This window comes from Theobroma cacao, chromosome 4 (assembly GCF_053813885.1).
Source record: "Theobroma cacao isolate CCN51 chromosome 4, ASM5381388v1, whole genome shotgun sequence".
Lineage (NCBI taxonomy): Eukaryota > Viridiplantae > Streptophyta > Magnoliopsida > Malvales > Malvaceae > Theobroma > Theobroma cacao.
In genome coordinates this window covers 34,728,700-34,835,523 of record NC_142642.1, presented here as the reverse complement: position 1 = coordinate 34,835,523, position 106,824 = coordinate 34,728,700, and the positions used below count along the sequence as shown (strand labels likewise).

Below are 106,824 nucleotides of genomic sequence, written 5' to 3'. Positions count from 1 at the left end.
ATTTCACTTTCCTGGAAACCATCCTAAGATTTTACTTGTCGATTAATGCTGTTGTTTTGTTTTAAAACGGATAAATATGCTTATCACTACTAGTAGTAATTGGTAGTTATAGTTTACACTTTCCCCGGTTATATTCCTCTATAGTTTTGAGAAATTTCATGCAGATGGATATTTTAGTAAATTATAATTCTGTAAAACAAAAGAGAATGCCCTATTGTTTCTCAATGTATCATAATTTAATATTGAGTATATGCGTAGTTATATGTTTTGAATAACATAACTTAAAATAATGTGTTATTATTTATAAAATAATTTTTTAAAGATGTATTTTATGTGCTCTATTTGATATTTTTTTTTAAATACGAAATTGCATTCTGCCTGTTTACCAACCAACTTTGCCCTAACAACATCTATATAAAGTATGTTATGGTATTGGAAATTTCTTAGTGGAAAGATAATGTTTGATCTTAGATTAGGATATTTGAACAAAAAGTTGGTGGTGGTAGGTTTTTCTTATTTTATATGATGAGCTATTTCCATGGTTGCGGTTGGTGGCTGGCTGGCTGCCTTACATCTATTTTTATCCAATCCTGTTACATAACTAAGAACTTTGCCATAATAATTTTACATGATTTGCAACAGTAGTGATATTTTCTTTCTCATTTTATTGAAGTTGAAAAGGAAGATGCAAAAAAGGAGTGAAAAAGGAGGAGTTGGTTTGATAAATATTTTGTTGTAAGGAAATGGAGTCCCCAGTCTAGCCCCTACCAACCCAAAATCCGCCCCACTATGCCCCTTGCTTGACTAGGCAGCCTATCCTCCATCAAGGACCCAATGAGCTGATGATATGCGTGCTCGGGCTTTGAACTCGTGTACAATGTATGTATTTGGTTGCCTCAGCAACACCCTTTCTTTCCAGTGAAAAACAACAAAACGGACATGGGAAGGAGGATAAACTTTCGAGGGAATATATGCAGTATACCCTTTAAACTTTCAAGGTCGAGAGAGAGACACTGGTCAAAGCTAACGACGCAGTCTATATGCCCTCTTTTTTTTTAAGAGGTTAATATGGTCCCATTATAACTTGATTGGTGGTTGCCTTTCCTTCATCACCAAGGCATAAATTGAAGTTCCATGTCTTAGCTACTAAATTATGACGGATGACCAAAGAGATGTTTCAGCCCACCTTTTCTTTTTAGAAGAAAAATGATATGGTTTGCTTCTGAAGGCAGATTACATATCCAACTTTGCCTTTCTTGTCACGGAAGATCGAGGATTTAGCAAGTCTTGATGTAGGAATTGTGAATCCAACCCATGCTCTGAAGCAGCATAGGCCACCCAAGGACCCAGCTGAAGTTGCCTGATACACCAGTAACAATCTTCCTTCATTAAATACGAGCAAGCTGAGGTACTCTAAGACTTCAATATTTGCATAAGTTAACTTAGTAGACTGTACAAAATAAGACTAAAATTTCAGAGTAATTTAATACATTTTGTGTTAGCTTTAATACCATCAATCATATATTTTAATATGACAGTTCTTCGAAGAACGAAAGAAAAAAAAAAGAATAATCAAGATTACTTTTTGCACATTGCAAGCAGCAGAAAAGTAAAAAAATGCAGAGCAAGGGAGGACAGCAGTGACGGTAGTTGAAAGGGGCTTCTCCAATTAAATGGGCTCTTGTCCCACCTCGCCTGCCGTACTATGTCTCAACACTCCTTACCTTTAATGCTGACATGAGGCCCCCTACCCGCTTTCTAGGAGTTGATGTCTTCCTCTCTTTTAACTTTTGTTCTACGTCTTGCTCCTCTCTGGTATTGATTTCTCAACTTGTTTGTTTTCTGCTGTTGTTTAGTCCCTTCTTAGGTTGTGGTTTTTGGGTTCTTCCTAGTTTTATCTCTTGGCCGAACCAATAAAAAAATAAATAAATAAAGGCTAGCAAGAGAGAATACGTTTCCAAGTTCCAGCTACATCTATAATTTATGTACTTCCATTTCTTATTTCTTTGCCACTTGCTTAAAGAAGTTTAGTCTCATTAGGGAACAGCAGCTTCACCTGCAAATGGACACTTTCTTTCAGATTTTGATACCAATTTCTGTTAAACGTTATCATACCATAAAGCATCACTACAGATTGTGTAATCGTCAACTTGAGTACTTACACCCTTTTCATCTCCTTAAAATACTTGGCTCTTCTTTCTATAACAGTAACCTCATCACTAGTATCACGCAATCTCTGGATCAAAACTTTATCAAAATCGTGGCTTGAAGAAAGAACCTGCATGTCCCCAAAAGGTTTAAGTCCAGATTTTACTGTAATGCAGTTCAATTTAAGATTTAGTATTTGCTATTTTATGGTCTCCACAAGAAGATTCGAGGGTGCAGTGGGGGGAAAGAAGAAGGATTTCAGCCATGGACAGTGGGAATAGCCAATGGCACTAAATAAAGTGCTGCAACGAAGGGCAAATGATGGAAAAAGCGATGTGTTTCAGCATTTAAGGATAGTGCATTCCATCGGCAGTGGGTCAATAAATTAAAGCCTGGTGTAATGATGCTGCTGAACCGATTGGTGCATAAGAGAGGAGTCATAAATGTCAAAGGAAATGAACAATAGACAAAGCAATGAAAAGCTGCAGAAGAAGAGTAATGTTCAGGTCTTAGCGTCTCTGGAGCTAAGTTTGGTTTACGTTATTTGCAGTCCTTCCTGCAGGTGAAAAATGCAATGTAGGACACATCCACCAGGGCTGAGGAGGGGAAGGAAACAATGATTGAGATCAATATTATGAGATGCACTAAAATTCAATTTGATCACAAGTAAGGAGAGGGAGCAAGATTAAACTTGTAGCTTAACTAACACCTTAAAAAGTTCTTTGTTATCTCCACCAACCAGTGGTCTCATAATCCTAAACTCACTTCAATTGGCTGAGACACCTATGATGCTTTATTATAATTACCCACTCTGTACAGAGATTTAAATTTTAAGACCATAGGATTACCACAATGTTGAAACCTAGGAATCATGAATCACCCTTTGCATGAGCAATAGTCAAACCTGCCAACCTGTTGCTTACTGAATAGCATTAATTTTCACAATAGTTCATGAAAACAATTTCTAGTCTAGATCACAAATAGTAGTTTATAGGTTAGCTTTAAAAGTAGAATAAGATGCAAACACAAAAAGTCTAAACAACAAGTCATCAATCAAAAGAAAGATAAACTGGAATGCTGGTTTAAGATACTGCTCAATAAGAAAGCTTTGCTAAAAACAAGAAAGGAATGTTGACAAATAACTAGGGACAGTAACATTATTCAAGTAAGAATGATTGGGTACATATATAGAAGATTTAACTGATAAGAACATCTCATGTGAGTATAGAGTCTACAAACAATTATGATCATGTGTATATGTAGCAAAACTCCCCAAAGGGATACAATGTCAAAATTCATTAAATGAATGAAAGAGAGAAAGAACACAAATCACTAAGGAGAAACGAGTGTGATAAACAAACTAGGCAACAGAGGGTCTTGTATGAGCTTTTAAAATCACTACCTCCATGTGATGACCAAAGCTAATAGGAGTTTTTCAAACATAGATAATTAAAATGAGATGGAATTCCCCTCACTGAATCACTGGTTTTAACTCATGGCAGAAAGAGAACTCTTGCATTTAGGTTGGGGCATAGGGGAAAGCAGAATGGACCGCTGGGCTAAATAGAACTAGAGGTAGGTAACTCAAATATTTAATCACCTATTAGTATTTTGATGAGATTATGCAATAATGAGGAGATTATAATGATCCCTTTACAGCAAAGCATGATTTTGATTTCTACTTGAACGAATAAAGAACTTTAATGATCTAAGCACTATAGCAGAAACCTGCTACATGCCTACAACAGCAAGCCATGCTATTGAATTAATGAATTTTATCTTATGTGGGGTCTCAAGGTCTGTTTTTTCTAAGGAGGGAGATTGTCTTATGGATGAAGGCTCTTCAGTCTATGGAATAGAGTAGGCAGGAGAGGTGCCTGGATTTACTTGAAGTTGATTGACCATTGGAGAAGGACAGGCCAGACTTAATTGTAAATTCGCCATTCCTTCTGTTCTCCACTCTAGGTAGACTTCCTTCTTCAGCAGAAAAAGTTTAACAAATAATCCAGAAAAATCACAATTTTATTTAGGTTCTCATTGGGGGTTTTAATTAGGACAATCAGTGTAGCTGATTCAAAAGTAGAACATCTTGACAACCAAGATTTTGCAATCTAGAAGAATTACTTTGCTTATGTTAAGGGCAGGTAACTACTCCAGGTTATCCCTTCTTCTCTTACTGCATAGATTTTCAGAAACCAAGAAACCAGACAAGAAAGAAGATTACATACATTATTCATCATTTCCCCAACAAGCATCAAGTAATTTTTTTTCAATTACTCTAACAAGGAAGCCCCAGATCTTCTCAAAATTCAAGCTAAACATGCATTTATATAGAAAATTAAAAGTGAGAATCTTTAATATACAATCATAACACAGAAACATTTAAAAAAAAAAAAAAGAGACCCAGAAAGACACCAAAAATCTCAGAAACCCACTACAAGACATTACCAATTGCAAAAAGCAGCTGCCGCAGTCTTAACTTCAACAATTGGGTTTTCAGGTTTTGATATCTTTGATACCTCTAGCACATCTTGTAATAACCTCACAACCCCTGTTATAAGGATTTGCCTGACCAGCATTACAATCATAGTAAGAAGCACCAGGCTTTGCACATGGGACCATGTCCCTCCTCAGTGTCTCATAGCTAATGTACCTTCTCTGCATAACCAGCACTCTCCTGTTGCTCTCTGACTCCATTTCTTGCTCTTCTAAGCAATCTTCAAGCTTGTTGTTGCAAACCCTTGGCACCATGACATCAACTTCACTGTTTTTCAGTGCATTGTTGAGGTCTAAAATTGAGACAGCGTCACAAGTTTGGAGGAAAAGAAAGGATAGAGAGAGGATGGTGATGAGTGGTCTGAGTATGGGCATTTTTTGGTTTTGGTTTGGGTTTTCTCAGTTAGTTTGGAGTTTTGTTGGTCTGTTTGAGCTCTTTCATGTGGACTGAAAGCAAGACTTTTTGAGTCGCTGGAGAGGTGATGGATGTGGGGCGAGACATGGAAACAGTATCAAGCCTCCATATATTTATGTCACCAACTAAATTATCCCACTTTGCTTGGAGATACACTCAAGACTCAAAAGTGGGACTTTTTGCCCTTTTTCTGTAGAAGGAAAAAAGCAGTAGAATATCAGATGATAATGAGAAAAAAAAAAACTGTTCTTAAATAAAAATGTGTGCTAGTAATTTATTTGAATATGGATTACGAATTGTGATGATTGAGTGGTCAATTCAATTAAGCCAGCACCTTTAATTTTGGGGTGCTTGGCCTATTGCACCTAGGATTGGAAATGATACAGTAGTTACAACAATGGGATTGTAACGTTTCGATGAAGCAAAAATCAGTCTCCCCTAGTTAGCTACTTCACTTGGTATTTGTACTTCTACGATGAGGACGACCCGCCGCCATGGAAACTTCACTGCAAAGCTAGTTTTACATAACCTGGCTATTTATGTCTGCTTTTCATGAAAAGGGAATCTGTTTTGAGCTTTACATGTTCCTGTGGAAGTGATCATCATCATTTTCTGATAAAGAATATATGAGAACAGAAACAAACAAAACACAAAGTTGCTGGGAACCAAAAGGATGGGATCTATTTACGACCATCAAATTATCTATTAATCATGTTTTTACATAAGGGTATGATTATCTACATTGAGAAATAAAAATCACAAAGAAAACGTGTAAGTAAAGGATCTAAAAATCTAGTGTTAACTTAAGAATTTTGGATTATCAATCAAATGGTATTTAACATGTATAAATCGAGTATTTTGATGCTTTATTTCCTATATGAGTTCAACCCCTTCAAGGACTAGTCGTTTGTCTGCTTAACTAAATTAGTAGAGAGAGTCAAAAGTTGCGATCCAGACAACTTGCACGATTTAAATTTGTAGGAAAGCATGGTAATGATAGAGAAATGAAAGAGGAATAGTTTGGCATCCTTGTCGTGAAATGAGAGTTAATTTGACATGTTTTGATTGTGTAATCTTAAGGGTGAGGCTGAGAATGGCGTTAGTGGGAGTAGGTCATTTCATCTGCTTGCCCTGCCCACTTTGGGTATTAATTTTCCATACTTGCTTTTGCCTTGTAAAGAGGAATTAATCGTTGCATTCTGTTCAAATCAAATTGATTTTCTTCCACAAATATATTGTATGTATGTATATATGTATACCTTGTTCATCTTCCATAGCACAATTTTGCCTTTTAGTGGATGTAATCATGTGCCACACTCTTATTTTGAAATATTCAACATGGAATTGAAGTGGTGTTGGTAAAATTTAATGCATGTGTATTTAAAAAGTTGAATGCAAATCAGAAGGTAGCACCCCATTCTTTATTTCTTTCTTTTGGATGTTTTCTTTAACCCTTTTGTCAATGAAACATAAGCTAAAATGAAATCTTATACAAACTTTTGAATGAATTAAGTCATTACATTTTTGGGTCAAACATATATATTAAGAATAAGAAGTGTGTTATCCATGTACCATACCTGTGACTTTATCAACATTTCCCATTTTAGTACTCTTTTCAGACTCTCCGGTAGGTGTTCTCTCAAATCATCGAGGATCAATATTTTTTATTTTTTAAGATGTAAAGATTTAAGACAACAATTCACGAATTTAACTATTTTTTTATATATATTTGATAAATTTCAAACGAGTAAAAGAGATTTGAACTTTAAATCTTAATTTTTAAAAAGAATAGAAATTACTAAATCTAAGATGAATAATTGTTATTCAATAATTTCATCAATTTCTCATGTTTGTAAAAAAAAAAAAGGAATGGCCATAGTTAATGATCACAAATATGGAGCATGACAACATTTAAGTTAGCATTGTACTACTATGTTAATAGTACTACTATTAACGTTATGTGAATAGTACAACTATGATAACATTTCTCTGCCATGAGGTATTACTTTGAGACCCAGATGTGTGGATATAACCACACATTTGGCATGAAATTTTGTCAAATTTTGAAGGGTAAGTTTTCATTTTCTCTGTAATAAGACACACTTGGGACTCTAAGCATTTGGACTGTTTAACATTGTTAATAAAGGCGACATACCTCTAATAAGATGTAAAACTCTTCTCTCTCTCTGTGTCCAAATTTGTGAAAGAGTTTTCTAAAGAGAAAATACTTGTAAGATTCAAGGTGAGAAATTGCAGTGACCTGATTCAAGGAGAATAGGAGCAGTTAACTAGAAGACACAAGCTTTCTTTGATGATATGTTAAGGCTATCTTTTTGGCACTAGGGCTCGTGAAGACAATTTTGGCTTCATTGCTCTCGTGAAGATATCATTATTGATGACATTGGAGTCTTTACTTTTGGCGTTTTCCCTTGTTTTAACTGCAGCATCAAAAATACTTTGCCATGCCTATGCCTATGCCTATGCCTATGCAAACCCTCTCATAAATGAACCAAATGAATGAAGGAATCCATTCAATTTAACCATAAGCACATGTATTTTTATGTTTACAAAGTTGTTGCTAGCAACTGTTAAGCCTCCAATCACAGAACATTTCAATATTGATTTGCATTTGGCAACAAACTACAAGGCATCCAATAAAAAATCAGAAAGACCTCAAATTACATGTATTTATCTTATATATATATTACAATCTGAAATATCCTTCCGGTTCCTATGGGCAACCCCTCTGTTAATATCAGCAATGGAAGGTGGGGCTCATAAAAGGAAAGATACCTCCCATTGAGGCAGCAACTGCCACCTTAATTCCATGGGAACCTCACCGACCCACTGCTATAAAGACAACCAGAAACAGGATGCACTGATCACCACTTCAATTAACTAAGAAAATGACAACTAATACAAGAAACTCATCATTCCTTGTGTGCTAAATCTCTACATATACTTGAGAACAATCACCAGAGAAAGGTGATGTGATCCATCTGTTCTGCACAAAAAGAGAGGAAGGAAATAGGATTCAACTAGGTAAAGGTTACATGTTTTTGGACTCTAGAATAAAACCGGAGGTGCTCTTTAACAAAGGGGAAACCCCATCAATGAAGAAAGGGAAAAACATCCACCATGTTTAGCACCATTAGTAGGCGGTGGGATAGTTATCATAGCAACCCATTTAGCGTTTCCAGCTGTGGATTTCACCGAACAGATCCGGGTGGGAAGCAGAAACCAAGATGTGTTCTATGCAATAATTGTGTCTCTTGTTGCACCTCCTAGTTGACATTCTTTCACTAAGGTCTGTCAATCCTGATTTGCAAGTCAAGGCACACTCGATTCATTGCGGCGCTTGAATTCATACTAAGCTAAACATTTTGAGCTGTATTGAATAGATCTCTTCTGTAGCAAAGCCTAAATTTGAGAGTGCTATGCATTAATTAGGCAAAATCTTTTGTTCCAATAGCGCCAGCTCCTAGCTGACAGGCAATCCACATTAGAATAGTAAGTATCTGTAACTGGTCTTCTTGTCTGTTATTCGTTTTACTCTCAGCAATGAGCGTACTGGTTCTTGTTTGCCCAGCATTGTAATTTTACTAGGCCTTATTATGTCATAATTGTTTTTCCTCACAATTTTTCATGGAAACTGTACTAAATCATTCTTTTTCCCACTTTACACTTTATTGTTTCACTCGACAAATAACAGAACAGAACAAAACACTTAATAATTGGGAGACTCATCACCAGCTGGCCTGACTGGATTCGAGCTTAGGTGTGAATGGAAGACGTGATAAAGTGGAAATTAATCAGGATTGAGAGCTGCTGGAAGTCTCTTTAGAAGCCCCAAAATGATCAAGAAAAGAAATCCCAGGATTTTGGGGTTATCTGGCTATCTCCTTTCACAAATGGAAGTTTATTGAAACCAATCCTCTATTAGCGATCATGTTTTTATAGCATAAAAACCCTTTGAACGTTAAATCATAACCACTGGTAGTTTCTCTTAGGTATGTGAGAGGTACTGACTGTTGATTGTTTCAAGAACAGGAAAGAAAATGGGGATCTCAGATTTGATGTTTTACTAAGTTGAGATCTTTTGCTTCTTGAGATGGGCACTAAGGCCTTCATTTCTTGAAGAAACCATTCACAGTCATGCTAAGAATTATTTCCTAGCATTGCTGACATGAGAGGATCAAAATCAAAGGGAATGAGATTTTCCTTTTAGTGCTTATTGACCGAAGCAGGACTCTTCACCTAATTTGAACATTTTCCCAATGCCATAGAAGATCAAAAGCATATTTGTGCACTTAAGCTGTTAAATCATTCTTCTCACAAGATCCAATTCTATGTATCTACTAGTAAGCCCCATCCACCGTATGGTATGTATATTCATTCTTATCATCCATAATCGTGCGGGAGACCTTGGTAGATGAAGTAATGTTAGACCGACTCAGTAGACCTTTTTTCACTCTAAATCCAACGGATATCAAAAGCGTCTTTGATTTTACCAATCACAATACCACTGTACTATGCTAATGTATGTTTCTGATGAATCCAAGTTTCCCAAAAGGTGTAGGTCATGCATAAGATTCCCTGCATGAACTAAGGAATAATCTGTAAATCAACTGGTCAAAAAGAAGCAAAATGAAATGATACCCTAAAGATTGATGCAGCGAAAAACAACACCAACAAAATGGATGAGATGAATCATCAGATAAACATCTTTAAGGCAGACACATCGATTCAGCATCAGTTTGTCAAAACTAAAAGTTCTAGGTGCTGAGATCTTAAGAAAATTATGAAAAATACCACTAGGCAGAGACTTGAGTTTAGATACAGGAAAAAGAAAAAGTAGATTACTTCAGTTTCTCAAGGTAATTGTCTGTTGTTTAGTTACTGAAGCCTTGAAAACTAGGCCACACAACTATAAAATTCAATTTTAATAATGCTACATGGTTGTTATCTCTCCAATTCTAGCACTTATGTTGAGCAATATGCAGCAACCAAACAGTTGGAATTCAGCATTATTAAATTCAACCCAATTATAGACGTTTACAGATAAAATTATGCCATATATATATGTATATCAACTACAAGTATCAAAAGCAAGAAACAGAGTGAGAAACCTTTACATATAGACCATTCACTGGATTTATGGCAACTTTGCTGCTCAAAGACTAAGTTGCTCCATGTTCTTAGCATTCCTCAGTAGTCCATAGCCTGACCGTTTGTCTTCTTGCTCTTCGTATGGGTTTGCCCGGTAACTAGAACTTGCCTCTTCATTTTCTGAGGAACCAGGTCTTTCAGTGAGGAACTGTTCCCAGAATATATCATTTACCCTAACTGGAGGAGCTGCAGGCTCTTGATTTATATTAGGGGCTTCTATTGGTGAAGATAATGCTGCTTCGTCATCAACCATGTTTCTGTTGTTCTCAAAAGCTCTAGTATCAGAGTCTTTAGTGTTGGCATTAGACCTTGACTCGGGGCCTTTTCCAGTTTCCTGACCTTGTTGGGACATCCTAGTTAAGCTAGGACTTCTATTAACTTGCAAAGAAGAGGATGCCAGAGTTAGATTTAATTGGCAGGAAATATGACTATCGGGTTCTTCATTGGAATTTAATCTCTGTTGCAAGCTATGCACTGGTGGGCTTTCATTCATTGGTACTCTTTGAGTGAAAGATGAATCCATTTTGAATGTAAAAGATGTCCCTGTATCCGAAAGGTCTAATGTTTCCGGTGTAAATAAAAGGCCCTCAGGTCTGGTTTGTGCATCTTTTGGTTCTCCTTCAGATATCCTTCTCTGTGGACTAACACCATCTTCATTGGAACTTTGTGTGCTATGAGAAACCAAGTTGATATCTGACACAGCTGGTGATAATTCTAGTCTTAGCTTGTTTGAGAAATCTTGGTGGAAAATATTTCCAAACTCAGATCTAGAACTACTGTTATTGTCCAAAAGACTATTTTCTCCAACTGGCTTGATCTGATCAACTTGAGGCAGTCGCCTTTTCTTGTTATATGCTGTGACATCCATAGATTCAATCTTACGAACAAGATGTTCAACAAAAATAGGGTCTTGAGCAGCCTTTTCTAAGAAGTTAAACAAAGTGTCCTGCCTCCGCTCCATTTGATCAGCTCGCTGTGCCAGTTCTTCCAACTGATGCTTCGCAGCTGATCGCTCTTGTCTAAACCTCAAGACATTAGCCTCAAGTGCAGCTTTCTCACGTGAAAGCTTTTCTATTTCTTCTTCAAATCCAGCTCTTTCCGGATCTATCAAAGAACCCTGAGGATGACTATGGCTGTGAATAGGTTTTCTACGGTGGATATTCTTAAGAAGATGCTTTTGATCTTTCACAAAATCTTCATTAGCAAATTCCCACCTTTCAGGATCAATCTTACGGAATCCCTGTCACCAAATTACATTCATATGCACTCAGATCATGCTTTGTCACTCCAACCCTCATATATCTAACAGCAAGCAAACTATAGCTAATAAAAATCTTTTTTATTCCTCTTATACCTTAGAGAAGGATCAATTTTACTCATTAAAAAAGATGCAAAAGATAGGAATATGTTAGCTGAGAGTCACAAAAAAGTTTGTATTCTTTTCAAGAGAAATGCATAAGACAAATAAAAATCTGAAACAATTATCAGAAGATACTTGAATTCCATTTTAGAAAAGACTTATTACAATCCCCAACGTTTTCTTTACAAGATTGATTTACTTCTATAGTTCATTGACTAAGAAACCACCCCAACTCTTATAGAATTTACCTTATCAAACAGAAGACTTTAGTTGACCTTAAATTTCGTGCCGGCTTTAAGCCTAGGTTGATAAAACAAAAAAAATGGACAAAATTCCGTTTTCTATGGAACAAAAATATACTAACTAATTCACTCCCATATGTTTGCTATCATCAAATCGTCACAGTTAAAAATGAAAACCCATAACGAAATGCAAGTTAAACGCTAAATAAAGCCCATAATTTTCCCTAATTATGAAAGAATTCAATGAAAACCCACAATAAATTAATAAGCAAAACCCAGAAAGAAAAGCTTTGGAAAAGGAAAGAAAAAAGAAAAAAAAGAAAAGAAACCCACATAGGTATTAAGCTGCCTGATGAAGCTGGAGAAGTTATTGTGCTTGAAATAGGTGGGAAGCAAAAGGCGGGCAAATTCAGGAGGGTTCCAAACGACAAAGCTCTTTTTGTTGGAACTCCAAGACACAATATCATCGGTCGATGAGTCGTCCACCATGTCGTATGTCTTTAGAAGGAAAGGTGCAGGGCCTCCGCCGCCGCCGCCACCACCGGATGCGGAGGGTGCGGTTGGGTCCATTTTGGTCTGTGGTTCTTTTGTTTGGTAGGGGAAGAGTTTACGGAGAGCTGGAAAGGGGGTCAACAGCGGAAGCGTCAATTTGCCAAAACGAGAATTTGCAAGCGTTTTGTTGTGGTTTAAGTTGTAATGCCACGTCCGATTTGGACAAAAGACGCTTCGCTTCCTTGATAATATTTACACTCAATTTGATTTTTATTAGTTTTTTAAAATTCACGTTAATTGTTTTTTAATTTTTTTACTTAACTTAAAATCTACATTAATTTAGAAAAATACTCATTTCAATTTAAAAAAAAAATAAAGCATACATAATTCAAGGTTCTTACAAGATCTTGAATACATAAGTCTTATATTAGTTTCCACATAAACACAGGTATAATATTAGTTTTTGAATATACACAAGTATTATATTAGTTTCCACATATTCACTGGTATGATATTAGTTTCTGAATATACACACGTTTGATATCAATTTCAAATGTACACATGTATGACATTAGTTTCCGAATATACACCTGTGTATATCAGTGTCAGAACATACACATATAATATATTAGTTTCCAAATATACACATGTATCATATTAGTTTCCAAATATTCACATATCATATTCGTTTCTGAATATACACACACAATTATACTTGATAATTTTGAATACGATACGTTAACACGACACGAGAAGACATGAGTTAAACAGGTTTTGAATTTAGTCTTAACGTGTTTCGTGTCTAATAGTGTCTGACACGTTAAAACACGAAAATTTTCATGTCTTAACGTGTCAGACGTTTAAAACACATTTACTTAATCGTATTATCGTGTTTAAACGTGTATACATGACACATTTATTAACCTATTAAAAATTAATAGTTAAAAACTATTTTAACTTTATATAAATAATTTTAAATAATTATTTTAATAAATTTTTTTAATTTTATAAAAGGTATAATGTAATTATACATGGTCAATCATAATTTTTAACTTTTAGTGATTATTTAATGTTATTATTATTTTTATTTTATTATAATTATTTTTATAATTATAGATTTTAAATTTAAATAATAAAATTATATTTAATTGTAAATATTTTTATTTAATCGTGTTATTAATGGTGTCGTGTCGTATATTAACATGTTTAATAAACGTGTTAATCGTGTCGTGTCGTGTCGTGTTACACGTGTATTAAACGTGTACGTGTATGTGTTTTAAATTTAAGAAAAATGTTAAACGTATCGTGTTTGTATTTAATTTAACGTGTTTCGTGTCAAATCGTGTCTGACACGTTTACGACATGTTAACACGAATTGCCAGGTCTACACACAATATATTAGTTTCCAAATATACACACATATCGTATTAGTTTTTACATAAACACAAATATGATATTAGTTTCCTAATATATACAAGTGTGACATTAGTTGCCATATATACACAAGTATAATATTAGTTTCCACATATGCCAAAAACGAGGCAGTTTCCACTACCTTTTGATCTTCAACAGTTGCCTAATTCTTCAAAATATATTAATTACAAAACCAAGGAGATGTCTGTCCCACTGGGAGGTTCATTGTCGTCTTTGAAGGTATGCACTCGGGATCTTATCACAGCTGTGTAGAGATATATGGTGTATGAAGTTGTTAGGAGTATGTTCACCTCTGAAACAAAGAAAGACGTCATGGTTCCATCTAGAGCTAGAATGAGATGCTTCCATTTATGAAGCACTTGGCAGCCATGGCAAGGCAATCAAATACCCTATAGAAAGACAAGCGCCTTTTTCTGTTTTGGAAACTGTTTTGGTTTTTTTAACCTGAAATGAAATATATGGTGTTTAAATTAATTAAACTAGTGCGATGATTTAATATTAATTAATTGAGTATATGGTGTTTAAACTCATAGGTTTAAATTAAAATTGAAATGAAATATATATATATATATGGTGATGTTAATTAATAATTTAATATTAATTAATTACATTGTATTTATTAATGTCACATGTAAAAAGACTCCGGTATATTATTGAAAACAAGAAGAAAGTGTAAAAATATATTATTGTTTTGAAAAAGAAAAGTGTGAGAGTGAATTGATAAAAAAATGATTAGAATCAGGGGCGGAGGTTAGTTAAGTAATGGTGGGGGGGGGGCAAAATTTTAAAATATTTTATTCATTATATATATTTTAATTAAGAGTGAAAGATAGTATATTTATTAGGACTATGGCCCCCAAATAAATATTATATATATTTTAATTATTTTCAAAGTATTTTGTTATTTAATAATTAATATAAATAATAAAATAATAAAATATTAAAATAATAAAATATATGACACCATAAATCTTACTCAATTTTATCCTAATTCTTAGATTTCCCTACACTTCTTTCTCTCTCTTTTTTTTTCTCTTTCTCTTCTTTTTTATCTTTTTATTTTTTAAAAAGCATTCGATGAAATTTCATTACTTAATAGATGTGTATAAAAGCTACCTCATTTTGGTAGTATTGCAACAAAAACATATAGAACATGTCCTTAATATGAAATAAGTTGCGTGTAATGAAACAAAACACATCTAAAACCTAATAGTCTACCAACAGGAACAACCAAAGTTTAGAGCCATTTCTTTTTAAAACACATGACTCTTGCACAATCTTCAGATTAAGTTCTCTGATTTATAAAAAATCTCAGCAAGCATTGGTTGTCGTTCTTACTAGATAGACTTCACTCTAACTATACATCAATATCGAAAGGAAAATCAATTCATTTATCTGGTCTTGATTTATTGACTAGTATAGAGAATTTTTATCAATTTTCAACCAGCAACATAATGCATAAATACGAGTTTTGATGGGTTGCACGTGTTATGAAATAAGAGCTAGTAAGCATTGTCCTTTTATTTTTATTTTACTCTCTTCTTTATAACTCACTACTGAAACACATTTCATTTTTCAAATGTCGAGCACTACTTCCTTAAACATTTATTATAATTTTTTTCTAGTTTTATTTTTATTTTTATGTTATATAAAATTATTATATATTATGAATCTTTTGCTTATTAGTTAAGTTTAACATATTAATGTTAAAAATATTTAAACTTTATTCTTCTTCGTCTTTGGCCTTCCGAACAAAAGTTAGCTACTTTCGCTCCTGATTAGAATAACATCCTCTAATAGAAAGAAAGAAAACGAAAATGTTAATTAATTATATAAATCATTGAGTTAGTATAATTAATTAACTAATAATTAGGTATAAAGTGTTGATATGTAATTAGATAATCATTTAAGTTTTGAGTTAAATGGATTTATGTAAAACAATTTTAAAAAATAATCATATCATTAAATACGTGCTAAAGTAGAAAATTGTGTGAAATTTAAAATAGTGTTTTAAAGGACAAGGATAGAAATTGTCCTTAACATGGAAAGTAACAATTTTTATCTTTCGTTTATATTCCTAATCTAATCCTCCCTTCAGCTTCCATATTCTATTGTATTATTCTTTTCTGATTGCTTTGTCAATAATTTTATACGACTTGCTCAATTATTAAATCATTATGTTTAATTAAATATTTAAATAAATTAAAGTGCCACGAATTTTTTTTTGGAAAAGATATATTAATATATTAAATTCCCTAATTGAATTACTGTAACTTCATTGTTGATACCAAAGTTAATCAACAACTTTATATATAATAATATAGATGAAAGAAACGAATTTTTGATTTTTGAACACTAATATTCTATTAAACTAATCAAAAGACCCGACTCTCTCAATTGAAAGAAAATGGCATAAATGGGAAAGGTCTCCGAACCATTACAAGCTTCCTACTAATCTCTTCCTTTCTTTTCTTTTGTTTTTTTTATTGAATCAAAAAGAAAGCTCTACCTAACCTAGCGGAATAGAGCTTTTCAGCAGATGCCGTCAACTCGATCAATTGGAAGATGGATACCCCATTTCTTGACAAGACATCTACCTTGCGCCTCAAATGAAACTTCAATTTCATCTCCTTCATCCGCGTTTATATCCTCAAAAATGAAGTATCGCAGATAAGCTACCCATGCATGATCTTCATCAATCCCCCCGTCATATTCGGGCACTGGCTCATCAAAAGCCTCACAGCCCTTTGTTTTATTTCTAAATAATATAGTAAAGGCAGCAGAAGTGCTGCTTCCATTATAGTAATATTCTTCATTGATCCCGCAGACAACCCACAAAATCATACCTCGTCTTTCACCTGATGCAAGTGAAGGCATACAAAACAACACTGATGAGGATCCCGTTGCTTTGTAGTCGCACCAATCTGGCACCTCTCGAGCAGGGACGCAAGCTTCCAAATACTTTTTCTTGGACTTAAAAATCACCTGTTTCAATGAAATTAATTTCGTTATATATGATCATTAACATAAAGAGAGAGAGAGAGGGAGAGAGAGACCCTTGAATCTGTCCAGTGGAAGTACCACCGGGGAAGTGAGAATTGAGGAAGATCCCACTCCTCAATGTCAATTCTGTTGCTACAGTTAGTTATTATGAATTGGGAAAGTTTTCTAGGTGTGTTTGATAGCTTTGGGTATTCAACGATCGATGTGCACCGCTTTGCTTCAAACTGACGTAATTCTGGAGGAAGCTCTGGAATTGATTGAAGGTTTTTGCAGTCACTCAAATGCAGTCTCGTTAAGCTAGAATGATTGCTGATTCCAACTGGCAGGCTACAGAACTTGTTTCCGTTTAAATTCAAAACTTTAAGTAATGGGAAACTCCCAAAATCAATGGAAATGTCCTTGTTACACAAGTTTCGGTTACGAAGATTAAGCCTTGTTAATGAGCTTAAATGAGAAAACGTCGCTGGTAAGAAAGTGGAAGAACCCGCACTTTTTGGTGAAACCCATGATGAAAAGAATGAGAAGAAAGATTTAGATGGCAGTTCTTCTCTACGTCCAGCTAATGATAGATCTTCAAGGTTCCTCAAAAGTCCGAAGGAAATAGGTAACTAAGTAATAGCAGATCCATTCGCAGAAAGATTTTTCAAAGCTTCCAACTTTCCCAAATGCTCTGGAAAACTGCAAAGTTTGGAGCAACCACTGAGATTTAGGGTCTCAAGAGATCTTAAGTTGCAAACGCTGTCTGGAAGTTCCCTAATGTTTTTGCACGCTGCCAAATTCAAGCACACAAGTCTTTCCAGACTCCCAATGGATTGATGAACCTTAATTAAACTTCTGCAACCTTCAAGTTGAAGTGTTTCCAGACTTGGGAGTCTAGCAAAGTCGGGTGTCTCCGCAAGGTAGAGTGAATAGCTGAGATCTAGTATTTTCAGCTTGTGGAGAAACTGTTGCAACAAGAAAAAGAGAATAAGAACAAGTTAGCAATAATAGGCAATTAATATCGAAATGAAAAGAAAGACAAAAGTCATTGGTGTTGCAAAGTGCTTTTAATTACTTTTGTCTCCTTCCAAACTTTGTTGAAATTACTAAACCTCAAGTCGAGAACAACTAGATTGTCCAGATGAAGATTGGGCGGTAAAACTTGTAGAGGACATGCATGCCAACAAAGCCATCTTAATTCTTTGGAAAATTTTTCATAGCACCCACTGGTGAAACGTACGGAATTGATTTTCAGCAATCTTAAAAAGGTCATCTTTGCAAATGCTTCAGTGCTCACGATGACATCTTCTGATCTGGCTGATACATCTAGGCTAAGACCTTCCACTGCTTTAGTTCCCTAAAAACAACAAAAATACTATTAATTAATCCAACACAATATATATACTTATGTATTTATCGAGTATACACTCTCAGTTCCCAAAATTTGAAAAGCATAGCAAATTTTTCCATGTAATTTCAAATGTCACATATGTGTCTCTACACACTCAACGTTAAAGGTATAATCACTCATAAGAATTAAGGCATGTGTATTATGCATATAGTAGACATATGATAAACCATGGATGCATCTAAGGATGTTTTTAGTGAACTTTTACCATGTGTGTTTGTAGTACGTTTACTACGTCCTGATGAAGCCACAGCCTGCTGCGTTTTCCGATAAGATATGGTGATACTTCACGGACAATCTCTCTTCCCATGTCTCGAAGTAGGTCATGCATTTTTAGCTTATGATCATGTTGGTCGATTGTTATGAGGGACCTCTCCAAGAGAACACTAACACCGATTTCTGGAAAGAAGCCACAGCCATCTAGTATTTTCATGACATATTCTTTGTCCATCCCAATAAAGAAGCATGCAATATCAAGGAATATAGCCTTCATTTGATCATCTAGTCCATCAAAACTTATCCTAAGCTTCTTTTGAATTCGGTCATGAGGTATTTGTCGTAATTTTTCAACCACATTTTCCCATTCAAGCTGGCTTCTTTTAAACAAATAAGACCCCAAAACTTCAAGAGCTAGGGGAAGTCCTTGAACATGATCCACCACACTCTTGGAAAGTTGGAAGTAACCATCTTTGGGATTAGGCCTCCTAAACGCATGCCAACTGAAAAGCTGGGTAGATTCCTCAGGATTCAATTCTTCTACCTTATAGCTCTCATCCACCTCTAATTCAGTAAGCAAACGTTCATCTCTTGTTGTAACAATAATCCTACTTCCTAGACCGAACCACTTCCGGTCTCCAACCAATGAGTTCAGTTGTGTTGAATCATCCACATCATCAAGAACAATAAATACTCTTCGGTAGCGAAGCCTCTCCTGGATCAAATTGATTCCTCTGTCAACATTATCTATACTAACACTTTTCAAATTCAGGATATCAGAAAGGAGTTGCCGTTGTACACTAGCAAGACCATTAGGTTGCTTAGAGTTATCTTTAATATCTGAAAGGAAACTGCTTCCATCAAATTGAAATCCATCACAGACAGAGTTGTAGACAGCTTTGGCAACGGTGGTCTTACCTACGCCACCCATTCCATAGATTCCCATTATGCGAACTTCATCCGATCCGATGCTTAAAAATTCCATCACCCTTCTGACGCGGGATTCTATAGCAACTGGGTGAGTGGCAACATGCAAGTAACTGCGGTTTACTTTCCTGAGGACATCTTCCACAATCTTTTGGATAAACTTTGATTCATGTCTGTAAATTAAGTTAGAGGAGCAACATAAATAAATAAATAAATGATTAGCTAAAATATTTACAAACTTTGGATACTAAAATGAGTGTTTAGATCTCAAAAAACAAGCATCCAAATTTTAATTTTTTTTGGATAATTATCTTAAAAAGAATTAAATAAATACCCGTCTGCAACGTTTTGGAGGTCCCAACCAGATAAATCTGCAGCTTCTGTAAGAGCTGTTCTCCAGCTCTTAATCATCTCCGTATCTGCTTCAAAACGTTCTTCGTGCTTAGCAAACGCTTTTGCAAAACTTCCGGTCTGATTTCGAACATGAGATGGATCAACATCGTAGAAGATTGGAATAACAATCTGGCCTATTGTATTTTTGCAGTTGATAATATTAACAAGTTCATTAAGGCACCACCTGGAAGAAGCATAGCCTTTTGAAAACACCAACAAAGAAACTTTTGATTCTTGGATCGCCTTGAGCAGCTCTGAGGAGATGTCTTTGCCCCTTGCGAGTTCATCATCGTCTCTGAAGGTATTCACTCCAGCACTTAGCAAAGTTGCGTAGAGATGATCGGTAAAATTCTTTCGAGTGTCTTCACCTCTGAAGCTTAGGAACACTTCATATTTCGATTTTGATCTGGAAGAAGATGCTTCGGACAAGCCTTTGGTAGCCATGGGAAATTAAGCCAACCAAATAGGCACTAGAGAAAAAGGTTTTTGGAAAACTTGGACATCTGAAGTGCATATCTATTCTCTATGGTGTTTATATTATACATTAAGATCATTGCCCGATTGTGAAAGACTTCATTCGACTTTCAGTCTTTCACGATCCTCATTTATTTTATTTTATGAGATTGTTGCTATTGCTACGAAACCCCATAGAAAATGTTGTAATGTTGTCCCAAATCACCTAACGACTTTGACCAATCGAACCCCAAAACAATTGATTAGGGGAACGGAAATTGAAAATAAATTTGACTGCACAATGATGTAAGCTTTAAGATATTATAATTGAGATAGGATAATGATTTGGTTTTATTGTTCATGTTAAAAACCATAATGATAGGCATATCCTTGGTTATTCATTTTTTGAAACCAGATACAGCAGAGTCAATAGCTAATGAAATAAATCTTTTTGCCTGATGAGGCAGAGATTCAATTGAGAAATTTGAGATTCAAGTTCTACTAATATTAACAAAATTAAGAAAATTTTATTCCCAGCATGGGAAAGCAGGAACAGAGCTTCAAACAGAGGGAAGCTCTGCAACTAGACCAAGATTTTTAATCCAAACTTCTCTTATTTTTCCTTCTAATTATTTTCACCTAATTAAATTCAGAATGCATGATAATTTCACACGCTCCAAGCCCACCTCCTCAAGAAATGAATCTTATAAAAACCAAAAATCGAAATGATTTCCTTTTATAATCTTAAAACACACATAAATATTCAGAAATTGAAATATTAAGTTAAAATACAAAATCCGTATCAAACATAATATTTGATGAAAGGAAATTTTGATATTGGTCAAAATTAGCTTTGTAGTTATTCGGCAACTTCGTGCCCGCAAAGGTCGCTTAATAGTATTGTGTTCAAAAGGGGAAGCTGCGTAAGTGTTTCCTGGAGGAGCCCACCGACTAATTGAAGTTCCCCAGGTTGAGGAACCTTTGGTTAATATACTTCCATTACAGTTACTGGCATATCATCTCGCTGTTCTAAGGGGATACAACGTTGACCAGCCTCGGAATCTTGCAAAGAGCGTGACCATACGATGAAGAATGTTTACTGATGAACTTGCATTCACGTTCCTCTGCAAATTATTAGAGTAGACACATTACGCATTCTTTTGCCTCCTTTTGTTTTTCCTTCTTGAGATTATTTGCAAGATGAAGGAAGTATAATTGAACGAAAGCGAAGATGGTTTTATGCCGATACGATGAACAAAATGACAATCTTATGTACTTGATGGTCAAAAGTTTTAAAACTAGTGTGTCATCTTATGATTGAAAAGCGTTAGCATGAACCTTATTTTTTTACTACATTTTCTTGATGAGTATGTGGTATTGTCTCGATCAAAAAATAAATAAAATTTTATGGTTATTTTCTTTTGCAAATAAATTCTGAAGCCTGCATGCAGTTTATGCATTGTGATTTTTCTGGAGGTTGCAGACGTTCTACATTTTTTTCTGGAGGGGCTTTTGATCAATCTCATTTGGTCTGCTAAGCGCAGAATCAAAATCCTCGACGTCCTCAGAAAATGGATACCTTTCTGTTTGACAGGCCTCCACTCCAGAGAAAGAGACTGCTAATTAGTCCCTATATGAACGTTGGATGCCCGAGGGGGCCGTGATTGATACCTGACCAAGAGATTCCAGCTGAAGCCTTGGATCAATCTTGCCACGTGCTAACTCCGGATAAGAGATTTTGCATTCAGAATTGAAGTTTTGGCGTTTTGGTTCCGTCCTCGTTCTTTCCGCTAACATTTTTCTCGTCTCTCTGGGACTGTACAAACAAGTCAACTTTGGAGGGCTAATTGAGATTGTGCTATACAATGTCCATTACGTTGATGTGGGGCGTAATTTGGATCACCAAAATGCATTTGCTTTGAATCAGGACTTGGATAGGATGTTCGTCCTTTTCCTCCTCTGGCCTCTAGGCCTGAATTGACCATTGCAACTTAAAATTGCCTCCACATTGCTGGCTCAAGATTAGCACTAATGGTGGCAGTCGCATGTCAAAGTAAATTGCTACATATGCAAATTGTGTGACAATACCTGGGAAAAATATTATTGACCGTCTATTTCCAATTGGGTTTACAATGAAAATAATCCTCACCTACTAGTTCAAAACTTTGGGAATCTACAAATCAGCTTCTAAATTCTAACCCGAGACCACTTCCCCTTAACTAATGATCACTTTCCTAAATGTCTCTATTCTCTTCAGAATTCCCTTGATTGCTAAATCAAATGCATCTTCAATACTCTCCAATCTAGACCGGGGATTTGCATAAATAATCCTTGGAATCAATCTTATGACCTCTTCTCTCATTGCTAATTCTTCATCCTTCGAAACTCCAAGCAATGTCTGGTTGATGCTAACTTTTCCTAGTCTCAAATTCTTCGGTGATATAAACACAGAATACTTGGCGTAGTTCTTTGGTAAATGCCATACATATTGTGAATAAGCACTCCCTGGATGGAAGAAGACTGGAATACAACCAGCCAAAATGGAATCAAAAGTTGACCTTCTTGTCAATGAATCCCCTGAAGGTTGCAAGCAAAAGATTGAGCTTTGAAACAGCTTCATCAAATTTACTGGATCATCACATTTGTGCCCAACAGAATCACAGTCTAGTAAATTGCATAACTTCTTCGAAGCTTGGCATTGGCTGATAATCTCACTCCTTATCGAACCTTTCTGTCTCGATCTTGGGGCACCGGCAAAAGAGAACAAGTAAGGCCGGTTTTGTCTTCTCATTAGTTCCTGCCATTGAAAAACCTCGTTATCTGTTGAAGGATGGAAGTATGTAGGATATGGTACAGCAAAGTCATTTTTCCAAGACCCTGATTCAATTGTTAACATTGACATGTTCTCAGACTCCGGCAGGAACCTGAACTTGCTACCCCAATCAGACTTCCTGTTTGATTGTCTCCTGAAATCCCGAGCAATCCTCCCTGAAATTAAGAAATGATCCTTACCCCACATGCTTTTCCATTCAGGTTTTCCTGCAAGCCATTTAACCAAATCAAGACCTGAAGAATCTCTCATAGAAGTATTGAATCCCCATAGATAACGACGAAGATCCAGACCAGCATAGTATGGCACAAAAATAGCAGAGGCGATCGAGGAATCATTGGTTAAGCACTTGTATGTCTTCATTCTGTTATGGAAAATAACCTCTAGCAAGAATTGGTTCGTCGAAAACCAACTGTTCTTCCATAAATCCAAAGCATCAGAACTTTCAATCTGAGGACCTAAACCAGAGTTTTCAATATATGTACACATACTGGATTTATCAGTAGCCCTGGTCAGCAGCTGACAATTCTTGAGCACATCTTCATTGAATCGCTTAGGAAGATCATGAATATAAATGTATCGACCCGAGCAAGAATCTTTATTCTTCTCTAGCTTTCTGCTAGTGTTTTCATGACCATCTGAACTAGAAATCTTCTTCTTTGAGTCGTCTAATGAGGTTTTGGTATCAATTGAGTTTCTAGTAAAATAAATTGACTGATACTTTGAACTATCACTGCTTGAGACATAAACGAACCCCTCCATCCTCCCAATGAAAAACAGATGACGAAGACAGAGTAATAAAAAGAATAAAACAATGGAAAAAAGCAGGACAAACCAGAATTGATTGGTGCAATATTTTCTTCCTGACTGGTTTCTCCATTTGCTCCTGATGGGCTTCCCAACACAAAATTCTCTTATCAATACATGAAATTTCATTGCAGCTGAACGAATCAAAAAAAGAAAAATAGAAAGAACAATGAAGAAGGGAGAGAATGAATGAATAAGAGCCTGTTCATAACCTTCAAGCACCCACAAGAAATAGAAAAAGGCAACTCTATTTTCCTTTCTGAAGTTTCCTTTCACTAGTATAAAAAGCAAAGGCAACTTGATCTTTGGGGGGAAGAAAAATTAATGGGGCCCAGGATCAAGTAAGGCCAATCCGAGTAACAGCTCATATGTAGTGTGAGTCATGAATAAAAAAAAAGAGTAGTTTATTTGAGGATGCCTAATTGGACAATAAAAGAAATAGACTGACAAAGACCGTGGATGGCTTGAAGAAAACTTCTAAGAATGAAAAATATTGATTGAAGCTAAAGACTTTTTATATTGTTGAATGTTGAAAGTAGTGGGGGTGGTAACGAAAGAGTAAAGGATGCTAGATTGCGGGTCAGTGCTGACGGGCGACGGCATTGTTAAATTAATAAAATCATGTGGACTTAGCTTTTTATTTATTTTTACAAGAAAGAACAAAACAGAAGACGTTGATGGCAAGCTAGGCCGCTACTGAGGGAGGTTAGACTTAGAACAGGGAAGAAATTACGAAGAAGAATGATTAATAAAATGCAAACAAAAAGTACATTGTTTCTTGCCAAGTATCTAAACAAAATATTTTGGCCTATTCTTTACTTCTTTAATCATTCATACCCAACTATTTACCAAAAAAAAAAAAATTCATTCATACCCAACTCTTAATACCTAAATTTTTTAATATATTTTTATCGAGATCTATGTATCAATAGTATTATATTGGTTGTGGTCAAAAGTATTATAGTTTTGAATTTTTGTTATAAAAAAATATATTTTGCTCAGTGAAAATGTAGAACTACTTTAAGATGTTACGAAACCATGATGGTCAATACATGGGTTAATTATTATTATAATTAATCTAAGTTGATTATCTCCTTTAGGCCTCTTATTGTGGCGGATTATTCTAGGGTGAAAAATAACGTAGAAGAAGAAGAAAAAAAGAAAGAGGAGATGAAATATTAGAAGAGCAGAAAAGTAGGGAAAGTAATGTAATATACCCATCCTCTCATTTATTACTGCGTTAATACGTGTTTGACTTGCGATTTACAAAATGTATAATTTTCTTACCTAACAGTCACTCCTCGTGCCCTTCCCCATTTCATCATTTTTACCACCGTCCTATGAAAACAAAAATCATCTGTTTGCATAACTAGATATTACTAGATAGAAATTGGATTATTTTTCTACTGCTAGATCCAACCTTGTGAGTTGTGATATGGACCTGCAGTAAAATTAATAAATTTTATTTGTAAACTACAAATTAAGCAGAACCTAAATAATGTGATCTAAACCATGTGACGCAATTTAATTCAATGGCTCCAACTTACTTCTTGACACTATAAAACTCTCCTTGGATCAAGTCCAATAAGGCTTGGACCGCGCATTTTGACTCATATATGGACAAAATTATATAAGACCAAGACTCGCTTGGTCCAAACAACTTAGCCTCATATTTGGATCAAGCCCAAGACTGCCCAGTTAGGCCCATTTTCCAAGGAAAAATAAATAGGTTACATAATAAGAGCTTTATTTCCCAAGCAAGAAACAAGAGCTTCATTTCACTGTTTATCAGCCAAAGGAAAAGAAAAAAAGTTAAAGCCAATTCTTGAATGTCTTGTTTTGTACAGTCTTTCCTTAAATTTTTTTGTATTGTATAATACTATTATATGGTACAAAACTTTGTTTTCATGCCAATGGGAGAAATAACACACAAGTTATTATTACCTCTTTTTGTTGAAAAAAAAAAGTTTAGCTAATAAGTTTGCTAAGGACACTTATTAATGTTACTGTGAAAAGTAACATATTCACTTAATTCATTGAAATTTATCAAAAATTACTGGTCAAATTCGTTGATGAACCCTGTAAAAAATAGGAATTAATAAAAGTTTTTTTTGCTTTTTTTTGGGGCAAATCTAAGAATAACTTGGACTTGTTTGTATGCCCCAGGCCCCCAACATGCATGCTTCCATGGCGGGGGCTTGTTACTCTGAATTGGAAGATTAGAAGGAAAATTAAATTAGGGTACCCCACGAAATTCATGCCATTGTCATTGCTGCCATGCAATAATTGAGGCTTCATTCAGTTGCTTGGCATGTAAGAAGGTGCTGCATTTCACTTATGTCGGTGGGATATAAACACACCAACCCAAAATCTCTTCCAATATTTGTGTTCCACTGTTTGATGCCAATAAACTACTTTTAGGGGTAAATTTGATTCGCCTTTACCTTCACAATTAGTGCTTGCTTCGTGACTTGTAAGTATATAAGTGTTAAGTTTAAAATCAAAGAAGTCACAAAGTTTAGAGTTATTGATTTGGTATGAAATAATAAATTAATTTTAATCAGCATGAAAGACCTTGAATAAACAATGTAAGAAATTTTATCTAAATTTTGTTCATTTATCCAAATTTTCATTGGACTTTGAAAAAAAAAAAAAACAGAAGAATCTTACTAAGAACCGTATTTTTTGTGCACCCACTTTTTCTTTTCTTCAGTTTGGACGAACTTAGTGACCATTTAAACTTTCACACGAACAAGAGAAGAACCGCATGTTCTTTAGAAGTTTTTTTTTTCTCCCTATTTTTAGATGTGGTGAGAGAAAACAAAGGGGATGGTGACCCACATTGCTTGTCCTTAATCTCCCTACAAAGTAACGGGCGTTTGCCTCCTCAGTCAATAAGTTTGGCACAAATCCAGACACTTTCAAGCTCCCTTTGTCCAATGCAAGAAGTAAATGACAATAGAACCCCTGCATTTTCACCTCAAATTAAGGTTCTCCTCAGCACTTTAAGCCTCGGATCAAGGAAACAAGGCTTCCACTAAAAACCAAACAACCACTGTTCTCACTTGCTTTTATGCTGTTCTCAAAACTCTCTCCATCTTCCCCCCTGTTTCTAGCTGTCGTCTTGGGAAGTTGCAGAGGAGAGAAGCCTGTTTAGAGTAGATGGAAAAGACCATCGCTGCGAAGTGCTGCAACAATCAACGCTGGTTTGTTCTGTTAGTCTTCTTGGTTTTCTGTTTTGAATTGCTTTGCTTTGATTACTCAGCTATAACTGGTGGAAATAATGGGGTCGCTATTTTGGATAACAATCATGCAAATGCAATCAGCACCCAAAATTCTTTATCCCATGATTTCACTGAAAGTTCTAATGATAGCATTTCTCCATTGCCCAATAGCCCACTTGTCGATGTTGTGGTTAACAAAACTGATGAAGCCAACAAAAAGGCTGACAGAGAGGAAGAATTGAAAGTGGAACCTGATTTAGATTCTTGTTTGGGAAGATATATATATGTTCACGATCTTTCTAGTAGATTTAATAAGGATTTGGTTAACAATTGTCGGTTGCTTACTCGGGGAACTGATAAAAATATGTGTCCGTACTTAGAGAACTTGGGTTTTGGTCCTCAAATTGAAAACCCTCAAAATGTTTTGCTGAACAATAGCTGGTTTTTAACAAATCAGTTCTTGTTAGAAGTCATCTTTCACAACAAGATGAAAAATTATGAATGTTTAACCAATGATTCGTCGAAAGCATCCGCTGTTTTTGTACCGTTCTATGCTGGTCTTGATATGAGCATGTATCTTTGGGAGTTCAACATTTCAGTGAGAGACTCTGCTTCTCTTAGTCTTGTTAAGTGGCTAGCAGAAAAGCCTGAATGGAAAAGAATGTGGGGTAGAGATCATTTCTTAGTTGCTGGAAGGATTGCATGGGATTTCAGGAGACAAACAGATAATGAATCCGATTGGGGTAGCAAGCTTAGGTTCTTGCCTGAATCGAAGAACATGTCAATGTTGTCAATTGAATCAAGTTCCTGGAACAATGATTATGCAATTCCATACCCAACATGCTTCCATCCTTCAAAGGACAGTGAGGTTTTCCAATGGCAGGACAGAATGAGAAGGCAGAAGCGGCGCTATCTCTTCTCCTTTGCTGGTGCTCCTAGGCCTGAATATCAGAACTCCATCCGGGGCAAGATTATAGATCAATGCTTAGCTTCAGAGAATCAGTGCAATTTGCTGGATTGTAATTATGGTGCAACAAATTGTGATAACCCAGTTAATGTAATGAGAGCCTTTCAGAGCTCAATCTTTTGCTTGCAGCCTCCTGGGGATTCATACACAAGGAGATCGATTTTCGACTCAATTTTGGCAGGGTGTATTCCAGTATTTTTCCATCCAGGTACTGCATATGCCCAATACACATGGCATTTACCAAAGAATTATACAAAATACTCAGTGTACATACCAGTAAAGGATTTAAGCGAATGGAAAATCAACCTCAATGAAACATTGCTTGGAATTTCAGAAGATAGAATATTGGCCTTGAGAGAGGAGGTTATAAGGCTAATCCCAAGAGTAGTTTATTCAGATCCAAGGTCTAGATTAGAGACTCTTGAGGATGCATTTGATTTAGCAGTTAAGGGAATTCTGGAGAGAATAGAAAGTGTTAGGAATATGATTAGGGAAGGGAAGGATCCTAGTATTGGATTTGCAGATGGGGATGATTACAAGTATACATTTTCTCCTTATGGGAATGGCATTTGAACTTATTGCAGTAGAAAGTCATCATCAATGTTCTTTGTCCTTCAGCTCAAGCAAACATAAGTATATATCTAATTCAGTCCTTACAATTTCATATATATATAATTTTTTCATATCTTTTGTAGCCCTCTGTCTCAATAGTTGTACTTGCATGATAAGAATATAATTCTGGAGTGATGTCAGAAATTTGGTTTTGCTTTTGGGATATTTTACTTTCTTTCTTTCTTATTCTTTTGACTAAAAAGGAGAAAACAAAGCTCAGAATCCTTCATTCATCATCAGATGCATTTCCTAGTTCCTTCACTGTCTTTTGCAATTAGTCCTGCCAAGAAGCCTTTGGTTTAACAGCATGTGCCAACCATCCAATTGTGATGTGTGCCCTCTTTGAGTTTTGGATGGTGGGCAGGGCTAGGGTAATTTAGGGATTTCAAATGCTCAAACAAATCTCCCTTTTCTCATTAATTTGTTCTCCGAATCATTCTTGTTGAATTAGGCTTTCAACATTAGGTTAATTATTATGTTGAAACCCTTCTTTATATAGTGCATTAAGCTTTCCACGCTCCCTTTTGACCCAAAAGAAAAAGGGGTTTTGTACTTCTCACCAAGCTGGATCACTACGTGGTAACTAAAATGGCATTGGTAACATGCTGTTAAGGTGGAGTGTGGAAGATGACTTGATGTCCTGCCGACACTAGAGAGGGAATTGTCATGTTTGCATGTGATGTGATAACTGTCTTGGGAGTTGGACAGATTTTGTAAACAAAACGGGGACATGACTAGTTGGATCAGTAAAGTTTGTCCCAAAACCCCATGCCTTTGCCTAAGATTGTGGTGCTTACGGAATGGGAACCTGCTTTTGGGGATAATGGACCCATCAATAATTTATTAGGAGTGACCAGTTTCTAAAAATGTGATTTTTCCAGTAATTATTAGTCTGAGACATTTACTTGGGTGAGTGTATTAAAGGAAAGGAAAAACAATGAGAAAAAGTTATTGGAAAGTTGAAGATTACATAAATGGAAGAAAATTGTAGGTGAAATCTAAGTTAAGGAAAGGTTACTTATATAAGCTACATCATTTGATTACGTTTGGAAAAAAAAAAAAACCAAAAATGGGAATAGTATTGAGGTTCATATAAAATTCCAATACAATGTAAATGATTACTATGCTCGCTATTTAATATTACTTTTGTCTTAAATTGAATATTTTACTTACATTTTTTATTAAATAAAATCAATTTTGATCATGATTAACTAAAATTTTATTAGTAATTAAATTTCAAAAATAAGTTTTGAAAATCTTAAATTCAAAAGTTTCAAGTCTTGTTTTCTAAAGTTTTAATTTCACATGATATCACCAAAAATTATGATAAAAATTGGTTAAATTTGATCTAAAAAACATAAAGTAGATATTTAATTTGGAAAGAAAGAAGTATGTTATTTTATTAATTGTTTCACAAAAGGGGTACTGTTTTCACAGTTTTATTGTAACAAGAAAGCAGTTTAAAATTACCTCAGTTTAAGCAAGCAAATAGGTGTCATATCAGTTTATCAATATCTGCTTTCCCTACAAATATGATCACATGGTAGATTAGAAGTTCCCCTAAAATCTTGGTGATATATCAGGTGGACTTTCTTACTTGGGCTCATGAATCCATCAATAAAATTGATGTTCTATGATTTTTAATAATAAAAAGTAAAAATAAAATAAAATGAATTTGAAATATATAAAAAAGTAAAAGTCCTAGGTATTCTTAATTAAAAAAATACTTTTTGGGATATCAAAAAAATTAAAAAGATAAATAAAAAAGACCAAGGGAGTACAAATTATTCTACCTATAATTTTGCCTGGCAAAATGGAGACATGTTAAAAATATTAGCTTGTTGTATTGTGCTTGGAAGTTGCAACGTTTGTGTTGATATATTCATAAATTATTTATTCTTGCCTATTGCATGTTGCTGTTGCATTGAGTGTCTTCGACAAAAGACTAACTTAAAAGGAATTGATAAAAGAAAAAAGAAATTGCTGGCAGGGTTTGGGTTGACTCGCTTGCCGTGGGGTGCAAGGGCCTCAGCAAGTAGGACACATTCCTCTGGATTACATCGGTTTCTTCTATAATAATAATAATAATCAGACAACTCAATATTCCTTAGTGGAACAACAAGAGACTACAACTCGCTCAAGGTACAATCTTGAATTGCTTTCAGACCCTGCATTATTTTGCATGCTAGCTAATTAACTTATCCAGTTTTTCATTTTTCACTTTGGTTTGACAGAATTTAATAATCTTTCTTTCTTTGTCTTTTATTCTTTGATTACAACATGATTGGGCAAAAGATCATGGCTACTGCAGCAGTCGAAGGAAACGCGATGCAAAATTATGTAAAACCTGAACATGGAGGGATGCAACCTGGCGGATTATCCGTTAAAAGTAACTCAATTCACGACTTAATTTTTGTCAAGTTGAAGGAAAACCCCAATCCAGAATCTGGAATTCAACAGGCTATGAAGCTGCTGGCAAGCATGAATGAAGATCTATTTCGAATCACTCAAAAACTACAGGAGAGACAGGTATAAGCTTAATTATATCAATTCTGCAATTCCTTGCATTATAACAGAAAATTAAATGCAAATGTGGCTCTCTGTATTGTCATCACATATTCATATATTGAATTCAGTTCTTAATGTAAATGTAGTCCATAATGAAGTTCGTATCAAAACAATTGACGTTATTTGAACATTATGAACAGCATGATGATATCCTGGCTTGTTTCGAATTAGACCGGTTAGAAAATAGAGAGAAGCGTTTCAGATGGACGTGGACCGATAACGGGAAGAAACTCGCTTCTCTAAAACGAGACCTAGACAAGCTGACTTTTGCAAACAATGCATATAAGGAGAGAGCTGTCAAGACAGAAGGGAAGATTAATATCCATGTAAGGATGACATAAATCCTAGACTTATACTTAATATATTGATTCTGCTATCCATCTTTCTGCTACTTTTTCCCTCCTTTTGGGGCCTTATTGGACTGCTATAATATGATTCAGAACTTAAATTTTGTAATGCATCATGGAAGCAATAACATGGCCAAGGAAAAGAAGCTCTTGAAAGGGATCAATGACAGACAGAAGAAAGGAGATCATTGTGATGATCCAGGTCTATCAGTAGTCCAAGAGATTAGCGATCGCGTAAGACAATAAATTAATTGCTAAATTAGTTACATGAATTATAGGTTTTTCTTCCTTTTTATTTATTGGATTTCATTCCTTGAGCTCTGCAAACAGATACGCAGGTTGCGCTGGGATATTAGTAGGAAATATTTCTTCCCAAAACCTGCCATCAGGGTTGATGAACAGCAAGTTCTCAAAGAGATTGCTGAGCTTAAATGGGCAAGGGATAAAGCCTTTGCTAATGCTCCTGTGGAGGGAAAGACTTGGAATTCTTTAGCTTCAAAAACTGTCATCAAACAACAAATAAAGGTAACAAATTAAAAAGCCTTTCAAAAATACTTGTACAAATTAACTTGCTAATAATCAATGCTTTCAATCTTTTTACAGCGTATGGAAAAGGCGTCATGCGATGAAGACAGGAAGAAACATTTGCAGATGAGAGCTAAAATTCAGGTGCTCAAGCAAGAAATAGATGTTGTAAAGAAGGATATTGCTTCTTTGAAGAGGCAACTGTTAAATGTACGCAGGAAAAAAGGGGAGGCTTACAAAGTTATTCTGAAGCTGATTAAGATCCAAAATCAGGCAATTTGCTGACTTTCGCCTTATATCTTGAAACTATTTCACTTGTCCTTTTAAGTACCTTCTCAATTAAGCTTAGCTTTGCTTGAAGAATCATTTGAAGAAGAGTACTTCAATTTTTGACTCATTTAGCTTAATATTAAAAGCTAAATGCATGTATCATTATTTGAAAAAGAGTTGAATTTAAATCTGTCTTTTTTATAACTTTATAAAGTAAAATAAAAATAAAACGTATTAATATAGTGAAGCAATTGTGCCGTCCTATATTGGCTGCTACAAGATAATAACGTCCTTGTATACATATATATATATATATATATATATATATATATATATATATATGCAAGGCCAAAGACTTGTAACAATCAAAATGGAACTTTCATTGATTGTTAATGCAGATAACTAGCTTCATCCATCAATGAATGTAATCAAAATATCAAATCTGCGAAGAAAAAAGAAACTTTGATGAGATCCCTTTGGTACCACTCAATGAATATAACTTAATAGATTATAATTTAACATATTAATTAAAGCCAAAAACCAGATTACAAAAGCCTTAATCTCATGGGCTGTAGGCCGACAGCCAGGCCCACCACAATAGTAAAGCGGGCAATGAGCCAAAATGTTTTTCATCTTCGCCTCCTCATTGCTGTGCTGGTCTGCAGCTTTGAAGCTAGTAACGGATAGATAGCAAATGGCAACCAACTCAAGTTTTCAACTGTTTTCGTCATCTAGTGATAAACCCAATTTAGGTTTAGGGTTTTTGGACTCGTCAGAGCCGCCTCTGCCACCTCCTCCTCCCTCCATCGAAGTCCTCTCCTCTGAGGTGCCAATTTGTAAGCTTTTTGTCTTTGATGTTTGAGTAAACGTTTTGTGATTGGTTGGTTTTGAATTTGAGGCAGGTTTCCTCTTCTGTGAGATGCACTGTCGAGCCTGTCAACTTGGATGGCTTTACTTTACTCAAGGTGAATTTTCTTTTTTTTTTAATCTATTTGTAATGGAGAAAACAAGAACGTGTTTGCTTGGTTTAGAAATGAATAAAACCCCATAAAAATGTGCAAGTTTTAATTTTAGTTTTAGATTTTTTTTTGGGAGGGGATGGGGTGGGGTAATAAATGGCTGCTTTAGTAAGATTGATAAGTACTTGAACGCTAAAACTACTTTGCCGTTCTTTTAGGGGCGGGTGAGTACTAAAGAGGTTTTCGGATTGCCTAATTCGGATTTAGTCCCTGGAAAGTATGAAGGTGTGTAACAATCTTCTTCTTTTACTTTGTTTTAGACTTCATGTTTAACTTCACATTGGATTTCCTGGTCATGATGGAAGCATAATGAGGATGCTTCCGATTTAAAACATGGTAATGATTTCTTTTTCTTGTGTTGTTATTTTTGGGAGTGTAGGGGGACTTAAGCTGTGGGAAGGTTCATTAGACCTTGTTAAAGCTCTGCGCTCTGAGGTTCAAAATGGGCACCTATCATTGGAGGGAAAGCGAGTGTTAGAGGTGGGGTCCTAATTTTCAGGTGATTGTATAGGGCTTAACCATTCAACACAACTATTATATCAGGTGCATAGCCAGATATTAGCTTCAATTTTGAAATCCTGTTTGTCAAAATGACTTGGTAGATTGGTTGTGTTATTATTAGGGTTCCTAGTGAAAAGCCTTGTTTCCATGTGGGAACTGAATATTTTCAAAAAAGGCACAATAATTGCAAGCCTGCACAATTTCATAGGTTTTTACTATCAAACTCCTTGTTGACACACAAACTTACTTGATTACTTTACTTATGTGTTACTAAGGTTACTAGTGATATGCACATTGATGTTCAGGGAAGTTTTTCTTTTGTACTCTTTTATTGTATTGTTACCTTTCAGCATAAATCAATTATAGGATCTGTTTTAGAACTGTTGTCATTCAAGTCTCTTAGTTGTTTGACTGTGGCAAGTAGACTTATGTGATACCAGAGTGGTATATGAATTTTGCATTACATTATTTACAGAATATGATTTATAGCAAACGCAATATTCAGATTTGATTGCTGGTTAGGCTCTTGTCAACCAGGGAGCTTTGACTGGTGAAGAAATTGCTGGTCTCTCTGATTGATTTAACTTCAATGGAGAATGCCTTAAAATAGTGAATTTATATTTAGACAGATGCTGATAATTTCTTGTCTTGTCTTTTCTTGCCACTACTTGCTGACTTTCCTCTAATTATTTTCAGCTTGGATGTGGTCACGGACTTCCTGGGATATTTGCATGTCTTGAGGTAAATTCATGCATGTTTGACTGCTCTGTGTAGGGACTGGGAGTATATGGTAAAATGTCATTGTTATTTATTTATTTATTTGTCTTCAGGGTGCAGCTGTTGTGCATTTCCAGGACTTTAATGCTGAGGTCCTGCGGTGTCTCACCATTCCAAACGTAAATGCAAATCTTTCAGAGAAGTCACAGCCTGACCCTTCTGGAGAAGTACGCTTTTTTGCTGGTGACTGGGGTGAGATTCATCAACTACTTCCTCATGCACATGAAAGTGAAATGAACCTGAATTCCAGCTCAGAACATGGCCAAGCTACTGGTTATGATGTTATTCTAATGGCTGAGACAATTTACTCAATCCCTGCTCAAAGGAATCTCTATAGACTTATAAAGAAGGTCTTTCTTATTTGAGTTATTCCTGATTCTTCTGTAAATCACAAATTCATGGATTCCTGAGCTCTAAGCATTCTCAATTTACAGTGCATGAGCCACCCACATGGAGTTGTTTTCATGGCTGGAAAGAAGCATTATTTTGGTGTAGGTGGGGGAACACGGCAATTTCTTTCTATGCTTGAGAAAGATGGTAAGCTGATCATTTATAGCTGGGGTTACGTCAGTGGAAGTGGAACATATTCTTTTAGGATATAATTACATTTAAAAAAATGTATAGGTAAGTTGGGAGCATTGAGTTTCATGAGGTTTTCCTTCTCTCTGTTTTGTGGGGGTGGGAGTAGGGAGGGGTTTTACTTATTTTTCTCATGCACTTTATAAGGTAGTGGGCATGGTTAGAGTGGTTTGCAAAGAACTTTCCTCATAGGAAATTTATGATTAAAGAGATAGATTCTAAGACATCAAAGAAGCCAGTTTTGGCTTAAGGGAACTTGTTCTCTAGTCTCTATTGTTATTGAGTCATTGGTCAAACAACTACAACTTTTTTGGGGTTATAATTTCCATGGATAGTTTAATAATTTTGTATTTGATTGGAATAGACCTATGTTCTGGTCTTTTTGTCTTGTATTAGGTGTAATTAACTTCTTAATTATTTTAAATTTTTTAAATGGTCTTTGGTCTTGTTTTTTGTTACTCAGTTAATGAGTGGTAATAGTTCAACTGGATTCAATTTTAGAAGAAGTTTAGAGTCAAAGCTGATTGAGAATTGTTAGAAAAAAAAAAAGGAACTAAAATGAAATTAATTGATTTTGTGCGGTTTTCTCAAGTCATGTGAATCAACCAATAATGCTCATTGTAACGGTATTTAATTTTTATGATTTATTATAAGTCAACTTCACTTTTGTTTGTTTTTGCCAATTTTTTAATTCAAAATTGAAATTAAAGCAAAACAAAGGCAGTATGAAAACTGAAGAAACAAAAGTGACCACTGCCCCATGCAAACATGTGTACTGATTATATCTCTGCACAATTTTTAGACTTACTGGAATCGGTGTCTTTTGAAATTTGCAATATTCATGAGTTGTTCAAGAATGGTTGAGTGATTCATTTGTTTCTCCTCCTTTTTGTTGTTTAATATTCCATTGTTGGAGCATCTGAAGTTACTCTTTGCAGTGAAGGAATAGCTCCAAACAAAATTGATTTTTTTTTTTTATCATTTTGTAGCCTTAAAACTTAATCCTATTATATCCTTTCTAGCTCTTCATGTACTCAGTGGAGAAATTCTAAATTCTCTGTAAATGTAGGAGACCTGTTCTGTCTGGCTAACTTCTCAAACAATCATGAAAACCTTATTATCGGTGCTGGCAGAAAATGCAAGCTAGCTAATTGTTCAACTTTTACAAACTTTTCACAAACAAAACTCAATTGGTTTCAAGTTCTAGTCCTTCTAATCCTTAAATACCATTTTCCACAACCTTAGACCATAAATCCCCAATATTTCTCCTCTGTAGACAGGTTTCTGGAAATCTGCTCTACCTCTAATCTGTTTGCATGTCTGTTTACACATATGTTTAGTTTTTGAGTAGCATACTTTCATGGACGCTACATATCAAGCATGCTGCATTTCATTTGTTTCCTGAAGCTGTTCATGTATGAGATACAGGGTGCAAGATGCTTATTAAGCGCCTCTTTTTGGCCCCGCAGGTGTTATGGCTGCAAGTCTTATTACTGAAGTTGCTGATGGTTCCTCTAATGTACGGGAGGTATGGAAGCTTTCATATAAGTAGGTCCACTATTTGGTTTATTGGGATGTTGACTATGCTAGATGCTACTCTAAATGTGGATACGTTGGTGATAGCTTGATCAAACGCAAGAACTGTTACTCTATATGTGCACAGGATGATTATATTCCGTGAACGTTTTCCTTTTGTTACTTTTACTCTAGTCTCTATTTTCCATGGACCTTTGTTTACTCTGTATCATACCCCAGAAATTTTTAACAGGAATTAAGAATAACAACGCACTGTATAAAACATTATAGTTTAAATTCCTCTGCATTGGGTTAGCAAAGAGTTTGGCGGGATGCCTGGATTATGTGTACATTTTCTTAAAATTGAAATGTTACAAATTTTTTGGTCTTTATGATTGAGTACTGGGAATGTGATCTGATTTTGTAGAACTTACAATATACTCAAGGCGGAGACATCCATCGCAAGCATTAATTAACTAGCTGTAACATTATTGACCAATCTAACGTGGATCTGATCTGCACAATAGGTCCTGTTTTCTGACTGTGCTGCTATTACTCTATGTATGCATTCAAAACTTGTATGGAGGGCTGGAAGAGACAGTTGCATGATTTACTTCAAGTTACTCCTCATTGACTATCATATTCGTGATTAAGTTAATAACTTCCCTCTATGATTGAAAATTAGTTGGCTAGTATAAAAAGGTAAATAAGAAAAACTTCTGAGAAGCTGGTAGGAAGTGGACTGTGAATGGGGACCCTTCCCTTTTAGGGGTAAAGGAGGCTCTTTCTTTTCTTTCCCTCTTGGCTTGCCAATTTTGAAGTCACAAGTTCTTGAACTCAAACTTGGATTTTGGTACCATTCCGCTTATAGCCAGGAGGATTCTGCTGTTTAAATCAGGGTTGGCCTTGCACTTGGCATTATTTTTATAAACATTTAACTGGCAATTAATATTAGCATAAAGGGACCAAGGAATTTGTCTTTAATTCATATAAAATGGATTCATATAGAAAGCTGCACTTGATGGTTTAGTTAACAAATCTCAGTTTAAATCATGAAGGGGAAGGTTATCATATGAATAGACTGAGCCAATCAAATAATTGAACCGAACTTCTTGCTGTTTGTATGCAATAACTTGATCAGCTGCTGGCTAAAAACGGTAATAGAAGGGGAGTACTTGGAAGCTAGTAGTTGAGACCTTTTTAATCAGGGTATGCTATAGATTCTACCCGGCAGGAAATTGAAAAATCATCCAACACTACAGTGGTGGAGTCTCTGGTGTGGTCGTGTTTCATTGAAGAATCGTGGCTTCTTGAACCAATAGGCTTAGGAGACAGGTCAAAATTTTGGACGGAAGACATGCGAAGAAAAGATTTTCTGCTTTAGCATTTGTTTCTGGCCGATGCACCTCGTGGAACAAATTGATATTGACCTTACAATTGCTTTGAGACAGCAGTATGGTACCCGTGGGACAAGGTCTATTTCAAAAGTTCTTATGGTGACAAGCCAATATTGAAAGATTGAGAAAAATCAAAACAGTTACTTTCATCTCTGCATATCGTCAAAGTTTACATGCGTGCTAGCTGGCTTTCACTTGATCTCCTCAAATAATCATTAACAAGTTAATTATTAGTGATGGCTGGTATGATATGTCCTACCCTAGTATCTGTTTTTGGCTTCTTTCATTTCATTTTCTGCCAACTGCAACTTTTTGTTTTCCTAGGCGCTTTCTTTTCTGATGCTGAGCCCCTGATTCAATTTATAAATGAAGTTTGATTTTGCTTTCCAGTGACTTGTCTTACCTTACTCTCAATATGCTTTTTGTATTTTCAACCATAAAAATATTGTTGGGGTTTGATGCCTATACATTAGATGCTTCACCCAATGAGCCTTGCATGTGTACCAACTTTACTTTTTTATTGCATTAATAGTTTATGTACTTGATTGAGCTTGGATAAGGTTTTTGATTTTTTTTTCCCCAGCAAAACAAAGCTCCTTTCTTGACACTCTAAATCTGACATTTTGAGAATATAGCAAGTTCCATACAATTGAAGAGGAAACTCAACAGGTAGGGCAGCTGATAACTATAGTTTCTTCCGTTTTCAGTTTTTAGGGTCAGAAATGTTACTTTGATATTATCAAACTCTAGGTTCCTCCAGTATCCGAAACATTGTTGCTTTGTGATTCATATGGCTTGATTAGCAATGAGTAGTTTCGGGTGGCTATGCTACCATTTACAACTAAATTGCAACATCAAAAATTGTCAAGTGATATGATATATGGTAACAGCAAAAAGTAAGATGAAACTGAATAGTTTAAAAATGATACGTACACTCTTCATGTTGGAAAAACATGTAAAAATTCTCGAGTTAACTGTAATGATACGAGAATTTTGTGGACTCTCAAGTATACTTGTAAATGTTAATTCTATAGAAATTCCTTGGGCTTATAACTTGTACTGGAAAATTCCCGGTATCAGCTTTTTACTTTCTTTCCTTGTTTACCATCTGGATTGTAAGAATCATGAGCAATGACAACACCCAGGCAGAGAACAAATATGAAGCTTTTAGAACATTGAGTCTTATGGACTTTTGGAATATATTTCACAAAACTGAAAGAGAAAATACAGCGTGAATTAGGAATTAGACCTGCAACGATAGTATTTGGAGCACCCTCGATTGTAAGGATTGGATGGTTGGGGTAGACAGCCTTCAGTGTTACTATAAGCTTCACCTCTAGAGCCTCCATTGCAAACCGGTTGGTCTCTTTTCAGTGCCCCAGGTGATATGTATTTCTTCTGTTCAAGAAACCTTCGGCTTATTTCTGATTCCATTAGCATCTCATTCGCTTCATTGCACTCTCCTATTGATCCATTGCATGGCATGTATGCATCGCTCACCGGCGACATAGCACTGTTGGTGAGGTAAAGTAAGCTAAAGAACACAAGGAAGAAGAAATGAAGAGACTTCATGGTGATGTTCATTTTGGCGTTGGGGTGCCATTGGATTTAAGTACTTGAGCACCTTATAGGGTATCAGCAGCATTTTCTTTTCTGTAAAGGCGGTAGTGGAAGCCCCATTAGGGAGAAGCTGAGGGACCGCACTTCACCTAACCTATATGATGGCACTGAATTTCTTTTATTCCTCATTTGCTGTTTCTTGCTTTAAAAGTATATATTTGTGATGTATCTTTCATATTCAGATGGGACAACAATGGTGATCTCACTCACTTGTTCGAAATGGAAATCAAGTGATAGGCACTCTTTTTATCTTTGCGAAAGAAAGAAAAAGAAGAGGGTTGGGACTAAATTAGACTTGAGGTTAAGACTACTACTGCCATAATAGATTACTCGAGTTTCCAAGAGCAGAAGAGAAAATTGTTTGTGTACGCAAGGAAAGATGTGAAGTACTGTGACATTGGCACCAGAAGTAATTGTGGTTGATTGTGGTAAGCCAATGGTACATAATGTATGGGACCAAAGTCATGATGAAGCATATTGGCAGCAGATTCATGATTTTGGGCTTGTTATTATTATAGACATTGATGAAAATGGGCATGTACCCATTCTCTGTCCTTTTCAAACAAACTTTGCTGTTGGGAAACAATACGAGATGGATTAAGAATAAAGCGTCAGACAGTAGTTTTTTTTTAAAAAAAAAAAAAAGGAAAAAATGAGGTTAAATTATTCAAAAAAAATACTAAATCAAATATCCATTGTCTTTTAAATGGTGGTAAAATGCTAATGCCAGAAGTAGGAAAATTAGATAGTAGAACTTGGATTAAATTGGCTTCAATGTTTGTGATTTGTAGTTTATGGAAAACAACTATGCCTATCCTACCCCTCATTTGACTACCACCTGAGTAATTATAACTGAGGAAAGGGTTAGTGACTGATCTACCTATTTCTTAAATTAATTCAATTCAGCATGGAGCTCTACTGTGAAAATGTCGGTGGAAAAAGAAAAAAAAACCAAGCCAATATAGTTTAATTTATTTAATCACTCCCTTATCCAACATTTTACATTTGATTAATGCTGAATGTAAGGAACTTAAGAAAATAATAATAATAATAATAATCTGTGTAAGCAACGGAGAGCAAAATTATATTGGAAGTAAAAAAAAACCACAAACTAAAATTACGTGTTTTATTCCTCATGCTCTCATTTGGATTAACTGGCGGGTCAATGCCTGCATCTGTAAATCTTGGAGCAACCTCTGGTATAGGGATTCGACGACGGAGGTAGACAGCTCGTGCTGTAAGGCTGACCTCCAGAACCACCGCATGCTGGTAAATCACGCCTGATAGCTCCATAACTAATTCTATTAGCCTGCAGAATTCTTCGACTTGACTCAGATTCCATAAGAAGTTCTTCATCAATGTCACCACATTCTGCCATTGAACCATCACATTGTTTTTTCTCATGATAGCTGTTATCTGCAGCAGCAGCAACTCTATAATGGGGGCTAAGCTCTTGAAACAGCAGCATCATTAGTAGTGGTGCAAGTAAAAGGGACATGGCATAAATCTCCTTCCATTTTGTTTTCATTTTTTTTTTTTTTGGGAGGTGGGGGTTGGAGTGAGAACAAGTTCCCTTTAGCTTGGTTTTCAGCTTTTGTAGACAATTCCAATCTTACGTCGAATGACTTTAATCATTATTGGAGTGATTTTCCCATCACTACACTGTAGGGTCAGGTCTTAGTTCCCTTGTTGGCTATTGTAGTGTGAACATATCTTTCTTTTTTCTAATGTGTGGTAACCAACGGGGTTATGGAATTCCGCTGGGGTTGCATTCAAGTTGCCACATCCGACAAGGACTTTTAACATATAATCCCTATAATCAATTTGGGTTTTGAGCTTTGCCTATGCTTTTGAGTTTAGAGGTTTTCCTTCCAGAGCAAGTAGGCATTCACAAGCGGACGTGTTTTCGTGGAAATTAATGGGGATGCTTATAATTGAGGGTCTTCACTGTTTCATTCACGTGAGTACTCAGAAAACATAATTCCCTCTCACCACCTGTTATAACAGCAGAGTCTCAATGATAGTCGATAGGGATGTCATTTTCTCTTTGTTTGGATTCAACGTAAAATACTATTCTGAGTTGAAATATGAAGGGAGACATGAACTCGTGAACTGTAGCAAAATCAGTAACCTCCAAATGACTTTTTCAAACAAAATGTAGGTGGAAGTGAACAAGTAATTTAAGACTACTTTTTATGATCAAGGGCAGAGGCATTTCTTTTTTTTTTTTTTTTTTAAAGTTGTTTATTTCAGAGCAGAGGAAACCAAAGGTTCACCTCTGGGAGAAGTACAAACTTGATTAAGGTCTGTTACTCACCTATTTGGGGATAACAGTCCTTAATCATCGCAGCACCGGCAACCAAGGACTTACAAACCAAAGAGATCACTGATCACACACAGCCTGCAAGTAACCCTCCTCAGAAAAAACAACGGAGCCCACCCTGTACCTTTCCAGAAAGCAAAAACAAAAGCATATCGCGCCACCATCGTAACATATCAGGTGAGCAGGGTCGTAAAAACTGTACACAACATTCCAACTCTACACTACCCAAGCAACCTAACAGAACCATGGAGTAGCCACATAGAACAAGCCTACCCTATAACGCCCAGATCCCCAGGTGGCTGCATCAAAAAAGAGCCCCTGAGCCATAAATATCCACAAATCTGTAGTTGCTCTTCAAAAGAAAACCCATCAGCATCTCCTGCACATCTCAAAGACCAGAGTCCATCACTCACACCACGAATCACAAAAAACAGTAGCAGTCAATGTCACCAGAACCTCATCATGGCCAAAAGCAGAGAACATCATCCAAGGGCCCCCTCAGGAGAACGCAAGAAATAGACACAGACCTTCCCAACAGCATCCAAGACACAGTCAGAGATAACCTTTCAACCGACACAGCAGTATCACAAGATGCACAAGGACACAAACAAGAAACAGATCATTGGAAGGACCCAAGCACAAAGGAATTAATCATAGACATTCAACAAGTCAACCTGCCCGCTGCACACCTCCCTTAGCTAGGCTATCAGCAAGATGATTAGTTTCCCTGTAGATGTGTTTGATGTCCCATTTCTTCACCTCCTTCTTGAACCTTTCAATGTGCAGAATCCACTTCCTAAGCTTCCAGGGCGCTTCGGATGAGTTTTTAGTCCATTTGATAGCATTTTTTGAGTCACTTTCAATGATCAACGAATGTGTGGCAACCCATTTTGATCCTGCAAAGGTTAAAAAGCCTCCCTAATTGCTCTGACTTCTGCCGCACTAGCATCTTCCACTCCAATAGCTTTTGAAAAGACAATTTTGATGTTTCCTTCATCGTTTATCATGATGCCCCCTATCCCTGCCTCCCCAGGGCAGCCATTGGTTGCCCCATCCACATTATATTTCATCTCCCCTTTGTGTGGTTTGCTCCACTCCTCCACAATTCTGGTTTTCTTCCTTTTCTTAACCTCCGCGCCCTCAACTGGATATCTATAAGTGTCTAATACCGCGCCATACTCAAAAGGCCACTTAGCTTGAGCCAACGTGGCAACTCTGAGTTTAACAAGTTCAAAAACCTGACCAGCATTCCAAGTGACTCCCCTGAAGACTGTATCATTTCTATACAACCACACAGACCACAAAGTAGCTTAAAAGGCCATGCACCAAATTTTAATCTCACCTTTCCCAGCAGAAACAGCATTCCAAGCATTAAAGGAGTTAATGAAATCCTTGGGGACAACCCAAGTGACCTCCTATTCTCTACATCTCATCCACACTTGCCAAACCTGAGGACAATGGAGGAACAAGTGTCTTACCGTCTTAGGTTCACTCTTGCAAAGCCTACACACAGCTTCCTCCTGGTCCATTAAGTTCCTTTTCGCTAGCTCTTGCTTGACGGCCACCCTCTCATGCAGCACCTGCCAACAGAAAATCTTTATACGGTGAGGCACCAGGCTCTTCCAAATATTTCTCCAAGTCCTATCCTCCACACAATCCTTCAAGAGGACCTGTTTACAAAAATATTTCTCAATAAGGTGAGGCATTTCTTATCTCACTCTAAAGATCAAATCCTACAAACAAATTATCATTTCATGTTGCCGCAAGGCTTAAATTAAAGTATTTGAGTGCTTTTTAAGTTTAGTTTAAGTATAGGATTTGATTCACTAGTGTACTAGAGACTATAAAATTACAGTTAAGAAGTTCAACTTTTACGGCAACAATTAAGGCATTAATCATTTTACAAAGCATTTCTTGTATATATAAGAAGTAAATATAAAATAAAAAGAAAATCCCCCTCTATTGCCATGGCAGCTGTCACATGTCAACTGGTCTTAATCTTTATCCAACTTGTTCCTACCGTTGACTGCAAATGTGTTGGCAAACGAAGTCATCGGAGATGTGCTACTCATCTCAATTTGAAACACCAAAAAAGTCCCGATCTTCATTTTCTTAGTTTCTTGCACCAGATTAGTTGTTCGTTTTCCATGCCAAAGATGACAAAACCATGGCCAACTCTCCATTCAACAGAGCTTTCCTTGCTTTTAGCCATGGTTTGCTATGTGAACTCAGCGGTTCTCATCTGTCATCCTTTCCTCTCATACCATTTAACAATGCTAGTAGCTTTTGTATCAGTACCTTGCTGCTTCTTTATCATCTGTAATTGCCTGGAAATGGAAAAATCATTTGGCAGCCTCTATTGGCACCATTTCTTGTTCCTGGCAGCTCATCTTACTAATCTTTGCGAGAGCAACAACCAGGACTTTGCAAGAGGCTACTTAATATTTCTCTTGGGGGTCTTGTCTCTTTCCCTTTACACCATATACATTTGGTATCGAAATTGGTTTAATATGAAGAAAGTGCGAGATCAGAAAAGAAGTGATTCATCAGAAGAAAGTGTTGTTCCTCTTCTGATAGAGATCTCATTTTCCTTCTTGGGCAACGGTACTGCTATGATGGGAAGATGGTACATTCCTAGAGACAGCTTTCTACGGTTGGTGGTGGGAGCAGGTATTATGTTATCAATTGGGGTGGTCTTCTTCTGCTATTATCTGTTTTCTTCAGGCAAATCAAGAAGCCACAATCCGCATCTTCAAAAGTCTGACAATTCTGTCAATTAGGATTCTGGGAACAGGTACCTTTTTCCTTCAGAGTCTACCTATAGAATTTCTGTCACTTTGCTTTCAATAGACTTATTATATATCAGATTTCAACAGACTTACTCTGTTTAAAAACTCTTCCAATACCAAAAGCCAGAAAAGAGAACTACATTACACAATACTGTGCATATAGGTTGGAAAGATCACCTCATTTTAGTTTCTCTACTTTAGTTTTAGTGGGAGAAGAGATATGTTCAAGCCTTAAATGGTCAAAGGTATGAGCCCTTTAGGTATGATCACTTAAAATACTCTGATAAATGTTTTTTTCTTTAAGATTCAAATCCTTTCATATGTGTTCTGATTAGCTCCATGGATTTCTAATGGTTGGTTCTTTCAGTTTTGGGATTGTATAGCTGTCCCTTGGTATAAAACATGGGTTGTCATGTGATGGATCTCAAATGTTTAGCTATCCTGGTTATATAGGCTCTTCCTTTATGAAGGAATTCTGTAATTGAATTGTATTAATAAATCTTTTTCTACCTTTCAGAAGAAAAAAAAAAAAGATACGAAGCCATATCCATTTTGTTTTTTACTGCAGTTATCATCAAATAATCTGAGCTACAATTCTTAACTGACATTAAACAATGAAGGATTTTACTTTCAGAAAAAAAAAAAAAAACAATGAAGGATTTCTCCTTGTCATAAACGAAGAAGAATATGTTCTGTTTATCCTTATTTAAGAAGAAAGTGCTATGCCTTCCTACTAGGCTGACCAACAAGCTTGGGTGGCGTCAAAATGCAGAAACACAAGGCTTAACAACCCCAGAGAAAGCTAGAACAAGACAGAACAGTCATAAACTGGAATCGCACGGTTGTCACTGTTTCCCACTTATCTTACACCATTTAAATGCAACTTTAAAATGAGAAACTTTTATCCCTTAACACAGGCCTTTTGTCATTAACAGATTCTGATATGTACTTTTGGTTCATTCGTGATATACACTTTGCAGATTTATAGCCAACCGCTATAACTGATCGATGTTCGGTTGAGCCTTTTGCTTCCATGTAACAAAAAGTTAAGTGACAAATCATGCTTTCGTTTGATGGGACTGTAAAGACTCCAAGGACAGGAAATTAAAGCCATGTGAAGAAAAAAGTTTTAAATTGGAATTGTTTAATTTGGTTCTCATGAAACGTATTATGTGCAAGTTCTTACCGGTTACCACTAGATGATCTCTGCAAGTTCATTTCATGGGATTAAACTATTATCCAAAAAGGGAGTTGTACTGGCAAATTAACTCGTACCACATATTAATATTGTTGAAGATTTTGCTTTTAAAGATTGTCAAAACAAATGAAGAATAAATTTTATACAAGTAAAAAATTAACTGCATAAAACCAACTCTTTTTGTCCCATAATTTGACACCAAAAATCAAAAGTCAAGAGAAATAAAAATTCCTAGTTCTTTTTGTTACTCTAATTTCAAGAAGTTTTTTAGCAGCATACTCTGCCAAAAAAGAAATCCATCCTTTAGCGTGTTTCTCTTCTTTGATACAGCAACCACTTAGTATAACAGTAGTGTTGAAATCAGGTTCATAGCACCTAAACAAAGCAGTATGTCACCTCATTAAGGTCTAAGAGAACCTTTTCCCCAACAAATTTGCAATTAACATGACATCATCTAAAAATAGAATAAACATCAAACTCGTGAATGGAATTTACCGTTGATGTCCAATAAACTTGCAATCTAAAGCTACATGAACATGAGCATTTCCGGATATATAAGTGGATAACCAAGTAACTATGCACTCTAAGAGCAATAAAAGAACCATTTTCGGAGATCAAATTCCATCACAGTGCCACCGCCATGAAGTAATTTATACAATTCAAACTCTTTATTGACTAATTTGAGCTGTATATTATTTCACATTGATGTGCTGATGTAGAGTTTATAATTACATGCATTATCTAATTCCGATAATCCCAACATGTTGTCACAGGAATCTACAGAGTGCATTGATTATTATTATTATTATTTTCTCGTTCTTCGGTAAAGAGTGATTCTTCACAGCAAGATTGGTTCAGGATGCCTAAATCCAAATATCTGAGGTGCAGTCACCACCTGGATATCTCATCTCGTGGGCCAGGGAAGGGCCATCAGGTTCAGCTCCAAAGTCAACAAAAAAGTATGGGTTTACTTTGAGACCTCCTTTCTCAGTGTCAACATCAATCTGTAGCATGTGGGAACCCTTCTCAACAAGCTCAGGATAGAATTGGCGATCCCATGTGCTGAATAGCGAGTTGGTGACATATAGCCGCTTCCCATCTAAGCTCAACTGGATCATCTGGGGTCCCCCTCTCAGACGATGCCCCTGTAAACAACATAAGTCTATCAATCCTCACTACCTGACTATCCTTCAAATTCTATCCAGGAGCAGATTACATTTCAATGAGTGCTTTAGTTCGATAAAAAAACATAGTTATCTGTGAAAGATGCACTGGACATGGTTTATTGCCTATGTGATGCCATTTCCTAAGACATCATTACCAAGTGTTTGCCTGCTACTGACAAATCAGGTCATAATAAATTACAGTCCTCAAGGATGCTTTTACAGCTCTTTCTGCAGGCATCATCATGGTCAAAAGATAAATCTGCCAGTTACAGTAATCAGGCCAGAAACCAATGACCCCCGTCATGCATCCCCAGGTCTATTTCTTTGTTTTGTTTTCCAGAGATGGAATAGACAATCTTGTTTTCTAACTTCTAACATAGTGTTAAGGAAAGCTACATCAAAACTATGATTGTGCAGTGCTGATGTTACACTGCCATTTTCTCTAACCACTAATCAACCTACAAGTTTTATATGGAAAAGAAAGACAACAGACCTGGATCTCAGGAACATTGCATTGCCACGTTTTGCCATCTTCTATCACAGCCACTACAGGGCTTCCATTTTGAATCAGTCCTCCAACCCATACTTGTCCTGCCAAGACTGGATTTTTAGGGTCCTCAATATTATATTGTCGAACATCTCCATGAAGCCAGTTGGCAAAATAGAGAAAACGATCATCAAGAGAGATCAGAAAGTCAGTTATAAGCCCAGGCATTTCAGGAAGAATCCAGTTTTGCACCTTCAGTGGTTTCACGGAGATTGCCACCTGCAGCAATTGATATGGAGATTATTTACTATGCTCGTGGAGTGTGCAGTCTGACTACAACAACAATTGCAAAATTCACATAACGATCTTTAGAGCTACACAATGATACACTCAAGCACAAAAGTAGAGCTATTTTGTGCGCACACCTCATGGCTCCATGATCCATCTTTGGTTTTGAAGAACCGCACCATGTTACTTGTCAAGGCACACCCAACAAAACCTGTATCTTTAGAAGGATCATGCAGGAACCTTATCTGCATAAAAAAAAATGACAAAGGATATATGTAAATCCCAAGTCTCCCCCCATATCATTACAACAATAACAAACCACATAAGAATCAACGAGAAAAATCTAGTTGTAGAAACAAAGTTGTAACATGTTCATAACATTAACATGCAATCACCTCCAAGGGTAGGAGTCCACTGTCACCAAGATCCAATGTTTGTTTCAATTCACCATCAGGCCAGCTGTACACATACAGATGCCTTCCATATAGACCATCTGCGACATGCTGAAGGTTGAAACCTTTCGTGAAAGCTGCAGGAGCTCCCCAAGATGAGCTGATCATTGTTTTATGTCGAGGTTGGTACCAGAAATCATAGCCAAACAAAGGACTATGCCCTGGCTTCTCCCACCTGAAGAATACAACAGGAGCTAAGAGTTTCACTCTGATTGTTTCAGAGTTCAACCACAAGTGATAGTTGTTCCCAATATCATGCACCATAAAGCACAATAGCAATTATTTCCATTTTTTGAAATATATATTTTTTTTTGGTCTTTTGCTTTACCTCCCTTTCACATTGAATTCTGAATCAAGAAGAAGAAATCCATTTCCCTTGGCATTTCCATCTTTGTCTCCAAGACATGAAACCATTATATCACCAGAGGCAAGGCAGTGGGAGGTGTGTGGATATGCTAGGCCTGTCTTCTGAACAATATCCTCAGGATCAACAACTTTATGCAATGAGGGAGCCTTTGGATTTGTCTGTGTGTCAATCACGTAGATATGGCCAGATCTGAAAGAATAAAAATAACATGTATTGAAATTTATATACCTTAACAAGACGTATGAGTAGAAGTGGAACCATTAAATAATATCTGTAGCATTTAAAGGCATATGTGTCTCTCCTTGAAAGGATCTAGTGATAAAAAGTGTAACAATCACCATAACTGATTGTACAGTACCAAAACCACATTGTTTCTTGTTATACACTAGAGATGATGTAACAAATGGACATCATAATTCATTTACATGAAAAGACTGTTTGTTCAATTTGAAAGAGGCGTCTCTAAGGTGAGACATTCAAAGTCCTATATTGTAAGCTCAAATAAATTGTCCCCAGATAAGATCCACATTTTCATGAAATTAACCTATGGAAACAGCTTTGATCATTTCAAGACTTCATATATGCAAAGTTCATCTCTGTAAGACAGTGATAGAGCTAGTTAAATTAAAATTAAGTATCCTTAGAAAATGTAAAATCTAAGCAAAAATGAGAATAATTATAGATTACAGAAAACATGAATCGTCAAAGACATGCTTAGATGCAAAGGTATGCAACCAAGCAGAAAGCTTGAAGGAAAATGATGTGTCAAACATTCAAATACCCCAAAGTAGTAGAGATATCTGAGTGGACTGTGATTTCTCAGCGGCATGTATTAGGCCAGACTCCAACTGAATAATTTTAGCACTATCATCATGATAAACATCATTGGAAGCCTAAAAAATGGTAGCTTCTTTCAATTACAGTAGCTGTTCTCAATTGTCCAGGTTCGTTTGTTACCTCCATTCTACTTGCTTTAGTTCACCCAGACGATAATATCTATTACAGCCAAAAGGGAAATGAAAATCCAGCAAAAAATATAGTTTCTTACACCAATGAAGGCAGGATCAGAAAACGCCGTTCTGCTGAAGGATCTCCATGGCAAGAGCTGCATGAGTTCCAGCCTGAGTGATGTAGTTCATCACCTAAATATGGCACAGGTAGCCTGTGTATAACTTTAGAATAAGTAGGAGAGTTTGGATCTACATCAACTGTAGCCAAGAAATCTGGCTTCTCTCTTCCAGTTCCTGCATTGATATAGAAGCATTGAAAACTCATTTTACAACTTCAAAACTAAGAAAACTTGCCCAGAATAACCAGATGGATGGAATAAGGACTACTTAAAACAAGAAAATAAGGGCCTTTCAAGAAAAGGATCATATGCAACCTTGTTTTAAAAGTATAACAAAACAAAGCACAGTGATTCGATACTATATTTAGGCGTAACAATTAACTAGTTCTGAGTGGAGAAGAAAAAAAACCAGTAAAAGCCTACTAACATGATAGAAATTATGTTGTAATTAAGTCATTTCATTATCAGGCAGCATCAGGATTCATACTAAAGTAGAAACTTGGATAGTAATATGATTTTACACACACTTAATGATCATGGCTAGATAAAACAAAAAGCATAATAACGCTTCAAATTGAGTGTCCAAAATCTTACAAAACATGCAAGGTGGGTGGAGGTGTACCGTATATGTAAGAAAGATCCACTCCATTGAATTAGAACCAAATTGTGATGTAAGAGAAAATTAATTTGAAGGAAAGTGAGGCCATAGACAATAAATTTATGGTTAAAATACTTAAAAGAAAATAAGGAGGGGGAACTTATAATGACTTGCACCAAAAATTTCTATAGTTCATTTTCATTTAAAACTGATACTGCTTTTCTTATTATTAAAACATTTTACATCCCATCAACCACATAAAACTTTTTATTTCGCACTGTAATTATTTTCCACCAATTACATTATAGCAAGCAGATAGATTCTCTCAACTATGTTTGCTTAGTTTAAGAGATGGAAAAGTAGATACAAGGGGGCAAAATGTTTTTTTTTCCTTCACTTAGAAAAGTTATAAAAACAAATGAGAGGAAAGGCAATTTTTTATTTAAAAAAAAAAACACCCAATTAACTTTTCCATATTTAAATTAAGTCTGTAAAAGTAGAGATGAACACATAGCAATCCATAATTCTAGACATACAAGGATCAATTCAAACAATGCTTCAACTTTCCCAGATAACCCCATTCTTGCAAATAATTCAAATGAAAGAGGGAGAATCATTGAAGTAAAAGAAAGGAAAGTACCAGTATAAACACAGGTGACATAAATAAGAGCCTCTCTAGGACCAGACATGGCTTCCAGTGGAGTAGCATATCCCGGTCCTGTCTTGCAACACCCTGTCCCGTTACCGGCCATCTTCCCTGTCTTAAAACTCTTCCTTCTTTTCTATCTCTCCCTTCTTTTCTTGAAAGACCAACTTTATAAGAAAAGACGCTCTTTTATAGAGTCCAACCGAAAGTGACTAAATCTCTGCAATTTGTGGTGACAAGTATGGCTATTTAAGAAACTTGCTATAATTGTCATTATCAACCATTTACGTCAAGCGTTATTTTGTCTGAACATGGCCATCGGTGTTGTCTATATCCAACGTGTCCAGATTCGATGTATATTATTGTCAGGTCCAGTCTCATCCGACGGTTTGTATCCTGACACGTGTTCTCCATTTTGCAAAACGCGGCAGTGGTGTTTGTCCCACGGAAGCTTTATCCGGATTCAGAGGTGGAGCCTACACATGGCCATGTTTGCTTTGGATGTGATTAGGATTAAATTCTAAGATTTCGATTAGTAGTGGATTTTATGGTCTTTAAATATGGGAGACACGTGTTAGACTTGGATTACAATCAAGAAATGAGCTGTTACAGTTGCAGCTTTTATTTTTTAAATATATAGTTGTAGATTATCGAGAGATTATCGGGGAGATTAATTTTGTAACTATCATTAAAATTGTAGATACATAAAATAAATAAAAGAAAAAAGATGAATAATGTACAATAATTATTGCAGTGAGCTTGCCAGATTCAAAGATTGGCAAATCCACAGATATCTTATCTGTGTTTGATATTTTAAGTAATCTTAGAAGATAACTTTTATCTGTTATTTAGAAAAGGCAATGATCATATCCATTGAGAATAAAATAAAGGACAGCTGTTTTAGGTGAGTAACGTACATAAAAAGGATTATATCTTTTTTTTTAAAAAAAAGTTTTATGTAAAAAAATTGAAAATGACAAAAATGAAAAACTGTTTCACTTTAAATGAAATTATTGTAGATATGATGTTGAATAGAGGCATAATGCTGTAGAAGATAATCTATAGAATGAAAACCAAGTATTGAAAATTAAAAAAAAAATTATTATGTTATATGTATAACAATTCTTACATTTCGTTTGGGAAACTTGATTGTCAAATTCAAAAAAAAAGTCTTATAATATAATATATGTAAAAAAATTCGTTTAACTCGATGATAAAGTTATGTATTTTTAGATTACTTTTTTCAAAAAATTAAATAATTAAGAAAAAAACCATCATATGTCAAATGTCTTCCAAAAAGAAGAAAAAATGGACAATCCCAATCCCAATTAAATAATTAAGAAAAAAAATCATATGTCAAATGTCTTGAAAATAAAAAGAAAAAGAAAAGGATAATGCCAATCTCAATTAGGGAGCCTTGACCAAAATTTGTGGATAATAGGTAATGATGTTAACGTGGGATATGGTACAAATAAATTGAATTTGTACAAATTAATACTTCATAAATTTTTTTACGGTATAATATATTGATTTTTTTAAATTTTGATTAGAATGTCACATGGATTCATTAGTAATTTAGTATTGAAAATAGATCATCCATTTCAAAAAAATATACTAGATACATAAGTTTAACTGTTAATCAATTGTTAATGTTTCTATTGGTTTGACAACGTGATAATATTGTTCGAATAATTTTACTTTTTATTAATTTTAAACATTATCACACTATATAAACTATAATTTTTTATTTTTTTTAATTTTTTTCTCTCCTCACACTACCTTGGGGAGAGCAATCTTATCGCGGTATGTTGGTACGGTATAAGAGAACTTCGTCGATAGACTTAAGAGACAGGAAAATAATGAAAAAGAGTGGAGATAGAAAAAAGGTATTTTAAACATTTTATATTTGTCCATTAACACATACGAACTGTTCATTTCGAATACTAATAAATTCGTATTAAAATTTTAAAAATAAGAATATTTTATCTATATTTTTATTTCATAATATGAAAATGAACTCTTTAATGAAATTTTGTATTAAAATTATTCACTCATTAACCAGCAAATAATTTAAAAGTCGAAAATAGACAAAGAATGTGGAAAATTTAGCCATTATTGAATTTTCCATGATGTTAATTGTTGGAGTGTCTTGTTTCAAAATTGGACAATTTGCATTTGTTGAGTCTTCTATGATATAACGCCATTGAAAAATTTTCACAAAAATACAGAACAAATTTGGAATTTGGCAATGTCGACTTTTGTGTGATACTACCCGTTTCTGTCTTCTTTCAAAATTTGCATCATTAGAATTACTTTGGATAATATCTGATTCGTCTTAGAAAGAAATTTGTCGTTTTGATCTGCATGAGGCCACCCACAAAAATGCATTAATTCCGAATTAAAAATTTTCTAAATATTTTTATTTTTTTAGAAAAAAAATCTAAATGTACAATTCTATAGTATGTTCACTTATAAACTAGGAGGTCATATTTGGAAAATTTCAAGGAAACCAGAAATAATTTAATTATTTTTTCTAATGGAAAGATATTGTCAACATTGATGGTGACTGTAGGTCTGAGATCACATTCCTTTTGTTCTAGGAAGGAACCAATTTTCCAACATTTGTTTTTTCAGCCAATGAAATTTATACATAGAGGATGGCATAATTCACCTGCTTTTACTCTGTACGTATTTTCCAAAATTATTACATAGATCCTTTTTCCCATGTCTTTTTAAATTTGCTATTGTCAAATTTACCCTTCAAAAATATATCACCAATTTTCAAGTAGCACTTGATCATATTGAAGGAAGGAACTGAGCATGCGCATCAGGCAGTGAAGATGTAGAGGATAACTAACAGTGAATGCAAGAAAAATTCACTTGAACACAGTAAAAAACATACCATCAAAATTTAGAACACACATGCATTTCTATATGAATCAAGCAAAAATGGTTTAAAAGCACATGTATATTGCTCCAAATGTTAAACATCTTGAAAGTGGAAAAAAGGGGCATGCATAGATGTAAATGTACTTGACATGCAGAGGGAATTCTCTTCCACAAGAGGCAGAACACATATGAGGAAGCAAAGGAAAATTGCAAACAAATCATTAATTCACCAAAAATCATTGCATGAACAATTCCCATCTTTAAAATGGTGATATCTCTTGGCATCTCGGACAACAATTTCTCTCTTTGCAATGTTGCTAATGAATTTTAAGACGGTGTGACAATCTCCGCATACGCGAAGATTCTTCACTATTCTTATTACTGTTCCTGGTACACCCTTAAGCAGCCCATAAGCCACAGCCAACCTCTCACTATGCCAAAATAGTTGCCTCTCCTTCTCTTGTTGTTCCATGTTATGCAAAACACTGCTAGTATCAGGAACATAACCTCTTCTCCTCATCTCTACATCCAACACCTTCAGCAAACCAAAAATCTCAGCCTTCATGGGATGAGATGTTTCCCCAGCATAAAACACTTGGCTTTCTTTTCCAAAGTCAACGTAGCTATAACCTGGATCCCTTTTTACGTCCATAGCTTCCAGCAAGTGCCTTGCTTTTGAAGCATGTTCCCATAAACTGGAACTAGAATAAATATTAGATAACAGGATGTATGATGAAGGTTCTTCAGGTTTTAAGCTCAGAAGATGGTCAGCAACCCTAATAGCCATTTTGGCATTCCCATGGTGCTTACAAGCACTTAACAATGCTGCCCAGGTAGGCTCATCAGGCTTAAATGGCATTGAGTTAATAATATTCTCAGCCTCATCAAGGTATCCAGATCGTCCAAGAAGATCCAACAAACAGGTGTAGTGTTGCAAGGAAGGATGAATTCCATAATCCTCAGTCATGGACTTAAAAAGTTCACGGCCTCTGTTTACTAAACCAACATGGCTACATGCATATATCAATCCAACAAAAGTTACTTCATTAGGCTTTACTCCAAGCGAAACCATTTTATCGTACAAGGACAATGCTTCCTCAGCCTGTCCATGCTGAGCTGCCCCAACTATCATTGAAGTCCAAGAAACAACATCTTTTTGCAACATCTTACTAAAAACATCTCTTGCTGCCAATATATCACTACATTTTGCATACATGTCCACAAGAGCATTGCTTATAAACATGCAAGATTCATATCCAAGCCCTATAACAAGTCCATGAACCTGCTTTCCTAGTTCCAACATTGCTAGATTAGCAGAAGCACCAATTATGCTTGAAAGAACAAGAGGGTCAATTATACTAACCCCTTCCCTTCTCATCTCAATAAACAAACCAAATGCATCAACCTCATTTCCGCTCTGTACAAGCCCAGATATCAAGGAAGTCCAAGCAAACAAATTTTTCAGAGGAACCCTCAAAAATAACTCCAAAGCCTCTTTTTTTCTACCTTTTCTAGCATAACCATATAGCATAGCAGTCCAAGAAGCCATATTTTTCAACTTAATAGAGTCAAAAACGACTCGACCCTCTTCTGGCAACCCACATTTTGCATACATATCAACCAAAGACGACTTAACAACATCATCATCAAAAAATGGGGACACCAAATAATTTGCATGAACTTGCTTGCCTAGCTTAACAGCCCCCAAGCTAGCGCAAGCCTTGACAAGGCTAGCAAAAACAAAATCGTCAGGCAACAGCCTGTCAAGTGAAAACATGGAGGGGAACAGAGAGAGGGTCTTGTCGGGGAAGTTGGCTTGGTTGTGAGCAGTGAGAACCGTAGCCCATGAAACATGGTCCCTTTGGGGCATTTCATCGAATAGTTGGATAGCTTCTTGAAGGAGGCTGCATTTGGCATAGACGTTAATGAGAGTGTTGAGTACAGGGGAAGAGTGGGTTAGACCAAGCTTGATGAAGTGGGCATGGAGTTGCTTGGTGGAGCACGGGGAATGGTGCTTGGCACAGTTTTGGAGTTGGTGAAGATAGTGAAAGATTGGCATACATTAGCTTTTGCTTGTCAAATGGGGCAATGGGCTTATGGGCATAGGGGAATTTGAATTGAGCACTATTTCTTTGCTTGTCTTGCGCCTTTGAACGTTGAAGCCAAGCCGCCGGTGTGAAGAATACATTATATTATATTCTTTTTGGGCCTTTCAGTATATTTTTTAAATTCGAGTAAACTTTTTGAAACATCAAAGGATACCGTCTCATTAAAAAGTAAATTTTAAATTTTAAAAAATTTAAAATAAATATTACTTCTTCAAATATTTATAAAAAAATAATTTTTTGTAACACTATAAATAATTTTTTGCTGCAAGAACATGAAGCTCAAACCAATTGAAACAATATTAGTCTCTATTAGAGTTGTGTTAATGTCCAAACCCTTTTGAAATACTGCAAACAAGAGAGACCGAGACTAACTTCAAAATTATATATTTAGGATTTTATACTTATTATTGTTAAGGGAAGAAGAAGAAGAGGAGGAGGAGTTTGGGAGAGAGCAAGTTGGAGATAGAAAGTTTTTGTTTTTATTTATTTTTAAATAATAATATTTAATTTTAAAATTATTTCTCAGTGAGAGATGACACCATTTGATGCCTTAACAGTGTATAAAGACTATACATGATCAGTGCATCAAACATAACTGAGTAATCATAGTCATATTCACTTGTAAAGATTAGCTATTTCCTCCTTGTATTGAGCTACAACTTTGTCTCTTCGGATTTTCATGGTTGGGGTCATTAAGCCACCATCAATCTGCAACATAAGAATGGTATGCTTGAATCTAACATCACAAATGCAGAATTGCTAATCGCGCACTGACAGCGTGAAAGTCTTACCGAAAAAGGTTCATCTACAATAAGGATGGGTCCAATTTGAAACGAACACTCGGAGGTCCTGCGTGAAAGAGAATCAAGTCAGACAACAGCAGGAACCCATTGAAAAATTGCATTAGATGGATTGTTAAACCTCTCCTAATAACAAGACAAGTTTTGTCACTTTTTGTCTCAGAATACTAAAATATACATCAACAGAAAATGAAAAGGAATACAGGCAACATATGCACAGGCACTGGTGTAGCTATGTACAGAGAAAGAGTAACCCTCAATAAACCTGAAAAAATTGTGAAGGGAGCTGCAACAAATCTAATCACATGAAACAAGCAGGAAACGTAAGTCCCAACTTTTTTTGACATGTTTTGGAAAAAAAAAAATTTTGTCTACTCCTGGACTGAGTTATGGAAGTTGAAAGCAGGTTTGAAGCCTACAAAATTTGCTCAGAGGGCAAGTTGTATTATTAATAGAGGAATCTATCTCTCTGTAAGGTTTCCATAACACAGTAAACATATTAACTTTTGATCCACATTCCTCAATACCAACCCTAGTTTCTCTCTCTCTCTCTCTCTCCCTCTTTAAAGTACCGCAACAGAAAAAAGAGAGAGATAAAAGGGGGAAGGGGGGGGGTTGACACCTTTACAGGCCATCAAAACAACTAAAATAATTCAAATAACTGAATCGAAGTGTTACCACTTCCACAATTCTTCATATAGCAGGCTTGTCATTTTGCCCTTGCCAAGATCGGCGGCATCTGCATCTACAATAGATAAATTTTTCGCTGCCTGGAGTACCTCATCTTTATTTGGGACAATGATAGCTGCAAGGCGTCGTTGATCCTGGATGCAAGATTTTAATCAACAAGGAAAAGTTAAAAGTGTAGTCAAAGATGGAAATGATACATGTACCTAAATAAAAAATAAAAAATAAAAACTATGTGCTAAAGCCACAAGCAACTTCATGGAAAGAAAGGTGTCCAACTTGCCTGGCCAACGACAACAATCTGTTGAATAAGACTACTCCTCATAGCAGCTTCTTCAATCTCTAAAGGTTCAACATTTTCACCTATTTTCTCCAAAGAAATTATTTTAGTTAATAAAGGAAAGCATAATGAATGAGTGTTTAACAGAGTTTAGATAAAAAGAAGAGTTCAAAGTAATTTGCAGCAGTAGAGTTCAACTTAGTATAGTTCCACTAGCAATGTACTATCACATAAGTTTTTCTGAACATGAGAGCACTATGTCTCAAACGTACAATCTCCACCAAAAACCTCCTTCATCCAACCACCTGAACTGAGCCCAGGCTACTTTAATCGGGAATGACTGATTTTGAAATCATGCCAAATTCTAGGAAGAGATTTATATTATTGTAATTATATTGAAGGCAGGAACTCAGTACGAGCATGATGCCCTAAATAATTAAATTCTGCAAATTTTGTCAGCATGAGAACTAGAAAACTACAGGTATACAGCAAAGAGATATATGTGGTCTCCTGCTAAAAAGTGAGAGAAGAGTGCATATATACATAAGTTGGATATTTAACATCTAAAACATTCAATACTATAACTGAACTAACCTAAAACGGTAACATAACTGGCCAATCCAAACCACTAGAAGTAGATCATTATTTTAGGCTGCTTGTAATAGGGATAGCACTTGCAAGGTTATAGTACGGGTGAAAATTATGCTTTAAGCATACCAGTAGAAAGAACAATAGTGTCCTTGGCACGTCCTTCAAGAACTATCACACCTCCACATCGATGGCTTCGCCCTGCTGAATGGCAAGGAGCAATCCAACCTATATCACCAGTGTTTAGCCAACCATCTTCATCGAGGGCTTGCCTCGTAGCCAATGGATTCTAATCCAAATCAATAACACAAATTCGTCATCTGAGATGCCACAATAACTCATATGCATGTATATTCTACTGACAAACAATGAAAGTTTGATGCAGAATTCCTAGAAGACTAAAAGTCTTATACTCATGTAATTCTTTCCTTCTTAATCTGCAACAAATATTGCTGCTTATTATATGCCAAAAGAAAAAAAAAGGTATGTGTTATACTTGGTTTCATTCAGGTTTTTTAATTTTCTACAACACCAAAAACAGCAAATTTATTGGCTTTTTAATTACCAGAATCGAATCCTTAAACAGAACCGTAAATAATCTGAACTAAAAACTGAATAGGTTCAGTTTCTTGGTTTCAAGTCACCTGCCAACCTAGCACTCAGAAACATGAAAAATTTCCTTCTGTCCAAAAGCATAACTTATGAAACAAGGGATATCCTATATACATGAACAATACTATAACAACATTATTTCCTCATTTTGAATCACCAGGGGCTAATGCCTAAAATTTCTTGATTTTATCTTTCCTTTTCTTTGTAAAAAATAAATAAATAAAAGAAGTACAATACTCAGGCTGCATGTTGTAAAAACTGCATCATACAAACATTTGCAAACATTCTTCACAAGCACTAAACTTTCATTGGTTATCTTCTTGAAGTAACACTTTTCAATTTATTATTACCTTATAGTAACCTTTCATCACTTGTGGTCCTCTGACCTTTACAATGCCCTTGGAGCCAGGTGGGAGAACTTCATCAGTTTCAGAATCTACGATTTTGAATTCTGTGTGTTGAATTGGATGCCCAACTGAACCAAGAACCTTCAAAAGTCAAATCTGAGAGATTGTCATATGATGGAACACTCTTTCCGAAGGTAGAAACAATTTAGATAAGACGAGAAGTACATGAATAACAGTAGACAACATGAAGATAACCTAAAAAAGAAACAATAGTAAAAAATAGAACAGTGAGAAGAGTTTATAGTCAAAATGGTTGTTCACTTAATATAGAAAATTTATACATAATGCACAGAAGGTTTATTTAGATAAACAACAACCATTTAAAGTTTTGGAAAGAGTTGGACTTAACCCAATACGATACATTTAACATGGAACAAGATTAAGATAATGACATAGATTAGTAAGTCAATGCAACTAGGCGGTTTAGTGAGTATGTGTCTAACAAGGTTTTACCAAGGACTAGACAACTATTGTTTAGCTGAAAAACTTCCATGCAAGCATCCAGGTGATTGAAAAAATGATGGCTCAAGTAGCTGCACCTGGAAAATCTGCGTTTTGGTTCAATTTCAAGAATTCTTTGTAGGGTAATATGGTATATAAAAATTTAGTCCCTTTTTTGCATTTCATCAAGAGAGATAAAGAAGTCTCAAACATCTTAAGTGTGACAGTGTAGTCACGAATGTGATGATTGCAAGGTAAACATGTCACCATTCTTTTCAACATGATAAAGGATTCCAGCAAGTCTGGGGTTCAACCCGCAGATACCGCAAAAATTTTGGGTTATCCACTTAAAATCCACTGTACCAAAAAATCGAATTCCACACAACTCAACTAAGACTTTAAACCCAAAGCACCCTCATAGATCCTTTTCTTTTGATCTGTGAGGATCCTAATCTTCCTAAGAACCTCATCAAGAAAAGGAAAGAAGATAGTACCTGCACTTAGCTGTTGATCTCAAACACATTTCTTTCATAATGCCTTGGATTTAGCAAAGTAAATTACCATTATGCAACAAATAATTCTGTTTAGGAGAATTTCTTCACATTGCTTATGAGAAATCACATGCACTATCACAGGTGGCATTGAAGAAAGAGATGGTATCAATTAAAAATTGTACCAGAAAAAAAATTAGAGGTGTCTTACATTACAGTTAGGTCGTCGAGCAGCAATGACAGGGGATGATTCTGTTAAACCATATCCATTCTGCAATTTCACACCAATTGCCTGCATGCATGTGAATCCAAAAAATAAGAGACAATGACTACTGACCTTTTGATCAGCAAGCTAAGAAGGTATTAGCATCTAACCTCAAAAAACTTGTCAATATGCATAGGCAAACTTCCGCCCCCACTTATGCCAGCCTGGGGGATAAAGATAATAAAATAATCAATAAATCCCAGATCAGATATACTACAGATGATGAATACAGAAAAATAAGAGGCCCATCGGAATAAGGAATTTTGCACATAAGAACAAACAACAATAAGAATTCCTCTCTTTTTTTTTTTTTTTTTTTTTTGCTTTTTGCTTTTGGTTTTGGTTTTTTTATGACAATACATACAGATTCTGGTCGGTCAATAAATAGAGATAACATGAATAGCTTCAGAGGAGAAAACATCAATAACAAGACCATATACAAAATAGATCAAACCTTTGATATTCCAATAGCAGAGTGAATTTTTTCATAGACAAGCTTCTTTGCTAACACATGCAACGGCCACAATATTGCAGCAATAATTCTTGCCCATAACCATTCTAACATGGATACAACATATGAAGGTTGCTTCTGATCCCTTGTTAGGCACAGTCCCTGTTATCAAATAAAAGAAAAGCAATAATTGAAAGGAAACGAGTAACTAACTTAAGAACACTTAGTATTCAGCAAGTGTTATAGTTTGGAGCAGAAGAAGACATTTAGAAGAACTATATGAGTTCTCCAATAGATGATGGTTTTAATTTCCTTTAGTCAGTTGGGTCGATGCAAAAGGCTGCCAGACTAGTCACCATATGCTGACAGAAAATTTTATTCAGCTAGTTACGGAGAAAGAATCATCAATTAATTAACCACATAAACAGAAATGTATTAACACTGATCACACAATTAAGAGAAGTTTAATAATTTTACCAAACAGAATTGCTTAAACAATAATTTTATTAGAAAGGAGCACTTATATGATCATCCCCAGTTCTTTGGGAAGAGGGAAGGAAAAGGGGTTGTAAATTAATTTTCAGGAACTCTGTGGTTTTTGTTAAATCTTTGCCATTGAAATAAAATAATTAAGGGCATCAGATAAAATTGGCTTATATTTCCCACTTATCTCCTTTTATAGGTTTAAGGCTTTACAAAATGAAATCATAGGAGAGTGAGGGTCAGTATTAGAAGAACATAAAGCATAAATCTGCACAACTCAATTTTAGTTTCATAAACTTTGTAAATGGCTTGAAGATATGAAGAAGAGTTGTGTAGTGTCACACCTCGTAAATTCTCTTCAAGTCCATGTATGCCAAGCTTACCCTTATGAATGTAAGTGCTATAAATTTACGAGCTGTGGAGCTTGTGTAAATCTGCTTTTGAATCCCACTGCAAGGTAATCCGTTAAATTTAAAGGCTGCATTTAGAAGCAAGAAGTTTCCTGCCACAACTGATTTGAACAGGAGTCTCATCATGACAGTATAATTATCATTTAACTCCTGATATTTTAGTTATGCAAATATGTCCAACAAACAGGAAGAGCGAGGAACTTTATTGACCAAAAAATATTTAAGTTTGATTCAATTGAGTTAGTATTTAATAAACTAATCATGTATAATGCAACTGGACCTTCTAGAATTAATCTAAAATTACAAGCATAACTCCTATATCTGAGAAAATGCCCATCAAGACCCATTCCTATGTGGTTCTATTTCAGCTTCATGCTGAATAAAAACATTTTTTTCATGAACTTGGAACTTGTGTGCTCCAACAATGTTTAAAAGACAACAGACTAAACCAAATCAACCAAGCTAGTTAAATAAGAATCATCATATTGTACAACATAGTGCTCTAAAACTGTCTCCTTACCCATCTTACTTCAACAAAAGTTTTAAAACCTTATGAGTATTACTTTCTCAATGCCATAAGAATATGTAATAAAAGCATCAAGAAAATTTGATATGAAAGATTCCTAGTACAATCTAAGATCTGTTCGAGAGATCACTTCTCAGTAAGAGTTTATCTCAGTAGATTGTATAGTGAGGAAATTTAAGTTTGATCTTATAATTTTTAAACATGCAGAGGAATTTTTTTCCACAAGATGCTTATTCCAGATATAGTTTATCACATTCATTAGATAAATTACAAGATTGAAAACTGATGGAACACAAAGTTATAGCACAAATGGGGGAAGCACTTACAATAAGTACGTTTCCATTTTTAAGTGTAAGTTTAAGAGAACCCAGTATCCATCAAAATTGAAATGGTGAATAAAATAATCTTAGATTGTTTCCAGGAAAGTGTCCCAAAAACCTTCGCTGATGCTGATTCATCAACAATGTAGAAATCCTGAGTAAAAGACTTACCTATAGAGTGTCTCATACACTAAAGGTACAGATATCAGGTAGTGTGGCTGATAATGTCTCAAATCGTCCTATAAGCAAAATCAAAATATGTAATTAACATATAAAGAAGTAGTAAACTAATAATCATGCCATGCAGAGAATTGATACATTTACCACATAGAACATGACAGTTGAAACATAAAACTGAAATTTGCAATTTTTCCATTTATTCAGAATCAATTTAAAAACTTTCATGTTTTTAAACAAAACATTATAATCATACACAACCAAAAAACATTACCTTCAAATTTCTCACGGTTGTATATTCTTGCTCAATTCCATGCGTAAATATGAAATACTCACAAGCTCGCTCATATGCGTGCCAAGAAGGAAGCATGCTTAGAAATCTATCCCCAGCTTCAGCAGGTACAACATCCCACAAATTCCTTATCTAAAAAATAATTAAGATAAAAAATACTATTATACAGCAGATTACATTAAGCAGGATGTTGCTTTCAATGATAACAAATGAAATAATTAAATGTTATCTACTGAAAAATAAGCACAAATATACAGCTTCAGCAACGTCAGACAGTCTAGTTTGGAACAACCAGGACATCAAAGTGCTCTGCATCAATTTGGGTCAGTCTAGGTTTGGAAAAACCTGGACTTAAAAACATATATGATGCAAGTTACAAAAAAATGAAACTTTAATAACCCACTAACAACTCTAGCAGAACTTTGCCCAGAAAATAATTTCATTGATAGATCGCTACAAACCATTTTGCTGTATTCATTAATTTATCACTAACATTTCAGCATATTACTTCAGATGAGACAGAAATGGCTCAGTACTCAATTAAACTTTTTTTTTTTTTTGAAACTTTCCAAAATTAAAATACCTAAAAGGCATGGTAATCAATACTAAGCAGTTACCTGGTGTAATAAATTCTTATGTGTAAGCATAACACCTTTTGGATTGTCAGTGGTTCCACTTGTATATACAAGGGTAGCAACATCATCTGAGCCGATGGCTTCATATATGTAACCTTGTCCTGAAATAACCTTAATTAGCCAACTGCTACAATGCTTATCGAGGAATTGGGAATTCACAAACAGACAAGTTCATAAGCTATAAGATTCAGATCATTGATAGTGTCCTTTTCCCCCACATACACTCTTAGTTATCCTAGCTGCAACTGTTGTATTCATTCATATTTTTAACCAGTTAGCTATCATGTATTCAAAAAAAAAAAAAGCACTGCAATCACTAATACACTCCTCTTTAAAATGTTGACTCATAGTAAAACAATATGGTTTAGATAAGTTGCACAACATGTATGATTAAACAACAGTAACATGCAAACAACCATACAAGTGTCATCAAGTACACAGTGGCTACTTAGGACTGGATGAAATTTTAGGTAACATAGATGAAGAATATGGAGGACATATATAGAATAAGGTGCTCCCACCCTTCATCCCCTCACTCATTGCTGCTATAATTTTTTAAGTGCAGACATCCCAGATTGTCTCACCATCTCAGTGAATGCAAATTTTTTAATTGGCTTACCACCAATAAAATTAAAAAAAGAAAAGATCCCAACTCTGTGTTAATTCAAGTAAAAGAAAATTTTAAAATAACATCATGTAGGATATTGGGAGCAGAGAATCTCCATCTTCAATTTATCTTTAGCACTACCTGGCCCAAATATTAAATACAAGTTCATGAGTATATGTGTCACCTAGCAGCCTAAATTCATCATAAATTGAGTTTGTTTGAGAAAACAGTACTAAAATCAGAAGTCCTACCATGAACTTGTGACAGGTCAAAATTTGTTTAAAACCAATCATCTGCACATGCAAAATGTACAGCTAATCCAAAAAAAAATGTATAAAAAGTTGCAAAAAGATTTTGATTCCAAAGCTCCATTCTAGACAGATAAGATCTTGATTTCTGTTCAATTGACACTCAGGTAACCAAACAGCAAAACAACACAGAAGCACATACGAAAATACATGATTAAAACAATGAACTTGAGGATAACAAAGTGAAAAGGAAAAATATATGATCCAAAATTTGAACACAGTAAATCAACCTACTAGCATCATGAGAATCAGTAAGACCAACACGGCTTTCTCTTCCTAACTCCATGATCTCCCTATAACTGAATATAGGCACACCCTGTGTTTCACCAGTGGCCAGGCATGATTTCTCACCCCAAAGTAGAACAATAAATCTCATTGTTGCCTTGGAACAAAATGTTCCAGCAAGACGATTGAAAAATTCAGGATTGTCAACAACAAGCCCAACACTGCCGTAATAATAACATAGAATCAGCAAGTTCTGTAATACCAATTACAATGAAGGCAGAGTAGTCCAGATAATGAAACCTTAAGAAGCATTTGTAACTTCACAATATAAAATAAATAAATAACAGTTGATCAGAAGACATGAAGGTTTCTGGGTGTATCAACTGTTGATGAGAATAATCATTACTTCTTGAAAACATGTTTTCTCATGAATATATGCAGATTATATCTGTGTTATCAAATTAACAAGAGAAAATACTACAAATCATTAGTATTAACCAATGCTCAATGAAGGGGTAAATCCCACAAGAGGATGGCTCCTGAAGACGTGCATGCAGATGTAATCTAAAGAGCAGATTGGTGCTCAAGTACACAATAAAAATGAGATAGCAAGTCCACATAGGTTAACATTGAAATGAATTCTAAGGATATCCATCCAATTTAAACAAAACACAGCCTTCCAGGACATGTTTTGTTTACAAAAACAAGATAAGTAGAGAAGTTTACTCAAAACAAGAAAATTAAAGGTCTTTTCTGTTACAAAATTAAACATTATACAAAATCACTTAATTGATAATTCAAATATAATCAAACCTTTCCGAATGATTGTATATGTGTAAAAGCTCTTCCACAGCTGATCTTGACCCTCTGACAACATTAATTGCTCCCATTGCCATTATACCTTGGCCAAAGAAATGCACTGATATTATTTTCAAAATTCAGAAATTCAACTACTAATAAAGTTGTGACTGAGTGAAAGATAAAAGAGTTCCTGCATATAATATTAACCTGTATTAAAGACTATAATAATAATAATAATGAATATTACCTCCACTTCCATACAAAAACACAGAAATTTCAAGACTTAAGAGGAATAGATCTTCTGTCTACAGGGAAATCTTTTACCTCTCACAAGAAAAAATGAGATCATAAAAGAACACCTTTGATGGTTATAACTGCAAGCATACAAAATTTACAAAAAAAAAAAAAAAGGAATCCAATTTATTCGGGAAAAATACTAAGAACTCAGTGTTCCAGTAGGAAACAAGTATGCCAGAAAAACAGAATTTGATGCTGCAAAAGGACTGAAGTGTAAGCCATCTTGCTCTAAAAATAGATAGAGTGAAATGCATGGGGACTAATAGGTGGTTTGCTTTTTGAATTCAATGGAAGTGGAGCACCTAGAAATGAAATAGAAGATATATGGCTAAGTCTTACTAAATAGAGAAAGCATGTGTTACATGGTTGCATGAGCTTTAAAAGTTATGCAGAATTATTGCTTGAATTCAAAATTAACATGTTTTAGGCTCTTGATATAATTGCACATCAACCAACTTTTCTGTTAATCCATGTGCCAGTCCATTCTCACTTGTTTATATAGAATACACTCTCTTCTTCCTTCACCAGTTCTAATAAACAGATTTAAGTGCTCCCAATTCAAAAGCAAATAAAGGAATCCATATAAAGCCAGAGTCCTACTATTGGAAACAGAAAAATGGATCATATGTGTATTGTAAACTAGGAATCAAATGATTAGGTTGGATATACTAACACAAGTACACAACCAAGAACCTTATTTTATAGCTATTGGACTTAAGCAAGCAAGTTACTGGCAAATTACAAATGATATACACCTTGATCTGCAACAAGCCACCGGCTTGAATTATCAGCAAAAAGTGCAAGCTTATCTTCTGGCTTTAATCCAATTAACCTTAAACCTTCAGCAAAGTCTAATATTTCCTGCTCCAGCTGCATCATTGAAGGAGTTGAAAAGTAGGCAATTGGAAAGATATGATGACTTGTTTTGCATAAAAATTGGAAAAATAATTTGGAAATTGGAAAAGTAACATTACATGAACAATTAGTACTATTTGAGACGATGAAAGAAAAAAAAGGTTAAGTATTTTTAGATATTAATTTAGCAGATTCTGCAGCTTGCTTCTCTTTTCTATTTCAATGTATACTTTAATTAGTTTTATGGTAAATTAGAGAAGAATAAAAGTAAAATTTACCTGTATATAAGTCATGGTGGAAGGTGGGTCATGGTATGGATCAACCACTGCTACTCGATCACCATACTTTTCTGCTGAGGACCTCCAAATGTCCGGGACTGCTTTCCATTCATCAGAGACCACTGCATCATTACTTGACAGTGATACTTTTTCTAGTAAAGGTGAGCACCTTCTTATCTGCAACTCCTGTGTCTAGGACAAGAAAAAGAAACACAGGCAGACAGTAAGATCCCAAGTTATACTTCCTCTGGCTCGTCCGAATGAGTATAAAAGAGTAAAAAGTTTAGCAAGGAAAAGAAATTTTCAAAGCTTTGAGAAAACATATACTAACACCCAGTTAAAAGGTTGCAATAACACCAGCAAGTTCAGGCTGACTATAAGAGTATGGCACAGGGATCTACATGGAATTTGAAGTTTTGAAGGTTCAAGGGATAAAAATTAAGGCAGATAAAGCCACCAAGGGGCAGGCTTATTGGCAGCAATGATACATAAAAATAGGCAATCCAGATTACAAGTGGATTAACAATGCAATGGCTTGGTTCATATGCTGTTGGTTTAAAAGTGAAATACAGGGTTAGACCATCTATACTGGGATACAGGCAATGCCCCTATGAACTAGTAAGACAGCAATATCAATACTGTAACACTTAAAAGGAAAAGGAAAACTTATTTTTCAACAGAAAGAATGACTACAAGGCAGGTAAATATTAAGATATTGTTTGTTAGTTACTTTTAATACTTGCTTCTTGCTTCCGAAAGGAAAAGGTAAAAAGCACTTGATACAAAGCAAACAAAATTTTTGAAAAATTAAAAATTAAAAATGAGGGAAGAAAACACATGATTTAATTTTGGGTTATCATTCTATATACCTGTATTTGAGTTTTTGAACTCCAAAAGCGGGGTTATAGGATTGCCATAAGTCCATCTAGTAAATTTATTAATTTCCTTAGTTTTAGCCCAATGGACATCTGGCAACCCTTTAAACTTGCTTGTGGAGTTCTAAAACTCCACCAATGGTGTATAGGATATTTTTCCTTTACTTTTTATACAGAAGAATTATGGTAGAATTAGGGTTGAATTTTAGTCATTTATTCATTTCAATCAATCACAAGTTTGGTTTCTACTAGTATTTGCTACAGACAAATAGCAAAAAGAAACCTAAAAAAGGAAGCCTTAATTACCAGGAAGGACCATGTCATATCTCTTAATAATATGAGGGAAAACTTGAGGTGATGTCCTGGATTATTGACTTTTCCATAGAAATGAAAGGTAAGGACCACGTGACATGTTGAAATCTCTTAATAATATGAGGGAAAACTTGAGGTTATGTCCTGGATTATTGACTACGCCATAAAATCAATCCCCAAGTAACTTCATCGGAGCAGGCATTAAATTATCCTTAACTCTCGGCTACTCTACTTTCTGGAACTCTTTTAAGCAGTTTGAAATTTTCCTATTGGTTCAAAGGTTTTATTCTAAACTCAGCATTGATTAAGTCCACTCAAATTCAAATTCAACAGTTAACATACACTTAAAAAAGTGAATTAGAAACAGAAAAGGTTACAAAATTGACGAACAGAACTGATTCCAAAAAAAAAAGAAAACAACTTGCAGAAGTTGAAGACATTCAAAACCTTATCTTTTCATAATTCTGACAAGAACCCATCAAAGCCGATTATCAGCTATGATCACATAATAATTCAGCAAAAAATCAAAGAGTTAGAAAAAGGAGAGTTTGAGAATCACCTTAGATTCACAGAAAACTCGAAATTTAGATCCTGGGGAGACCCGGAACCTGACTCCAGGGAGCTTTGTCACCAAAGTTTTGGAGCAGTGCAATTTAGAACGAGAGAAAAGAAACGGAACAGAGTTATTACAATTATCAAAAGATGTTAAGGACAACATGGTTTCCATTCTCTTTTCATAAGATGAAGAACAGCAAGAGGGAGAAGAGGAAGCTGTCTTTATGGGATTTATCGAAGTTCCCAACATTTTAACATACAAAAGAGAACGTAGAGAGAGAAAGAGAGAAGGAAGAAGGCAATCAAGTTATGGGGGGTTTTGTCAGGAGTGAATGATGGGATCTTGTAAGTGGCTAAGTTACAGAAAAAAGATCATCCTGGGATTACAACTTTCGCACAAACCAAACAAAATTTAAGAAAAAAACTTAAAACGAGAAAAAAAAAAAAAAAAAGGTGTCGCTATCGACATCGACTACTAATGGTACATTGGTTTTCTAACCGTATAGTTATAAAGATAATAAAGATAGTTCTAGGTAGCCATTATTTCTTGCTTTGTTTTATCGGTCCATCTCCTTTTCTTCACTTAGCTTAGCTAATGCTTAAAAAGGAAAATTACTTGCATATCCATCTGCATTTGGAATTGCGATCGGAATAAGGTAAGCCATTACCAATTTACCAGATGACTGCATCTGTTTTTTTTTTCTATTGCTGCACTTTCATAGTTTCATTATCTGTCAATGGTTTAATAAATCAAGTAATCTTCCTTAAGAACCGAGTCTCTACCATGGTTTGTAGTTACTGCATATCTGTTTTTCAATGTCCTATCATCCAAAGCATCTGTTTCTTGTGCTGAAGGGCATGTCCTTCATGGGGTTCCATTTAAAGGAAAGGAGGCGTAGGGAGGGGAGCTAGTTTTATATTTTTTTAAAAATTTTTTTATAGGTTTGTTTTTTATAGAAAGATTTTATATAGTTTTGTTTTTACAAATATTGAATTTATAATATAACTGTTTTATAGAAATTATTTTTGTCTACAAATATGAAATCCGGTTCCATCACTAAATCGAGAGAATTTTAAGCAAATGAGTGATTATTTTTTATATAATATTCAAATAAGTTCTTAAACTATTTAAAAAAATTTAAATAAATTTTTATTCTTTTATTACGTTAAATCAAACCATTAACTTTTATTTTTGATCAAAATAAATTATTGATTAATTATCATTAATTATACAAATTATAAAAACTCAAAACGACAAAAGACTAAAATAACATGTAAATATAATAAAAACTCAAAACCACCTTCAGGACAAAAGAAAGATTGATGGTAAAAAGATAAAAGAAGATTCAAAAATTTTATAATTATCAAAAAAACCACCCATTGTAAACAAAAAAAAAATCTGCAAATGGCTCAATTGAATGACACTCGTTATTCAATTAGAGCCCAATTAAAACCTAATTTGAACTCATTTTTAATACATAATATAAATATAAAGCCTAATTAGAACTCTAATTTGAACTCACTTTATAGATATTAGGTGAGACAATTGATTGGTACAAAGAAAGAAAAGCACTAAGGCCTCCTCAACCCATTTGCCTATAATAGTGTTCTCAGAGAAAGTTCAGCTTCTTCTCTTTTCTCATAGGAGAAGAAGCATTAAAAGTAAGTATTCAAAGTAATACATATATTTATTATCATTTTTAATATATAGTGTATATTTGGTTTAATTTTTTTCAATTTATTTATTTTTTAAAAATAAAAGTCATGTCAAATATGATTTTTTGAGAAATTTTTTTTAAAGAACAAAATTTTTAAAAAAAGAACTTAAAAAAAAAACTCTAGAGAGGAATTTTTTCTTCTTTTCTTTTAAATACAAATTAATTTTCAAAAAATACCACTCTCTCAATTAATCTCTCTCTCCTCTCTTTCCCTCTACAAATTACCATTCTTCAACGTAAATCACGATTTCCCTCTTCTCTACAAAAACTAATAAAAAAACAGAAGATCCAACAACAGAATATCAAAATCTATAATTTTTTTGCTCTTACAAAGATTAAAAGAAAAAACTGTATTAAGATACTATTTAAAAATTTTCTCTCTTTTTCATCAAAAAGAATTTTAATATTAAATACATCATTTCCTCATTTCTCTTCTTTTTTGAAAATTGAAGCATCGTGGTCCAATTGCTTTTTAGATCAATAAAAATCTAATACTATTGCTACTATACAAGTTTGAAAGTTATTCATTTTTTTTATTGATTTTTTTTATTTTAATATCTGAAATTATATATAAACTTACGTATTACATTATAGCTTATTAGGCGATTGAAGATGACATGAGTACCCTTTATGGTAATTTTAATCGAAATTAGAGTTTATATAATTTATTTTGTTAAATATTTTATCAAACAGTTTTAGCTTAATTATAAAAATTATTATTTTTAATAATAACTTTTAAGTTAAAAAAAACTAAATTAAATAGACTCATAGTATAGATATTACGTGAGACAATTGATGGGTACAAAGAAAGAAAAGCAATATGACCTACCCTACCCATTGGCCTCTAACAGTATCCTCAAAGATAGTTCAGCTTCTTTTCTTTTCACATGGGAGAAGAAGCATTAAAAGTAAGTATTAAAACTAATAAATATATTTATTATTATTGAATCAAATATTATAACAATCACGTCCAAATATCATTGATTCAACAACTTTTTAAACTTAAATCATATAATTTTCAAAAATTTATATTTACTATTAATGTAGAATCACAACTAAATATGATAAGGAAAAGTTTATATTGACAAAATAACACAATTAATAGGCTGGATTGTAGTTTAGTTTATTTAAAGTTTCTTAATTAAATTTTTTGATGCTTGAAACGGGCAGAGAATTGGATCGGTAGCGTTTTCCGGATTATCAATCAGGTAACAAGGTAGGAGAAGATTAACATTCAAGCTAAGAGTTGAAGGGAGAAAAGAAAGTAATAATTTTATATGATTCAGTCCTTAATTTTGATGGTAGACAAGAAATTCCTTTGTCAAATTAGATGTCAGAAACACTGTTGTTCCCTTACAAAAATCTGAGTTAACAATAGTCGAACAGAGGAAACATGAGACCAGTTCCTGGATTTTAAACTTCACCAGCTCTGTATTCCTGTGCCAGAATTGCTTGAGCTTAAATCATCTTCACAGAATCACGCTTGGGAACTTGCAGCGTCCACGACCTGCTCAAAAGAATCAATTACATATATCCCCATTAACAAGAATAAATTTGAACAGACACAATAGAAAGGAGAAAATTACTACTACCAAATTTTTCTGTTCAACCTATTCTGTAATTTTCCTAATTAGACAATCAAGAAATCTTACTTGGGTTCACTGTTGTCTGTCTAGCTAATCCATTGAAGTAGCAAGTTGCCCCCTGGCTTCGAAACTTTGCCCAATATGAGCTAAATGCATAACTCGAATGCCAAAATACTGATATTGGCTCATAACACTCTTTTCCTGGACTCAATGCTGCACAAGTCTGATTATCCTTGCTACAAGCATAGGTCAATGCAGAGGACAAGTTCATCAGATTGGCGCCTGGCGCGACCTCACACCATACCTTCCCCTTATAAGGCACATTATTTTGAGCTGGAGGCAGTGGCTTGTAATCAGAGGCAAGTCGCTTCCCGGTGAGATCGATGTCATAAATAGCTGTTCCATTTGAATGCAGCAAGCCCCAGTGCCTTTCTGTTCCGGGACCTGTCTTTTGGTTTTCTTCATATAGGGAGAAAATAAACGTTGGTATGACTAAACCAGGTCTAGCTGGGGTCCCCAATGGTGGTTTGGCAGTCATCTTTCGAATGAGGTTTCGGTTATAAGTGGCTGCATTGTAGATATTTGCCCCCACTTGATCAACATCCCCTGCAGTAGGCCAGCCTGTTTCAGCTATTGCTAGTCGGATACCGGGGTATCCAAGCTTTTCCATGGCGAAAGTGACTGAGTCAAGCATTTGGTCTAGGAGATTTGTGTAAACTAAGCCACTCCCAGGGTCAGTGTGGTTTACATTTCCTCCAAAAAGAGCAAAATCTAAGCTGATGTTCATTGGATTAGCAGACCATGGAAAATAAGGGTAAACATCAAGGAAAAAAAAGGATTTGCTCCCGTTCAAGAATTTCAGCAACGGTGCCATCACAGTGTTTGAAATATCAGACCGGAACGTACCGCTTGATGGTGGGAAAGTTGATTGCAGTATGTCCATTGCTAGAGGTGTACCGATCTTGATATTTTTAATATCATTAGCACTCAGAGAATTCTTAATTCTACGCATTGCAGGCACAAGGTGAGCCCAAATTGTCTGATCCTGTTTCGAAACGTAGCTGAGGACTTCATTGCCAACCAAGACGAACCGGATATTGGTATTCGGGTAAGCTAGGACATTGTTTCGGACCCATTGCTCTGCTGCTGTTTGGCTTGAAGAAATTAGGACTATGTCCTTGTTGGGGACCATAATGGCCATATCAATATTGGTACCTGAAAAGAGTTTCAATATTTCAGGGTCAGAATCATAGAGCTTTACTCGGCGTGCTTTCATGGATTTCATGATCTCAATGGATTGATAAGGGGATGGCAAATTGTCCCCTTGTCGACCATAGTTTATTCCAATCTTGCTCGAGATTTCTGCCACTGTTAAGTAAAAGAAAGCAATGTTCAGAAAACTGTAGACAATAAAATCAAAAAAAAAAATTGAAATTTTGTGTATGGAATACTTACAGGAGACAACAAGAAGAGAAGACAAGAGGAGAGCAAGAAGAGCCATTACTGAGCTTTTTCCGATTGTAATGAACTGGTTTTGGCCCCAAAGTGTTCTGTGCTTTTAAAGAGAAAAGAAGAGAGCCAAGAATGGATGAATTAAGTAGAAGGTAGCTAGCTTGTTCCACACACACGAAAAGCTTTGTTTAGTTGAATGATATCTGCGAGTGCCTCCAAAACAAAGTGAAGTTCTTTTGTTTATTCCAAGCAAGAAAAAGCCATGAACCAAAGATATATACCTATGGTAAAGTAATAATGGCTTACTCGTGAAGGAAAAGCTAAAGATTATGAAGTAAAAGTATACATGGGGTGTCTTCTTATTCTCTTGGGTTTGTTAATTTGTTTCAAGCTAGGTAGTTGTACGCAAGTGAGAAAACACATCAGGCTAATCTTGTGATCAATTAAGGTTTTAGTTAGACTTTAAAATTTTAACCCAGGTTTATTGGCCAAGAGGGGGCAGCATAAAGATTTATCTGGTTATATATATCATCACCAATTTTTGTTATATTCGTTTGCCTTTTATAGAAAATAATGTCAATTTTTTATTATATTGCAAAATTTCCATAAATCCAATAAAGTTAATGGCTTAACCATTAACTTTGGAATTTATTCTTGGCTTTCAAGTAAAGTCATCTACCTCCTTGTTATAACAATATAATATCATCATAAGAACACCCAATACCCCAATGCAATGGTCACCACATATCAATTAATTCATGATTTCAGTAACAAAAATTCAATCTAATAAGATAATAATATTGTAAATCAAAGAGGAGCAAATATAGTAACAAAATTACAAATAACTTAGCAACCTTTACTTCCAATGCCTCTTGTATGTGCTAGGACTTGGAATTATATACGTCTATAACATATATTTTAGAGGACACTATTCGAGAGAGCAAGCTCCGGATTTCAAGAAAGTTTGTGACAAAATATGGAGATGATTTATCAAGTCCAGTGCTGCTCCTGGTTCCAAGTGGTGCTGCTGGCATGTCGAGCTGACAAAATCTGATGGTGATGTTTGGTTCCAAGATGGCTAAAAGGAATTTGCTGAGCATTGCCCTTCGAAGAATGGGCATTTCCTGGTTTTTAAGTATGAAGGGGATAGTAATTTTGAGGCACTCATATTTGATATGAGCGCCTCAGAGATAGAATATCCACATATTAGTCATACTAAGGATCGCAAGAGCGATGAACAATGTCTAGAACCTAACAAGGAAGAAGCTAAAGATGATTCCTCTGTTGAAATATTGCATGAGACTCCTCCAGGCAGGAAAACGAGACAGAGATCACGACCACCATGTTTACGTCCTTGTAAGATAGTGAGAAGAACCACTTTAGCAGATAAAAGTAGGTGCAATTCTACATTAGAAATTCTGACTCCTGTTCTAAGCTTAATATGGGTGCAAATCTAGTGGGTTTTTAAGTACAAAATTTCAAGAAAATGATAGCTCACCTATTTTATGAAAGATTTTTGGGGCATGTATCATTCTTTACCAGTAGTTTTCAACTCGTGTTTTGATTAGTTTGGATAAAGAGTTTTAACCTTTCTATCTTGCGTTATATAAGAGTTTCAACTTGTGCTTTCTATATATAACGCTGTTGCAAGTCTTTAGACTTGGATAAGGAGACTTGTTACAGCCATATGGCTATCGGACCATTACATATACCCCGTCTGCAGTCCCTATTCGTCTGGGACTCCAAGAGAGTTGCTGTTCCTACCCCTGTTAACAAACATTGACTGCCCCCTACCCTCTTTTTGGGGCATTGATGGATGAAGCTCATGTCATGCTTTTGATTCTACTCCTTGATTGTGTTGCTTTTATGTGAGAGGACTGTGTCTGTGTTCACATAAGAGAGATTGCCAAGATGTTTCTAGATGGTAAACTAGTAGTAAAGACTTAGCTAATTTTGTTGAAAGAACGAGTATTTCTCTTTGTAAAAAAAAAAAGAAAATATAAATAATTTAATGACCCATGACACGTTGGGTTGCTGTGTTCGAGTTAGGCCCGTCTTTTTGTACCTTGGGCCTTGAACCTTGGACTGTTTTGGGTGCTTCCTGTCTTTGAGCTTTAATTTAATGCTCCTTTATTTCTTTGGGCCTTCGAACACCAACAGCAATCAATCAACCGCACGACATAACCAACTATCCCTTGCTTAAGCAGAACCTCAATAAACAAGCAACACACAGGGACGTCCAACTCACCTTGAGTTGGGATAAACCTCACTAATCAAAAGTGCAGACCAGCTCAAGGTCACTTTTCATTCTCAGTCATTGCCATACCTCTTATTCCTCTTGACTGTTAGGACCATCCACCCAAGTGTTGATCAGATCGATCTCTCTACCTATCCCAGATTTTGCAAGGTTGTCAACATGGTGGTTAGCTTCCCTTCTTACATGCTTGATTGCCCAGTTTGTTACCCTTCTCTTTAGTGCTTCAATATGGAGCACCCATTTCCTTAACCTCCATGGAGCTGACTTTGGCTCCTGCACCCACTCCACAGCGTTCAGCGAGACACTTTTCACTAACATGTGAGAGTCACGCCGCTGAGATGCTATAAACATCACAAAAGCTTCCCTGATAGCGAGAACCTCTGCTAGACTAGAGTCCCCCACCCCTATAGACTTTGAGAACATCATTCTAATTTCACCCCTAGAATTTCTTAGTACTCCTCCAATTCCGGCTTCCCCCATACTTGCGTTTGCGGCGCCATCCACATTAAACTTCATAGTTCCTTCCATAGTCTTTTCCCACTCAATCTCCGGTCTAGACTTCTTAGCTTTTTTTAGGACAGCTCCAACGCTTGGTTCTGCAAATGTATTTAAGAATTGTCCCATACTCCCTTGGCCACTTAACTTTAGCCCATGTAGCCACACGGAGTTTAATCAAATCATACAACTGGTCATGATCCCAAGGTTTGCCCTCAAATACAACTTCATTTCCAGCGAGCCACATTGACCATATCATAGCGAAAAATGCCATTTTCCAGATTTGGATTTCTCCTTTCTTAATGACCACCTCATTCCAAGCACTAAACAACGTAGCCATGTCGTTCGGTAGTACCCAAACACTATTCCATTCTCTACACCATCTAGTCCAAATACACCATGACACAAAGCAGTTAATAGAGAGATGATTAATTGTTTCGGGTACTTGATGGCAGAGAGGGCAGAAAGTTGCATTGTTTCTTAACAGTCCCCGTCTCACTAATTCTTCCTTGTGTTAAGTATGTCATGTTGTCTTGTGTTATATGTTTAATAAATGTATTCGTATTCAAATTTAAAATTTTGACACATTTAATTAATCGTGTTGTTTACGTGTTTATCGGTATAATTTGTTATATGTACATAATACGGTAAGAAACGTAAACACAAATTGTTAGTCCTACGAGATGGTGCAATATTATTGGATGGGAGCATTTTTGATGTGGCAAGAGTGATTTACCTAATCATTTTTTCTAATTCTTCTTTCTACCCCTTCTCATTAAACAAATCATGATTTTAAAAAAAAAACCATTTCACCTAAATCAGAAAGTCAAATTGATGGGTATAGGCTTGAACAGTTTCGTTTAATGGCCCAATTAACAGGGATTGGGTTTAGCCGTTTAGCTTAAAGGTCAGATGGATATTGGGTTAAAAAATTAAATTTTAAAATAAAAATAATGAATAAAATTATTATATTTTAACATGGATCATATGATCAATCGACATGAAAATTTTAATAATAAAAATCAATCATAAAAACTAAATAAATGAAAACACTAGAAAGATATTCCTATAGTCAAATCGTTAGGAATGGTACGAATCGATTCAAATGATTTATCCATTCGAATCCAATTTACTGAACTTTTTAAGTTAATTCAAGATTATTAACTAATTAGTTGTAAATCAATAAATGACTTACTCTAAAAGATTATTTTGCTCATTTTGTATAAAATTTCATCCAATGGCTGATGTACACGTGGAAAAATATGTCAGCTATGTCGACTATTCCATTTGCAGAATGGAGTCGGCTTATGTTCTATATAAACCAAACCCCTCTGCCTATTCATTGTGTCTTTTCTTGTTAAACAATAGAACAATGGCAAAATTCTCATCTGCATGGAAACGCAAGAAAAGCTGGAGTTTCTCAGAGGTGGAGATGGACGTGGCTCGCCAGCTGATGCAGCTCTGCAAAGTACGCAATAACACTGGCAACAACAAAGGGACAGAAAGGAAAAAAGAAGAAAAAGGAGAAAATGAAAGCAATCGGAGCGAAATCACAACTTCAATCGTGACGATAGATCAACATCCATTCGAAGAGGAGGAAGATGAGCATCTCCAGCCAAGGAAAAGGCGGTATAAGTCGATCGCTTTTCTTTACAGGTCGACCAGCCTTTGATTATTCAGAATGCTAAGAAGAAGAAGAAGAAGAAGGTGTAATTGAGTTAATTTTTCATTTTTTCTTTTTAACCCTTTTTACATAAGATCGAAAGTCGTTTAATCTCTTGATGCTTGAAGCAAGTTTGTCAAGCACTCAGGCTATTTTCGCCTCGTGGACGAATGGGAATATTAGGCTCTTTCTAGGTGCCGGGATTTGGCTTTGGTTGTGCACCCATAGTTCTTGTATTGCAATTGTACATATTAACTTTATTATGGATTTTAATTTAAGTAATTTGTGAGATACTTAATTTAGTGTAGATTGTGAAGATTCCATCTGATTGTGAAGATACTTAATTAGGTTATGCATGTATCATTCTTTACCAGTAGTTTTCAACTCGTGTTTTGATTAGTTTGGATAAAGAGTTTTAACCTTTCTATCTTGTGTTATATAAAGAGTTTCAACTTGTGTTTTCTATATATAACGCTGTTGCAAGTCTTTAGACTTGGATAAGGAGACTTGTTACAGCCATATGGCTATAGGACCATTACATATACCCCGTCTGCAGTCCGTATTCGTCTGGGACTCCAAGAGAGTTGCTGTTCCTACCCCTGTTAACAAACATTGACTGCCCCCTACCCTCTTTTTGGGGCATTGATGGATGAAGCTCATGTCATGCTTTTGATTCTACTCCTTGATTGTGTTGCTTGTTATGTGAGAGGACTGTCTATGTTCACATAATAGAAATTGCCAAGATGTTTCTAGATGGTAGACTAGTAGTAAAGACTTAGCTAATTTTGTTGAAAGAACGAGTATTTCTCTTTGTAAAAAAAAAAGAAAATATAAATAATTTTATGACCCATGACACGTTGGGTTGCTGTGTTCGAGTTAGGCCCGTCTTTTTGTACCTTGGGCCTTGAACCTTGGACTGTTTTAGGTGCTTCTTTTCTGGATTGCCTGCCTTTGAGCTTTAAATTTTTTCCTTGGGCATTTGGCTGACCACATTGCACGGCCCATTCTTTTCTCAACCACTTTAAAACTTGTACTGAATATTGATTTTTCATGTATAGCAAACACAGTTGAGCAATTTCGCCTAAATTCAAGGACAGCGGATGAATAAAAATTAGGCTAATACAGAGGAAAATGATAAAGTAAGTAACCTTTTTAGTAAATTAAGGTATGCCATTATATTTACCAAACACAATGTAAGATAAATTATCAATGCTCAATTTTGCTATTTATATAGATATATATTTGGAGAAGCTGGATAAATGTTACAACTCGTCTTGTATTTTTACATGACTTTAGGAAGAAAGGCTAAAGAAATTGAAACAAATATTGCAACTTATTTCCACAGTCCAACTATTTGTTTTAGTTGTATATTCATCTGCATCGCTGTCATCTTAAAAAGGGAAAAAAAATAATGAAAATAAGATAATGGAAATTAGTTAAATTATCCTGCATTTCAATTTCTAGCTATAAATTGACCCTCATAATAAAGCGTCCCAATCATAAACCAATCAAATGAAGTAAGGGATATTATTTCGCTTTAAAAGAATGTTCTGTTGTCTCTCTAATATCCATTCAGGTTTCAACTCATGTCATTTTCAATATTTTTTTTCTCCCTTTTTTATGAAAAGAATTTAAATTCAGATCCCATTTTTTTAATAAAAAATTAGTACACCTTATTTTAGGTAAATAATCCAATTTTAACAAAGATGTTAAATTTTTATTCATAAGGCTCTCGTAATTTTATTTTATTTTATTTTTAAAAAAAATGTTTGATATCCACTTAGCATTGCATGGCATTTTATTTCTCTCTCCTCTTATTTTATTTTATTTTGTTGCGGAACCTTAACAAAATTTTAACTGTTTTGACCAAAGCAAAAGCCCTGAGGCCGGTGGGAGCCTGGACGTTGATGCATCAATTTATGCCACGAAGCATTGAAAAAACATAGCTGCTCCCACATCTCTGCAATGATTAGCGGGAGCAGTTGATATTTGGGTCCTAAATCCATGAACACCAATAAATTGGTCGGTTTATTCTTCTTCATCACTTTATTCTCAATATTTTTATTTTTTAAAATTTTGTTAGATGAAAAGTCGAGAAAAGAGTTTTTTTTTTTTTCTTATATTTTCAATGAGAAAACCAGAGAATGAACTGTAAACTTATACTCAAATTTTTATCTCAAAAACAAATTATATATATATATATATATTTAATAAAAGTATCTTTCAAGGAATCACTATTTAGTCCTACTACCTCATAAAAAGTTATAAAGGTTGGTAATATACAGCTAATGTTTGTTAAACTCTATAGTTTGATAATGTTTGACAAATCTCACTTCTTGTACAGCTTCAAATTAGTTGTTAACAATAATTGCTTTAAATAATCGATCATAGTTCCTATAAACATTTTTTTTTCTCTCAATAATCTCATTTTTTTTATAACTGTTTATTGATCTAAATCAAAAGTTATCTCAGTCATTGCAGTTAAACAATTTTAACTTTTGTCAATGAGACTTCGGTCCTCTTGTAAATACACATATTGAAAATTATTATTAAATATATTTCATTTGCAAATGATTATTTTTAGTTGAAACACCTTACGATAAATACTAAATTTTATTAGAAATCAAAATAATTAATGAGAAAAAACCCAAAGATAGAATTCCATTGACAACTCAATTCAGTGAAAATCCAGTTAGGTATGGGGGTGATAAACATTGCAGTCGCTGCCGAGACAAAAAAAGCCTAATTTGTTAGGTCAATACTCTTTTTTAAGCAGTCAGTTGAAAGGAAATCCTGAATGAATATCAAACGTCAACAACCACATTGTGCTTTGTGGGCAGTGGGTTGTGACAGCTTATATTCTTTCTAATGTCGTTTTCATCATTCCAAATCATAAATTAATTGGTCAGTTGGTCATTGTTATGTATCCAAAACATCAAATCAACCTATATTTTACTTCCACTATTTTTAGATTGAGTTTCGTAAAGAAAAGAAAAAAAGAAGTGGACAATAAAAAGTCCCCACAAACATGTGCAGTAGCACTACAAAAGTCTTCTTTGCATGAAAAGTTTCGAACTTTTAAAAGCAACAACGTAACTTAGCAAGCAGCTTCCCATGTGAGATAACTTCCAAGCTTAGACCCACCACCCAGCTCATTAACAAGCTAAAGCATCAAATATAAACAGATTAGGCATTAAACATAATATATCTTCAAGGCCTATACAAAGCTACCTAGAGAATTTATTTAAGTAAAAATCAGAACATAAAGAAGAAAACAAGTTAGCACAGAATAGTAGGGGAAGAAAAAGAAAGTAAGTTTTGTGCCAACCAAACATGATTGAACATAATTGAAAACAATAATTATACATTACAATGAAAAAGGTCAAAGAATATGATACAATTTTACTCCCCCCTCTTCTCCAAAACCCTTTTTTCCTCTGTAAATGCTCCACCAACAAAACAAATCAATTGGTTAGCTTTTGAAAAATTTTAATAAGAAACAGTGACTGCTCAATTGGCTCACATTTAGCACAACCAAAATAAGATTACAAACTGAATTTGATAAGCATAATATGACCATAATACTCTTCGCTATCACCTGGACTGCAGCTCAACCTGGCTTTTTCACCTCATCCCAAATTTTACAGTGCGTACTCTTCAAAGTAATGTTGGTTATTTTCCCATTTCCATCACCGGCAATCTGATGAGCGAAATGAGTCCGGAAATCCTGAGGGTTTTGCAGGAATGCTTGACTGGGTATCGGAGTATGATATATCACCATACATTGTGGAAGTACCCTCATCTGCTTGCCATCTTTGTAGAGCCTGTGGAAGGCTCATGTGAAGGTCAATGCCTGAGTTTTCTTCATCCTCATGGCTGGTAGGTTTCCACTGCTCAACAAGAGGGCCTAACACATTGACTGCATGCCCCATGTCAGGTCTTTGATATGGTTCACGAGCTGTGCAGTGCCCTGCCAGCTCAGCTACCTTGAAGATGCTCGCCATTGTCTCTTCATCACAGTTTATTGTTTCGTCAACCACTTTTGGAATGTTGTCTTTGTTGATTAGGACCCTGCGGAACCATGTGACCAAATGTGACTTTTCATCAGGTAAGGTTTCATCTAAAGCTTTTCGGCCAGTGATTATCTCCATCAAGACCACCCCAAATGCATAGACGTCCACTTTAGTAGTCACCCTTCCAGTTGCTGTTAAGATTAAAATGAATAAAAGAAAGAGTATATCTGTTTAGAAAATTTAACATTTAACCCAAACAACAAAAGGGTGCATAGTCCAGATCTTCTCCATAAATTGACCTACTTTATTAGTTATAGAGCTGTTCCAGTTAGCAGAATTCATTAAATTAAAGAAAGATGATTAACATTCAACATCAGTTGGCTAGCAAGCAGAGGCTTTTGTTTAAATAAATTGCTCGACAAATTTAAGGATATGAAAATATTTTGTAGAGAAAAGCCAGGAAAAAGGAGAAGACAAGAAAATATTTTTTAGTTACCAAAAAGACTGGTTAAATAAACCCAAAGAACGTAATTTGAAAAAAAAAAAACAAAAAAAGCCTTTGCATACCATGCCTACTAAAAGATGCTCCTATAAGTGTCATCTATTCTGAATGCTAATAAGAAGACAATTCTTTCAGTTGGCTATGATTTCAATCTCTCATAAGAATACTGAATATTCTTTCAAGCCTAATAACTCATAAAGCACGTTGTGGAAGACATTGTCACCAAGTCTACCACCTTTTTACCCTCCCGAAAGAACAAACTGCGATGTGAAGAAAATTAAGTCTAAAGAATAGCTTGTTAGCATCATTTCTAACATGTCTAAAGCAGATAATATCTTGAAGAGCCCCAATTACAATATCTGCTAATATCTTTGGTATTCAGGGAATTGGAACACCTATAATAATATTGACACAGTAAGGATACACCTAAATTACTTTCAAAGGTTTGATTTTCCTGGAGCAAATTGTTATCGAATATATAGAACCAAGCAGCTCATATACAAACTTAAAGAATTTCCAGATGAGGATCCACGTACCAGCATATTCAGGAGCAAGATATCCAAATGTTCCTGCCAATCGTGTCTCCACAGAGTACTTTCCCTCAGGTGCATTCTTAACCAAGCCAAAATCTGCAACCTTTGCCCTCATGTCATCCCCGAGGAGTATGTTGGAAGGCTTCAAATCCCGGTGAATGAAACTTTGCTGTGCTAGGGAGTGCAAATACTCCACCCCACGAGCAACATCCAGTGCAATGGTGACTCTCTGCTTCCAGGTGAGTGGAGCATAGCCATTTTCCTGCCATTCGAAGAGATGCTGACCAAGGGTCCCTTTAGGCATATACTCATAAACCAAGAGCCTCTCATTACCATTAATACAGTAACCCAAAAGTGCAACCAGATGCCTGTGCCTAACCTTTGTAAGTACTGCAATTTCAGCCTGAAACTCATTCATTCCTTTAGTACCTGTCGCCACACACTCCATCCTCTTGACAGCAATCTGTGTGCCATCATGCAATTCCCCTTTATACACAACCCCAAAACCCCCTCTTCCTAAAATATTAGCCTCACTGAAATTATCGGTCACCTGTCTTAGGACTTGCATTGAGATCACAACATTTCCACCCTCAAAGAAATGACAGTCACTATGATCGCCACTACTCTGGCTTTGCAGTTCACCAGGAACTCCTCCATACCCATTCACTCCACCACCCATTGCCCCATTGTTAACTACTCCCTTCTCAGCATCACTGTCCTCCATTTTCCCAAATTTCCCATACCTTTTCTTCACAATATACTTATAAGAAACAAAGCAAACAACAGCAACGAAAATCAACACACCAACAACAACACCTACAATCAGAGCAATTGATTTCTTACCATTGCCACCACTTTTGGAGTTCCCATCTGAACCTCCACCCGATGCTCCAGAATTTGAAGTTCCTCCGTCACCAGAACCACTAGATTTTCCAAGCAAACTATTCCCCGAGGAAACAAACTTTACTGAACTTGAAAATTTTGGGATATCTCCACTAAGATTGTTATTAGACACATCAAGAAGCTGCAAACTACTCAACTTAGCCAGACTATCAGGAATTGAACCTGTCAATTTATTGTCATTAAGATTCAAATTTTTCAACGCCGTGAGATTCCCAAATGCTGGAGAAATCGTCCCAGCCAAATCTTTCCTTCCAAGATTCACGGTAATCACATTCCGTTGTGAATCACAAGTAACAAAAGACCAACCACAAGTATCATTTCCGGCCCAATCATCAGAAAGGAACACCGGGTACCCAAAACCACTCGCAATCTCAAGCATTGTACTAACCTGAGGATCACAAGGATCCCCATTATTCGTACAGAAATTATTGGTTCCATTAACAGTAACTTTCTCAACTGAGCTAGGAAACTTGGGTAAAGGACCCTGCAATTTATTATTAGACAATGAAACATTCTTCAAATTCGGAAGATTAATCAAAGATTCCGGGACAGGCCCTGTTAACTGGTTATCCCTAAGCTGCAGATCGAAAATACCCGTACATTTAGACAAATCTGGGATCGGACCCGTAAACATATTCTTATGAAGCCAAACCTGGGACAACTGTGTCATGTTGGACAAAACTTCTATAGTACCCGTGAACCCACCATTCTGATTGTTGATCCAAAGATTCTGAATCATGGAACCACCAAGAGAAGCCGGCAATGTACCGTTCAAACTGTTGTAAGACAACCTTATACTTTGTAAACTGTTCATAGATTCGAATAAATCAGGCAAGGTGCCGTACAAGTTGATGTTGTCTAGTTGAAGTTCGACGAGGCTTGTCGATTGGGATAAATCTGGGAAAGTCCACGGACTTAGCTTCACATTTTCACTCATACTTAACGTTTGTAGACTGGTCAATCCTGAGAACGCGCCCGGGGAGACTGAGGTGAACGCGTTGCTGTCTAGGTAAATGGATTGTAAGTTGGAGAGGTTTGCGAAAGATGGGATGGCCCCTGATAAAGAGTTGCGCTGAAGAGATATACTACGGAGTTCCGATAAGGTGGAAATGTCCGGAGATATGGATCCAGACAGGGACTTGGAAGACAGGTTGATGGAAGTAACACGGCTGGATTTGTCACAGTTTACGCCTGGCCAGCTGCAGTAGTTGTCGGAAGAGGTGGAGGACCAGCCGCTGGGAAGGGTACTGAAGGATGATGCTATCTTTAGAATAGTTGCGCCGTCGTCTGCGGCGGCAAGAACGGCGGAAAGAAGGACGAGGGGAAGGAGGAGATGGTGAAGGTGGTTGGACATTTTGGTTAAGAAACCAAACAGCTTGATTATGCGACAACTTAGGTGTTGGTTTGTTTGAATAAGGTTGCCTGTTTTTTCGGGGTGAAGAAAGAAAGAACAGAGTGTTTAGGGTAAGAGATAATAGTTGGGGTAGAGAAAATGACCAAGAATATTGAAAGGAATTTTATTAGTTGTATTCATTCATTTGAGGTTTATTTATTTATTTATTTATTTATTTATTTATTTTGTTTAAAGAGAATATCTTAGCTGTTTTTTAGTTACCAATTTTATAAATTAGAGAGAATATTGAAAGAACCTTCCTTCAATGATGCCATGAATTTTGATTTCAGATTCTATTCTACTACTAATATATTGCCTAGAATTCTTTTTCTTCTTTTATGACAATAATGTTTAATATAATATTTTCATTGTATGGATATAAATTAAGATTCTTTTTGCATTAATTTTTTTATTTTTTCTTTTTTTGGTAAAAAATATAACAGAAGAAAATAAATAATAAAGAGATAAAGCAAAAAAAATCAATTTAACATAATTAAAATAAATGCATGAAAAATAATTTAAAATTCTTTATAATTTCCTTAAAGTCTCATACTTGCGTTTATCTCATTAAGTGGAATTTGTATTTTTTTTTAATTAATAAAAGTTTCATTGTTAATAATATAAAATAATAATTTTTAAATAAAAAACAATTGAAAATCCTTAATAAATAACACTCTTAACTAATAAGAATAAAATAACATAACTATAGCATTAAGATTGCAACCAATCATCTCCAATCAGCTTCATCAATTAATTTTTATCAAATATTTGGTAGTATTTATCAACGGATAGCGAGCATTAAGCAAGACATTACAATAACTAAAAGGAATAAAATTTATTTTGGATTAAATAATTGGTAAGGTACGATACAATTTAGCAGTAAATCCTTAGAGAAGTTTTGCAAATAAATAAAAATATTAAATATTTCCAACGAAATTATTCTTATTCCCCTGTTTCAGTACCATAACTAATTACAACATAAAAGAAAAAAAAAGTACAAAAATGCAGTAGTGCTCATAAGTGATATTTTGGTGGTGGGGGGATAGGCGGTGCGGTCCCACCAAAAGGACAGCTGTTGCTGAGCAGATGTGTAAAAATCAATCAAAAACCAGAGCAATAAAGCAAGTTCGACACCGCAGTTTTTGCCTCCTTTTGGAACCTTTCTCTCCCTTTCCCTGTCTGAAAGTCGTACATACATTCTTGTTCCTGCGGGAAACCGCGTTTCTCATCTGTTCTCATCTGCTGTCAATTTTTAACCGTCAGATTTTTGCTGTTTACACTCTTGACTCTTCAATCTCCTTTTAAAAAAAAAAACCCATCATCCTAATCAACCACAGTTGTTCTTATTTATTATAATGCATAATGGATATTTTAGTCTTTCAATGTTCTAATAATTTGGTCAAGCCACATCATCATGTACCCCATTCAAAAAGGGCCTTTAATAATATCTTTTTAAGAAAACTTTCCAAGATACGCAAAACAAGCTACTATGACTCAGCAAAGCAAAGTTGGGCTTTTTACACAGGATTTAAATGTTTCACTTATGATTGTACTACATCGGAATACAACCACACATTTTCTGATTCCTTTCTTTTTCAATAAAAAAAAAATCTAGGACATACGGAAAAAAAATAATTTGGTTATTCCATAAATGAATTCTATATAGGGGTAGTAATTGCTCAATTGATTTTACGTAATTTTAACACTTGGTTACTTCTTTTTGTTGTGGTAAAATATTTAGACATTTAAATATATTGTAATCTATTTAAAACTAATAAAATTAAATAAATTTAGTTAATATCATACAAACTACAAACAAAAATTACAATAACATAGTAACGTAAAGGTCAGTAATAATCCCAGATTCATCAACTTGACTTGATAGATAGTTCATCATTCAAATCATACATTCATCCACAGTCACGATTCAAAATTGTTAGGCACGAATTTATGTGAGCGGTCAACGATCCTGACTTCTAGATTGCCGAACCAAACTATACTTACTCTTATAATAAAGCACAAAAAAATAAATGAGATTGTTCCAATTAGTTACGATAAAACTACAAACTCATTCAATGAAAACCTAACTTAAAACATTTAATTATACTAAATATAAAGTACTACTATAACTTAATGCATTTTAATTGGCTCAATTATGATAATCGGATATAAATTTTAAACACATAAACTTTGTAAATAAATTTAAATTTAAATAGTTAGTCATGGCTATGAGTTTTATTCATTGTCTATAAATTTTAAAAATTCTAAAGTTTAAAGAGAAAAAAGAAACAAATCTTAAAGATTCCAAAATTTAACATGACAAATCTTATCAATTACGGTCTACTACTCATACAGTTCACTAATGATGTGGTTCGTTCAAAATCAAACCTCATAACAACTCTCTATTCATGACGACGTCACATAAAAAACTTAACCACTTCTTTTGACCTATAATATTTTTTTATTGATATGTCTACGTGATATTGTCCTATAAAGACTTTTTTTTATATAAGGCTATAGATGGTTGGATTGTTTTTACTAATTTGGTATAATGTAAAGGAGGTAGGCCTAAATGATTAAGGGAGACTGCGAAATTTTAGGAAATTACATAGGCTTATGGACCTTGGATTGTTAACTTGAACTGGCCCTGGTCCATAAGGTTATTCGATTGTGGGCTGGAAATTGATCTAAAGCTAGTCTACTTAACTAAATATAAGCCTAGGCCTAATTTAAATAGGGTAATTTTTTTTTTCTTGTTTTAGTTTGCATCTAAATATTAAAACGATACCCAAGTAAATTTTGTTCCATGTTTATAGGCCTAGCACACTTTCAGTGTCATATATTAGGATTAAATTATCTTTTGTTATTATTGTAATTGCTTTGTTTTTTATTTTACTAAATTAGTTATTACTTGCATTTTATATTTGGAGGAGGAAACAGTTGACGTGTTCAGCTAAAAAAAATGTATTTTTTTAAAGCAACAAATATGTATTTTTTGAATAATTAAAGTAAAAAAATCTTGGAAGTGCACGATTTTAAGTTTATGTCATGTAATTATGTGATCAAGTAGTAAAATTTTTGTTTTCATCATATATTTTTATTTTTAACAACTAGAAGAAAATAAAAAATTATATTGATATGAACCTTTTGTTCAGGCAAAGTACATATTGGTGTTCATTTACAAGAATAATATAGCCTAAAACTCAATTTATCTCGTATTTTTAAGAACAGAAATCTCAAAAGACACATTAAACATAAACAATAAACAAAAGAAATGTTTAATTAAAAATAATTAAAAAATATAAATAAAAACCTCCTTATTAGAACATAAATAGTCAAACTGTCGCATTCCTACTATATAATAATTTTATCTAATCCATTGTTTTCCATAAGCCACGAGAAACTTCTTAGTTTGTCTCAATCGACAAGTTCATCTCAAATCTCAACAAAATGGCAAAAAGCCTTATCTTAGTTCTTAGACGCACCACTTTGATGGCTCAATTGCAAGATTTATTGACCAAGACCACATAAACGCTTCCCTCCAACTCGACAAGTGCCAACGTACGCCTCGGTGTATGTCTGACCCTTACAACCACCGTCTCCGCCATTTGTCGCTTGAAGATAACTTTCCTTTCAATTGAGTATTTTTAAAAAAGATTAAATAGAAATAGATATTAAACCGTTAAAAAAAATTATATATAATTTAATTATTATTTAATTAAAATATTAAATAAAATTTAAAAAATATTGAGCATATTAAAAAATGTACATTAATAGTAATGATGATGTCATTTATATATATGACTAAATAAAACTATAAAAAGAGTTTCTCTCACTCTTTGCTAGCAAGATTAGAAGAGAAAATAAATTTTCAAACTCAAATGAATCATCTATTTACTTTGTATGTTCTAACTCTTCTCTTATTTTTTTATTTGACTCTTAATTGTTAATTAACATATTGAGTTATTGGGTTGAACTATTGAAATATAATATGTTATAATAAACTATTAGATTAGACTGTTAAGATATAATATATTGATAGATTTAGATTTATATTAGAATTTAATGGATTTGAATTAGTAGACTCGCTTTCATTTTTTTTTAAATTTGATGCTCTTAACATATTAGTTTAAAATTTATTTGCTAAGCTTAACTAGCAATATACTAATAATAATGACTCTAATTTTATAAAATAGTTTGAAGAATAAAACTAATTATTAAATAAAAAATTATTTTGAGAGATATTAAAAATATATATAATAAATAAAATTATATTAAAATATATAATTATTTTATTCTATTAATTTGTATTTATATCCTTACTACTTAAAGTTTGCATCATACATATTAGCATGTATTAGCTATTTTGAATAAAAATAATATATTAATAAAATCTTCAGTAATAATGTAATATTGTAATTTATATTTGAGAATTATATAATAATTTATTTATGTTTAAAGATTAAAATTATAAAAAATAAAATTTACATATAAGTAAAAAGAAAAACATGATAAATAGAAGACAAAATGTGCACATGACATAACAAAAAAGAAAAAAAAAGAATATAATTGATGATTTATAGAAATTTATAAACAAAAAATCTATAGAGATTTAGAATATATAAGTAAATAGAATTGAAATAAATAATAATAATAATATAAATTAAAAATTTTAAAATTAAATTAAATATATAAAATTATTTTATATTTTATTATTTATATTAATTATTAAATAAAAAATTATTAAAAATTTATATAATACGTAAAAAATTTTAAAAATTTTGAGAGAGCCATGCCCCACATCCCATAAAAGGGCTCCACCCTGTTCCCCTCCCAAGGGTTGACCATATTTTCCTCCTTCGGTCATTTTCTTTTTGGCTTGTCTTCTTCTTTTTCATTTTTCATTTTTCCAACTTTGTTTCCCTCTTTATTCTCTCAATTTCTTCGTCCTCCAATATCATTCTCCAAAGCTAGCGAAGAAGGTTTTTTGAAAGATTAGGTACGGAATTTCATATATATGAATTTTTATATCAAATATTTGAGTTTGCCTAAATATATAACATATCTGATCTAGCTTTTACTTCCCACTTTAACAACGACGCGCCGGATATCAACTACCCTCGGTCTGATTTGAGGTGGTTTTTGCTCTCTCACTCTACACATATAGCTGAGGTTTGAGCTTCGGTTTAGGTACGATTTGCTCTCTCACTCTACAAATTCTGGGCTTTGCAGTTGTTCAATATTTTTACTGGCACACAGTACTACTAACTTGAATCCGTATACACTGGCAAAAATGGAGGTTAATTGATTAATTCATTACAGGTGTTCTTTTGGAATAGCATTGGAGGCTCTCCTCAAGCATCGAGAAGATTCTACAAATGATTCTGGTACTAGTAATTTTGTTAATATTTTAGTAGAGTTGTTTGGCTGTCTGGAAATGCAAAGAAATTAATGGTAAAACAAAATGAAAGATTAGTTGACAAGTTCGATTTTATTTAACGGTTTTTGCATTAGACAAAAATTACTACTTGTTTCCATAAGTGAATTGAAAGTGCCTTGCTTTCCTTAATTTGTCAATCTCATAAAAAATTCTCAATGGATTATATTTTTCCTTTCTTTATGCTATTGACCTTGTGCATGTGGCCGTAGACTGTATTTATGGAAATGCTTGTATCCCTAATCCCTGAAAGCTAGAGTTTTTCTCTCTCTTGGCTTTTCCGAGTTCTTTTTTAAGTGTTAACCGCTAATTAAGTCCCCTCTCTGCTTTTCCGTTGCTTGCTCTGTTTGGCTTTGGACTCTGTGAATTTTGTTTTCCTGCAAAATTGTTGAACCTCCTTGCTCACCATCCTTCAGTTTATATTTTTATTTATTATTGGATAGTTTTTAAAGATATTTTTTTTCTTGTGTTGGGCTATTTATTTTGTAGCTTGCTAACTACATCTATCTGGGGATCATTTTGGCTGCTAGAGATCATGGTTTTTCATAAACCACGGACACTTACTAGGTTGTCTCAATCAACAAATTCATCTTATTAACAGAAGGGCTGCAAGCCTTATCTGAGTTTCTCACACGCGCCACCCTATGATGGCTCAACCTCACGTCCTTCTTGTAACACTCCCTGGCCAAGGTCACATAAACCCTTCCCTCCAATTCGCCAAGCGCCTAATACACCTAGGCCTTCGTGTCACCTTTGCAACTGCCGTATCCGCCATCCGCCGCATGAAACCAATGTCCCCTCTTGAGGGTTTAACATACGTCGCTGCCTACTCCGACGGTTACGACGATGGGTTGAAACCCGGTGATGATATTGACCGTTACATATTAGAATCCAGGCGTAAGGGTCTCGAGACTTTGAGCGAGTTCATTGGTGCTAGCATTGAGGAAGGCATACGGTTCACTTGTATTGTGTATGGAATCATGATGCCTTGGGTGGCATTGGTGGCGCGTGAATTTCACATCCCATCAACATTACTTTGGAATCAACCCGCCAGCGTTTTTGTCACCTATTATTATTACTTCAAAGATTATGGTGATATCATAAGGAAAACTGTTAAAGACCCTTCATCGATCGTCGAATTGCCAGGATTGCCACCTCTTGCTAGCCGTGACATGCCCTCGTTTTTCCTCCCTGCAAATGAATACGATTGTGCCTTACCATCATTGAAGCAACATGTAGAGATCCTTGATGAAGAAACGAAGCCAAAAGTTCTGGTTAATACCTTTGATGCTTTGGAACCTGAGGCCATAAAAGTGATTGATAAGTACAATTTGGTTGGTATTGGGCCCTTGATACCGTCTGCTTTCTTGGATGGAAATGATCACTCCGATTCTTCATTCGGAGGTGATCTTTTCAAGGGCACAAACGACTTTGTCCAGTGGCTGGACTCAATGCCAAAAAGTTCAGTTATATATGTATCGTTTGGAAGCATTCTTATGTTGACAAAACAACAAATGGAGGAAATTGCAAATGGGTTATTAGGCACTGGCTACCCTTTTTTGTGGGTGATAAGGGAAGGGGCTGGAGAGAAAGAAGAGAAACTCAGTCGTATCGAAGAATTGAAAAAGCAAGGGATGATAGTGCCATGGTGTTCGCAAGTCGAGGTTCTTTCTCATCCATCGGTAGGGTGTTTCTTAACTCACTGTGGATGGAATTCGGCCTTGGAAAGCTTGGTTTCTGGGGTGCCAATGGTGACGTTTCCGCAGTTGACAGATCAAGGTACTAATGCGAAGCTTGTGGAAGATTTGTGGAAGACTGGGGTAAGGGTGACTAGGAATCCTGAAGAACGAATTGTCGTCGAAGGGCACGAGATTAAAAGGTGCTTGGAATTGATAATGGAAGGTGGAGAGAAAGGGGAGGAATTGAGAAAGAATGGCAAGAAATGGAAGTATTTGGCAAGGGAAGCTGTCAAGGAAGATGGGTCTTCACTCAAGAACCTTGAGGCGTTCCTACATGGGCTTGGAAAAAGCTACTAAGTCGACCTTTCCTGCTTACGTAATTTACTGGCTAAAGAAATTTGAGGAATCAATTTAATTTGGGGGGTTCGCTTTTGTCGTTTGAAATGTATTTGCAACTACCGGTCTGTGAATGTGATTACCACTTTGAAACTGTGAATAAGTTTGACTTAAGAATATGTAAGAGGTGGTTGTATATCATTATCTTTTCACAATTACACCATGTGTACTTTATTAACTACTACATTTTCACAAGGAATGAACAAGTATATGTATCGATCTCATCAACAAATTAACTCTAATTTGCTTAAAATTAATTCCCATATCCATCAAGGGACTTTGTCTTTTTTAGATTAATTTGACTAAATTAGATTGAACCATAATTCTGCGTACGTAAACATACTTGCTAGACAATTTCCCTGATTCTTCATCCACGCAAAGTTTAAGACAATTTGTCATGTGCAATTTCTCTTTCTCTATCAATCGACAAATTGCATTTCAGAATGTGATTGTCGAGACTTGTAGATTAAATTGAGGTGTCTTCTTTCAATTTGTCTAATAATTGAGTTATATATGCAAAAATGAGTCCTTGGGTTTGTGAAAGCTGCCACTGTCGTTTTTGACTATTCCTGAGTGCTTTACTTATGTTAGAAACTCTGTTTTGAATAATCAAATTTTGTTGAGTCCCTCTTGTCTTTTCAAATGTATTAGTAGCTAGTAAATTTTTGTTGAGATTAAAAATAAGAGAATAAGAGGTAAAAATTTTAAAAATTAATATATTAAAATTAATCAATAATTAAAATATTTATAATATTTATAATATTCTATAATTTTAGATAACATGTAAATCAATAAAAAAAAATACTTACTATGATATTTTAGTGAAGTTGTATTCAATGATATTTTCAGAATTCAAATTCATCAATTATTGATTTTGTACTGAAAAGCATTCATTTTTTTAGGATTGAGTTTTACACATTTTGATTCATATTACTTTTATTTATAAATTGAAGTAATGAGGCTTAGTGGCTCAAGCGTAGGAAAATAATTTAGATGATTTGCATCTTTTCTTTTAAAGAACTTGTCAATTGTGCTTTTTTCAAAAAAAGAAAATTTTCAATTGTTTTCAACTTACTTATACATTAATCAAAATTGGAAAAAAATTAATGCAGTAAACATTCAATTTTTTTTTAATTTTTATTTAAACTTTTAATACTAAATATAAAACTATAATGCAAAAATATAAATAGTTAAATGTGATATAAAATATTAATAATTTCCTCTTATATAATCAAAATGGTTTAAAGACTAAATATTTAAGATAATTTCCTTATATATACTAATTTTCTTTCAACTAAATACAAAACATGAAGCAAATAAAAAAGATAATTTTCTCTTATATAATCAAGATTAATAAAAAAAATGATACATTGATGAAATTTTAAGCAGTGCAATACTACAACTTATTTTTGAAAATTACATAATAATTTTTTAACTTTTAAAGGCTAAATCATAGAAAATAAAATCCATATAACAAAAAAAAGAAGAACATAGATTAATAATTTTCTCTTATATAATCAGAATTATTTAAAGATTAAATACTTAAGATAATTTTCTCATATATACTAATATTCTTTCAACTAAATATAAAACATAAAGCAAATAAAAAAGATAATCCCCTCTTATCTAATCAAGATTAATAAAAAAATAATACATTGATGAAATTTTAAACAGTAGTATAATACTACAACTTATATTTGAGAATTACATAATAATTTTTTAATTTTTAAAAACTAAAATCATGTAAAATAAAATTCACATAACCAAAAAAAAAAAAAAGAACATAGCAAGTAGAAAATAAAACCCACAAATGACATAACAAGAAAGAAAAAAGAAAAACATGGTTGATAGTTTATAGAAATTTGAAAAATAAAATCTATAGAAACTTCGAACATATAAACAAATAGAATAGAAATAAAAAAATAAACAAAAATAAATAATAATATAAATTGAAAGAGTAAATCAAAAGAAAACTTTACTTTCTCTTAAGTTTATATTATGATGGTGAGTGGTTCCCATTCTTTCTTGTCCAAACTGGCTTGCTCATAAATCCCTCTTAACGAAAATGAAAATGAAAAGAAAGAAGAAAGAGAAAGAGACATGAAGAAACTAAATAGTTAAGAGGGTAAAGTTGAATGCAGTATGTAGAGTAATTTTATTATTTTTTATTTATATTAATTATTAAATAAAAAAATTATTTTAAAGATATCATTAAAAGAATACATAAAAAATTTAAAAATTTTATATTATATATAAAATTTTTTAAAAATTTTACAACCCCTTATGTATATGTAACTACTCTCCTCTTAGTTTACCGCTTGAAATTAAGTTGAAACACTAGTGTTGAGGCCACTTAGACATACTTTTTGTTAGATACACCGTAATACTTACTTCATCTTAACTACTTTTTTTATTTTTATTAAAAACTCTCATCAACAAATTAATAAACTGTAAACACCAATTTGCTTTAAATTCCCATCATCATGCGGTATGCTCAAATATCTATATTGTAATCTTTGGATCTAATACGACACCTTTGTATGCACAAGCCAGAGTTGCCCGTCAGGTCCGATTCCTGATAGGATTTTCCTGATCCGATCTCGGTCTAGGATATTATTATACTAATAATTATTACTTGTATTTAACCTTAATCTTATAATATATTTAAAAATATTAAAATATTTTAATAGTAAATATATTTTAAATGAATGAGTTTAAGTCGAATTTTGATTTAAATTTTAAAGATGTCAATTGGATTTATTCAACTTTAATCATATAATATATTTATATGCTTACTAATTGACAAATTCAAATTTGGAAATCTAGTTAATTTATCGACATTCATAGGAAGAGGGATAAAAAGGGTTGGTTTGTGCATGGTTGTCCAACTCGTAGCTAAAAATGGGTCTATTTACATATATATATATTAATAAGTGCAAAGGGCTCAGATTTGTAGCTGTGGCTGAAATGAATGATCTCATGAGAATCTTACAAGTGTCTACAAAATGTCCTTGTAACTAGGTGGGGACTTTTGAGACAAGAATGGGGCGGAGGCGCAAAACCTCTAGAGTTTGTGGCTGTGACAAGTGTCCAGGACCTTCCAGAAGCCTAGACCAGTAGACACATGCCACTGTCATCTTCACATATATCATAATTCATTACAAACATAAATGACGGGGGACTACCACTACTGCAAAATCAACGTCTCCAGCTAGCTTAGCTAGATAAGGTTGCAAACACATTATCATTAATAACACACATTTATTCCAAGAAAGGACAACATTATCTACCTAGGCTAGCTTAGCTAGGTCCTGGACAATTGTAAGTTTCATTTTGTTGTCAACCAATATGAGATTTTCTCGTATCTGCCTTAACGCTGGGTTACTGTTTCGTTGAAATTTAAGGACAATGACTACGTTAAGGTGACAATCTTCCAATGGAAGAGCGACTTTATTTTTCCACCCTTAGCTTTAGTCTTACATTAATTAATTAATTGTTTGCTTCATCTTTGGTATTGACAGAAACCTAACCAAGAGTTTGTGAACAATTTGTCTTACATTTATTATTCAATACTAGATATGTTTGTATATATGTCATGCTATAACTTGTAAAGTAATTAAACGTTACAGATAATTTGAAAATGTTGCTACTTTGACAATACAGTATCACTAGTAAAGCTGCACAAGTGAAGATGTAAGAAAAAAGGAAGAAGATTCATGTAGTTAGTAGTCAAAAGGCCACGGATTTGCGGAGGTAGGCAAAGACTAAAGAAAATTGAAACTGTCTAAAGCGCAACATCGACGTACAAAAGCATTATTATTTGATTTCCACAGTATCTCAGAGCATTACAATTATTCGAGTTAAACTTGGAAGAGTCAAACACTACAACTGCCTGTTTAAGGCATTTCTTTCTCTTGCCTAATTTCTTATTATGTAATTTTACTCTTAATTTTGCTGTTAGTCTTTATTATTTCACTTTTTAGAGGGAAAGAAAAAGTATTCGTAATATTTATAATTATCATATACGTTTGTTCTTTTTTTTAATTGAAAAAAAACCCATATCCATCCTGAACAAACTTATTAATAAAGACCACAATTAATCAGAAATTTATTAGTCTTTTTTTTTACATCGTACAAACACAAGTTGAACTTTACTTGCAACCTTGAGCAACATCATCTATGAAAGCCTTCAGGTTCATGTCCAAGGATCCACCTTCCTTGGCAGCTTCCCTTGCCAAATCTTTCCATTTTTCAGCAGTCCTTCTTAATTCATTCGCTCTCTCTCCGTCTCCCATGACCAAATCCAAGCATCTATTAATCTCACCTCGTTCCACTATCCCTTCCTCGTTCGCCGACACTCTCACCCCCGTCTCCCACACATCTTGGATGAGCTTCGCGTTCGTTCCTTGATCGGTCCATTGAGGGAAAGCCACCACCGACACCCCGGCAGCCAAGCTCTCCAGGGTCGAGTTCCAACCGCAATGCGTCACGAAGCACCCTAACGACGGATGAGACAAAACTTCCACTTGCGAACACCATGGAACTATCATACCAAACTGCTCTAGCTCTTCTCTGCAACTCAATTTATCTTCTTCTTTCTCTTCCTCTCCATTTTGTTTCTGATTTCTTATAACCCACAAGAACGGTCGCCCACTGGCCAATAAAGCTCGAGCGATTTCCTCTACTTGCTGCTTTGCTAAAACAGCCATAGTTCCGAATGACACATAAATAACAGTTGATTTTGGTTTTGAGTCTAGCCATTGGAGGTAATCTTTTGAACATTGAAAAAGATCACCCTTGAAGGAACCATCCGACGGGTCTTTTCCACCTAGAAAAGTAGACAGGATCAAGGGTCCGACAGCGAACATCTTATAATTTTCAATAGCTTTTAATGCCTCGGGTTCCAAAGCATCAAAGGTGTTAACAAGGACTCTAGCGTTCGTTTCTTCAGCAAGTAATTCAAATTGCTGTTGAAACAATGACAATGCCGAAGGGTAAGCGTTTGAAGCGGCTACAAAGGAGGGAAGGTCACGGCTTGCAAGCGGTGGCAGCCCAGGTAACTCTATTAGACAATTGGACTCACCAGCTTGGCCTTTAATAGTTTCCTCGTATCCATTGAAGTAATAATAGTAGATGTCGAGAACTGTGGCAGGTTGAATCCAAAGCATAGCTGATGGGATGTGATGCTCTCGCGCCACCTCCATAGCCCACGGTAGGAGCAAAGAGTAAACAATGCAAGTGACCGGTTTGCCTTCGTTGTCACTACCTACTACAATGTCATTGAGGTTTTCTTTGCCTCGACGCCTGAACTCAGACATGTAGTGGTCTTTGTCATCCCCGGGCTTTAACCCATCGTCATAGCCATCGGAAAAGGTTAAGAATGATAGGCCTTGGGCGGAGGGGACCTTGGTCATGCGGCGGCGGGCGGAGACACAGGTGGTGAAGGTGACGCGTACACCAATACGTATAAGACACTTGGCAAATTGGAGGGTAGGGTTTATGTGGCCTTGGGCAGGGTAGGTTACAAGGAGGAAATGAGGTTGTGGCATGGCTGCAGACGTGGTGGTCAGGGCGGCGCGTGGAAAGAAAGGAAGAGGGGTGGGAATGTTGCTATTGTGGAACAGAAGGGAGGTAACTGAGATAAGGGCAAGCCAGGGATTTTATAAGTGAATGAAACTGAAAAGATGACGTTAGAGGTGACGATTTTAAAGATTGCCGCACCCTTTAGCACACTGTCTGATTCTGATTGCAGTTTGGAGTAAGAAGTAAGTCCATATTAAGTAGACAAAGGAGTGCTGATGTTGGAATCACATGTGCCGTTGCATCACAGTTCCCTACAGCACGATTCTTGGGAAATCTACTTGGGCAACAAGAAATAATTTAGTCAAAATGTCTTTTTATTTTTATTATTTTCAATAAAATTTTCTTCCCCATCCAACTAAAGAAAATACAAAAGCTAGTTTCGTTTTTCATTTGTCATCTTCACTCGTTACTTTATATGTGATCATCATTTCAATGCTTAGACATATCGTGAATGACATAGGGAAATAACTAAGTATGGAAATGCTTATTTTTTATTTTTCAAAAAAAAATATTAGACGATGATTTAAATTATTATTTTTAACTGTTTTAGCTAAATTTAAACATCCTTTGTCTTGAAGTTCTCAAATTTAGATATTTACCTTACTCTATTATTTTTGTAGTGAAAATGAAAATAGTTTTCAAATCTAAGCTAGTCCTAGACTAGACTAGATTATCTAAAAAATAAATGGTGCGTACCCGAACAATTGCCTCATTGATTAGTGTATAATTTCTCTGATTAAAAAGTATAAGTTTAAATCCCTTTTATTGAAAAAAATGGTGAGATGTTCATTTATTATATTTCATCTATCTCATTGTTTTGTTTATTTTTTAAATATTTGAAAGTAATTATTTCCAAAATTTTGAACATGTAATAATCTTTTTAAAATTGATTTTTTTAATTTTGTTTATTTTTTGAAAATAAAAAAGATCGTACATCAATATTATAAAAGAAATTAAAATTTATAATATGAAATACATAAAATTAATTGAAACAATAAAAAAAATCAACTAAAAACAACTGAGACACGAAGAGTATATAAATTCAAAATTAAAATGGATCAATATTTGGTAACGAATGCTTCTGTTTACCACTTGTATAGTTGTATTTAACTCAAGTGACTTTTTTTATTGATAATTATTTCATTCGTAATTGAAAGAATTTTTTATTTGCTTGTGGTTCTATATATAATCTATGTTTCGTTCTTTTGGTTAACCAAAGAAGATTGTATCCATCATCCATTGTTCTACTTTACAACAATAATAGTAGATTATAGATATTTAATTAACATAATCATTAAAATATATTATCATAAAAATACAATCATTTAGCATATGTTATTGACTATGCATGGATATTATTTAAGAAGAGATGCTCTGAATATCAAATGAATTTATGTCATCATAGGTCTCTCTCTCTCTCTCTCTCTCTCTCTCTCTCATGGGTACATTGATTCCTCTCTTGTGGGTACATTGATTCTTGTTTAGATTTGGTAATTTTATATATGATATGAGTACAATATAGAGTTAAGTAAATTTGAGTTTAGGATAATTGTGTTTTAATCGTATTGACATGGTTAACGTATAAAAATTTTGTGTTTTTAATATGTTAAATCCATTTAAGATATATTTAATTAATTGTGTTATCGTATATCCATACAACCTATGATCAATTTAATTAATCGTGTAAATGTGCATACTTGACATGTTTATACCATATTATTACCCATTTAAACATCCATATAAATTCTTTCTTTTATTATAGTTGATGCATATTTGTTTATTATAATTGTTTTTAGGGTAATTTTAAATTTAAAATATGATGTTATAATTTATTTGTAACTGTATAAATTTTAATTAATAATTAATCATGTTTAATATTTTAATCGTGTTAATCATTTAAATAAGTTATAAATCGTTTCTTGTTATATAAAATTAACTCAACTCATTTAATAAACATGTTAAGCATGTTGTATTACAGATTTAATAAACGTATCAAAAACGTATTCGTATTAGTGTTTAAGATGTTGACACATTTAATTAACATGTCATGTTTATATTTATTTGTATAACTATTAATAATATATATAATATATTTACATGACATGTCTAAACACGTGGGAAATCTAAATTCTAGATAAATCAAATACTATTAAAATGCTTATAGAAACAATCACATATCAAAGAAACAAACAAAAAAGAAGTAAATTTCTCAAAGAAAAAATCATGATCTTCCCCGTTTTCGGACATTATTTTTCCTTTTTATTTTATCTAGTTCTTTTTGTCTAATTGTGAGGACGCAATCACACAAAAAACCATGGTGCACGAGGAAAGGATTTTCAATTAAAACAAACAAAGTAATTGATCATTTGAAATATGAAATATATATTTATTTTGATGATCTGAATGAATAAATTAAAAAAAGTTACAGATGAGACATTCAGTTATGGTTTTGTTTCAATTTTAGGGTCACCTCCCATTAATTACAAAATAGATTTTTAACTCACATCACATGCTTACTTGTGCTTTAGGTAGGACATTCAGTTATGGTTTTGTTTCAATTTTAGGGTCACCTCCCATTAATCACAAAATAGATTTTTAACTCACATCACATGCTTACTTGTGCTTTAGGTAGGGGTGAGCAAATTGGTGGATTGGGTGGTTTGGTCTATCATATTTAAAGATCAAATAAATCAATTAATTTAAATATGTTTGAGTTTAAATTAACTATGTTTCGTATATTAATTATATTGATATGAATTTAAATATGTTTAAGTTTAAATTAATTGTGTTTTGTATATTAATTATATTGATATGTTTAAGACATGAATTTTATTCATGTATTAATCATATCAAACCCTCTTAAATTTCCTAAGATGCGATTACTTAATTGTGTATCTATATAACCTGTGATTCATTTATTATTTACAATAAAAATCTTATAAATTAATACTTATGTAATCATGAACAATTTACTAATTAATAGAGATATTATTTAATTAATAAATTAATAATTTATTTATTTATATATTAATTAATAAAAGATTAATTTATAAAAGTATTTTAAAAATATTATATTTAATACATGTATTGTGTATTATAATTATATGAATATTATATTATTTTTTATTTGCTTGTGGTTCTATAAATAATCTATGTTTCGTTTTTTTTGGTTAACCAAAAGAAGATTGTATCCATCATTCGTTCTACTTTACAACAATAGTAGTAGATTATAGAAATTTAATTAACATAATCAATAAAATATATTATCATAAAAATACAATCATTTGGCATATATTATTGACTATGCATGGATATTGTTTAAGAAGAGACGCTCTGAATATCAAATGAATTTATGTGAACATAGATCTCTCTCTCTCTCTCTCTTATGGGTACATTGATTCTTGTTTAGATTTGTAATTTTATATATGATACAAGTACAATATAGAGTTAAGCAAATTTGAGTTTAGGATAATTGTGTTTTAATTGTATTGACATGGTTAAGGTATAAAAATTTTGTATTTTAAATATGTCAAATTCGTTTAACCCATTTAAGATACGTTTAATTACTTGTGTTATTGTATATCCACATAACTTGTGATTTGTTTAATTAATTGTGTAAATGTGCATACTTGACATGTTTATACCATATTATTACCCATTTAAACATTCATATAAATTCTTTCTTTTATTATGGTCAATGTTGATGGGTGTGGATTTTATTATAGCTGACACATATTTGTTCTATTATAATTGTTTTTAGGGTAATTTTAAATTTATAATATGAAGTTATATTTTATTTGTAATTGTATGAATTTTAATTTAATAATTAATTATGTTTAATATTTTAATCGTGTTAATCATTTAAATGAGTTATAAATCGTATCTTATTATATGAAATTAATTTAACTTGTTTAATAAACACGTTAAGCGTGTCATATTACACGTTTAATGAACGTATTAAAAACGTATTCGTATTCGTGTTTAAGATATTGATACATTTAATTAGTGTGTTGTGTTTATTTTTATTTATATAACTATTAATATTATATATAATATAATTATGTGACATGTTAAAACACGTGTACATAAATTGTGAAATCTAAATTCTAGATAAGTCAAAAACTATTAAAAGGCTTATAGAAACAATCACGTTTAAAAGAAACAAACAAAAATGAAGGAAATTTCTCAAAAAAATTTCCCATTTTCGGACATTATTTTTTTTTTAATCTTTTCTAGTTCTTTTTCTTTAATGGTACGGACGCAATCACACAAAAACAAACCATGGCGCACGAGGAAAGGATTTTCAATTAAAACAAACAAAGTAATTGATCATTTGAAATTTCAAATATATATTTATTTTGATGATCTAAATGAATAAATTAAAAAAAAAGTTATAGATGAGACATTCAGTTATGGTTTTGTTTCAATTTTAGGGTCACCTCCCATTAATTACAAGATAGATTTTTAACTCATATCACATGCCTACTTGTGCCTTTAGGTAAGGGTGAGCAAATGGGTAAATTGAGTGGTTTGGTCCACCATATCTAAGGACCAAACATATCAATTAATTTTAAAAAATTGATCAAAATCGATCAAATATAAAAAAATACCAAACCGATCAAATATAGAATTAGTTTGGTTGATCCAATTTTCGACCTATGGACCAAAATTTTATCACTTTTTTTTTACAAATTATAATATTAAAACTTATAAACTTCATCCATAATTATATATATATATATATATATATATAAAATTAATGATATAACTTATATGATATAATGTTTTATATTAAAATTTGTATAAATAATAACTAATTATAAATAATATGTTATAAAATCTAAGGTGGTGGTTAATAAACTTACTAAGTGTAATCATATAAATAAAATTTATTATAAGTTATAGTAATGCTTATGTATAAATTAAATATATGAATATATATATATAATATTACTTTATTATATATATAATTAATGATACAAATTATATGTTAAAATGTTTTATAACAAAGTTTGTATAAATAATAACTAATTATAAACAATATGTTATAAAACTAGAAGAAATTAAGAGGCATAACCTTTCTTGATAAGGGCATTTAAAAAAAAACTATTAAAATAAATTTAATTATTTTTAGCGATATTTAGTTATGACTTGACAAAAATACCCTTAAAACTATTTCAAATAAATTAAACCATTTATCACAATTTCTCTCTAATTGTGCTTCCTATTTCTCTTTCTCACCATCCCACTCTCTCTAATTTTATTGATTTTTCTATTCGACGTTCGTTTACTATGCTCCCTATTTCTCTCTCTCGTGTTTTCAGATTTCTCTTTTCTGTGCTTTCAAGACACCAAACGATGGTTTTGATGTGATTAGGTGGGTGGCTATTTGAAAATTTTGATTTTTAAGTATTTTGGATAAAACTAAAATGGTAGAAATGATCACAGATGTTTGAAATGACTTTTAATTGGATCAATTTGGAACTAGACACCAATAAACTCAAAATTTTGAAATTTATAAACCTAGGTTTTCAAAGAAAATTTTTTTCGATTTTTAGTCAAAATTGGTGTTTTAGATAAGAAAATTTGTATTTTGATTTATAAAAACATGTTAGAAACACTTTAATCGGTGCCAAATTGTCAAAAAAAAAAACAAAAAGAAATGAAGAGAGTTGAGAAGATTTGGAGTTTTGGTTTGAAAGTAACAACAATATTTTGGCATTAAAATGTAACAAAATATTTTTGAATATAGCGTGTAAGAACGATATTTTTTCAACATGGCGTATAACAACAATATTTTTTTTTCAATATGACGTGTAACAACCTAACCATGACATATCACATGTTTTTGTACATGACGTGTAACAACGTAACCATGATGTGTCACATGTTTTTGTACATGGCGAGTAACAATTTAACCATTGTGTGTAACAACCTAACTATGACATATCACATGTTTTTGTACATGGCGTGTAATATGTTTTTGTATATGGCGTGTAACATTATGGCGTGTAATTTTATTAAGGGTAATTTTGTCAAACTTAGCTAAAAATCGTTAAAATTATAAAGAAGGTTATTTTTGAAATCATCTTATTTATAAGGGTTATTTTTAAAAATTTTCCTAAAATCTAATGTGATAACTAATAAAGTTATTAAGTGTAATCATATAAATAAAGTCTATTACAAATTATAGCAATGTTTATTTATAAATTAAATATATGTATATATAATATATTTATACAATTATATATATATTCACAATATTTTATATTATAAAACATTATTAAGGTGTAATAACTATGACATATCAATATATAGGATATTTACTATCATATATTATAATATTAACATATAACTTATATCATTTAAAATATATAACTTGTAATTTTATATTAATATAAACTTATAAATAAATATGTATACTAATATTAAATTACTATGATTATAATTTGTATATGTGCGTATAATACCCTAATATATTTTAAGTATATTATTAATTAAGTTTACTCTCAATTCTTCTTAATAGATATAAAAAATATTTTATATATTAATATATATATATATAATATAATTAGTTTGGTTTTTTGGTTGAATTGATTCAAAAATTTTAAAACTGAGAATCCATAAAAAAACTAATTGGACCAAATATTTTGAATTAAGTGATCCAATTGATCAATTAGACCAAATCATTTTATTTAAATTACATTTAATTTGAGTGAATAATTAATTTACATTAATTTTGCTGACTGCTAACCTTAAGGAACTCTCATCATGCTTTCCACCCAGGCCAGCCTCAGTCCTTACCATTTCAGCTAAGTTGGGAGTCGCTTCTTTTATGCCAGGGAGACCATTCCTTATTCCGGCCCAACAGGTACTATGGACCCAGCTTGGGTCTGTCTCAATTTTTTATTATTAAAATGTTAAGTCGAAAACTAATCGCCAAGGTGTGGCACAGCTTGAACATCAGCAATTGGTACAATTGTTAAAGTTAATTATAAAACAAAAATATGTATTTATTATATATGTACAAAAAATATATTATAATAAACATAAAAATAATGTTATTCTAATTACAATCTTGATTAGTGATATCAAACTCTCTTAATTTTTTTAAGATGTGATTAGTTAATCGTATATCTATATAATCTGTGATTCGTTTATTATTTATAGTAAAATTTTTATAAATTAATACTCATAGAATTATAAAAATTTATTAATTAATCGAGATATAATTCAATTTATAAATTAATAATTTATTAATTTATACATTAATTAATAAAATATTAATTTATGAAGATTTTTTAAAAAATTATGTTTAATATATGTATTATATATTGTGATTATACGAATATTACTTAATTATGAATTACGAATTATCATTATTTGTGACGAGTAAATTATTGAGAACGTCATGCGAAATCATAAGGAAATGAAGTTGAAAAAAATAGTTTTGTACCAGAGTTTGTCTTGCGTAAAAATATATTCAAAACAACAATCACATTGTATAATTTTATCTTACAATACGAAAACACTGTACCAGAATTTTTTAATATACTAAGAAACAAGTAACATTGGAGTAATATTTTGTAAAAATCTCTTAATTGAGTTATATATATATTTTTGATAAATAATGAGATTATTAATTTATATATTAAGTGAAACTTATGTATTTTTTTAAAAAATGTATTATCTTATAAATTTAATGAATTATTAATTTACCACATTAATGTCAAATTGAGATTGACTAAAAATATTATTTAATCAAGGTTATTAATTTATAGAGGTTTTATTGTATTTACTTATTCATGTTCACGTGTTGTGTAAATATGTTTAGTACACTATTAAGACCCACTTATTGATCTATATAAATACTAATATTTTTATAATGATTAGATTTGTTGATATTGAATTTTAATATATTTGTTAAATATTATGATATTTATTATTTTTTGTTGTAAATTTGAATATTATAAGTAATATTACTTGTACATATTTTAATTTAAGCGTTTTAATTATATTAACCATATCAATTGTGTTAATCATGTAAACATGTTGTAAATCATATAAATTTTAGTTGTATTAATTGTATTGTGTCATATAAAATTTAACTTGATATATTTAATAAATTTAATAACCGTGTCGTGTTACATATTGGTTAAACAT

General features: G+C 34.0%; 16 protein-coding genes, 1 long non-coding RNA gene and 1 pseudogene across 21 annotated transcripts; 5 read left to right on the top strand and 13 right to left on the bottom strand.

Moving 5' to 3' along the window:
- Positions 1-4,387: 4,387 nt before the first annotated feature.
- LOC108660419 (protein RALF-like 24) lies at positions 4,388-5,296 on the bottom strand. Its single transcript, XM_018118617.2, has one exon. The coding sequence runs from the start codon at positions 5,017-5,019 to the stop codon at positions 4,645-4,647; it is 375 nt and encodes a 124-aa protein (XP_017974106.1). The 5' UTR covers positions 5,020-5,296; the 3' UTR covers positions 4,388-4,644.
- A 4,761-nt stretch (positions 5,297-10,057) lies between these two features.
- On the bottom strand, positions 10,058-12,507 carry AT-HSFA5 (winged-helix DNA-binding transcription factor family protein). The gene is made up of 2 exons (XM_018120361.2): positions 12,164-12,507; positions 10,058-11,468 (listed from the first exon to the last, which is right to left on the bottom strand). Exons 1-2 carry the CDS (start codon positions 12,398-12,400, stop codon positions 10,233-10,235), a joined length of 1,473 nt encoding a protein of 490 aa, XP_017975850.1. The 5' UTR covers positions 12,401-12,507; the 3' UTR covers positions 10,058-10,232.
- A 3,642-nt stretch (positions 12,508-16,149) lies between these two features.
- LOC18602638 (Disease resistance protein (TIR-NBS-LRR class) family) lies at positions 16,150-20,309 on the bottom strand. Its single transcript, XM_018118621.2, is given in 5 exon segments — positions 16,150-16,741; positions 16,813-17,703; positions 17,814-18,095; positions 18,355-19,462; positions 19,624-20,309. Coding segments are annotated over 5 exon segments (3,237 nt in total). The 5' UTR covers positions 20,127-20,309; the 3' UTR covers positions 16,150-16,288.
- A 1,900-nt stretch (positions 20,310-22,209) lies between these two features.
- Positions 22,210-24,047, bottom strand: LOC18602637 (putative xyloglucan galactosyltransferase GT15). The gene has a single exon (XM_007034149.3). The coding sequence runs from the start codon at positions 23,899-23,901 to the stop codon at positions 22,351-22,353; it is 1,551 nt and encodes a 516-aa protein (XP_007034211.2). The 5' UTR covers positions 23,902-24,047; the 3' UTR covers positions 22,210-22,350.
- Positions 24,048-26,778: 2,731 nt separating this feature from the next.
- Positions 26,779-28,740, top strand: LOC18602636 (Exostosin family protein). The gene has a single exon (XM_007034148.3). It carries the CDS (start codon positions 26,935-26,937, stop codon positions 28,534-28,536), a length of 1,602 nt encoding a protein of 533 aa, XP_007034210.2. The 5' UTR covers positions 26,779-26,934; the 3' UTR covers positions 28,537-28,740.
- Positions 28,741-30,605: 1,865 nt separating this feature from the next.
- LOC18602635 (core-2/I-branching beta-1,6-N-acetylglucosaminyltransferase family protein) lies at positions 30,606-32,489 on the top strand. The gene is made up of 6 exons (XM_018119307.2): positions 30,606-30,717; positions 30,871-31,104; positions 31,284-31,469; positions 31,584-31,724; positions 31,821-32,015; positions 32,094-32,489. Exons 2-6 carry the CDS (start codon positions 30,874-30,876, stop codon positions 32,298-32,300), a joined length of 960 nt encoding a protein of 319 aa, XP_017974796.1. The 5' UTR covers positions 30,606-30,717; positions 30,871-30,873; the 3' UTR covers positions 32,301-32,489.
- Positions 32,490-32,916: 427 nt separating this feature from the next.
- Positions 32,917-37,066, top strand: LOC18602634 (Putative methyltransferase family protein). The gene is made up of 8 exons (XM_018118655.2): positions 32,917-33,111; positions 33,188-33,250; positions 33,463-33,529; positions 33,684-33,784; positions 34,502-34,546; positions 34,636-34,932; positions 35,017-35,119; positions 36,631-37,066. The coding sequence occupies exons 1-8, from the start codon at positions 32,980-32,982 to the stop codon at positions 36,711-36,713; spliced, it is 891 nt and encodes a 296-aa protein (XP_017974144.1). The 5' UTR covers positions 32,917-32,979; the 3' UTR covers positions 36,714-37,066.
- A 2,172-nt stretch (positions 37,067-39,238) lies between these two features.
- On the bottom strand, positions 39,239-39,814 carry LOC148763338 (protein RALF-like 32). The gene has a single exon (XM_088805683.1). The coding sequence runs from the start codon at positions 39,655-39,657 to the stop codon at positions 39,310-39,312; it is 348 nt and encodes a 115-aa protein (XP_088661809.1). The 5' UTR covers positions 39,658-39,814; the 3' UTR covers positions 39,239-39,309.
- An 826-nt stretch (positions 39,815-40,640) lies between these two features.
- On the bottom strand, positions 40,641-41,366 carry LOC18602632 (protein RALF-like 32). Its single transcript, XM_007034144.3, has one exon. The coding sequence runs from the start codon at positions 41,219-41,221 to the stop codon at positions 40,856-40,858; it is 366 nt and encodes a 121-aa protein (XP_007034206.1). The 5' UTR covers positions 41,222-41,366; the 3' UTR covers positions 40,641-40,855.
- Positions 41,367-43,408: 2,042 nt separating this feature from the next.
- On the top strand, positions 43,409-46,060 carry LOC148763337 (uncharacterized). The gene is made up of 3 exons (XR_016025757.1): positions 43,409-44,810; positions 45,543-45,646; positions 45,786-46,060. It is a non-coding gene; the product is annotated as an uncharacterized LOC148763337 (long non-coding RNA).
- Positions 46,061-46,652: 592 nt separating this feature from the next.
- On the bottom strand, positions 46,653-51,286 carry SBP2 (selenium-binding protein 2). The gene is made up of 7 exons (XM_007034140.3): positions 51,071-51,286; positions 49,812-50,007; positions 48,725-48,952; positions 48,340-48,571; positions 48,082-48,189; positions 47,663-47,935; positions 46,653-47,148 (listed from the first exon to the last, which is right to left on the bottom strand). Exons 1-7 carry the CDS (start codon positions 51,180-51,182, stop codon positions 46,867-46,869), a joined length of 1,431 nt encoding a protein of 476 aa, XP_007034202.2. The 5' UTR covers positions 51,183-51,286; the 3' UTR covers positions 46,653-46,866.
- A 2,886-nt stretch (positions 51,287-54,172) lies between these two features.
- Positions 54,173-56,139, bottom strand: LOC18602628 (Pentatricopeptide repeat (PPR) superfamily protein). The gene has a single exon (XM_007034139.3). It carries the CDS (start codon positions 56,022-56,024, stop codon positions 54,192-54,194), a length of 1,833 nt encoding a protein of 610 aa, XP_007034201.2. The 5' UTR covers positions 56,025-56,139; the 3' UTR covers positions 54,173-54,191.
- Positions 56,140-56,529: 390 nt separating this feature from the next.
- Positions 56,530-69,450, bottom strand: LOC18602627 (putative acyl-activating enzyme 16, chloroplastic). The gene is made up of 18 exons (XM_018119911.2): positions 69,056-69,450; positions 67,310-67,501; positions 66,932-67,046; positions 65,892-65,979; positions 65,088-65,299; positions 63,921-64,039; positions 63,286-63,435; positions 63,006-63,073; positions 61,923-62,028; positions 61,099-61,257; positions 60,755-60,808; positions 60,591-60,671; positions 59,391-59,528; positions 58,558-58,717; positions 57,844-57,923; positions 57,552-57,697; positions 56,865-56,922; positions 56,530-56,781 (listed from the first exon to the last, which is right to left on the bottom strand). The coding sequence occupies exons 1-18, from the start codon at positions 69,299-69,301 to the stop codon at positions 56,689-56,691; spliced, it is 2,265 nt and encodes a 754-aa protein (XP_017975400.1). The 5' UTR covers positions 69,302-69,450; the 3' UTR covers positions 56,530-56,688.
- A 2,576-nt stretch (positions 69,451-72,026) lies between these two features.
- On the bottom strand, positions 72,027-74,028 carry LOC18602626 (putative glucan endo-1,3-beta-glucosidase A6). The gene is made up of 3 exons (XM_018119912.2): positions 73,811-74,028; positions 72,422-73,723; positions 72,027-72,276 (listed from the first exon to the last, which is right to left on the bottom strand). The coding sequence occupies exons 1-3, from the start codon at positions 73,854-73,856 to the stop codon at positions 72,239-72,241; spliced, it is 1,386 nt and encodes a 461-aa protein (XP_017975401.1). The 5' UTR covers positions 73,857-74,028; the 3' UTR covers positions 72,027-72,238.
- Positions 74,029-76,136: 2,108 nt separating this feature from the next.
- Positions 76,137-76,688, bottom strand: LOC18602625 (uncharacterized). The gene has a single exon (XM_007034131.2). The coding sequence runs from the start codon at positions 76,686-76,688 to the stop codon at positions 76,137-76,139; it is 552 nt and encodes a 183-aa protein (XP_007034193.2).
- A 5,006-nt stretch (positions 76,689-81,694) lies between these two features.
- On the bottom strand, positions 81,695-85,679 carry LOC18602623 (Leucine-rich repeat protein kinase family protein). Its single transcript, XM_018120051.2, has 2 exons — positions 83,274-85,679; positions 81,695-82,426 (listed from the first exon to the last, which is right to left on the bottom strand). The coding sequence occupies exons 1-2, from the start codon at positions 85,525-85,527 to the stop codon at positions 81,912-81,914; spliced, it is 2,769 nt and encodes a 922-aa protein (XP_017975540.1). The 5' UTR covers positions 85,528-85,679; the 3' UTR covers positions 81,695-81,911.
- Positions 85,680-90,410: 4,731 nt separating this feature from the next.
- On the top strand, positions 90,411-93,236 carry LOC18602622 (crocetin glucosyltransferase, chloroplastic pseudogene; annotated as a pseudogene). Of its 4 annotated transcripts, none has more exons than XR_016025794.1 (4): positions 90,411-90,565; positions 90,641-90,756; positions 90,889-90,953; positions 91,534-93,236. The product of XR_016025794.1 is annotated as a crocetin glucosyltransferase, chloroplastic pseudogene, transcript variant X3 (transcript). The 4 variants fall into 4 exon arrangements; XR_016025792.1 differs by having other exon boundaries at positions 91,493-93,236; XR_016025795.1 differs by having other exon boundaries at positions 90,448-90,565; positions 90,734-90,756; positions 91,536-93,236.
- A 3,919-nt stretch (positions 93,237-97,155) lies between these two features.
- Positions 97,156-98,869, bottom strand: LOC18602621 (phloretin 4'-O-glucosyltransferase-like). Its single transcript, XM_007034124.3, has one exon. The coding sequence runs from the start codon at positions 98,625-98,627 to the stop codon at positions 97,230-97,232; it is 1,398 nt and encodes a 465-aa protein (XP_007034186.2). The 5' UTR covers positions 98,628-98,869; the 3' UTR covers positions 97,156-97,229.
- Between the last annotated feature and the right edge of the window lie 7,955 nt (positions 98,870-106,824).

Excerpts from the sequence above, each read along its gene's own strand:
- LOC18602625 (XM_007034131.2), bottom strand. The coding sequence starts at position 76,688 with ATGGGACAATTCTTAAATACATTTGCAGAACCAAGCGTTGGAGCTGTC.
- LOC18602623 (XM_018120051.2), bottom strand. The coding sequence starts at position 85,527 with ATGTCCAACCACCTTCACCATCTCCTCCTTCCCCTCGTCCTTCTTTCC. Across the intron at positions 82,427-83,273 it reads TCTTGCTCCTGAATATGCTG|CAACTGGAAGGGTGACTACT; the intron begins GTACGTGGATCC and ends TAATCTTAACAG.
- LOC18602627 (XM_018119911.2), bottom strand. The coding sequence starts at position 69,301 with ATGTTGGGAACTTCGATAAATCCCATAAAGACAGCTTCCTCTTCTCCC. Across the intron at positions 59,529-60,590 it reads CTCGACGACCTAACTGTAAT|GTTCTTGGTTCAGTTGGGCA; the intron begins GTAAGACACCTC and ends TGACTTTTGAAG. Across the intron at positions 56,782-56,864 it reads TTGTAGATGAACCTTTTTCG|ATTGATGGTGGCTTAATGAC; the intron begins GTAAGACTTTCA and ends CTTATGTTGCAG.
- SBP2 (XM_007034140.3), bottom strand. The coding sequence starts at position 51,182 with ATGGCCGGTAACGGGACAGGGTGTTGCAAGACAGGACCGGGATATGCT. Across the intron at positions 50,008-51,070 it reads TGTCACCTGTGTTTATACTG|GAACTGGAAGAGAGAAGCCA; the intron begins GTACTTTCCTTT and ends ATATCAATGCAG. Across the intron at positions 47,936-48,081 it reads ATGGATCATGGAGCCATGAG|GTGGCAATCTCCGTGAAACC; the intron begins GTGTGCGCACAA and ends CAATTGCTGCAG.
- LOC18602628 (XM_007034139.3), bottom strand. The coding sequence starts at position 56,024 with ATGCCAATCTTTCACTATCTTCACCAACTCCAAAACTGTGCCAAGCAC.
- LOC18602621 (XM_007034124.3), bottom strand. The coding sequence starts at position 98,627 with ATGCCACAACCTCATTTCCTCCTTGTAACCTACCCTGCCCAAGGCCAC.
- LOC18602635 (XM_018119307.2), top strand. The coding sequence starts at position 30,874 with ATGGCTACTGCAGCAGTCGAAGGAAACGCGATGCAAAATTATGTAAAA. Across the intron at positions 31,470-31,583 it reads AAGGGAAGATTAATATCCAT|AACTTAAATTTTGTAATGCA; the intron begins GTAAGGATGACA and ends AATATGATTCAG. Across the intron at positions 31,725-31,820 it reads TCCAAGAGATTAGCGATCGC|ATACGCAGGTTGCGCTGGGA; the intron begins GTAAGACAATAA and ends CTCTGCAAACAG.
- LOC18602637 (XM_007034149.3), bottom strand. The coding sequence starts at position 23,901 with ATGAAATTTCATGTATTGATAAGAGAATTTTGTGTTGGGAAGCCCATC.
- LOC18602636 (XM_007034148.3), top strand. The coding sequence starts at position 26,935 with ATGGAAAAGACCATCGCTGCGAAGTGCTGCAACAATCAACGCTGGTTT.
- LOC18602626 (XM_018119912.2), bottom strand. The coding sequence starts at position 73,856 with ATGGCTCTTCTTGCTCTCCTCTTGTCTTCTCTTCTTGTTGTCTCCT. Across the intron at positions 73,724-73,810 it reads TTCTCTTCTTGTTGTCTCCT|TGGCAGAAATCTCGAGCAAG; the intron begins GTAAGTATTCCA and ends TTTACTTAACAG. Across the intron at positions 72,277-72,421 it reads ACAGACAACAGTGAACCCAA|GTCGTGGACGCTGCAAGTTC; the intron begins GTAAGATTTCTT and ends TCTTTTGAGCAG.
- LOC18602634 (XM_018118655.2), top strand. The coding sequence starts at position 32,980 with ATGGCAACCAACTCAAGTTTTCAACTGTTTTCGTCATCTAGTGATAAA. Across the intron at positions 33,112-33,187 it reads TCGAAGTCCTCTCCTCTGAG|GTTTCCTCTTCTGTGAGATG; the intron begins GTGCCAATTTGT and ends AATTTGAGGCAG. Across the intron at positions 33,785-34,501 it reads AGGGAAAGCGAGTGTTAGAG|CTTGGATGTGGTCACGGACT; the intron begins GTGGGGTCCTAA and ends AATTATTTTCAG.
- LOC148763338 (XM_088805683.1), bottom strand. The coding sequence starts at position 39,657 with ATGAACATCACCATGAAGTCTCTTCATTTCTTCTTCCTTGTGTTCTTT.
- LOC108660419 (XM_018118617.2), bottom strand. The coding sequence starts at position 5,019 with ATGCCCATACTCAGACCACTCATCACCATCCTCTCTCTATCCTTTCTT.
- LOC18602632 (XM_007034144.3), bottom strand. The coding sequence starts at position 41,221 with ATGAAAACAAAATGGAAGGAGATTTATGCCATGTCCCTTTTACTTGCA.
- AT-HSFA5 (XM_018120361.2), bottom strand. The coding sequence starts at position 12,400 with ATGGACCCAACCGCACCCTCCGCATCCGGTGGTGGCGGCGGCGGCGGA. Across the intron at positions 11,469-12,163 it reads TCAGGCAGCTTAATACCTAT|GGATTCCGTAAGATTGATCC; the intron begins GTGGGTTTCTTT and ends ATTTGGTGACAG.